Source organism: Eucalyptus grandis, chromosome 7, assembly GCF_016545825.1.
Source record: "Eucalyptus grandis isolate ANBG69807.140 chromosome 7, ASM1654582v1, whole genome shotgun sequence".
Classification (NCBI taxonomy): domain Eukaryota; kingdom Viridiplantae; phylum Streptophyta; class Magnoliopsida; order Myrtales; family Myrtaceae; genus Eucalyptus; species Eucalyptus grandis.
The window spans coordinates 48343484-48450542 of record NC_052618.1 but is presented as its reverse complement, the minus strand read 5'-3'; the positions used below and the strand labels follow the sequence as shown (position 1 = coordinate 48450542).

General features: G+C 41.0%; 16 protein-coding genes and 1 non-coding gene across 20 annotated transcripts; 10 read left to right on the top strand and 7 right to left on the bottom strand.

The window, feature by feature from the left end:
- The first annotated feature begins 254 nt into the window (after positions 1–254).
- Positions 255–5604, top strand: LOC104453956 (protein HGH1 homolog). The gene is made up of 9 exons (XM_010068618.3): positions 255–528; positions 1051–1173; positions 1551–1748; positions 1908–1986; positions 2458–2603; positions 3731–3844; positions 4216–4347; positions 5052–5165; positions 5253–5604. The coding sequence occupies exons 1-9, from the start codon at positions 475–477 to the stop codon at positions 5301–5303; spliced, it is 1011 nt and encodes a 336-aa protein (XP_010066920.2). The 5' UTR covers positions 255–474; the 3' UTR covers positions 5304–5604.
- A 3701-nt stretch (positions 5605–9305) lies between these two features.
- Positions 9306–11553, bottom strand: LOC104453955 (protein PHYTOCHROME KINASE SUBSTRATE 1). Its single transcript, XM_010068617.3, has one exon. It carries the CDS (start codon positions 11007–11009, stop codon positions 9498–9500), a length of 1512 nt encoding a protein of 503 aa, XP_010066919.2. The 5' UTR covers positions 11010–11553; the 3' UTR covers positions 9306–9497.
- Positions 11554–13016: 1463 nt separating this feature from the next.
- On the bottom strand, positions 13017–18133 carry LOC104453954 (probable methyltransferase PMT2). Of its 2 annotated transcripts, none has more exons than XM_010068615.3 (7): positions 17807–18133; positions 16171–16831; positions 15815–16025; positions 15385–15679; positions 14403–14792; positions 13856–13933; positions 13017–13564 (listed from the first exon to the last, which is right to left on the bottom strand). In XM_010068615.3, exons 2-7 carry the CDS (start codon positions 16810–16812, stop codon positions 13333–13335), a joined length of 1848 nt encoding a protein of 615 aa, XP_010066917.2. In that variant the 5' UTR covers positions 16813–16831; positions 17807–18133; the 3' UTR covers positions 13017–13332. The 2 variants fall into 2 exon arrangements, with proteins under 2 accessions (XP_010066917.2, XP_010066916.2); XM_010068614.3 differs by having other exon boundaries at positions 16171–16819; positions 17807–18132.
- Positions 18134–30932: 12799 nt separating this feature from the next.
- Positions 30933–32479, top strand: LOC104453953 (putative NAC domain-containing protein 94). The gene is made up of 3 exons (XM_010068613.3): positions 30933–31116; positions 31268–31551; positions 31712–32479. Exons 1-3 carry the CDS (start codon positions 30933–30935, stop codon positions 32423–32425), a joined length of 1182 nt encoding a protein of 393 aa, XP_010066915.3. The 3' UTR covers positions 32426–32479.
- A 3045-nt stretch (positions 32480–35524) lies between these two features.
- On the bottom strand, positions 35525–38076 carry LOC104453952 (60S ribosomal protein L34). The gene is made up of 4 exons (XM_010068612.3): positions 37923–38076; positions 37687–37766; positions 35983–36092; positions 35525–35892 (listed from the first exon to the last, which is right to left on the bottom strand). Exons 1-4 carry the CDS (start codon positions 37999–38001, stop codon positions 35799–35801), a joined length of 363 nt encoding a protein of 120 aa, XP_010066914.2. The 5' UTR covers positions 38002–38076; the 3' UTR covers positions 35525–35798.
- A 4889-nt stretch (positions 38077–42965) lies between these two features.
- Positions 42966–47931, bottom strand: LOC104453949 (probable apyrase 6). Of its 2 annotated transcripts, none has more exons than XM_010068609.3 (8): positions 47060–47930; positions 46711–46823; positions 46148–46255; positions 45208–45262; positions 44461–44649; positions 44262–44359; positions 43878–44074; positions 42966–43700 (listed from the first exon to the last, which is right to left on the bottom strand). In XM_010068609.3, the coding sequence occupies exons 1-8, from the start codon at positions 47742–47744 to the stop codon at positions 43427–43429; spliced, it is 1719 nt and encodes a 572-aa protein (XP_010066911.2). In that variant the 5' UTR covers positions 47745–47930; the 3' UTR covers positions 42966–43426. The 2 variants fall into 2 exon arrangements, with proteins under 2 accessions (XP_010066911.2, XP_010066912.2); XM_010068610.3 differs by having other exon boundaries at positions 43539–43681; positions 47060–47931.
- An 8867-nt stretch (positions 47932–56798) lies between these two features.
- Positions 56799–58726, top strand: LOC104453948 (amino acid transporter AVT1I). Its single transcript, XM_010068608.3, has 3 exons — positions 56799–56924; positions 57225–57832; positions 57909–58726. The coding sequence occupies exons 1-3, from the start codon at positions 56834–56836 to the stop codon at positions 58425–58427; spliced, it is 1218 nt and encodes a 405-aa protein (XP_010066910.2). The 5' UTR covers positions 56799–56833; the 3' UTR covers positions 58428–58726.
- A 464-nt stretch (positions 58727–59190) lies between these two features.
- TRNAT-AGU lies at positions 59191–59264 on the top strand. The gene has a single exon. It is a non-coding gene; the product is annotated as a tRNA-Thr (tRNA).
- Positions 59265–59272: 8 nt separating this feature from the next.
- LOC104453947 (pentatricopeptide repeat-containing protein At2g02980, chloroplastic) lies at positions 59273–62108 on the top strand. The gene has a single exon (XM_010068607.3). It carries the CDS (start codon positions 59384–59386, stop codon positions 61193–61195), a length of 1812 nt encoding a protein of 603 aa, XP_010066909.2. The 5' UTR covers positions 59273–59383; the 3' UTR covers positions 61196–62108.
- Positions 62109–62243: 135 nt separating this feature from the next.
- LOC104453946 (ribonuclease 1) lies at positions 62244–64431 on the top strand. Its single transcript, XM_010068606.3, has 4 exons — positions 62244–62584; positions 62702–62857; positions 63485–63683; positions 63997–64431. The coding sequence occupies exons 1-4, from the start codon at positions 62483–62485 to the stop codon at positions 64215–64217; spliced, it is 678 nt and encodes a 225-aa protein (XP_010066908.1). The 5' UTR covers positions 62244–62482; the 3' UTR covers positions 64218–64431.
- A 3108-nt stretch (positions 64432–67539) lies between these two features.
- Positions 67540–69700, top strand: LOC104453945 (ribonuclease 1). The gene is made up of 4 exons (XM_010068605.3): positions 67540–67851; positions 67966–68121; positions 68752–68950; positions 69268–69700. Exons 1-4 carry the CDS (start codon positions 67747–67749, stop codon positions 69486–69488), a joined length of 681 nt encoding a protein of 226 aa, XP_010066907.2. The 5' UTR covers positions 67540–67746; the 3' UTR covers positions 69489–69700.
- Positions 69701–72575: 2875 nt separating this feature from the next.
- On the top strand, positions 72576–74832 carry LOC104453944 (ribonuclease 3). The gene is made up of 4 exons (XM_010068604.3): positions 72576–72743; positions 72847–73002; positions 74146–74344; positions 74420–74832. The coding sequence occupies exons 1-4, from the start codon at positions 72636–72638 to the stop codon at positions 74641–74643; spliced, it is 687 nt and encodes a 228-aa protein (XP_010066906.1). The 5' UTR covers positions 72576–72635; the 3' UTR covers positions 74644–74832.
- A 2287-nt stretch (positions 74833–77119) lies between these two features.
- On the top strand, positions 77120–78037 carry LOC104455748 (E3 ubiquitin-protein ligase MPSR1). The gene has a single exon (XM_010070484.2). The coding sequence runs from the start codon at positions 77588–77590 to the stop codon at positions 77876–77878; it is 291 nt and encodes a 96-aa protein (XP_010068786.2). The 5' UTR covers positions 77120–77587; the 3' UTR covers positions 77879–78037.
- Positions 78038–78175: 138 nt separating this feature from the next.
- LOC104453943 ((R)-mandelonitrile lyase-like) lies at positions 78176–80444 on the bottom strand. Of its 2 annotated transcripts, none has more exons than XM_018859592.2 (3): positions 80037–80444; positions 79243–79887; positions 78176–79148 (listed from the first exon to the last, which is right to left on the bottom strand). In XM_018859592.2, the coding sequence occupies exons 1-3, from the start codon at positions 80242–80244 to the stop codon at positions 78271–78273; spliced, it is 1731 nt and encodes a 576-aa protein (XP_018715137.2). In that variant the 5' UTR covers positions 80245–80444; the 3' UTR covers positions 78176–78270. The 2 variants fall into 2 exon arrangements, with proteins under 2 accessions (XP_018715137.2, XP_039172955.1); XM_039317021.1 differs by having other exon boundaries at positions 79243–79880.
- Positions 80445–80567: 123 nt separating this feature from the next.
- On the bottom strand, positions 80568–82740 carry LOC104453942 (myb family transcription factor PHL8). The gene is made up of 6 exons (XM_010068601.3): positions 82175–82740; positions 81981–82057; positions 81811–81886; positions 81649–81724; positions 81476–81545; positions 80568–81399 (listed from the first exon to the last, which is right to left on the bottom strand). Exons 1-6 carry the CDS (start codon positions 82299–82301, stop codon positions 80764–80766), a joined length of 1062 nt encoding a protein of 353 aa, XP_010066903.2. The 5' UTR covers positions 82302–82740; the 3' UTR covers positions 80568–80763.
- A 12185-nt stretch (positions 82741–94925) lies between these two features.
- Positions 94926–97640, top strand: LOC104453941 (cyclic dof factor 1). The gene is made up of 2 exons (XM_010068600.3): positions 94926–95399; positions 96257–97640. The coding sequence occupies exons 1-2, from the start codon at positions 95178–95180 to the stop codon at positions 97364–97366; spliced, it is 1332 nt and encodes a 443-aa protein (XP_010066902.2). The 5' UTR covers positions 94926–95177; the 3' UTR covers positions 97367–97640.
- Positions 97641–100843: 3203 nt separating this feature from the next.
- On the bottom strand, positions 100844–102588 carry LOC104455746 (transcription factor CSA). Its single transcript, XM_039317873.1, has 3 exons — positions 102177–102588; positions 101524–102033; positions 100844–101223 (listed from the first exon to the last, which is right to left on the bottom strand). Exons 1-3 carry the CDS (start codon positions 102478–102480, stop codon positions 100844–100846), a joined length of 1194 nt encoding a protein of 397 aa, XP_039173807.1. The 5' UTR covers positions 102481–102588.
- Between the last annotated feature and the right edge of the window lie 4471 nt (positions 102589–107059).

Below are 107059 nucleotides of genomic sequence, written 5' to 3'. Positions count from 1 at the left end.
AGATAATGAGAACACTTTATAATTAGTTGGACTCGTGCAAAATCTCTAAGCCATTTTAAACTTGAGTAATATTGCTTGTAAAATTTGTTAAATTGAGTAATCCAAGGACGAAATTTAGCTAACTTATATGAAAGTGAAACTTATTTTAGTTTTTTTTTTTGGTCACTCCGAAAATTACGTGTCCCTGTCCCATCGAAAATGTGAGATGAAAAGACGGAGAATACACACACTTTTATATATACACACACGTAATTGTGTACGCAGATGTGAGATTGTTCGCGAAAAGACGGAGAAGCAAAGTGGGGGAGCGGCGAAGGGGAAGGGATTGATCTGAAAGCGGCCGACGAGCGGCGGACCAGGACGGCGGCGGTTTGAGGGTTTTGGGTTTCTGCAGTTCTTTATTTTCGATTCGTTTCCGCCACAGCTCCGAACTCGAAGTAACCGCACGCACCAACACACCGACGTACGACGCCAATGGCGACTGAGATGGAAGAATTAGTGGGCTTCTTGTCTTCGCCTTCTCCCCCCGTAAGCTCCCCTTCGCCCTCCGTTTTCTGCCCTCATGAATCTTTCGGAAAGAAGCAGAAGGAAGTTCGATTCAATCGCGTTTCGTTTGGTTTACGTTGTCCGATTCAGTAATTTTTTGCATAGCAATTAGTGAAAGACTCGAAAGCGTTGCACTTTAGGCATAAGAAGAGGAATGAAGATCAAATTTTGAGAGACGCAGAGAGAGAGATGGAACCACCGTGTTTCTCATTCTGGCATCTTTATAACACGATGGCACATTTCCCAGGATAGCGTCACGGCAAATTTGAGCTGAGTTTTATGCTTATAAAAATAGTGATGATGGCATCAGCTAATCTCAAACTTGAATGGCACAGATGAATAATACCATTATGAGAAAGCTCGAGTGCACTATTATTAAGTGAGCTTGGCTGCATGTATTTTCTTACATAATAGATCAAATATGCTCTCTTTCCTCAACCTTTTATTTGGAGTTCTGGTACTGGGCTATTGTAATTCTAGTCTCGACTTGTGGTTCCATATTAGGTGAAGAAGGCGGCGGTGGACATTGTCAGTGGATTAACTGGAAGTGAGGATGGGTTGCAGTCTCTGGCTACGTTTGCAAAGATTTTACTGCCGTCGTTGGCTCGGCTTTTGAGTGAAAATAAGGTGATTCTTCACTTTACTCCATGATGAGATTTCTATGTGTGTATAAGAAAGACGCCTCAATATAACAGAAGTCTGCCAACAATTTTTTAATTGATGGCCTTATAATAGTTATATTGGAACAGTTACTATTGGCTTCTATACATTCCTGTTTTAACATTCCATCCTATAAGATTGTTTCCAGTATTGTTGTATCGAGGTAACACAATATAGACTCTTAATCATGTGGTTTTCTCAATGCCAAATATAAGTAATACACGTGCCTTTGAATTTGTTGAAGCAAAAGGACAAGTCTGTTTTAATTAGCCATTGCAAAGCAGATTGCCTATACAGCATTCGTGAGTAATAAATTTTTGACAATGGCTATGTCTATTTATCAGGAGGTGTCTCAACCAGCGGCAGAAGCTCTTGTAAATCTTTCACAGAATTCTAACATGGCATCCAAGATGGTCACAATAGGAATGGTCAAAACAGCCATGGATTTGTTGTACAAACCAGATACATCAATCACTAGACTACTTGTTATGCTTCTGGTCAATCTTACACAGTTGGATGTTGGTATTGCATCATTGCTCCAGGTATTTTTATCCAGCTCATCATTCAGTCACAAGTGTCGTGCTTAAAATGTAGAGCATTTGTATGCTTTCTGTCTGGCCTTTCTTTTCAGCATATTTGTGTCTTTCATCTAAGATCTATCACTCTAAGATTAGTTATATATGGGATTTGCTGCTTGCTAGACAGGAGAAGAGAAGGTGCAAGGATTATATGTGATGAAGCTTGTGAGGTCATTTTGTAGATCCTCCAATGAATCAGGCGGTGCGTTTCCATTCCATGGAAATCTGTTTACACATTTGCAAATGAGGCATTTACGCAATCCAGTTATCCCTGTTGAGCCACAATGGACCTTATTTGGCCTTATGTCTGTATCCTCATTTTTAAAGCCTGCTGTGGGGATAGGCCTACACATGTATTTTGTTCATAGTTAAGATCCTCCCCTATGAGAAAGATTAAATGTGTACCAAGAGAAAAATGACTTGTTGGCATGGGCATGTGAGAGCATGGGTTTTCAAGACTAAGAATTGGTGTTTTCCTGGAAGATAAAATGGGCAGACCGCAGCTGGTATACTCCCCATGTCCAGTGGGCGAGAAATTTGATTTTAATCATTGTGCCAATTTCTTAAATGTGAATACTTCTGTGCATGAGATAATTTTTGCTAGTACTTCCTCATATATGCTTGTCTTCTGCTTTTCATCAATTGTTGAATTGACCCTTTTCCATTTTACTAGATGATTCATTTGAGCATGTGGGTTCAATCCTGGTAAACATTTCAAAAAATGAAGCAGGGAGGAAGATTCTACTGGATCCCAAACGAGGTCTCCTTAAGCAGATCATCCGCCAATTTGATTCAAGTAGTCCTTTGCGGAAAAAGGGGGTATGTTTTGACATAGCCATATGAAATTGATTTTAAAGATTTGGAGATGGTATTTCAGTAAATACTTTTGTGATTTGAAAGCACGCACAAGAATGTCATGTGTGCTGACTTGCATCATATAAAAATTGGACAAATATTGACTTACAGAATCATCTGAAATTGGGATACTCGCTTTGTTCAAACCTTTAACGAAGTTTCCATGGGCAACTGATTTATATAATCATATCGTAGTTCATACATGCCTTAATGATACTAAGTATGTTGCCTTCATGACATTAGTATTTTGTATTCACCAAGAGCTACTGTTCTCTGCTCGAAACCAGATTGTTGTTTGGCCAAAATAAGTAACAAAAAGTAGGAGGGAAAAAAATAAGAAAAACTAGGTTGCTGAAAGCTTGTTCCTCAAATACATAGACAAGTTACTTAAACATTGTTGTGATCCATAAAAAGGCGGTATCGATATCCAAAGAGAAATTGCGATGGCAATGGGTTGGCTTTATTAGGTCTCCACCGACCGGATCATATCTTGAAAGGTACTACTTGAGTTTTGAGTCAGGCTGGGGACAGTTGCGCAAGGAGTGCATGGTGCTTGGTACGAGTTTATATCTGCAGGACATGTACCTGAATTTCTTTATATAGTAGTGACATTCTTATTATAATCTTGTTTTCTTACTGAAGATGTAAAATGTTTGGGATATTTGAGTAATTTAATTAAGTGTTTGTATTTTCATTTCAAAACATGTTAAAAAATCAATATATGTGGGTAACTTCAGGCGTCACTTTTTCCTAGAGTTCTGATTTATTCCCTAGATTTATTGCCCGAATTAGATTGGACTAGACAGGGCTAATTTTTTTGCATCTGTTGGCCCAAACCTATTCAGCAGCTATCCCTGGATGCATGACAAAATTTTTGTTAAGTGTGCAGTTTCCTTGGTTTTATTTGGTTGCATGCGAAACAACAAAAGTAGTGGGCAAGGGTTAGTTTCCAATGATGGAATAGTATGTGGAAGCTCAGTTAAGATTCGCATGGATGATTGCTTGTGGCAAGCCTGAATAATCCTCTTTTTGTGACTGTCCACTAGCCACTGTTCTGTATTAGCTTGAATCTTGTAAATTCCTTTGTGCAGGTATGTGGAACTATTCGCAACTGCTGTTTTGAAGCTGAGAATCAACTGCAGAATTTGCTTTTAGTATCCGAGTTTCTTTGGCCTGCTCTTCTTCTGCCTGTTGCTGGCCATAAGGTTCTACTTTTTGAGTCTTCTTCTCTAACTTGTTCTTTTAAAGAAGTGTAAAGCTTTTCTTTATTACATGTTGTTTCAAGTCAGCAACTATATCAAGTTTAACGTAAATCACCATAAATCAGCATTTCACACGGCAAATCCGTTTGAAAGAACTCTTTCGAATTGGTTTGATGAAATCCTCAGTGGTACATTTGAGATACTTATGATTTCTCACCTGATGTACTCTGCTAAAGCTTTTGCATGTACAGTTGTCCCATCGTATCCTTAGGTTACAATTTCAGTAACAGTTTTGGAGCTTGTTTCTAATTCCAATTCCTTTTCTTTATCCTGCGTTCTTTAATTTAAAGTACATTGGCATGATTTTTGGACAGATCTATGCTGAGCAAGATACAGCAAAGATGCCTCCTGAGCTTGGGACTGCATTGTCAATTGACCGGGAGCCAGTTGGTGATCCTGAAATTCGGATCCAAGCACTTGAGGCAATCTATTTAATCGTATTACAGGTCTGATAGTTTAGACTACTAAGTAAGCTCTGTTGCATATGCCATGGAAATAACGATTCCTGAACTTTTTAATGAGGTTCTGTTGATATATCAATTGCTGAACTGTTGGTTTCTCAGTAGAAAGATGGATATACTTGTCTCTTAGAGATTTCAGTCTTTTGCTTGTAGATTTCTTTAGGAAATTGAGGTGACCTCAAAATAAGGAAATATCACCTATTCAGGATGTTGAGCCAAAGTAGGTGGAGGTTACTTGTTTCAAGATGTTACTGTCACTCAATTCTTGGCTGTGAGTTTGTCCTGTCCATCTGTTACTTCTCCTAGCACATGGGCACTGTCTGTGCATTAGAAAGAGAAAAATATGAGCACACCTTGTGGGTAGACGATGCAGCACATCCTGAATTAGTATGACCAAGTGAACAACTGGTATTATGTGGGTTTTGTAGGCTATCTTGTGCTTATCAGTGAAAGAGGTTAGGGCCTTATCTGACTATCCTATTTAATGAAATAAACCGTCGTGGCCCAAGCCTTTCCTTTGTAGTTGACTCCAAAAGTTTGCAATTTAATCCACCGACTGTTCTAGGATAGTGACCATTTTTGCTGTCTCCAAGTATTTGCAGCATCTCTTGCTTCAATAGCACAGCATGACTATGATATAGATTGGCGATTGTAATCGGCAAATTCATGTTTTCTGATGAATCCAATAGGAAGCGGGGAGGAGAGCCTTGTGGTCTCTCAACGGGCCAAGGATACTTCAAGTAGGTTATGAAGATGAGGAAGATCCTAAAGTAATGGAAGCATACGAGCGGATTGGCTCTTTGGTGAGTAACCATCTATCGCCCTTTCCCTTCCCATTTGTGGCCAAACCATGCCCTGTTAGATTTAATTGTCCTCTTGTTGTGTAACAGCTTGTTGATGGTAGTGGAACAGAGGAATCGACCGCTGAAGCAACCAAGTAGCTGGGTGTATCTCGCAAGCTGCTGTCAAGAAGTCCTCATAATTTTGTTGTGTTTTCCCAGCGAGGAACTTGATGGTGATCGTGAAGGTTGTTCTTTAGGTTCATTTATGCTCTCTACGTTATAGTGTAGCTTGATATGCGCTGTGAAATATGCGGCAATGATATTTAGCTTGCTCAGACAGGCACTCTTCTATTTTCCCGGGTGACCAATGCTCGGTGCTAGATGAATTTTGAGTATATTGCTTCTATATAGCAATAGGAGATCATATAGACCTGAGTATTGGACAAACTTCTCGTCTGCCGTTGGGTCTTTACAGATTCATTCATCTTGGGCTGAGCATCGTTAAACTGGATAACATCGAAGTCTTAGAGAGTAATGTTCAACTTAATTCAAGAGGAAATTTGACGCCCCTATCCAATACACACGTCCGCATGTGATCTCCTGTAAGATCTTGATTTCTACGGTCATATCATCGTATCATAGTGGACGATCATGTCTGAACCGTGGAATGTCGTCCACACGAATTATCATCCTTTAATCAGATGAAAGTCTTGGGAGTTGCTTTATTAGCTTTTTTCCTTTTTTATATTTATTGGAGTCTCTGTTATGACTCATGCATCTTCCTGCTGATAAGCAGCAGGACGGAAATGTGACTTTCAAGACTTGAATTGCTTGTCGGGACGTCCATGTCGAGATCGATCAGTAGGGACTAACTGTTTCCTGGAAGATCTTGTATCGGTTTTTAGCTCTCGTTTTCTTGGTTACTTTCGCCTGTCTCTCGCCATCGCAAATAGATTTCTACCAATTGCCCAATCCGGCTGGTCCATTCGAGCTCATAACGAGGAATTTGTTGCACACTTCCATCAATCTGAAGATCATTATGGCTTTGGTCCCTAGAGGTGGTGCCTTTAACATCAGTAGGATAATAATGGCTCATTCATCTTGCTGCTAGAGACCAACATACCCATTTCCCCATTGAATCTGTGGATCATAACCCATGAGTCATTTCTGTGGTCCATGGTCTCACACAAGGACTTCCAATCTCCTTCATCCTTCAATGAATGAACATGGCTACACAGAGGATAGATTGACATCTTCTACGTGGACTAACAACATATCCACGATTCAACCAAGGGGCAGAAAGAGAGTAGATTGGAGATAGTTTGATCACCTTCTGGAAATGATGATAATTTCTATTGAACACCCTGCGGCGTGGACCGCGAGAAACGCTGTCTTGTTGATGTATTCAGAGTGAGGGAGTGCTGGCTAGAAGAGTTGGTATCACGTTGGCCCACTTTTCTCAGCTCTTTTCTTGGCGGGCGAAATCCATTCTTCTAAGTACCAAGCGGACTTGTGCCCAAGTTCCTCAAGACCTGTATCACTTCTTTAACCATCGATGTCACTATAAGTTAGGAAGGGAAAATCGTCCAAAAAGTGCTAAAGTTATGATACCTTTGTTGATTTAGTCATAAGCTTTTTAATTTTGTTAATTGGATTCTAGACCTTTTCACGTTCTGTCAATTGAATCCATCCGACTAATTTTAATCGGAAATCCATAATGGGAACAATAGCCATCCTATGTGGTACAGGGACAGCCTAAGCTAACATTAACAATTTCTTTTCTTTTTCTTTATTTTGCTAACATTAACAATTTATTTTCCTTTTTTTTCTTCTAAGCTAGGCAAGGGTCATCGGCCAAGCCTCACTAGTCACAAGCGAGGGCCAAAGGTTGTGGCCCTCACCTAGACATCGGCCAGTGAGGGTAGGCAACCCTCAACTAACTAGTTTAGGTGAGGGTGTCACAGCAACCTAGTTGGCCAAGAGTTGAAAAAAATAGAAAAGGAAAGAAAAAAAAAATTAAAATTGCAAAAATTTTCTATATTAATGCTGATCATGCAGCCATGCCACATAGAACAGCCAATACAAATTGGATCGCCACATCAATGTCTTTCGACCAAAATTGGACAGAATAATTAAGTTGATAAATTGTCAAAAGGTTTAGGACTAAATCAAATTAAAAGGTTTCTAACTGAATTGACACAAATATAATAGATTTAGGATGTTTTGATAAGTTGCCTCTTTTTATGATCATTGTTCATAGAGATGAAATATAAAGAACCAACATTATGTGCTTCTGGAGTCACCACAAATGCCTTGCAGTCGATGTGCCTGCAACTTCGTTAGGAGAAAATCATCTTCTTATAATGCTAAGTAGTTTCTCCGAAAGACTTAGCATGTTAATAATCTTCTTTGTCCCTCCTTTCAATGGCCAAAATAAACCCATCATTTTTCCCAGTGGAATCGACATTTAAAGTCCAATTTCATCTCGAAATGCCTTTAAAATGACTAGAAATGCCAAGATATAATGATCTGTTCAAGAATGAAATGTCTTGGGAACTACAGTGGTCATGCCAACATAGTGGTTTGAGATAAGCTTCATTTAAAATTACAATAAAAGATATCAAAGTCTAGCTTTCCATCAGGTGGCCCCTAAAAGGAAGACGTGCTTTCCATCACATTAATGCTGAGAGAGGAGGGATCAGAAGAATGTCAAATGTCAAATGAGGATGATCAAGTCTCGTTCATTTGGGTTGTGATGAATCACGACACATTCTTGGTCCAATTGGTCCTAAGAGAGTGATAGAATACAAGTTGGGACCATTTGTCTCTTTAAACTAATCAAACCCTTCCCCCTTTTCCCCCTCTGAAATTCCCTTCATTTAAAGGTTTGACGTGTAGCTGGAAGCATCTCGCCCTAAGGTTATTGATGTTTTTGCAACATTGAAGCTTTGTTTTTACCTGCAAAGTTGTTCGAATTCCTTATGATGCGCGAGCGAAACGGCTAATTCGCCTTGTCTCCACCAGGAACCGTTGGGGTCTCTGTATCGGTTAAAGCGTCGCACAATTTCGTGTTGCTTCAAAACCTTTTTGTTCGGCTAAGCGTTGAGAGACATTGATAATATGCTCTTTGTCGAATTTATGGGGTCATCTACCTCCTGCCCTTTCCGTTTTTTTGGTACAGCTTCTTGACCCCATCTTCACATGGCTGCTTTTGTTTAGTGTTGTCTTCCTCTTTTCTTTTCTTTTCTCTTTTTTTTTTTGACGGTTCCAAAAGAGGCTATTTAAGGAGGTGAGATTTCTATCCGTAGATATCGCATAGTTCATGAAAGTGAAGATGTATCGAGACATTTGTATCGTTTAGGTGTGTCCGGACATTTATTAGAGATAATGATGTGACGGGAAACTACTCCGATTCACAACTATTCCTATCGATCCGGCTGTCGGAAAAAGTTAACTTGAATACCAACATGAGTCGATAAAAATTACTGAAAATTTATCCGTCTTTCTTTTAGTACGGGCCATTGCAGCTTCTTGAAAGTGAAACATGCTTAAAAACAGAAGATACACAGACGAGGATCTCTCTTCTGATCATGGGATCGGGTGAACTCAGCACAGATCAGTACTCCAAAAGAGACACAGTGATGGAACTCTGCTTCATTTTCTCTTGCACCAAACCGTAGAGGGGGAGGAAAAGATCGAAACTTGAGTGGACAAACGATGTGAAAGAGGTGGAAATAAGAGCTTGGTCCACGACATTTATGAGGTGGTTGCGGAATTGATTGAAAAGCACGACTCCTGTCCCCCTGCAGCCTCGCCCTGTGAGGCCGCACGCGCCACACCGATCGAGGGGGGGGTGTGTCATTGTAGATGACATTCCTCCCCTTTGAAAGGCGCTTGCCGCAACAGCTGTGAAATTGAAGCAAAGCAAACCCACCAATCCAATTCGGGAACACATGACTCGAGCCGATGGGGACACCAATCGATGAGCCAGGAAATATGTGCCGAGTAGTTGTCGTCCACATGATTCATCATCCCCTCATGTCGATGGCATTAGCATTGCAGCGAAGCGCCACTCTTTCGTATCGTGCCCCTGCATGATGGAAGATTGCTGCAATCATTCCCGAATATAGTTTTTTTACGCAAGTGGGGAAACTTCGAACGTGACATAGCAACGTGATCAATCATCTGAAGTTTCAGATCTGCCGATAGAGAAAAACTATTGCTTGTAAATGGAATATGCCCAGTTACTATGATTACTTTTAGAACATTGACCCAAATTACATGTGACTCGAATTCAACTACTATTCCATCGCAAAATGAAGAAACTCGCGACATTGCTGATGCCCCCCCGGATCACTGAATGTATAAGAGCTTCGGGCCGTTCGGGACGTGCGAGCCAGGAACCAAGCATGCGGCAGTGTCCACGTGTTGTCCATTCTTGGGCTCGATCCCCATGAGCCTCGACTCAGCCCGGAACTTCACTGCCTGAGCGGACTCGTCGGAACTGCGGCAGACACGCGGTGACCTGTCGCTAGTCCTGTAAGCATCTTCGGCTACTTGTACGGCTTTCTGACTCTTGCACCCCAGCAGAGTACTAGACCGCCGCCACCCGGGCGCATCGGATCTGCCCCTGCCAGCCTTGTTGGCAGTTAAAGCAGTCCTTGCAGGGCTAGTAATGGGGGCTTCTGAATAATCGGACATGACCGAGACATCCGCGGCACTCGCGGTGACGACGCTCCATTCAATGCTCGCTTCACTCGGTGCATACCGTGTTGTGCAGTTTATGCAATCTGAGTTTGTTGCATCAGAGGCCTGCCTGGTGAGGTACGAATTCACTTTCCCGGTCAGGCTCTCTATCTCGAACAAGTCCGAACTAGCATCACTATCACAGTCCACGCCGTTGTAGGCTCCGACTCCGACTCCGACTCCATTGGAGCTTGCGGAAACTTCAGAAAGTCCCTCCTTCCTTGGAATGGCATTAGTGCCATCCCACGACAACATTGTGAGCCTCTTCTCTAAGGAGAATGAGTTCTTTATTTTATCGTACACCGGGGACCCGAAAACCTCCAGTGACTTCTTGGGCAGTTCTTCCTCCTCCAGGAAAGGGGTCTTTATAACTGGCAGATCCACGGGTACTTGCTTGAGAGAGCTTGGAGTGAACAGGTTTTCTTTCTTTCGCATCTCTTCAGTCATCCAGGGATCCAAGATTGGCATTTTCTTGCTCGGCTTGGCTTGGAGTGCACTGGAAGTAGTGTTCGTGCCGAAACTGATCTCACCAACATGGTCATCGACGTCAACTGAGCCCTTACCGGAGCAGGAGCATTTGCATCCAAGAGAAGCTAAGAATCTCTTCCCATTGCTTGTCTTGTTGGTCCTGCGCTGAGAAGGATTCCTCAGGAAGCTCTGAAGCAATCCGCTCTGGCTGTTCCAGCTCGATTCGGAACGGACGCTCGGAGCGGCGGATTGGGATTTCGGTTTAACCATCTGTGTTGTGACATGAGGTTGCGGATCTTCCTTCTCGCCATATTGTGAATGGGACTGGGATGGCCCTGGACCCATTTTGGAAATTCTTGGACACTCCTCCTGATCGCTCCCTCCATTGAAGTACTTTTCAGCTCCAAACACTCCAATTTCTCCATCCTCCTCCTTATAAAGCTGCTCCTCCGGATGGAACTTCTTGAAATTGAGGCTTTGACCACTGCTCTGAGCTAGCTTGTTTATGAAACTCTCCTCTGTGTTGTTCAGATACGAAGAAAAAGACGCATCACGGACGTTGTTGTTGTTGTTGTTGCCGGTGCTGTCTTCCAGGGAATATGGTTGTGGGTGATTGGGGTTGAAAGATGGTGTCAAGGTAATCATAGCCATTCAGCTCCTGTTGGGGAAAGGAGTTTCGCGCAAAAGCATAGCAAAAGAGAGCAGAAAATGACTTTCAAAGTGGAAAACTACAAAGAGGAAAAGGATGATAGAAGAGAACAAAAAGTTGCAAAGGACAGATTTGAGAGCTCTAGAAAATGCGGAATCAACAGGATTGATATTATTCAAAGGGCCATGAGAAATCCTTGAATAGGAACAGCTTGGGAGGTCCCCCTGAAAGAAACTTAACAATGGAAGAGCCTTGTACAATATAATTAGTGGATCATCAGCTAGAAGCCAAATATATAGAGGAAACGAGAAACTATTTACTTGAGGAGGCTCTCATGTTAGCTTGCCTTATTAAAGAAACTATTAAGTAGGTTTCTGCTTCACAAAAATTCATGATTGAAGGGTAGGACCTTTACAACTCACATCCTAGATAATGAAAAAGAATCGGGTTGCAAATGACATTGATATTAATGGGAAGAAACGTCAGGACCACTAAAGTTATATATTCTTGCAGGTTCAATTGGAGGAATGGTCAATGACATTGTACTCTTTGTGGATTCACTCAACTCTCACCGTCCGAAATCGATTTCATGGAACTGTGATGGACGAAGAGGGCTCTTTTTCCGCACAATAATGGCCAAGACTCTTATCGGTGAAATCTGTATGTGATGTTCAACGATTGTAGAATAATTATGCAGTTAAGTGTCACTCTCTTGTTAGCATTTAACACATTATACCTGAAAAGCACGAAGGTACAAGATCACATTGAATGATGAAGTAAGAAAAAAACGACCATTAGATTCGACATATGAAAAAGTAGGATTGAAATTCGTGCGGCAAAAAGAGCATAACAAGAATGAGATACTTATCCAAAGCTTCACCACTAGTATGCTAAACAAGAAGTGAGAGAATTCATGGCTTCTAGAAATTTCAACTGAGATTAGGATCATTTTCTTGACCATAAGTAACAAAGAACCCAGGATTCGGCCGATGGGCATAGATGGAAACTATACTGAACTGCAATATTTACCGCAATTCGATAAGATCAAGGACCGGATGTTGCCCAGGTGCAGGTAACACGACATGTGCATTGGTCAAACTAAGTAACCGTACCATTGGTCCGGTGCTGGGCACCGTGCATCAAGCCGGAACTCGCAGGCCAAACCAGAAGTTACACTGGGTGGTCACAAATCCAGAGGCAAAGAATAAATCAGTCCTTGAATATTGCAGTCCACACGTTGGTCACCACCAGGCTCACCTATCATGTCCGAGTTATTGTGTCCATGAAAAGTCCAAACTCCACTGTCCAATCACTCGGCAAAAGAACCCACTCCACGGATGCTACAGGAGCAAACACTGATATGACACTTAACCACAACTGGTGAATGGTACGGAGATAACATGCCCCCCCTTCGGTTATGGCCATGGGGAGGGAGGGAGATTGGACATCGTCCTTGCCACCAGCGCGAGAACTGGCCGAACAAGCGACAGAAGAGGACGGATACTATTTGCCTACTGATCTCTCGGGCCTACGTACTGCAGGATGCTCAGCAGAATTGTGCCCTAAAGTGGGCATGAGGAAGTTCTCATCTCATGGGTGTTGAGTAGGGAAGAATATGAAGAAAGAAAATATTAAACCACAGAACCAGCTACTTAAGATTATTTTTATCTTTCGTTTCATCAGTTTATAAGAGGTTCAGAAATAAGATAAGCCAACAGTCTCTGTTTCGTCCTCGCTCGGTTGAAGCCAAAACCACATCTGTAAACTATATAGTATTCATCGTACGTCTGCTTGGAGTTATCAACTGATTCACTCGCAACTTTTCCCCCCAAAAGAAGTCCTTAAATGTTAAGTATCTTCGTGTGAAAGAATGAACATTGCATGGATCATTTTTGGTTGAAACTATATAACTTACGTAGGACCGCTTTGAGATTTCTGCATCTTTCAAATCTAATTTGATCATCACTCGAGCTCCTCGACATTATTATCAGACAAAAGGAACCTCTGTCTACGGCAAATTACCATAAAGAAAAATGACCGCTCAGTAACAAGATCTTAATAATACAAAGAAGGCAGTAGTTGCATTTGTTTTCCTGTGTTACAATTATGCACACCGGACGGTCAAAAATTTAATGATTGATAAAACAAACATGATCATTGTCTTATACAATAGTTAAATACTAGGTAAAAGTACCGTGCAGCAGATATTGAGTTGATGCTTCCCACTCCGTGCACCCATCAGGCCGGACATACCATCAAAATTTGCCAATCATAAGATTAATGCTTTGCAAGCTCATATGTGAACCAGACTTTCCACTGAGCCACTTAGTGTGAAGATGTTGAGTTCCCTCCAGCGACCCAGTACTGCTTAACGGCAACCAAAATCTTTTCTGGGACAAGCGGACCATCTTCATGGTCCATCATTTTAGTGTCCCACCTCATCCCTCCTACTATCTTCTTCACTTTAATCAGCACATCAACCTCATCACGGATTATTACCGCACCTTCTGGACGCAGAATTCGATCCATCTCAAGGAGAATGTCCTCTGCGTCACACCTGCAGACCAATAAATATGCCCCGTCTAAGGTGGAAGAAATAGTAGAAGAAAAAACTTAAAAGGAAACTTTGTTTATGCTTCAGCAAAAGCAAAAAATTTGCCTTTTGCTTCCTCGCTAATATTTAAAATGTTGTCTAAATTTTGAAAACAAACATGTGAATCTACGTGTCAAAATTTGTATATTGTAAAAGTTTCAGGGGTCATGGGCTAAGAAATGTCAAAGTGCCTCTGTTGCGAGATTTGGATTAAGCAAGAAGCAGAAAAGTAATAGCTCAAGTAATACTACTTACTTATCGTTGTACAGACTGAAAACTCCATTGGCATGGATAAGGTCGTATGTCCTTGGATATGTGGAGAATGCTTCACACCTGAATTGACATACCTAGCAATCTTCAGTGACTGCTAACAAGGATATATAAAACAGAGGAACAGAGTAAAAATGAATAAACAGGTGATATGCATATAGTAAAGTGCACTACTCAACATTAAGAACTTTAAGGATTTAGACCAAGGCATGTACTAAGCACACTTCCTGACAATGAAGAGAATCCCGTGACATGGCCAACCATATAGGTTAATAATCACATCCTGAACTATTATAAAGTAGATCTTGTTGTAACATTGCAGGAAAAACTACATCAAACACATGTAGTGCTAACAAGAGCAACTTCGGCTACACCAAAAACCTGGATTGCCTTCCATAAGTTACTTCTGATGTCAGTATTACATTATCGAGAACGCCGATAATGTAATCTGTGACTGCTAGAAGAGATATGCTATAAATATCTGCAGAAAAGAGGCATTGACCAAACAGGGGAGAGATCTCTTATGCTTTACCAGTCATGATAGATGCCGATCAATCCTCGCTCATAGATGACACCAAGAGTGCTCTTGTCAGCTATTGTGGGCACAACATTCATCGTCCACAATTTAGGAGACTCAATAGCTGCAGCAAAGCCTCCCAACCTGGCATTCATATCCATAATGTTGCGATACCTTCCAGTGTCAAGAAGCTTATTCATTTTCTTGTAGGCATTGACATGCCTCTTCCACTTATTGCTGTCTTCCTGGTACGTCTCAACAGAAACTCCAGAAATAGATCCACTGACAATTCTCGGAGGGACAGCATATAACCTCTGTGGAAATGGCTTGAGTTCTCCTCCAGCAACTTCATCTGAATCGTTAACATCAGGATATGGAGTTACACATGCCTCCATTTTCTTGTACCTAAAAACCACAGAAAGCAAAAGGCTCATAAGGAAGTGAAAGAAGATTGAGCTTCAAAATATATGGCCTTTTAACCAGGCTCACAAAGTTTACACCAGACTTGCTGGAGTGTTCATACGTATACAACTAACTTGTCTGCTTAATAGAGCCAGTAAGCTGGAGAACAAGCACAGATATCTTTCTTTAAAAATTTACCCAACTGAAACCCCTCAGCAATTTAAAAAAATCATAATGGGCAATCTTAAGAAATGTCACTCACTGTCCAATACTGCTTTCAGCTTACTTAAGAGTGCACACATGAATGCCTATCCAAGCCATGAGCCACGAATGGCTGCAAAGTGAGGGGACCAGTCAGCCTGAAGCAGGTCCCCTGCACGTGCCAGAAGGGAAGCTAAAGCCAAAATTGTACAATGACACTGCCAAGCCAGAGAATTCCAGCCCTTTCATCAAGCTGACCTTATGGGTTACCATTTGACTTCAGTATATGACCTCACTTTTATATTCATATCAGCATTCCACTATCCTTATATTCCATCCAGCTATAATAATATGATAAGAAGACGATATTAAAGTGCCAAGTTTAGGGACATACCACACATCATTATCTTCTGCAGACTTGCAGAAAGTAGCTCGAGAGTCATCTTGCCTAGCACGGCATGATTCAGCATTTATTCTCTTCTGCCAAATGGCTATTTCGCCTTTTTCGTATTTCTTCTCCCAGCACAGGAGGCTGGCAACCTCCTCAATCTTCCTCTGTTCCTCCTGAAGTTCCTCTTTTGGGCGTTGCCATGCTTTATAATTGGTCCTCCAGTTGATTGGAGGACCTGAAAGAATCCAGTAACCACCAGGTCTCAAAACTCGATCAACTTCCTTAAGGTACATTCCATCTACACAGAGAGAGACAGAGAGAGAGAGAGACAGAGAAGAAAAAGAACAGCAGAAACATCACTTGTTAGACCATCACTATCTGAAAAATTCGAAAGCCAAAAAAGCAAGGCCCAAGTGGATTTTGAAGATCTCACCATTGGACCCCCATTGAATTAGGCACCGAGAGCAGTGAGCCATATCAAAGGACCTTGAAGGATATGGCATCTTTATGGTACCAAGGACACCAATGACAGCAGGTACACCACGTTCGAGAGCAAACTGAACCTGCGCTTCATGTGAATCTCTAGGCGCGAAAGACATGGCAATGACCTTCCTACTCCAGAGGTATGCACCCCAGCTTGCGACCTAAGAAATTAAGGACATGCCATAAGCAATGTGAAGACTAACAACAGAATTGATAAAACTGGAAAGAAAAGGATGAAGCTACAATGGCAGCAGAAATAAAATTACAAGATGAAGCAGGGGAGAATATTTAAGCTATTTCACATACCCCACAACCCGTATCAAGTGCAGTCCTGACTGTTCCATTGTCAATTGGTATCACAGAAGCAAGTTGATCTATGTACTTATCTGCTCCCTGAGGAAATTGTGTCCCACCACCTGGGAACCTAAATACGCTGCCCTCATACTGAATCCAGTTCTGAATAGCTTTCTCAACAGTCAAAGCTTTGTATGGTGCATTTGCATAGGGCACATAGTCCCGACTCTTTGGCCAGGGGAATGGAGTTACATAACCTTTGGGTGCTGGGATAAGACAGTGCAGCTTCTCACCCTCAGGAGGACAATGTCTCTCCCGGTAGTTCATATTCTCCCTCGGAAAGGTCATGGCACGTTTTTGATCTTGGCAAGGTGTGTAATCAGTGAAGTGAGAATTGCATGGCTCAAAAACCTTGGCATTTTCAGATTCGCCAGAAGTCTCCGATTCACCACCATGATGAGTTTCAAAATTCAAATTAGAAGCTACATCACAGTCTGCGCCACTGTTTGTGATTGCCAAAGCTATACTATCTCCCTTGCCAAAACCACTCCGTTGCCAGGCACCGAGCGCATAGAAGAAAAGGCACAAACCAGCCACAATAAGTATTTGTACGGAGGTCCTAGTCCTACCATCAGCTGAATTTGGTCTTGCCATTGAGAACCTGAAAGAAAGCCAAATGTCCAAAATACACGTGCACAAATTAGAAAAGGAGAACAAAAACCTCAGTACTGGATTCAGCAATTAAGAGCAACGAGTATGTTTCTTTCTCAATTTAAATGAGGCAAATTCACCATTTACATTAATAATCACTTGCATGGCTTGTATATCAAGAAACTGCTAAAACTGCAAGGCTTTCCAGAATCCAGACCAACAACGAAAGCAGCATTACTTTTCGAATTAGAGAAATTCAGTAAGAAAATGAGATAATTGTCATTAATAGATGTCGGGGTTTGCTTCTTTCTCTAAAACAATTCCCTTCGCATACTTAACGACGCATATTCAACAGAAAAGGTGGTGAGTAGTCAAATCCAACAGATGAGCATACATGCCAGGTTATATTGATGTTTGAGAAAAAGAGAAAGAATTCTAAATACTAAAAACTGATCATCATGAGCTAGAAAATTGAATAGTACGCAATCAGTACGGCAATGGCTCTGATGTATAACGCAAGTTATACACGAGGAAAAATCAAACACACGGCTACCTAGGGAAACATATTAAATTAAGACGGATTCCAAGAGACAGGTTAACGTAGTTTTCGCATTAGCATTCGCTTGTGTCCGTGTCCGATGCACACAGCTCTTGAAACTCCAAATCTAAGTTCCATCTATGAACTATTCTTTCTGCTTAAGTCCCGACAAAATTAAGAAATCATTTTGCGAAATCGGGATCCTTCATCGATTCGACGATAAGCTCAAGACACCCACTCGCATCCAGTGAGCTCGAGCAAGATATAAAGAAGAAAAAACTGAAGTTGACAAAGAAAACCCAGTTCCCCGGCTCCTTAGCCGGCCGAAAACTCTAACAATATGCAACATGAAGAGGAGGGAACCCGTCGAGCTGACCAAGGCAACACCTCCTAAAACTCAAGACCTCAAATCGGAGGCCGCGAAAAGCCAAAAAGGCGCGGACCCATCAGATCTCTCACCTATAGCATGAAGACCCGCGAGCGCTGGTCCAGGATCTCGAAGGAAGACTCGATCTTTACTCCGCCGGCTGCTCGGGGGCACCAGAGAAATGATGACGGCCCGACAGGCGGAGATCAATTCAAAGACTGACCTCGGGGAAGCAATCAGGAGCTGAGCACGGGGAGAAGTAGCTCGGTCCCGCTCGTTCGATGAGCGAAATCGGAGCGCAGAGGGAGGGAGAGAAGGAGATGCGGTGTTCGCGTTCGTATGTAAACTCGGCGAGTTCGTCGTATCTTCCGAAGAGGAGAGAGAGAGAGAGAGAGATCTGGTCGGGTCTCGAACGGCATTAATAACGTCGTATAAAATGAAACGACAAAGGGGGAAGAAAATTAAGGACGTAAAAATGTCGTAGTTTAGATGAGTGCAAAACGGGGGATGTGAGGAAATCTGGGAAAGAGATGGGCCCGCCCGTCTTTAATTGGCCAATGTGGGAGGGACACTGGGACAGTGCCTTTAGCCATTGATGGTTTTGGCAACGGGGTAGTAGACGGAAATACCTTAATAAGGAAGAGTAGGGGCAGGCCCCGATGGAATGATCATGTCCTATGATTACGGCGCGGTCCGACGAAATTAAAGACTAGTTGTGCATGGTCGCCGAACGCTCGCGAAAACCATTGAAGAAGAAAAGTGAGCAAAGGTGGTGGTTGTTTTAGGGACAAGGAAGGTCACCTTTTTTTTCTTTTCTTTTTTACCAGGTAGGAAACTCGATTCGTGTCGGGCTTCTCAATGGTGCATCTTGCATGTGCCTAGCCATGGCTAAGGATGAGACTAAGTTGAGCTGCTTACGAGGGATGGTTATATGAGAAACTGAACTATTGAAACATAAAGATGATCACTTATGAACTATATATGAGAAACTTGAATTACTTCACCAGAGTTTTAACATAATTCATCATTTGGAACTGACGCTCTAATGTTAAGCTTGTTGTAACTTTTTGAAAAGTGCTTTTGTATAAAAAAAAATAATGAGAATGTGATGTTTGGTATCAGAATAGTCAAAACAAATATTAATTCAAACGGGTTAATATAAGATTGCGTTTGGTCGTTCGAATTTCTAAATAAGATAAGACTAAATAAGATAGGATAAGAAATTCATAGATTTTTTTATATCCCATTAACTGTTTGGTGAACTATAAATTTAAAATCGGATTTCCTCATATCTTATCCAATAAAGTCGGATATTCTCATATTTTATCAAATCTATCATTTGGTGAACTACGAATTTAAATTTGGATATTTTAAAAAGAATAACATTAGGCAAGTACAAATTTGTAGGTTTAATATTCACAAAATCATCCAAAACAATAGATCTTTTTCAAATTAACAGATTCTTATCGAATTTCATGATTACACATCGTAATAATCTTTTCTATTCCTTTGAAATAATCTTTTGGATACCCCTTCAACATCAAACGTTTTTAGAATAACCTCAATTTCAATATATTCACTTTGAAACATGAATTCTTTTTATCTCTTACAAGTTTTTCATTTGTTTCCATTTTGTTACAGGTCTAATACCAAATCAAACAAATACCCAATTAGAACACAAAGCATAAAATTCAAAGTTCATTTTTTTTTTTTTTTTTGCTATCACGAGGATGCAATGACAATTAATCACGTTAATGAACAATCTCTGAACAATTCTCATTTATAAAGTACATTACATTTGTTGAGTATCGGCCAGCTGCATTTAACCAAAGTAAACTCATGTTCACGTCCATATAAAGTAATAGATGTGAACTATCTTGACTTAAAATGTTCTTTTAAGTTCATGGCTAGGTTTTTTCCAAAGAGACAGAGAAACTATTTAGGAAAATAAAAGACAGAGGCAAAGAATATTATAGATAATGGTTTTATGGCAATCAACATAGAGATAAAGTTTCAAGCTATATCCACCTCTTTTCAAGTCATGGCTACAAAAACTTTAAAAAAAATGAAAGGTCCAAAAATAACTTAAATTAAAGCTTCATTAGCGAGCCCCAAAAACCCTTTGATTTTTCAAAAAATTAAAGAAAGTTATAGGTGGTAAGAAGAATGGTTAAAAAATCAAAAAGTATGGAGAGAAAACACTTTTTTTTTTGTCTTTGGCCTTTATCTCCTATTCAAAAACTCAAATAAGAAAAACAACAATGCAATATAACTAAAATCATAAACACTAGATATAAGACTCTAAGACAGATGTCCAATAGTTGAATAAGTCTTTATTTGCGGATGTTCCGATAGTTATCAACTGCAGTTTTCGAGAATAAAAAAATCAATTCATGTGGGTAAAAATATCCTGGTTTTAGATCACACCGTTGCATTTAATCGTGAGTGAGGTAAATTTATATGATTAGCTAGACAAGAAAGAAAACTAGAAAAAAAAAGGGCACCTTGGCTTGGAACATCGGAACCCACAAGCTACAATTATTGGCACTTGGCAGATTTTTTAAATGTCAAAATCTGACGATAATGCCGTTGACATGCAAAAGTTGAACGGGTAGACCTCACGGTTGGATTTAGCGAAATTTCATTAACAATTTCAATGTCGATTTCAAATGACAAAGGTGATTATATTTAATCATTATCGTGGATTAAGACATGGTATGATTTTTCCAAAGTATATCGGTTCAACTTGGAAAGGGGAGGTGATGAGTTCAAATCCCCACATTCTCAAAAGGATTGGGGTGGGGACGATTTCATTTCAGGAGTGGGTTTTGACTTCCACGTCCCATAAAGAGGTAGGGCAAAAGCATGAGAGTGAGTGTTAGCGTAGATTTAACATAGGACTGATCAACAAAAAAAAAATCACGACGTGGAATTCAAAAATATCTGGTCAAAAGGGTCGAGATCGGTAGATGAATCATGGTGGAAAGCTGGACCGCCACTTGATTAAACCGTTTGCCATGCACCGACGACGATGGCCAGATGCGGACGACAGTCTCTACGCCGAGACCACAGATCCACCGTCGATGGAGGGGCGGCCCTTATCGAAGGGTTCTCGGTTTCGCCAAGTGTCGCGAGGCGGGCGATCGCGGACCGACACGACCGGGGGGGAGATCTCAGTGTATCGGATTCGTTTCGTTGAATCGAATGGGCGGATGGATGGATGGATGGAGTGGAGGGGAGGTGGTGGGGCCCACGCGCTTTTGAAGAATCGGTCAGATGCCGCGTAAGCGTACGTGAGGAGGCTGACCATCCGAAGCGTCTTCACGATGTCGGCTTTAGGACCAGAGGGCATGTGCTCGGTGCTGGGTGCTCCCCACGAACGGAGTTCAGATCGGCACCGCCGTTTAAAAATATGATGTCTCTGCCCATCTTCGTAAGCACTTTCTGATGATTGGCTTTTTCTTTATTTGACTTTTAGTATCCTAAAACAATCTTCAACTTTACTTCTTATGCCAATTTTACCCTTTATCTCAAAAAAAAAACTTCAATTTTAGGTCCTTTTCTAATTCTACCCTAATTTTTTTTTTATCCCAAGAAAACCTACTTATAAATTCTAGCCTAAGCTTATTTTGTTTGATAAAAAATTCTCAACTCTATATCAATTGTCAATTCTATCATAAACTTTTTTTTTTGCCTCATAAAAAATCACCGACTTTTACTTTAGTCCAAAATCTACCTTCTATTAACCCTCTGTCAAAATTGCATTTAGTGATTTTGTGCTCATTAATCTCTCGTGCTTTCTCTTGCAGTCGGAGAGCTGTTTGGAGTTTTTTATTTCTCAGTTGTTAATGATAAATTTCAAATGGAGGTTTAATAGGGATTTGTGACTCAAATAAAGTTTGTGGTTTTTTACGAATCTATAAAAATTTTACGGTACAATTGGGACTGGACAGTAAAACTGGAAAAAGACCTAAAGTTAGGGGTTTTCATAAAATAAAATAAAAAAGTCTAAGATAGAGCAAAGTTGAGGGTTTTTTAAAGGATCAAAAAATTTTATGGTAGAATTAAGATTTAACCTTAAGTTGGCATTTTTTATGAGACAATGTAAAATTATAATAAAAGCTAAAGTTGAATGTTTTTTAAGACTTTAGACCTTTCTTATTTTCTCATTCTTTGGTAAGATTCTCTGAAGGGTGTAGATAGTCCTCCCCGAATAGAATGTACATATAAGACAATCGGGTTCCTGTCCCATTTGAGGACCCATATGGGGGAGAAGATTACGTTGGCTTGAAAATTAAAGAAATTGACATGCATTGCGATAGATGCCGTTTTTATTTGTCGGATTTATGAACCTGATATGATAAGAGAAATGATAGAAGAAAGATGAATTCATTTTGCACGCATGGTGTGCATGTACAAATATAGTCATCGCTCACATTTATTACTTGTTTTTTTTATTAGTGAATCACAAATATAGTCACTGTTCACGTTCATTTTTATTTAAAGTTGTGCATGAGTAGACGTTGTTTTCGTCTCTTGGGCTTATGAACCCGATAGGATAAGAGAAATGATAGATGAAAGATGAACTCATTTTGCAGGTGTCGTGTGGATGCATAAATATAATCATTATTCACATTTATTAGTTTTGTATTTATTGGTGAATCATAAATATAGTAATTGCTTGGATTTCTATTTAAAGTTTCGTGATGAGTGACGACCATGATTTGTGATCCATCGATAGGAGGCATAGCTGAAGGGAAATTAAGACTAGAAAAATGATTGGCATACTTAGAAATCACGGATAAGTTCACGTGTTAAAGTTACTTTCCAAAAGACAAACACGTTAGTAAAATACTATTTGGACGGCCCTATCAGATCTCCCCATTTGTCTCTTTTCTTTATCTTTTTATTTTTATTTTTATTTCTTCCGATTTCACTGCTTTTCCGAATTGCCCCATTTGATAAGGTTGAGGCATGTCCAAACAACCTACATCTTACCGTAGACGATGACGAGACGACCCAAAAGTAGCGAGCCAAGAGCGCTTGTATAAAATATCTGGTGTCAATTTCAAACATTAATTTCACGCATTATAATTACAACCTGGTCCTCATAAATATCGAAATAGACCCTATAATTAAGGGGGGAAAGTCATCATAACGCGTGGCAGAATTTAGGGAAGTGGATGATAAACTTCTTTTAAAAAATCCCAAAATTCGGACCCACTCGTTATGCCCGTGAATCTAGGAAGCGACAAAATCCATACCTAGCAGTGTGAATTGCACTGCGTGTTGGATCTTGGAGAGGCTCCTTAGCTGACTAATCAAAGAAATGTGCATCCTCCTTATGACCTAACTAATCGAAATTTTTTTTTTATTGCAAGGAGTCATTAGTATCATAATCGAATCAAGTAAGATACTTTAACGTGGATGAAAAATGTCTTGAAAATCTAATCATTCTTTGATGAGCATGCTTAGCGAGTTCTTTTAGAGCAATTGCGGACACATGATTCTCGAACAAACATTCAACCTCAGGTTATGAGTACATTGTCTATATGCGGGGCAATGCCTGTTAGTCAGATTAGTTCCTAATTTCCCTGCGGAAATTAATGTTCCATTAACCTACTAAGTACGAACAAGTGTGTCGGTTTTTCCTTTTTCAAGGGTTAAAAAGCAAAAAAATACAAATACAAAAGAAAAATGAGATGGATAAGGGTGACATAAAGCTGTAGTTAGATCTAAGATGGAAGCGGATAATCTTGGGTTTCAGTGGGCCGTGCTGGGCTCGGTCCGTGAAAGAATACACATGAATTGCTAAAGCCCGCATCTGACGCCCAAACGAAAGATTGGTGTTTGATTTCTTCAGCCCCACATTTGCTCAAGCATGGTGTAAGCATTGCTGTTGGGTAAGTACATGTCCGGCTGACAAAAAAGCCTGAACCGGCCCAACCTGAACTGACCCAATAGAAAGTTTCGGATATTTTCGGTTCGGGTCTGTTTCAATTCGGATAAAAGGAAAAAAAAAATTAGGGTATTGTAATGGTTTTGGTTCGGTTCGGTTCGGTTACTCGACCAGATTCGAAACTCCTCCCAGAGCTGGGGAAAGCCTCCTTCAAATATGAGCCCATCCAGATCCAACTACTCTGCCTCTGACTTCTCCACCGACACTACTCCACTTGACGCACTCACTGAGATATCGCTGCACTGCTGGCGTGCTTCTCTGGTTCACTTATTCAACGGATTGTGGAGATGTAGGGCAGAGGAGTCGGCCATGGAAGGACATCAACGGAGCCACGACATTGAGCTTATTTACTTGAATATGCTTTGATGTGAATTGGTGTAAATTTAAAACAACTAAAATCCCTTTTTCTTCTAGTCTACATGGGAGTTTGACAGAAATTTTTTGTGGAGTTCGTTATGAAGAAGTTGTAATTGGTGGAAGGAGCGGAGAAGATGATCAGACAGGGGTATGGCTGAGTGCAAGGAGAAGCAAAAATCCGAGCTGAGCTGGACCGAACTATTTTTTTTGGGGGTTTAGATACCAAGGGACATAAATTTTATGTGTTTGGTTTAAGTCAAATTAAGTATCACGACAACTCAATCCGACGTGACTTTTTGACGCCCCTAGATATATGTGTACTTATCGGTAGATCGCTATACATATAAGTATTTTTACTTCAAGTAAATACGTGAAGTTTGAATAAGAGAAATGTTTAATTTTGTGGTCATTATTCACTTAAAAAAGAAGAAGCTTCTTTCCCTTTTTTTTTCCTTATCTCACGTTTCATGAAAAGCTCTCTCTTTTCCACTTTATTAATGAATTTACTGTACTAACTTGATAAAAATTAAAAAAAAAAATGCGTTGGACTCTGCACGCATGAATTTAAGCCTTCTGATGACTTGGGAGGAACAGTAGTCGTGACATTTAATTTGCCTGCTTGCCTTGCCTATGAATTCGGACTATGTCGTAAATAGTTAGACACTCCCCGCTTTCGCCATCTACTAAAGTTAGTAATTTTTTATTGTTATTAAAAATATAATATTTACTTATTCAAAATAAGTTATTATTAAGTTATAAAATGAATATGTGATTTAATGTATAAATATTTCTAGTACTCCCTTGGAATGAATATGTAGTTAGAGAGGCAAATAGATGACCTCATATTTTGACACTACGTAAAATTTTCTGAAATTATCAAACTTCTTTTAAAATTTAAATTGCCATTCGAAAACATGATTTAATATCTAGATATTCTAACATCCTCAACAACACAATAAGATAAACTCAAACACTTGTAATTCCACAATTTGCTAGGTACACCCATAACAAAATCATTTAGAAAATATACAACCCTAGATGCCCCGGAAATCATTATCAAAGAATACTTATTGGGAGAGAGCTTTTCTTCCTGTAAAGCCTTAAGACCTCTGTTGGCTAGCTAGTCGTTTGCCAGACTTAAACTAAAATAACAAGGGATCTCCAGTTGTTGTCACCATAAACCTCCCCCTCCCACTCAGAAATCGTTGAGCCACCCATCAATTGTGATGACAAAAGTGTCTCATGCGGCAATCAACCGCCCACGAGTATCTTATCCATTCTCATTTGATCACAGCAGGGTAAGCAGCACTTCAGTCAGACTAGGACCATCACGCATTGAATTGGTAAGACAATACATAGGTACAGCTCTTTATCGATAAATATGAATCTCAAGAGTGGATGGGATTCTTTAGGATTATGAGAATCTATTAACATAAGAAAGCACATTGGAGCTCTTCAGTTGATGTCCCAGGCCACTATGTTGATGGTGTCTTCACATTCCCGTAGCTTCTTAGCACACTAGTGAGAGAGCTCTTGATGGAAGAGAAATCACTGGGTTGTTCATTCCAATTATTTTTTTGAGACGTTCTGTACATGAGCCTATTCAAATTTGACTTAGTGCTATTGATCTAGGTGCTTATTTCCGATCCTACTTAAATATTTCATAAAAAAAAAGAACTTTTTTTTTTTTTTTCGCTTTTGTACTTTTGGTCGGTCTCAGAGATCCTTTTGATGACCTATATTATGTTGAAAAGATTATATGGCACTCCCATAATAGTTGACCAATTTCAATTTTATGAGAGTTGGTAAATTAATGCGTTAGCAAGAAAGACAAATAAATGTTGATAAAATATACAAACTTGGGTAATTTGCAAACTGTTAAAAAGAGATGACGGTTCCAAAAGGATATCGGTGAGTTAAAACAAATTATGGGGATATCAACTACTCGTCAATTTTCTTTTACTGACAGTTTTTTTAATCACTTGTCAACTTTATTAGAGATCTACTTGCACAAAATAACTGTTTTTGGGAAAAAAAAACAATATAATCATCCCACGTTAGCACCTTTATTTTAGGCAATAATGTAGACTCTTATTCGGCCAAAAGAAGTCCTCATGAATAGTTTTGTTTATACCAAAAAAATGCTCGAATTCCTGACCGACGACTCGAACTAAGAGAGGCTAATCAAAACATGGCAGAAGTAAAATTCACTAAGTGTTGGGAGCTCTTAGTCGGTTAAAATAGCCAGTCAACAAGACGATTAAGTAATTATTGACAGCAAAAACAAAGAGAAACTACTTAAGTTGTGAGACACGAGTGTTAATGAATGAAGCTCGGTTTGATCAATAAGGGGGCCACGACTAACACGAATCACGATGAACTGAATCCTAGGTAACTGCCTAAGTAATGGGTCCGATGATTTAGGACGCAATTTGCCCGGGTAAATCGATATGGCTATGGAGAAGTAAGACCGACATGACCGTGTTGTGGTAGAGTCGTAGGTCACGGAGGCCACTAATGATGAAGGTTGAAAAATCATAGGCCGTTGTAGCTATCAGAAAGTGCAGCTATGAACTACGAAAGTAACTGTTAATGTTGGACACGAAAGAGCGGAGAAGTAATGGCTGTCGAAGTAGTGGGTTTGCTTAGCAACTGCTTGTAAACACATGTTGCTACGTAGAATGTATTTACTTTTTTATGAAAGTTGTTAATTGTCAGCAATAATAGAAATAGTCGAAGAATAGTTTGTAGTAGGGACTGACAATCAATCAACGAACACCAGCTGTTCGGATTTCTTCTTGATATCTTTACATTTCGGTATTCTTTTAAATGATTGACTATAATTGTCTGCAATCTCAATATTAATTATTTTCTCGTCAATTCGTATATTCTATCCAAAAATCAACAAGAGATCCTTCACATCCTTTGTTAATGCACAAGTCTACCAATCCCTGTGTCAACAAGTTGGTAGATAGACTTGTGTGAAGCACAAGCTGACACAACAGGAGCCAAAGCTTCGATAGGGCCCTGCCACGATAGCTTGGTACCCTAGAGCCTAGCCATGATGCATTCCATAATTTAATGTGTTGGTGCTTGCACCTCCTACTCCCCAAGTCTCACCTTACATATTTTGTCTCAAGATAGAGGGGAATATGAGAGCTGACATTGGGAAATCCCGGGGGTCTCCCGCCATTCTTCTCCCTTGAGCCTTTTAAGGACTTGCTTAAGTCCATATTGATCCACATTTTGAAGAGTTTTTCATCGGTAAACTTGTTAGTAAAACGAATTTCTTATTTATTACATATTACAAACAAATCTTAACCTATTTACTCCAGGTAGATGAACAGTCTTCCAAATGGATGATACTTTGAGACTAATAACATATGTGGCGTTGAAGCCTATGAATCATTATTCATTTCACAAACAAATTTTCATTGCACAAAAATCCGTCATCTAAACACATTACACGCAAAAAAGCCTTTTTTTTTTTTTTTTTAATTTTACTGACAGTTTACAGCTAACCCGACTTAACTCGAACACGAGTAAACAAAAAAAAAACTTAACTTGAACACTGCTTAGTGCTTAGCGAATAGTTTTGCTGGCGTATAATCCTCTTCATCATCTTCTGGATGGTCCTAACTTCACACTGACCGCTCAGTGGACTTTTTCATTCACATTAATTAATAATGCATAGTTTAGTAAGATAAAAGATTCATTATTCGTAGGCGAAACTCTCTGGTTTTGATGACTTTTCTCCATGATGGGATTAATGTTTACGTAGAAAGAGGCATGGGAGCTGGTGTTTGAAGACTAGTACTTTGACACTACCTCAATCTCTTTTAAAAAATGCACAGTGAATTAAATATGTGTTGCACGCTTGGGGAAGCAAACCCTAGGTCAACAAACAGACAGAAAGGGATCGAACCGAGGGGCTAGATTTGGGGAGTTTCACTGAATTTGGAGTCCCAAGCGTGGCATTTGACTCAGTGAAACTACCCCATTAATTGCAAACGGTACTGACTTTTGCTCTCTAAACCAGTTTGACGTTACTGGGCGGTCTAAATGCAAAAGGTTTTGCGCCTAACTACGCCATTGAAGTCTCTGCAAGTTGAAAGACTTACGAGGAGAATTCAAACTTCAAAATCCGTCTCGGCCTTGTAATGTGCACACCAGTTATCACTCTCATGGCCCCTTCGAGCCGAGGAATCCCATGCACGACCCAGTTAGAAGTCTCTTTATTATATGTGGAAATTCATTTTCTCCTTTTCGGGAAAGGAGAAGAGATGTGGAGAACAGAACAAAAGACGAAGAAGTGGGTTTGAAACCTGGGTAGTCAGGTTGCGTTTCAGCAGGATAAGCTGGGGAAGTGGGTAGGGTTTTAAAAGGAAGCAAACGGAGAGATTATAAGCATAACGATCCAATTATTCCAAAAATCAAGTCATTTCATAATATCCTGATTTGCTATTGTACATATTATGATCATGACTGAAGTGACATTCATTGTACCAGGAGATCTTCTACATATTATCTTTGTAGAAGCCACTGCTAGGAAATTACGACAGAACAGATTAAGCTATATATTTTTTAGCATATTTTTGGTTCTCTATGTAAGTGATAGAAAATAGACTTTACATACCGTACAATGTATATGTATGTATGTATGTACGTACGTACGTACGTAGGTACACACACTCACACACATACACAGTTCAAAGCTAAGTACATTTTCAGCCATTTTAGAACTATTTTATATGAATCTTCTAGCATTGCCTACGATTGAGATTCTCGTAACTTCCTAACAATAGTCTTGGAAAAATTAAAAATTCATCCTCGTACGTCTCCCCATTAGATTTTGCGTTCTCTTAATTTAAATCTCACGCTTTGCATCTTGAGATTTCCCAAAACCTATATTTTGCACCCTTTATATTCTGTAGCTTGGCGGACTCTAAGCTGTGACCAGAGGGTAAGTTTATCTCCCCTCCCATCAAAGTTTGTACTTCAAAGATCTCAAATAGGACTAGTGTGGGCTGTCTAGATTTTGACCCTCTTGGATTAAAAGGCAGATCATATAAGTCTAGTGCTTCAAGTAACAAGCGTAGAACGTCGTGGCCCCACAATGAATTGTCTTGGGTATAAGCTTTTTTATTTAGATGGAAGGAAAATCCTATATCCGATTCAGTGTCCTCTTGACATCTCGATAAATCTCAATCATTAATATAGCCTAATTTCTGTAAATCAATATGTGATACTCAAAGACACCAATGGAGAGCATTGACAAGATAGAGGACGGTTCGCATCCATTTAGGTTTAACCGTTCAACAAAGGAGAGATACAAAGTTTAGCGTACTTACATAGAAGTTAATTATAAACGGTCATATTCTTTTGTATATTTCCTACTTCTACGCACAAAGGTGAAAACATGAAACGATTCATCAATTTATTTGGTATGCAGTAGCCAAAAAGGGAACCTTGCAAACGCCATTTTCAGGCAAAAAAAAAAGATACTGCGTTTCCAGCTGTTTTTCCTGAGTCGATAAGGGACTCCTAAGCCAAACCTATCTGCTACTGTCTCCAACTGTTTGTCTTGGCAAGAGAGTATAGACGAGCATCGTGGCTTCTTCCTAAGGTCAAACAGATGCCCTAAACATGGTTTGATTAATTTACGGATATCATGAAATGGTCCCATTTTGACCCATAAATTCACATCACAGGTTTCTCTCTCTCTCTCTCTCTCTCTCTCTCTCTCTCTGTATGGCGGTATCTTCAGATTTATAATGAGAAAACTGAAAAGGCTCATCTCAATCTGACAAGGTAACAGTGGGAATAGAAGCTCGGGAGAATGGAATAGAAACGGGATTTTCGGATTCTGAGAACTGAGTTTCATAAAATATAGGTACTAAAACTCAGACAGACCCTAGTTTTCTAAGCTCCCATTGCGTTGGAAGTTGGACCTTGGTCCACCACTTTCCAAATAACAATTCAAACCGGAAGGACACTCGCATTTACAATTCCCATCTTGTCTTGATTCGCGGTGGATAGATAGAGAGAAGACTGTCATGAGATAGATATGAGAAAAATGTGGGTAAAATAAAGAATGGGGCCTAATCCCCATACATTGTTGATTTGGTGGTTCTCGAGATTCCTAAACTTGGAGCTAGTGTATTTCAACAAAACCCAAAATGTGGTTTCACTCTAGAAGAGGAAGAAAAAAAATGAAAGAGGTAAAAGTCAAAAAAATTTAGATGCTCTCAAAATGTCATACTGTTTATTTATCTAGTTGTATACGTTATTTTTCACTGTCTATTAATGAATGAGTAATGTGGTGCTTTATAAGTACCTAACAATTTCTTTGAGGCGGGAATTTAACTGAATGTAGAAGGAATCCATGAATAATTATAGCATATACTGTCAGTATAAAATGAATTTTACATAGAAGGTTTATCCATTATTGATTTGAGAGATTAGATAGTTATATTTGTAAATCAAGAGTTAGCATTTAATGCGTATTAGTCTTATTTTTCAATTATTCAACTATTTCATTTTACCAAGTTCTTGGGTTGTCATCGGTAGTTGTTCCTTTTTCTTTTGGTTGGTTTGCAGTCAGTTGCTGAAGACACAAAGCTTAGTCCTAATTAAAAGTCCACCAGAAAAGACGGCTGATCCTTCGGAGGCAGACCCCTCCTCAGGTAGCATATAATCTCCTTCCAATTGACTCAAGCGCTTCTTCACTTATATTAACCACACTTGTCTCTCCTCCTCAGACTTCACAGTCTCTCTCTCTCCCTCTCTCTCTTTTTACTCTAGCTAGGGTTTTAGATCAAGGGTTATAAGTAAAAGACAGTACATCTTTAATTTCAGTGTGTGCGCGTGCTTCAAGTAAAGGAGAGTGCATAAGTCCTTTAATGGAAGACAGTGTTGATTGTGAGAAATCAATGGATGAGGTGATGCTTCCAGGGTTTAGGTTTCATCCAACAGACGAAGAGCTTGTAGGGTTTTACCTCAAGAGGAAGATCCAACAGCGACCTCTTAGCATTGAGCTCATTCGGCAACTCGACATTTACAAATATGATCCATGGGATCTCCCCAGTAAGTTGGCTCAAAAACCCATTAATCGATACCTGATTCATTTTTCTTTTGCAGTAATATCATATAAACTTCACTTCGACAAGAGTTAGCTAGGTTTTAATGAATAATGAGATTCAAGTTTCTAATTTTATTTTATTTTTGGGGCATGAAGAGTTGGCGACTACCGGAGAGAAAGAGTGGTACTTCTATTGCCCGAGGGACCGGAAATACAGGAACAGCGCAAGGCCGAACCGAGTAACCGGGGCTGGTTTTTGGAAAGCCACTGGGACCGACCGGCCGATCTACTCATCGGATGGGTCCAAGTGCATAGGGCTGAAGAAGTCCCTGGTCTTCTACCAAGGTAGAGCTGCCAAGGGCGTGAAGACCGACTGGATGATGCACGAGTTTCGCCTCCCTTCTCTCACCGACTTGTCTTCCCAAAATATTCCTGCCCATGTAAGATGCACGCTCAACAAGTTTCACTTGCATGTATAGAAAGACTTTTCCTTTTTCTTTAGGATTTCATAAGTTTTTCGCAAAGCAGTTTTAGCAGTTTATTCTTGATTTAACCGAACTCGTGAGCTGATCAAGTCCATTATTCTCGATGCTCTTGCAGGACTCGTGGGCAATATGTAGGATTTTCAAGAAAACGAACTCGACCTCCCATAGATCTCTTGCTCACTCTTACGTCTCCACCATGTTACCAACTGAAACCACTGCCTCAGAGACTGCAAACTCACTCTTTCACTCTCAACTAAGCCCAGACACTCCTTCCTTCTCACCATCCCCAACCAAAACTAGCTCCTCCGTTCACATTCCCCCTCACAACATCACTCCTGTTTTCGACTCGTCGTCCCCGGTTCCATGGACTAATCTAGACTTCGCCATCATTTCGTCGAACCTCGACCTGAACCCTAATCACTTCCTCTTCCCACCTCTCCAAGAGACAACCGCCTCAACCGCCTCGGACGTCTCCTCCATTCTTCAGCACATGTCGTCCTCTATGTTCGGAGACGTCGGGAGGAGCTTCGAGTCCGACTTAAATGACCATCAAGAACAGTTCAATGACGGTTTCCCGCTACTGACTCTACCGCTCGAAATGCAAGTGAACGGTGCGATTGTGGGCGGCAGCGGAGGAGAAGAAGCGTCTTCCTTGTTGCTGAGGAACCCTAGCCGCGACGAGCCGTGGGAGGCGGTCCGGTTCGGCGGTTCTACCTACGGTTCGGACAATTATTTGAACGTGGGCGATGCATGGAAGTCAAACTTGGGGTGGGATGCAATGAGTGATTTGTCAACGTATTATTATCCCACCACCAAGTGCTTCACCTAATTACACATCGAAAAGTGATACGAGAATAGCTCGAAAATGGGTCGATGACTTCCAAGGTTGTAGGTCACGTACATTATCGTGGTTCTCTAGGAGAGAGTTAGGTGGTTTTCTTTTATTTCCTTTGTTTAGAGAGAAGGATAATCATTTGTTTATTTGTAGAGAATTTTTCTTAGATGAAAAATGCTTTTTTTTTTAAATCAGTGACAGGGGTTGAACCCATGCTCGCTGTTTCTTTCCAAGTTTTTTATTTTTTGCTTTTCGTTTGTTTTTCTTTGGCTGGATCTTCCCAAATGTAGCTGATGACTGAGATATATATGGACTGATGTTTTGGAAAGTTTGGCACATGTTGTCTAGATCTTCTATTTTATCTTGCGATTGTCTAAAGAGGAAGACATGCTACAGGATACACGCCACAAACACAGCCTCAAAACTCAAGTCCCTTAAATTGTTTTGTATGTATAGAAGAAAGGATTACATTCTCTGTTCGATTATTTCCCCGGTTTTTTATGTTGTTTATTTTTAGAGAAGCTTGTACTCCTAAATCATTAAAGAATAATATGGCTGTTAGAGATATTTATCTTCCTGATTAATTATAATTGATTTCATTTTGATATTACAATATTTTATTAATTTAGATAGTTGTTTAGAATAAATTATAAATAGACTATTGTATCATCAGTATTATATACACAGAAAAAAAAAAAAAATTCTTTTTTCTGCTCATTCTATCAATGGCTTTGTTAGAAAATTATATAAAAAAGACATGTTATGTGATGTGACATAGTGTAAAGAGACTCCAAAATAATTAGGTTTTACATAATATCAGCCTGCCATTTAATTTAGTATACTAATTTTGCAAGTGGCTCTCAATATAACATTTAGCATCGTTCTTGTCCAGAGGTCAAAGCACGTATACAATCCGAGTTCCGAATGTGAAGATAGACCTCTCTTACAAATGCTTTATTCTGTGTTCTTCCTTCTTTGTGTTTCAAAGATTCATGGTAAAGCCAGAAGCCTGACAATCGCTTAACTCGGTGATTATTTGCTTCGTAGATCCTAACTTTGAAACATATGGGGAAGATACAACCAGCAGGTCCATGCCCCATATGCTAATTGCTAGATCTCTATTTGTGGGGCTCTCAATTCTTTTAATTCCTCCTCTTGCTTCAAGAAAAGTATTAAAGAAATCCTAAACATATTAAACATATTGTACTTGTGCCAATTTATCCTTAAACCTTTTAACTGTCCTAATCAAATTCTTAAACTCTTAACAATTTACCAATGTAGTCCATTCGGCTAATTTGACTGGAAATCACTAACATAAACGCCGGCCATCCTACGTGGCATGATCAATGTTAACATGAATAAAATTTACTATTTGAAAATATTTGTTATTATTATTTATTTTCTTTTTTTTTTTTTTTCAATTGTGATTGGTGATTTTGGGCCGGCAGCAAGTGTTACAGCCCTCGCCAGGCCATAGCCAGTTGTGGGCATGGGCTCTTTCTTGTGGCTGGGCAAGGGCCATGACCATCGCTGATCACAATGAAAATTTAAAAAATTTGTAAAATTTATCCACATTAATATTGGTTGTGCCACGTAAGATAGTTAATATCCATGTTGGCGATTTTCATTCAAAATTGGTTGGTTGGACTATATTAGTAAACTGTCAAAATATTTATACAATTGAAATATTTAGGTTTGAATTAGCACAAACAGATTTAGGAATTTTTTTGAGTGCTTTTCTCTCTTGTTTCGATCAGGTGTGATAGGTGCGATCAAACGAATCCTGAAGTAGGCGTTCGCATATCAGATTAAACTAAGCTGACCTCTCCATTTAAAAACAGGCCGAACTCACTTGTCCCCGCCATGAAAACCTACAAACTAAATACATTTTCAGTTCCCTAGCAAATGATCCTGTTTTGGCAAACATCGAATCACATATGAAGTTGGCCAGTCCTTGTGTTTCCCAATGCATAGAGTATTAACATTCTCCGCTAAGTCAAAAGGCTCGACCATGTTATTTTTCTCTATCATGAGGAAAATTTTCTAAAAAATCTAAACCTATTATTCTTTTACCAATTCAATTTCAAATTTTTTAATTTTACCAATTGAGTCTATGTGGCCAATTTTGCATAGAAATCATTGATGCGGATATAATGTCCTACATAATCAATATTAACATGGATAATATTTAATAGTAATTTAATTTTTCTCACCCTCTTCTTTTTCTTTCTCCCCTTCTTACTCTAGCTAGTTGACAGCCCTTGGCAATGCAACCAACCAAAGGTGAGGGCCAATGAGGTTGGCCTCACTAATGGTTGGGCAAGGCTTGCCCTTGTCAAATAGCGAGGGTCAAGCCTCACTAGACGGTGGCAAAGTCTAACTAGTCATTGTGGCTTGCTAATCGGCTACTCAAAGAAAGGAAGAGAAAAAAGAAAGAAAAAGAAAAAGGACAAGAAAAAAAATATTTAAAAACATGTTCACATTAGTGTTGAGCGCATTAAGTAAGTTAGCTGACGTTTATGTTAGTGATTTCCAATCAAAATTAACCTAGGTGGACTTATTTGGCAAAATGTAAAAAATGTAAAAATTCAATTGGCAAAATTAAAAATTTTAAAACTAAATTGGCAAAAAGTAATAAATTTAAAAAATTTCCTCATCATCTGCATTAATAATGACCTTTCACCACGTCATGAAGCAACCTTCAACCATTAGATGCTTCCATCTTCTATTCATCGAGGACGTGCATATGCCAAGGACAGTATACAAAAAATCAGGCCACCTTAAAGCTAAGCCAAGCCCATTACTAAGTTCTAATGTGCATGTTTCGGCCTAAGGATCAAGCCATCAAGCCCACCGGAAGTCGCGATGGTCGAAGCTACTCTCGATCACTCGATTGAGTCACCCTAAGTCCGTTCCCGAAAAATATACCAGGCAATGTCTATAATCAGTCTGTCATCATACGATCAAGATGATCAATTCTTGAAATGGCAGCAAATTTGGAGCTCCTTCTCTAGAGTATTGTCAGTTCCATAACAGGAAGTGCAAACGTCTCAAACTGAATGATAGAAGGCAAAGGACTTCAAAAACATTTGCCAAAATGATCCAGAGCAATGGAAATGGACCGTGTATAAACACTAAAAACCAACTAATCTGGTATCAAAGGAAAGCAGATAGTACATGATTTTACAGTATCACCAAAAAAGCAATTAAAAGGGAAAGAGAAACAAAACATCAGCTTGATGAATTGGTCGTCAAAATCAACTCCAACGGTCTCACATTGCTTTTCTATGGCTCCCTATCATCAAATGTAAGCCAAAATTACTCTCCGCAGATCTAACTCAAAGTGGCCCCAGGTTATTGTATTCTCTTAGCTTTTTGAGGCAAGCTTGTCCTTTGCCTTCTGAATCTTCAATACCTTCTTCACAATCTTCTGCTCTTCCACCAAGAAGGCTCTGATGATCCTATCAAAAGCAATACAGATTAATTAAATCACAGACCGTCTTGCAATGTTGACCACTGGAACAAAATTTCAAGAGAGAACTATCGCGCACCTCTCTCGAACAGCTCCTCCAGACAAGACTCCACCATATGCCCGGTTTACAGTTCTGCGATTTCTAGACAATCTTGATCTCTTGTATTCTGCCGGCCTCAAGTGAGGAATCTACAACATAGCACATTGTGGTTAGCAGAAGGTCAAAACCTACTGGAAAAAGCAGACAGTATAACATGAGTTCAGTTGCAGTCAGCATGCTTCATTTTAGGCAATAAATTAAAATCTGAAACTCATTATTAACATTGTACATATAGGTTACATCTAAGTAGCAACTGAGATGACCACAGAATGTGAAGCACAAGCACTCCTTCTACCTCTATTATTCTATTGCATATTGTCATAGCTCCCGCCATCCATTCATCAAATATCTTCCGAAGCAGATATAACCCATTCACAATTTTTTTTTTTTTTTTTTAATGATTCCTCATTTAGTCTGCCATTCCTCACCAACCATCCTTAATTTACTCAAAGCATTCTCTTAGTTCCACTTCTAACTTCTTTAAATGATTCAGTGACATGAAGCTAGACAATATGATTGAAATTTTATGAAACCATCCTCACATGATTTTTAAAAACCTATCATCTGCTAGTTTGAATGTCAAAATGCATATACAGGAAGAAAAACTTGCTGGTATAAAGAGCAAAAGCATTCAAAAAGAATGACTTGCTGTCTGGTTGTTCAAAGAAATAAGAAAATTTCAAATCAAACTAATTTTTTTGTTCTAACTTTTCCAGTTTCCAAGTCACTATCAAACCATCAACATTCATTGACCCACATATTTTCATCTCTTTGATGCTTTCAAAAAATTCAAACCTTATAAAAATAATTAAAAAAAAAAACAATTTAACTTTTATTACTAACAAAGTAGGTAAAATATTACCCATCACATTGCAAAGTTGGGTGATGTAGCTAGTCTAACACAATCAAGAGTCTCAAGTCCCACATTGACGGATGGCATCACACACCATGCAATGATTCTCAACTAGCATAAATCCAAATAACTGCCAAAGAAACTGCCTGTACAATTCATTTTCAGTCAAGCAACAAGGTCTTGATGATACGGTATAGCTAGGAGTTATGAATCTTTCTTTGTCTAGTCTAACAGATGTGAAAAAACAATATGCCCCACAACTAATCTTTTACACTTCAACACGAAAGGCCAAAGAAGATTCACTTTATGCTGATTTGATTGCATGTTAATAATCAAATAGTTCTGGGCATCTGTGGAGAGTCTGGTCAAAAGGAACGCACTAGGCTATGTATACCAACCGTAACAACAAGCAAGCCTCTCTCTCTCTCTCCCCCTCACGCATGAAGCTGTCACCTTTCATGGAACTGCCGTAATTTTGGCTCCGTTATTCACATTTGGACATCATTCACATGATTACTCACATCCACCACAGAAAAACAGATAAACTAGAATGGCTACCAAAATCACAGCAATTCACATAGCCATTCAAGCACAGGATCCCCACCATTAACCACCAATTCGCCGTCGCTCTAGTTTTGTGGCAATGAGAATGCGGGCCAACCAAGCATTCGGACAAATTTCACAAATTCACCCAAAAAATCCGATCAACAACTACATTTGTAACTATTCACACCAGTATCAAATCACTTATCAAGATGTACACGACACGGCCCGATCGAGACTAACGTAATTCAGGCGAGAGAGAGAGAGGCAAACAGACATATACATACCCCCTGAATCCTCTTGCCGGTGACGGGGCATTTGGGGCCGCTCGCTCTCTTCTTGGTGGTCTGGTAAACCAGCTTCCCTCCTGCACTTCCAAATTCCCAAAACCGAACAGCTCATCAGCTCAGCGCAATCATCCGACAAGCGGCGGCGCATCGGAATCTACTCATAACGCACGCAAACGAACTCCCCGACAACATTCGACGAGATCGAAACGAGAGATGAAACACGGATTCCGTACCGGGAGTCTTCACGACCCTGTGCTGGTTCGACTTGGTGGCATAGCTGTGCCGCTTGCGGTACGTGAGACGCTGAACCATCTTGCCCGTGCCCCTCTCTCTCTCTCTCTCTAACAGAGGAAAGCGGCTGGCTAGAGGAAGGAGAAGAGGCGACCTGCAAGTTCGACGCTATTTATATGTGCGCTGAACGAGGACGGGAACGGCTTGAGAAACCCTAGATCCGACGGTCGTGAATCGATCTCTCTTGTTTCTCGCGTTGACTGCTTTCGCGTATCGTGTCCGAGTCCGAACTGGCGAGTCAAAGCCCATTTGGGCTGATTTGGGCCTCAGTGCTGACGTCACGAGGCCCGTCTAAGGAAGAGGCGAGGCCCAAGCCCGCCCGTTTTGCCCGGCCATCACCCACCATCGCCGGCCCTTCCCGGCAGGGGTGGGGCGGCGAGGGCGGCTTTTCCCTTTTTATGTTTTTTTCTTTTTCAAACTTACAATGCTTTTTAAAATATAACTTAAATAAATTTTTATTAAAAAATCAAATTTAGAGTAAAATGACGTTGTTTTGGCCATGATATTGTCATGTAGAATAGAGAAAATAATAAAAAAATCACGTAAGCATTTTTCATTAGTCAAGTTATACTAATTTGATAGATTTTAGGATTTTATTTTATTTTTTTATAAATTTGAGAACTTTGAATGTACTTATCCTGTTATATTCAAAAAAAAAAAAAAAAAAAAAAACTTTTGCATTCTCAGAATTTTGAATTGCGGTCTTCGAGGTGAAGAAACACTTACCACTTGATTAAGATAGTTATCTAGTTTAGTAAGCTGCGTTGCCTTTGTCCTATAATCGATTTTAAGATTTTATCCAAAAACAGAAAGAGTGAATGTCCCAAGTTTTGATTTTTGAATTGCTGTCTCCCAGGACCGCTAGCAGGCAGCAGCTCATTTTGCTATCTGATGCAACACTAACAAGTAACAGCAATGTCTCGACTCGTTAGTCTCGCGAATTCCTCGGCTCATGTCGGCACCAGCAAAAGGCGGCGAGATTCAGACCCTGTCTGTTTGTAGTAAATCAGTAATTCAGATTCACTTCCTAGTTCCTAGAGCTGTGAGTTTCGCCTATTCGATTCAGTGTCATCTTCATTTTCAGTGAATCCGAATCCTCAACTGGACTGTTGCTGTTTGCAGTGACATGGAATGCAGAGCAACGTCTGTTGAATAGAATAGAGAGTAAGTCGCGTCCGGAATGTCGCAGCATGAGATGGTGCAGAAGCAAATAGGATCCTGAAATGTCCTCAAGTTTGTCAGGTTACCATCATGTCTTCATTGCAGGCGGCAGTTTACTACATGTAGCTGAAAGAATGCTCAGGCGCTTGGAACTTACGACCACAGATTTGGATAAGCAGAAAAAAGAATGTCTTTCATTTCAGTGTCGAAAACACACAGAATCGAGTATGGAAAATAGGGACAGCCAAACTTCTAGCTCACAAAACTTACGGCAATCTGCCGATCTCTCCTTTTAACTGATCGAACAAACTCGCCTATACTAATTGCTTTTTGCTATACAAATCTCTACACTTAACGAGGACCAAAAAATAAGAACGAAGAGCGCAAAAGAACGAAATGAACTAGCCATAGCCAATTCTAGTGTAACTATTTGGGAGCCTGGAAATGGCTCATCTCGTGCTCGTCTAGCATTTCCAGCAAATTGGGCCCGTCTTCTATTTGAAGGAGGACTAGGATGAACTAGGACCTGTTGTGGATAGGATCCGAACCTCCATGGACTTTTCTTTTGCTCGACTGGTTAGGATCGAAGCTCGCAGCTTTGCCTGCAGATGCCTTGCCGGTCATTAATTCCATGCTGGTGTCCTTCAGCAGGCGTCGACTCGATGATGCTATGTGCTGATCTTCTCCAGCCTTCCTTGTGAGAAGTTCTACGCTGGTAAAGCCCGAGACTTGACTCGGGTTAACCGCTAACGAACCGACAAGGATCACAAAGATGAATGTTCTCTGTACCAGAACATTCATTGTTTTGAGAAGTAGAAAAGGCCGGAAGAGAAGAAAGAGAAGATGCTTCCTGTCTCGGAGGAAAGATGGAGATTTCCTTGAGACGGCTTGTCCTGCCTCTTCTCTTGTTGTTCCACTCCTGTAGAAGCAATGCGGCTATTTATCAGTCTTGGTTGGATCTCTCTGTGGAGGGAATTTTGAGGCATTCAACAAGGGAGGGGCCCAGAAGCAATTGTTTGGTGGGGAATTTTAGATTCACCTCAAAATAAAACATCATTAGAATTGTAATCTAGGCATGTTAAGGCTGTCTTATGGAAGAATCTGACAAAGGATGAATCAAAAAAGGGGGAAGTGGAACAGTGTCCTTGAGAAGCCAAGTATCTTTTTTCAAACTTGTTGTTCCCAAACGTATCTGTCATTTTCCCTGCTTTTTCTTGTCTAACTTTGAAAATGGCCAATCACTTCCAAGTTCTCTTTATGGTCTTTGGTCTTTAAGAAATTGCCAATTCAGCAGGCAATGCTTACATGTGCCCTCACCCAGGGAGCAGATCCAATTTCCTAGACTTTCCATCTTCTTCCCTATGCTACATTAAAACTGATCGACCGCTATATCAACACGAGAACGTCGCTGAACGCACCTCCGTCGTTTCTAAGAACTACACATCATGATTTTTCACTCCTTCGGGATACTTAAACCGCTGCAAAGAGTAAAGTAAGATTGGGAGAAAGGAATGCATCAAGTCTGTTTTCTGGTGACTGATTGTTCCTTTGTTACTAAGTAAAGGCGGGTGCGCTTTTTTGTTTATTAAGTACTTGGAAGAGTAGTGACTCGGCAGAAGGCAGTTTAACATGGGCCATCCAAGAACCAGTGGATGGACTGGTACATGAGCAAGCAGAATGTGTATGAAGAATCAAATGGAAGGAGAGGAGAAAAGGGGACAAATGGAACAGCGCATTAAAGAAAACAAACACTCCCTTTATGCTTCTCCGGATTTAATTCTCACTTTAGAATTCCAAGCTCTTTTCTCTAGGAACCAAGATAGATTAATAGATAAAGAGATGAATCGGGTCCTGGTTTCTTGTGCTGAATGTGTTTCTTTATGCTTTTTCTTTTCTCTGCTCTCTGTGTCCCCCCCGGTATTCTGATTCAATGCTGTTTTTCAGATAAGAAAGCGGCCAATTCCAACTCTCTTTATCCGCTGTGATTGTTTCTTGTGCTGGTTTTCCTTTTTTTTTTTCATGCCGTTATGCTATGTGCACATCACATGCTTAGGAACATTCTGTAGAATATATTCCTTAAGCTTTGTTTTACAGATGGTAGGTTGAGATTGAGGTGAAAAAAAGGTAAAACTCGAGTCATGGTCCGAACATGCCTGACTCAGCTCGAACATGATGCTGGTGTGCTGATTCTTGTTCTGTTTTCTGTCGACCTAGTAAAATGGTGGTGGGCCACATGCCTAATTCTTGCCTCCGCTCTATGCAGACACGAGTTCAAAATCATTTCCGGAGAACCTTGTAAAGAATGCGAGCGCGAGGACAAACATAACGGTTCAGGAACATAAGTACGTTTGACAATCACCACGTGTCAATTTACAAGCTAAAACTATTAGAGTCAGGGTCGGCGCAGTCAAGATTTAAAGTGGAACATGATCGGATAAAGCTTATTTAGCCAAGGTTTACGGAAGAATCCACGTCCCTAGTTAGATCATATGTCGCCTGATCTCACGGCAAGGGACCATCCAAATTTATGAACTCGAGACCGGTTACGGATTCAAGCTCGAGCGCTGCCAAATCAAGGTAAAAAATAACTGCTAGCTCGCGCCTTTCACTTTTACTTTGGTACGGCTGCGTACCATGTATATGCCACATATTAAAATCCAGTCACCTATCGGCAGAATCTCAGGAGGGTCCGTGCTGTCTTTGGAATTTCATCAACTCCGATGAGCATAGGGAGGGAAAACAAATAAAGCGAGAAACTGCGATGCTGGGACTTTGTAGATTCTCAAGGTTGGTCTTAAAGCTCTGGCTTTCCTCCGCTTTTTCTTAAAAAAGAAGAACGATTAAACTAAGGCCATTTCGCTGAATGAGCCCCCACATCGACAATCCCGCGAAGACCGATCCGGTGCCCGTATGACCGAGCCGCCTCTGATAAGGACAGGTTCTTTCTTTCTCGAAGTCTTTTATGCTATCCGACCCCGTATACAGACATCCTAATAAATTTAAAATTTATTGCTGCAATTAGACAGCTGAACAGAACTGCACAAGAAGAAAACACTCGGGAGCCCGTCTCTGTGATTGCGTCCGATCCAATGCTATAGCCAGGTACCGAGGTTGTCATGCTTGACGCAATGTTCGATCTTAAGCTTTAATATGCACCTGCACAACTCAATTAACAAAACAAAGCTGGGTGACGCAAGAGGAGAGTGCCTAGTTTTAATTTTCCTTAATCTGCAGGTCAAGCAACATTGATTCACTAATCTCTTGAATTAATTAATTCATTTGGTACTTGTGATGCCATTATGGGTATGTATACTTAACTAATCTCCAAGAGGCTGGTGGAACTGGAATCTCATCATTTTGATCAAACTCTGTCTGGGGCCTTCCTGGTTCTTCTTAATTTGAGAATGTGGCGTATCCGCATTTTAAGGGGAATAAGTTCCTCCAGAGGCCTAAAGCTCAAAGGGACATACATATATTCCCACCCAAGAAAAGCTGTAGTTGCAAAGGGAATGCTCTAATGAAAGTTTTTGACAGCAAGATGCTTCCTAGCTCTAATTTAACATTGCTGCGTACATATGAATCTCCATGAAAGTGTGGTAGGCAAGTAAAAGCTTTAACCTTCTCTTCCATTCCATTTATTATCTCGCACTTGAGAAAATAACCGGTAATGAATTCTACAGACAGTAACCTTATTTAGGTAACTGCAAAATTTTGAACAATGTCACCGCTGTGGAACATCGACATAACAAAACCAAGGATTCCTTTTTCTTTTTCAACCTTTTCTCCTTCCCAATAGAACAGCTAAAATTGATACAGAATGAGTATACCCCCCAAAGAGAGGATAGAATTGCATCCAGATCCAGTTCATAATTTGGAAGCTCAAGTTAAGTGAACAAATTGGTGTACATTGATAGATATGGCGGCCCAGGTTCCCAGAAAATTATACTTCACAACAAAGCACTAATTCCAAGGATGATGTTCAGTGGTGTGACTAGGAATGAGCTTTCTAAAAATTTCTGTATGCACCCAAGAAGGATAAAAAAAAAAGGAAAGAAAGAATGGTATTGGTCACGTAGGATGCGCGACCTCCTAAAGATGTCATTGCACAATCCCTGCAAGGATCCTACTATATACAATCTGAGAGTCCCCATTCAGTCCTCAGAGAGTCACTTCACGCTAAAAAATGTGGAAGTAAGATAGCTAAAAATCGTGGTACTGCACGGTCATGGCTCATTTCTTCCGACTGTATGGATGCAGAAGATGGTTAGTTGCTCAAAGGAAACAATCAACTCCTGTTCACCCGAGTCACTGTATACCGTCCCTTCTCTAAGTCATAAATGATCTTTACTTGAGGCTTCCTCCACTTTGATATGATCCATGAGATGAACATGGATATTATCAGAATAGCAAGTAATGAGAGTAGGATGGGTGAGTGATTATTGACAACGGTGAAGGGCCAGCTGGGCTGCTCTACATCCGTAGCACCTGTGGCCTGCAAGATGAAAGCTCCGAGGGCCCAGTCCAGAGGGACACTCCCTACCTGATTAGAAAATGCAATCCTGTTTAAGAAAAAACTCGATCACCAACCAAGGACAAATAACAAATATTCTAATGTTGAAGTGAGCAGACATAAAAGGGAGGCTTTATGGAGGGAAAATGCCATATCACATCATTTTGAAGAGTAATGGACCAATAACAGTAGAAGATTACTCTAGTGAAGGCATCAGAGGAGTTACCTATCATCATTCAAAGCAATCCCAAGACTATCATGAAGGAAGGCTACAATATAGGCTGAAGAGAAGCAGTAGCGGAGTAAGTCTTCCTCATTGAGCAAATGATGTCTCTTCTTCAAGATTGACCAATCCTCTCCACAAAAATGTTCCCCGGCCAACATCAAATCAGAAAGAACTGCTTTTTGTGTCAACCCAAAGAACTAAACAAGCAAAATAGCACAGAGAAAAGAAGAAAGTTAACAGCACATAAAATCAGGACACCCCAATGTTTAGTTCAAACAAATTAACGAAACAGAGGATTTGATGCTGACAGATGGCATTAAATCCCTTTAGCAAGACCTTTTACTGTAGAATAGTGTCACTGTCCATGTATAGAAAAGCTCATACCTTTGACGTATGGAAAAAATTTTCTGTAGCAAGAAATCTCCCTTGAAGCTTGGGCGTGAAAGTTGATCCTATGTAGCATTGCCGATAAGCACACTTATCTGCATCACAAGAGAAAGAGAGGATGAGGATCACAACTAACAAGCAAAGACTGATATATCCAGAATATAGTGTCAAAAATTAGTCAGTGAGAGTCGACAACCTTTTTCCTTTTGTAATAGTTTAAAGGCGGCAGATCTGCACTCTGAGAAGTTGCCCTTGGAATCAAAAGTGGACAAGAGTCTCTCTTTCTCATCCACTGCACCTGGTGTGAGCTTCAATTGCTCGGCATGAGAGTACCCTTTTGGAGTGCAAGGATCAACTAACATCCCCATTTGATGAGACTCATCAGCTGCACAACATATAGATGGTAAGGAAGTGTAGAAACACAGAAATATATCCTGCTCCACAATCTCGTATATTTAATAATGACCATTGTCAGAAGATTGACGCAACTTGCAAACTTGATTAAATTTAATAACATGTTCATATTGAAAAAAAAGGAAGATCTTTAAATAGTAAATGTCAGTTCCATTCTTTTAGATCTACTCGATTTCCATTTATCTCTTTCTATTTGTTTGATTCCCCTCAGCAAATAAGGTTGATACGTAAAGGCTTCAAAAAATGTTGATGCCAAAGGACGGGCAAGAATGTTGAAGAAGTTTTTATACAGACTAGAGCACGTGTACATATATATCAACAGATAGACACACATCCACATGTTATGTAATAGGCATGTATGATGCATAGGTTCATGGATGTACGGGTATATTAGACACATACGAACTACATTGGGGTCTGGATGAAAATCACAAAATATGGCAAGTGGCTTGTTCAAATACAAACCAAGCTGCAATATGAACTTTGAGCATCATATATAATAAGCTGAAAGTAAATTAGACAAACTCACCCAAATTCTTTTCTTCAGAAAGTAGCAGTTCTTTCAACGACTCAAATGCAACATTCTGCATTAGGAGGGGAAACAGCTCAGAAAACTGATGAACAAGGCAGAGAGAACGGAAAAAATGATGAAATTTTACTGCACTCCCAAAAGCTGACAGGAGACATCATTATAACCCACTTTACGCTCAAGTAATGGTAATGCATAAACCCAAATGTTCACAAGTGGGACTTCTAGAAAATGAACTCACACCTCTTCATAAATAGCCAACCTCCTAGTTTTAAGCTATTATTTCATATTGTTGGGTCAAATCAGGGAGCAAGATAAACCATAAATTGCCCAAATGAGGTAAGAATTGACAAAATCAAGATGTAGAAGCCAACATCAGAACTTAATAGAACCAGCATCATATAAGTCATTATTGACCCTCATAAATAACACTGGAATGACTCTTCTACAAAAAGTTGGCTCATCTGGTTTACAAATTGAGATCATGACATTTCAAGTTGCACAAGTATGATCTTAGGAAAAGGAAAAAGATAAAGTTATCAATTTGAATTGGTCACAGCTTGGTATTGACCACCCACATTATATAGCTTATAACTTGGTTTGAAAAAAAAAAAAATTCCTTTTTTTCTACATGCATCCTATGAAAATAATCACTAAGCTTCACATCTCACTGTAAGTACTTTCCGATGAATTATTTGCCACAAAAGTAGTAAGGAAAAAACAGAGATATAAAAACATCAACCAGTTAACAAAGAAACAAGATAAGTGATGAAGCAGGGATATTCGAATTAATAATTGTAAAAAACCAAACAAAGCACATGGATTCATCAAATCAAGAACAGAAAAGATTATTTTTAATATGGTGTCAAAAAGGTTAGCAAACAAAAATATTTATTCACTCCACATTAGCAATAGAGAATGAAGCAAATGAAGACAGTACCTGGCCAAATTGAAGAAAGCTGTGGCTGTAGAGGTTGTATGTGATGTTTCCAAATTTTACAGTTCTTGAAAATTCAGGAGGTAGTGGCGCACTTGATGAAAAGGTAACCTGAAACAGAAAGTAGAATGTACCACTAAATCAAAGTCCTATTTTTTATGCTTGGGCATAGGTAATGAATTCCTTGGTAGCTCTAAGCAAGGTTCAACCTTCAAGATTACCAAGTCACAAAATCAGTATATAGTAAATATATTAATTATATTAGAAATTAAATCCATGGGGCTCTCCCTGCTAATATGCCAAATCTTCAACAAAAATGACGCATTGTAGTTAACACTATGAAGCACCAATATAAAAAATTGTATGGTAATTCAAACTAAGATTGCTTAGGGACCAATTAGAAAGTGAACACTTTACATATCAGTAAAGAAAAGCTGTTTTAAGCTTTGAAAAGATTGAAAGACTATAGCCATATTATTTTACAAAGTTGAACAATCTGACTTAAAATGGGCACCATGGATACCAAAAGCATCAAAAGATATCAGCATAGGGAGATGAAACTGCACCTGAGCAGAAGCCCCGCCAAGTTCAATAATGCCAGTAGTGTGCCGTGGATCACCCCCAAGAGCACCGAGTGCATAATTAGCAACCACCCAAGCGTACACCCCTTCATCAGAACCTGATGCAAAAAATGAGCTTCTAAATTGCAAAACAAGCACCAAAGCCAAAAGAAAAAACTTCGCCTGCTCCCTCCCCGTGTCCATTAGACTTTTTCAGCGCTCCGCAGGAGAAGAAAGACGAATTCCAGAACTCCCCAGGATTAAACTAATCAAGACCCATCATTTTCAACTAGCTATCAAACTCACACCCACTCTCTAATGCATTCAGTAAATCACCAAGTGATAGTGGTCAGACCTGTAATAACCGAAGCCCACTCATCCTGGAACTGGAATCCCGACGCGCGTAGAACCTTCCGGCATGAGTCGAGGATCTGATCCTGGACGCGCCGTTCGAGCATCCGCATCCCAGCCGTCGCCATTAGCCGGACCTCGGTCTCTCCCCAGAATTCCCTCGGCACCTTCCGCTTCGCGAACCCAAGCAGCTCGGCCAGCGAGGCGCCCGCCTCCTCCGGATCCTCCGCGTACGCCGACAACCCCGGATTAACCCGCAGCGACGCCAGCCCGTTTTCCCCGAAATCGAAGGCCGCATTGCTTCCGCTCCAGATCCCGTAGCTGAAGACGTGTATCCGCGTCCCCGTGCTGCCGCCGTCGATCACGATCGCGTACTTCCTCCTCGCGAGGATCGAGAAGCCGCGAGGGGAGAGGAACGCGTAGCAGAGGAGGAGAGCGAGCGCGACCAGGGCCGAGGAGAGGAGGCAGAGATTCGATCTGGGAGGGTGCTTAGGGTTGCGGGAGAAGAGGTTGGTGGATCGGGAGCTGGGGCGGAGGTGGAACTTGATCGGATCCATGTCGCGGCCGTCGTCGCCGTCGCCCTTGGCGCTGCTGCGGCGTCGGTCGCGGTGGTCGTCGTCGTCGGCGGCGGCGGCGGCGGAGGAGGATTTCCTGTTGCTCCCGGCTTTGCGGGCATTCGATCGTCGCATGAAAGGGGCGGAGAGGGAGGGGGAGATCGGATCATGCGAGGTCCGGGGCGGCGGTCATCGGTGGTCCCGTCGGCTCCGTCGTCGGCTCCGTCGTCTGCGGCCCCGCGTCTCCTCCCTCGGGCTCTCGTCTCCTCCGCCTCGCGACGCGAACGACTTTGGTTCGCCATTTTCTCCGCTCTCCGCTTTTTCCTTTTTCTTTTTCGTTTTCCTCCCCCAACATCGACTTTTTCGTACGTCCGAGTCGAAACGGCGTCGTGGTTAAGGTGGAGCGTGGGCTCGGAGCTCGGTGGCATTGGGCCTCGAATGGGCCTTTAAGCCAACCTGATTAGGCCCATCAGTGGGCATGTTGTGGGCCGTCCAACAGCTTCGCTTCAGTCAAGCCATTTTGGGCGCGTTTGGTAACGTTTTTGTTCAAAAATTGTTTCAGGGAACAGAAATAGAAAAAAATGTTTCTGTTCCGAGAAACAATTTTTGACTAGAAACATGCGTTTGGTAAACTTGTTCCGAGAATAAAAAATGAATAGAAACACGTTTGGTTAATTTATGTTCTTTTTTTGTTTCTTTTAATTTTTTAATATTTTTATTTTATTTTCATTTTTTCCTTTATTTTTTTTTCTTCTTTCGGCCGGTCACCGGCCTCCGGTGACTAGTCGACGGGGCCGGCAGCCTTGCCCAGCCACGGCGAGGCCGAGCGTCGCTATGGTTGGGCGAGGCTTGGCCTCGCAGGGGACTAGCGACACTTCGATGAGGTCGCTAACCCTCGACGGCCGGTCGCCGGCCATGGCCGAGGCGCGACCAGCCAAAGAAAAAGAAGAAGAAAAGAGAAGAGAGAGAAGAAATATTTTTTTTTGTTTCTTCAAAAATGTTTATGAAACAAGAAACAATTTTTTTTTTTTTTTTTTCTTGTTTACATTCCGAGATGTGTTTAGGAACAAAAAAATAATTTTGGAACAAAAACGCAAACAAACGCTTTTTGTTCCTTTTTTGTTCACTGGGAACAAAAAAAAAAAAAAGTGTTCGAAACATAAATTAAGAATAAAAACATGCAGGCCCTTTGTCTCTGGCACTGGCGGTCCAGTGGCGGCGGAATGGTCAAATTCCGGGAAAATTGTTCCAAAAATTTGTTATTTATTGCACTTTTGTCAACTTAATTCTAAGTTTTTCGATTTTGTTAGTTAAGTTCTAAAAATTTTCATATTTTGTCGGTTGAGTCTATCTAACCAATTTTAGTTGAAAATTGCTAATGTTGACTTTTTTTAATAATATTTTGAAATTTTTATGATTTTTTCCTTTTTTTTTTTTTTTTTTTTTTTTTTTTTTCAGTTTTTGAAGTTATAGTTGGCAACCCTCGCTGGCTATAGGCGAAAGCCGACTAACCTTTACTAGCTCTAGACGAAGGCCGCAACCTTCATCAGGGCTAATGAGGGCCACCAAGCCTTGGTGCCCTCTCACTTTGGTCAACAAGGGCATCATGGCCTAGAGTTGATGAGGTTCATTGGCCTCAACTCCAAAACCAGCAAAAAAAAAAAAAGAGGAAAGGAAAAGTAAAAAGAAAAAATCATAAAAAAATCCAAAATATTATTAAAAATGCCTATGTCAACACCAATCATGCCACATAAAATGACTAGTGTCCACATTATTGAATTTCATCCAAAATTGATCAGATGGATTCAATTAGTAAAATTAAAAGGTTTATGATTGAATTAGCAAAAATACAATAAGTTTAGGATTTTTTGGATAATTTTACTGTTAAATTTTTGAAGCTATTCATGTATATTTTCGTAGTTGAATTCTAGGTTGAAACCATCAATAATTCCTAACCGGTATGCCATGCCATGCCGTGTATACACTCAAATTGATTTTGGTGTTACAACAACTCCCGAATTGTGATACACTTATCCCACATTTATTTAAACTAATTTGATATCACAAAAAAATCCTGGATCGAAACACTTGTGTGATGAGTCAAATCATGGCGTCGACGACACGAGGAGCGATCTTACTTTGGATGAGGGGTAGAGTTTGACGGTCGTGTGTGCGCGTTGTCTGCTGTATGGACAAGCTCCTCGGACATAACTTGATGCTGAGTCAAGCCACTTACTACAGACCATAGGCATGATCCCATCGATGATGCTTGTCAGTGGTTTTTTCTTTGTGGGTAGGAAAACACGTTCTGCCGACAGGGAGGACTCAGGATGCCGGAATTCATGCGATCGTCCAGCTTTTTGAAGTCGACAAGCACCAATTTCTTTCGTACTAGTTCGTGAGGACCATACAAATGTATGGTGAGAAAAAGGATGGGGAAAGGAGAGGAAAGGCAACCGACGGCATCGGCGATTTCAGGAGCTCCTGCATCGGTTATGAAATATTTGGATCGAACTATAATTGCTTCGCTTTGTCGTTGTGGCTCCATCAAGATGCTAATTGTCGGGGGAGTATCTCCACACGATGAACGTTGTGATCGGACACATGCTTTTTCGACATCCACTGTGATCAAATTCTGTGGACAGCGATTTTTGAGCATGTGCTTATTGGATGGGTCGAGAATTCATGGTCAATTCCAAGTGTGCACGGCGTTGATCGCCTTAAAAGAGAAGTTAGAAAAGAAAGAAAAAAGCAGGCGGTCTAGCTTAGGAAATTGGCTAGTGGTGCACTCCGAGGATGAAACCACATGCTCGTTCGTAGAATCCACGGGGAGCTAATGTTAAAAAGAGATGGCGTGAGCCACATGTTGCGTCATGACTATATCGTGAGTAATCCATCTAGCATATAATTGCAAGAAATCCTTCAATATTCGACTTTTTTTTTTAACCTTCACGGATATCATCTAGAGATGATGCAAAGATATTGGGCAGATAATTGCGTGTAAAGGCAACACCTCACTCGTGATAGGAAGGATGTCGTAGGATAGAAAGTCTTCGAACTCTGTAAGAGACAAAATGGAATCGTCAATTTGTTTACCTATCGATATAGAATCTATAAACTAAAGCACCGTTCCCCTGCTTCCTTGCAGTTGCCGTAAGCCATGCTAGCACTGTTGTGGGCATTTCACCCACCCTCACTCATCCCAGGCACGGGTGGCTACTATACCAGCTTATCCAACGGTAGTTGGTGCATGCAAACATGCCCCGACGTGAAGTCTACCTTCCCCACCATAAGGTTCCCTAATTTCTTGTCTATCTTTGTCTTCCCGACAGAAAGGGAATACGGAGGATAGTGCGGGGTCTCCCACTCCTAGGCGGTTCTTTTGCATGTTTCCTCCTTGAGCCTTTTAAAGACCTACCCAAGTCCTAAACAACCGAGAGTAGTCGGAGAAGAGACAAAAATAATGTATATTCCTTAAATTTGTGATATTGTTATTGCTTTATATTATGTTGAAAAATAAGGGCAAAACAAGAATAGATTGAAATTCAAATTACTCGTATAACTAGCCTCCATCACACTCTTAGGCATTCTTGTGCAATCGAGGAGGACAAATATGTATATAAACTCGGACACTTATCATCATATATTTCTTAATTACCTATTCCATGAAATTATTCCTTTTTCCAGTCCTACCTTTCCTTTCTCATGCTTAATTTCTATTTCAAGCAACAAAAATGCCATTCATATATTTTATTCCATGTTAAAAAAAAAAATAGCACCTCACTTACAACAAATAATGTCGTGATAGTAACTATTGCACATCATGTCAATTAACGACGTGATATGTAAAAATATAAAAATTGATGTATTTCAATTGATGGGTTGTGGCCTAAGCAGTGCTTCTAAAAGAGACTAGTGAAATGAAACGGTAATCACCACAACTAGTGAGGGATGATGCGAACATCCAATACCAAAAATTTATATATTCATTTTCCCATGACCATATGAGCCTTCACTTCTTTTTCCTTAAAGTCAAGAGCTGCTTTTCATACAAATGTTGATTGGTTTTTACTAAGAAAAAAATGTGCGAAACACCTATGATAAAATTTTCCTGGCCAACATAGAAATATAATGCATTGCATTGTTCTTGCAAGCGTTGCGAACTATTGGATGACGCTAATTAATTATTTTGAATTAACTTTATGTAACATCTAACTTCAAATTCGAAAGATCTAAAAATATAAATAGATCATGCTTTTGGGTCCTTTTGTCTTTTTCGTCTCACACGAGCTAGAGTTTATCCCAAGAAACTAGCATTATGAACAATTAAATTTCTCCTTGTGAAAGTAAAAATTTCTTGTAATTTACTTTAGCCGCCCTCTCTTTGTCTATAAAATCACCATGTGTTCGTCGTGTGCGATTCTTGAAAATGAAAAGAAGTTTGATTTGATGACAAATCCAAAGCCAAGATGAGGAAGAGAATATTATCTTTACCTTTTTTATTCTCATGTCTATTGCCTTTTGGTATAGTGCGAGCATGGAAACAACAGCTTTGGTACGTTGGAATATACGGTAGGAGCCCACGAGAATGGGCAATAAAGCTTGGCTAAGATTCCTTCATGCAAGTATTCTTTTTATTTTCTGACCAAAAAAAAAAAGTATTCTTTTTCTTTATTATAAGATCACGAGTCTAATAAAGTACACGTCAGCTGGAAAAAGGCTTTTTTAAAAAAGAATGGATATTCTGGTATCTAACTTGAATTTTAAGATCTCGTAGGGTAGCAATATCTTTAAAAGCAAATGCATAAAAAAGTTTTAGAGTATCTCCAGATTTCTCAAACATATGTTATATTATCTACGAAATTTACTTTGCATGTAAATTGCCAAAACTCCAATTTTCTCCCTTGTGAGAGGGAGGGGGAAAAACTACCTTCGAAAAATACTACCTTTCTAGAGAAAACACCATTTTTGTTTGGATTAAGTCAGCAAAATGAAAAAGGAAAAAACAGCACAAATGATATGGATATATAATTTAATATGTAATATGATCCTTAAACTTTTAATTTGTTCGATGTGATCTTTGAATTTTTAGTACATGTTCAAGAAAATTATTGAACTATGTGAAGATGTTCATTATTGTTCCTAAATTAATAGAATGATAACATTAGTTATTTTCATATAGTTTATGGACTAGTTTGAATATTTACTAGAAATTCAGAACCGATATTGAATAAATTCAAAATTCGAGAACTACGTTACATATTTCACTAAGATTCAGGATTCATACATGTCGTTATCCCAAAAAAAATACCTATCCGTGCAGTCGAGTCAAAGACCTACATTAATGCTGGTCCATTCCCCTCATTCAAAGGAAAAGTATAAAAGAAAGATGGATAAAGCCCACTCTACATCACACAATGCACAAGAAAGTGGGTGGTGCACCATCAAGCTTTCCAGAGGGGAACATCGTTTCAACTATATCCAAAAACTACTGGGGAAATATAAAAATTGATTGGAAGCTCCAATTTCACGGCGGCACGCAACATATCTAACGACACATGCCCGAATTTTATGCTTTCAAGTGTTTTGAAGTTTCTTCTTACATGCGGTGTAAGAGATATTATCGAATACTTCATCGGATGTACTTTATGAGCCCTGTGTACCGTATAGGCACCGGCGCCTTTCCTTTGGAGCAAGCAAGCGTCGATGATTCGTCCTCTCATAACCTTTTCTCTGACTTTGTAGGATATGAACACATTTGCGAAGGTGCAACGGCTGAATTATCTACACCCAATTATGAAATAACCACCTGCAGTAAAGTAGCGACTATCGTATATGCGAGTATATAGAGCGTACGGCGCATGATGCAGCTCATGCTGATTAAGTGAATGCAAACCGTGCAAATTAACAAAGGGTTTTGCGACAGTCGCGATGCCACGGGGAGGGAGGGGAGAGAGAGACGGCGCCGAGTGGGGACAGGCAGCATTGATGAGGTTGTCTAAGGGTTAATTCCAACAAAAAAAAAAAAAAAAAACACCAACTTTAGGTCGATGAACAAATCTAGCGTATATTTTTTTTTTGTGACTCGGGAATCGCCGTAAGCCAACAACTGGCAATGTAAACCAAGAACCGTCGTAAGCCGACGACTGACAACGTAAACCTGGGGTGACGCTAGCGTAGGACCCACCACCACGACGTCACACTTAAGACCTCAAGCGACCACACTGGGATTCAAACTCCTCCCTTTTTGTGAGAAGGAGGGAGCTCGAGCCAATGCGGCCACCAAGACGATGGTGCCCAAACTTTTTTTTTTTTTTTTTTTTGTCTTTAAAAAGGCAAAAACTTTATGTCAAGTGACAAATCTAATCCAAACTTTTTTTTTGTTAATAAAAAAAACATCAATATTAGGTTGAATGACAATTCTGACCGAATTTTTTCTTTTGTTTCGAAAAAAATTCACGAACTTTCACTTAAATCCTAAATTTGGCCCCCCTTAACTTAAATTCATTGATTGTCCTTATCAATAAATTCACGTGCACTTGCTGGCTAACACCATCCATTGTTTTCTTGTTTGAACCACAGCTTAAAGAAACCACTGACCGCGATGGCGTGGATGGTAGGGCCTTGGACCTCCCGGTGGAGGCCAAGGTTCGAATCCCCCCTGACGGCGGGGAGGCAATCTTAGCTACTATATGGTGACTTAAGCGTGACGTCGGGGTGGTGGTTTCCCCGCTAGCGTCACTAGGGGTTTTACAGACTTTGTCGGTGCAAGCTGGTTCCTCCGAATAAATAAATAAATAAATAAATAAAACCACAACTTAAAGAATAACGGTGAAACTGTGTCGTCTCCTATACTTTGCTAGCAAGTAAAAAAATCTCCATATTGAATTTCTATGGCTAGACTTTATCATTTTGTTGTAATATGAAGCTGTAGATCATTGTCTATCAAGAGAAACCATGGATGAGATATTCCAACCTCAAGGTTAGAACATTTTCTCCTAAAATAAGGTTAACTTTCAGATAGAAAATTAGCGGTAGGGGTTAGATTTTGGACAGGAGTGAAAGTTAGTGATTTTTTTGAAACAAAAAAAAAAATGAGGCAAGAATTGTCGCTTAACACAAAGTTGGTGCTTTTATATAAGACAAAAAAAAAAAAAAATCAGGCCAAATTTGTCTCTTAACCTAAAATTTGTGTTTTTTCATAACACAAAAAAATAGGTTTTGCTCAGATTTATCCATCAACCTAAAGGTGATGTTTTTTTATTGAATGTTGTCTGAGATGGCGGGGGTAGTGGTGGCCGGCGGATGAGGGCGGAGTTGAAGTTGGGTTGAAATGGGTGCGTGGATTGTGTGATGCTAGGGTTTTTGGGATGTTTACCCAAGGAAGGATAATTATGTCGTTTTAGTGGAGCAGGGGTATGTAATCTGCATGTCCACAAATACAGGTGCGTTTCTTGTTGTGCAATGAAAACTAAGTTATGTATTTTTCACTAAAATAATTTTCACAAAAGAAAAAAAAAGAAAATGAATAATGCATAATGTAGGGCTCCATTTGTTTCGCAAAAAAATGAATGATATGAAAAATATTTTTCTAAAAATAATTATTTTTATTGCTTGAAATAATCAGGTAACGGAAAGTGTTTTTACTATCGGCAACAATCTATGTCTAAATACTTTTATAAGCGACAGGAAAGTTTTTGGTTCATTCATTTTTGTAAACAATCAAAGTAATCATTTTTCTGAAAAATGTTTTCTAAATCATTTTTTTCTTCTCACTATTTCCACCCCTATTTTGGCTAAGACATTCCTTTTTTTCTAAATTAATAACCAAAGTACCGTCCTTTTCTTTAATTTACTGCTTTTTTTTTATCAGGCTAATAAAAAAATGCATTTATTTCTATCACCTCTCTTATCAATTCGTAATATAAATGCCCAATTATACCCAACAAGATATCATCTTATCATTGATTCTATTTTCCGAATATAAATGAAATCATCCATGTCCAACTCCATCAAGATCATAATATTATTTGTATATTCAAAGCACTTTTTGGGCAATTAAAAAACCCTCAATAATTCTAAAGGTCGAGAAATCAATCGGCATAACCCAAGGACACGCAAGCATGAATTAGACAAAAGAATTAGTGTTTTCCTCGAAAAGATAAAATTGTCGAGAAAAAGAAGGACAATCCAATATGGAGTATTCGTCACGTACCCACTGTCAGCACGGTGAGCTACATAATCACTCAAAATAATTTTAAATCACAAAGGTGAAAATACCTCTTCCGAGTACACTGTGTTCCACCGAGTTATTAGTTTCCCACTAAATGACGTTCACCGCGGCCGCGGCACTCCAGCTGGAAATTGGCGAAATGAAGAAATCAACCCCAATTTAGAAATGCACATGATGTACGAACAATCCAATGACCCTCATATGCTTATCCACGTGGATGGCTAAGCAGCCACATATAAGTATTGAACAATTTGTGCACATGTCCAGAGCATGCGAGTCCATCCCATCCATTTCGATCATGGTAAATCGTGGATCCTCCTGTGAAACTCGCATGATTTGATGGAGCAGACGAATGAGCGCACTTGCACCGAGGACATGCTAAACTAGGTGCATGGTCCTCGACAAACAAGGGCTCGAGCGCCGATTGTTTTCTTGCCGAAGCCAACAAAATAGCCCACTTCACAAGAGTTATATGAGTAAATCATTCAGAACTTTAAGTTTTACGGGTAAATCTCTGAATGTGGAAACTTTGTCAAAGGCGTCTTTCATTTAATCGAATGTCTTATAAGCATAACAAGCCAAATCATCCACGAATGTTATATGCACTAAATGCCCGGTAAAGCGTCCTTTGAAATAATTTTTCCGCTATTATTCTAGCTTATGAGTGGGGTTAGGTTAGCTACTTCTGGGAATAAGCTAAAATTCTGTGTTGCCACATAAAAAAAATTATGCAGATGGAGAAAAGGAAACGAGTGAAGTAAAACTCTGCCAATTGCTGGGAGCCCGAATGACAATCTACTCATCCTCACTATCTCCATACTTCCCCGTGAGCTAGAGAGTCGTATTAAGGCAAATAATGGAGGATTGTCCCCCACATCGCGAGAAAAAAAGGCAAAAGTCTCTTTCCAGTTCCTTATATAAGGGTCAATTTTTTTTGCCAATAGTTGGGTGCAACACAGCCTGAGAGAGTGACCCAAAAAAAGAGTAGGAAATGGAGACTCAACTCGATAGAGCACCGCTCCCGCACGGCAAAGGAACCACCTTCCTCCGGACCTGTTTCAATGGCCTCAATGCCTTATCAGGTCCCTCTCTTCTCTCTCTCTCTCTCTCTCTCTCTTGTGCATAACATGTCGAGTGCTAGGTGATCGACATGTTATAAGCTTATCGTCGCACCGTAGTGCCACAGACACCCGTTTGACGACCGGAGGTTGTCCAAAACGACCTCCCTAAGAACTATGCTTAATATGGCACAACATGTTCTGATGAAAAGTTTAGTCAAAGAAATAAAAAAGCGATGAGACTTCCTAGAGTGAATTATAGATGTAGGAAAATTCCTAGTTCTTTTCGCCTTCAGTCGGAATAAATGGCACCGCGATTTTCAGGTGTTGGGATACTGTCGATTCCTTTTGCTCTGTCTCAAGGGGGATGGTTGAGCTTGACGTTTCTCTTCCTAGTGGCAATCCTGTGCTGGTACACGGGGTTACTCCTGCAACGTTGCATGGACGCGAGCCCCCTCATCAAGACCTACCCCGACATCGGCGAACTGGCCTTCGGGCGCAAAGGAAGGGCCGTAATATGCGTCTTCATGTACCTCGAGCTCTATCTGGTCGCGGTCGAGTTCCTCATACTCGAAGGCGACAACCTCGACAAGCTGTTCCCTAACCAAGAGTTCAAGTTGGGCCATTCGAAAATCGGGGGCAGGCAAGGGTTTGTCCTGCTGGCCAGCCTTGTGGTCCTGCCGACGACATGGCTGAGAAGCTTGGGTACTCTCGCCTATTTGTCAGTCGGAGGCGTCTTGGCTTCGATTATATTGGTCCTGTGCGTGTTGTGGGTTGGTGCGGTTGATGGTGTGGGGTTTGACGGAGAAGGGACGCTTCTGAATTGGAGTGGAATACCGACTACCATAAGCTTGTTTGCGTTTTGCTATTGTGGCCATGCAGTGTTTCCCACTCTCTGCAACTCCATGAAAGATCGAAGTCAATTCTCAAAGGTACAAATGTATTCTCTTCCCTATCTCTGCATTACAGTATGCTCTTCCCTTCGCATTGCCTGATGCGCAAGTGCAGGTACTGCTGGTTTGTTTCCTGACGAGCACCGCCACGTACGGGTCGATGGCGGCCCTGGGCTACCTGATGTACGGCGAGCACCTGAAATCCCAAGTGACGCTGAATCTCCCCATCAGGAAGATGAGCTCCAAGATCGCCATCTGCACTACGCTGATCAATCCCCTCACCAAGTACGCAGTCATCATCAACCCGATCGCGACGGCGCTCGAGGAAACCTGCCCCTTGCGCGACAGCCGGCCCATCAGCATGCTGGTCAGGACGGTCATCGTCGTCAGCACGGTCATCGTGGCGCTGGTTATCCCGTTCTTTGGCTACGTGATGGCGTTCACAGGTTCGTTCCTGAGCGTCACGGTGTCCATACTGTTGCCTTGCTTCTGCTATCTCAAGATCGACAGAGGCTTGAAGAAGAGTAGGATAGAGATCGGAGTTATAGTTGGGATCATATTGGTCGGGCTTTTCGTCGGTGTTGTGGGTACTTATTCTTCTTTGAAACAGATTATGGAAAATTTGAGAAAGTGACACGATTTAACTCATTTGAGGAATCGAAAGCTAAAGGCAAGAGAATCGAGAACTTTTCTTTATAAAATTGTGACATTTTTTATTTGAAATTGATATAAGTCGATTAAGTACTTCCAGAGTCATCGGTATCAAACCCTTTAGGTGTGCCCCTATATTTGGGGTGTGGGAAAAAAAATAAGGAAATGCTTGTACTGCCCAAAATTAACGATTCTCATGATAGCCGGTCTAGTTCATAATTCTAATTTATTAAAACTAGTGAGTAGTCTGGTTCCAAGTGTTGAGCTGTCCAACGAGACAGAACTGGTACATATATATAAAAAAAATTTTGTTTTTATATTTTAACTTTTCATATCAAAACCCTAATTTCCTTTCGGTTTCTCACTTCATTCATCCCGCCGCCTTGTCTCCCTATCTCACTTTTGCTCTCGATGGCCTTTGGCCTCATTTATCCCTCTTTCGCTCTCACTTTCGATCACCCCTAGCCTCATCGCTCCCTCTATCACTCTCACTCTCGGTTTCCCCTAGCCTCCAACCTTGTCGCTCGCTCTCAAGTTTCACGCCTCTTCCTAAGTGAAGACATTTCGAAGTGGATTCGATTCTCAAGTGAGTCCATGGAAGCAAAGGAAGTTTTCGGTTCTCACCCCGAAACTGATCACCCTACCTTATTTCTAACTTAGAAAAAAGTACCAATTGCCTCGATTAAATATGAAAAAGGTACTGCTCAAAAAGGAAAAATAGAAAAGAGGAAAAAAAGTCGCATCAAGCTCTCGTAGCTCAGTTGGTTAGAGCACCCGTTTAGTAAGCGGGAGGTCTTGAGTTCGACTCTCAACGAGAGCAACCTTTCTCTGTCTCTTTTTTTATCTTCTTCTCCGATCTGTCTTTTTTCCCAAAAATCTTTATCCATCTGCTTCTCGTTCGTCTTCCACCCACAATCTCCGGCGTCATCTGCTCCGATCATGGCGACGGCTTCGCCTTCACCGTTGAGCACGTCGCATCCACCGAAAGAGGACCCGACCTCGGCCTCTGCACTCTCGGCTCGTCATCACCCGCTCTCGCTCTTACCCAAATGCAACTCCTTGAAGCAGCTCAAGCAAATCCAGGCCTTCGCCTTGAAGACCCATCTCCGGCACGACGCCTCCGTGGTCAACAAGCTCGTCAGTTTCTGCACCCGATGCCCGAACGATGCTTCCATGGCCCACGCCCAGAAGCTGTTCGATGAAATTCCCCACCCCGACATCGCCCTCTTCAACACCATGTTCCGCGGGTACTCCCGCGGGGACGACCCGCTTCGGGCGGTGGCGCTGTTCGTGCGGGTCCTGAGTCTCGGCCTCTTTCCCGATGGTTACAGTTTCCCGTCGCTCCTGAAGGCGTGTGCCGGCGCCAAGGCGTTGGCGGAGGGAGAACAGTTGCACTGTTTCGCCGTCAAGCTCGGGTTGACCCACAATGTCTATGTGCCGCCCACTCTTATAAATATGTACACCGAGTGTGGCGACGTGGATGCTGCTCGAAGGGTCTTCGATAAGATATCTGATCCCTGTGTGGTTACGTATAATTCGATTATAACTGGTTATGCTCGGAGTAGCAGGCCCAACGAGGCGTTAGCGTTGTTTCGAGAAATGCAAGCGAGCAATCTGAGGCCTGATGATGTGACCGTCCTGAGCGTTCTTTCATCTTGTGCATTGTTGGGATCATTAGAGCTCGGGAAATGGGTTCACGAGTATGTGAAGAGGCACGGTTTGGATGAGTACGTGAAGGTGAACACAGCGGTGATAGATATGTTTGCAAAGTGCGGGAGTTTAGAGGATGCGATATCCGTGTTTGAGAGCATGAAGATCAAAGATACACAGGCTTGGTCAGCGATAATCGTGGCCTACGCATCGCATGGACATGGCTCCAGAGCAATATCAATGTTTGAAGAGATGGTAAGGGCTCGAGTATCGCCTGATGATATTACTTTTCTGGGGCTGTTGCATGCTTGCAGCCACACTGGATTGGTTGAGGAAGGGTATAGGTTCTTCTACGATATGAAGAACATATATGGGATTGATCCCGGGATCAAGCATTTTGGATGCATGGTGGACTTGCTGGGACGAGCAGGCCGATTAGATGAGGCTTACAATTTCATACATGAGTTGCCAATTAAGCCCACGCCAATACTATGGCGAACATTGCTGTCTGCTTGTAGCAGCCACAACAACATTGATATGGCGAAGCAGGTCATTCAGAGAATTTTCGAACTAGAGGATACCCATGGTGGGGACTATGTGGTTCTATCAAACATGTGTGCTAGAGCTGGCAAATGGGAGGAGGTCGATTTATTAAGGAAAATGATGAACGAACAAGGGGCGGTTAAAGTTCCTGGCTGTAGCTCCATAGAGGTGGACAATGTAGTGCATGAATTCTTTTCAGGGGATGGAGTTCGTTCTGTTTCAACATCTCTGCGCCACGCACTCGACCAGTTAATTGAAGAGCTGAAGCTGGTGGGGTATGTCCCTGATACTTCTCTAGTCTGTCACGCGAACATGGATGAGAAGGACAAAGAGATCGCCCTTAGATATCACAGCGAGAAATTAGCCATCGCTTTTGGCCTTCTAAATACTCCCCCAGGGACGATGATACGCGTGGTCAAGAATCTCCGAGTGTGCAGGGACTGTCACTCTGCTGCCAAACTCGTTTCTCTGATCTTTAGCAGGCAGATTATTCTTAGAGACATTCAACGGTTCCATCATTTCAAAGACGGAGAGTGCTCTTGTGGCAATTACTGGTAGTTTTACTCCAATGGAGGTTTGATGAATGTCACTCAAGTGTGTGCCTTGTGATATACCACTTGACAAAAGCAAATTTCCCGAGCAGGCAAGGGCATACTGGTGTACATGCCTACCTCAGACACCCGGATTGCTACTCTGCGCTTGCCTTTGCGACTGTTCTTTTTTTGTGGACCGGGATACAGAGGAGCGAATCAAGTTTGTTTTTCGATGCATGGCAAACCGGAGCATCTCTCTCTACTGCAAGAACTCTCCTCTCCTCGAAGGAGATGAATAGATGCGATTGTCGTTCAGAGGCAGGTCTGGTGTGTGTACAAATGACTTGTTAGTGTCAAAAAAGACCAGCCAATTTGGTGGCCAAGTTTGCAATGTGGAAAACCACTCCAAGCAGGTGTGAAAGGGTTTTGCCTACTAAAGACAATACTTCTACAATATATAAAACAGGTCGACCTCACGGTGGTTGGGAGTTTTCGTGCTTCTCTTATTGGTGAAATCAAAATTATTCTGCCATTTGTCGGCGCCTAATTCGACTTCTGTGGAGAGTTAAGGAGATCGGCCAATTCAGTGGCTAGGTTTGCAATGTGGAAACAGCTACTACAAGCGGGTGTGAACGGGTTTTCCCTTTTGAAGAAAATGCTTGGAATGCATAAATCAGATCAGCGTTACGTGTCAGCACCTAATTTGACTTTCATGGAGCTAATCACACCAACGGGTTTGGTCCAAGATTCCTTGACGAAACTGACAGTGGACTGATGAACCCAAATGGATCTCTAAGTCTGAACGCCGCGAAAAGGCCATCATGAGCGCCACTGATTAGGCTCTGTTTTGGTTCCACTGAATTTCTACTACGTTTTCGGACATCAAATGAATGTATTAATGTAGTGTCAATTCCGTGAACAGAGGCCAGATTTCCGAACCTTGCGGGCGTGTTCATTCCATCATATCATCGTTGATGAACAGTAATGAATGCTTCTTCACTTGATGACATAGGAATAGATAAACGAAGAGGCAAAAGCCGACATCGTAAGAATCATGGAGAGATCGTTATACGCTTGACGGGATGCATTAATCATGCCGCGCAGATTTCATTATTAATAAATGAAAAAAGTTTGGCAAGAAATCAGAGCATATGCTTATTGGGATACTCCTACCAAAAACGTCCATCTTGCTTATAAAATCTTGCTTCGTGCCATTCCTGGCATTCATGTCCTAATTCCAATCACGCTTCATCATCATCAACCACCCTCTTGGAGACTCCAGTGAGAGAGAGAGAAAGGGGTGTCCAAGAAGATGAAGTTTCAATGTTCGATTGTGATCAGTCTCCTGTTACTACAGTGCCTAGCGGTCCTCGTTGCATCGCAAAGCTTTGATTTCTTTTACTTCGTCCAGCAGGTGAGTATCAAGTCTCGACTCGAGGTTTCACATTTATTCCTTCTGTCCTAAAGCCGCACTTGTGCTTGTAGAAGCTTATGATTCTGACTGTTACCGACATTTTCTTGTGATGAATAGTGGCCAGGGTCGTACTGCGACACAGAGCGGTCTTGTTGCTATCCGACCACTGGGAAGCCAGCTGCGGATTTCGGAATTCATGGACTCTGGCCTAATCACGATGATGGCTCGTACCCTTCCAACTGCGATCCGAACAGTCCCTTCAACCCATCTGAGGTACGTGCCTAGTGTTCTTGACGATATCGTACCCTTAATTGTTTTCTCGTTGGAACGTGTGAAATTTGCCAGGTAGGTGGAGTTATTAGTTGACACAACCCAATAAGGGCCGTGGATGAACTTAGTCCGGTATTAGTATTAGCTATTTTAAGATGATGATGACTATGCACAATGAAAACCCGAAAAAAGGCGTACAAAAATGCAGTTAACAGGGCAAAAAAATGGTTTTTTCATTCTCTTCCGTTGAAGTGGTGGCTCCTTTTTTATCCTTTCGGATCGACTCTTTACAACCCTAGCAGGGAAAGAACGAAGAGTCTAAGTTAAAGACATCCTAGCAGAAACCGGTTGTGTGACGATCTAGGACTCTTTGTCCATGAATTTGACACAAGGAAAGATCACACATTCCCAGTGACCGCTCTGCTCATTTGGGAGAAAGTATGGCATGGGACGGGTGTGCCTTAGTTCAACAACCAAAGCAATACATTACAAAATTCCAAAACAAACTTCCGTATTTACCCCAGCAATCAAGCGAATGGTTTGGTTTTCCAGATAGCAAATCAGCAAGCATTGCTGTTAATTGATTGTTAACAGAGCTCTGAGATTTCGCATTTGCTCTGTTGTGTATAGGTATCAGACCTGAAAAGTAGCATGCAGAAGAACTGGCCAACACTGGCATGCCCAAGCGGTGACGGCCAGAAGTTCTGGTCGCACGAATGGGAGAAACACGGTACCTGCTCGGAGTCTGTCCTTGATCAACATGCTTACTTCGAGTTGGCTCTCAGCCTCAAACAGAAGGCTAACCTCCTCCAAGCACTGAAAAGCTCAGGTAATCATACGTTTTGTCAAATAGCAACCCAAAAAACTTCTGAATTTAAGAGCCATGAGATGAGGTCGAATTGACCCTAAAAATTAGTGGTCTGTAAAAACCCTTTGCTGTTCTAATTGCTTCTCTGGGTATCACTGGAACAGACCTCTTGATTTCGATGGGTATGGTATGACACGGGTAGTTCTTCCTGATCCGATTTTTCTAACACCAATATGCCATAAGTGACGGAGTCAATGCTTTCACATTACCATTGCGACCTACTTCCTAAAGCGTCAACTCGTCGCTTGATCTCTCCTTGATGTGTAAATTGCAGGAATAACACCGGGAAGCTCATACAGCTTAGAGAGCATAAAGGACGCTATCACGGAAGCAGTAGGGTACACTCCATGGATCGAGTGCAACAAGGACTCGTCTGGGAATTCCCAGCTTTACCAGATTTACCTGTGCGTCGACCCTTCTGGGTCCGATCTAATCAAATGCCCCGTGTTTCCTAAGGGCCCGTGCTCTAAGGAGATTGAGTTCCCTTCTTTCTAGAACTTAAAATATGCGGCTGTACATGGTGTCGTGTTGTGTCGGGCTATAAGCATCTGTTTCCCCGCTTCATTCACACAACTCCATCCGATTCATTCACATGACATTGTCACTGTTATAGCTCAAGCTGCAGAAGCGAGCCTAAGAAGGCCTTTAATAACATTGCTAGTGTAGCCCCTTCAGCAAATGGCCATGTCTACGCTGATTTCCTTGCTGCGGACGTTATGTCATCTGAGCATTGCTTGAACCGAAAAGCTGGAAAGAAACGTAGCGTCTCGTGAACTTTCTCAAGAGGGTCTGGCTTGTATGCAATTGGTTCCTTTTCATCTAAGGACCGTCCACCGTAACCGTAACTAATACAACCACGTATAGGATCCCCACCTGCAAGTTAAGCTCCATTTATTTTGCGAAAAAATAAATTATTTAGAAAATAAGTTTTAAAAAACAACAGTTTGTGTTGCTCAAGATAAATAGTCAATATTAAATATTTTTACTATTAACAATAGTTTATGTCTACATATTTTTGTGGATGATGAAAATATGTAAGCAATACAAGTGATTAGGTGTATTTGTTTCATGGAAAATAAATAATTTAAAAAATATTTTCCTAAAATAATTGTTTCTATCACTTATTAAAATAAATGAACAATAGATATTTTCATCATCAATAAAATGATTTAGATATAAATCGTTGTCGTGATGAAATTAATTTTTATCAATTAATCATTTCAAGTGATCACTTTTAGGAAAATAATTTCCAAATCATACATTTTTGTGAAACGAACAAACATTTAATTCACATTTATTCCTCAATTTGAAAAAGAATCATTAATAATGGTTCCGTTCTTTTGCGGAAAATGAATCATTGGAATAATTTTTTTTTTTAAAAGATCATTTGTATTGTTTATGAAAATGAATTAACAAAAAATATTTTCATCATCCATGAAAAAGTTTAGATATAACTTATTATCGATAATGAAAACATATTTCATTAAGTAATATTATTTTAAATTGTACAAGCGATCGTTTGAATAAATTTTTCAAATCATTGAATTTTCACGAAATAAACAAAGCTTAAGTATAAAAAAAAAAATTGTTGTTAAAAAGATTATCAATTACCTGATTTCATATCATTTGTCGGTAAGTTATCCTCACTTTTATGAAATTACCACTTCTATTTGACAGTTTGCAATTAACCAACTTTTATTTATATTTTACCAACGCATAAGGAGGCAAAGGGATTATGGCAAACACTTGGTGCTATTGGCTACGCCCCTCTCCTTTAAGCCATGACTATAATGAAATCAATGACGGTTATGCATCCAATGGAAAAATATGCACATAGGAATACTTTCGTCCAAGACTTTGTGCTCAAAATATTTGTCTGCTAATTCATAGAGATAGCACATGTCCTCATTCAGCAATTAAGTCTTTATAGAAGAACAATTAGATATGTAGGAACAACTTTTGGAAGCAACACGCAACAAGAAATCGGTGGTTTTATTTGATTCTTAAATGTGTGAAATATGTGTTCGATTGATATGATGACCGTATGATTAAGTCTTCTTAAATGCAATTAACATAAGCAGGGTCTATTTGTTATTCGAAGAAAAAACAAATGATTTGAAACTATTTTCTTGAAGATGGTCACTTGTATCACTCAAACTAATTAGTCAATTGAAAAAAGTTTTCATTGTCGATAACAATTTATGTCTTAATATATTCATGTGTAGTTGATCCGTTCATTTTTATAAGCAACACCAATGATTAGGAAAATTTTCCTAATCCTTCGTTTTCTGCAAACTAACACAAAAAAAAAAAAAAAAGTTGTGATCTTAAAAGCATCGATTCTTTAGATGCAATCAAACTTACATAAGATGTGGAGAAATTATATGGAACGTTTTATGCCACTTTTCAGAGAAGCAAACTAACAACAATTTTCAGTAAAATGATCTCATCTTAGCTGCTTGATATTGCGAAAATATGTGATTGTTCTAATCGGATGCTCCGCTTTTGGGTCAAGGGAGAGTTGATCCGACGTGGAGGGTTTGCAAACGAAAGGGAGGCTTGTTAATTAGGTCTCACGCATAAGATGCAAATATAAAACAACTTTTTGCCGGATTGGGTAATCCAATAGAGAAGTTGATGAATTAAAACAAAAAAAAATCAAATAACCATTGTATTTGACTAAAATGAAAATTGGTAAATGATGACTAGTTGATAACTTGATTGGTGAAAAATCGATATATCGTTAAAATTAATGTCAAGAATTTCATATAAAATTTCATTCATTTAAGACATCTTAAGAGCAGTAAGTAAAATTTAGTAAACAATAGAAAATAAAGTTGGTAATCAAAAGAAAAATGACTTAGTCAGAAACTAACAGGAAAAGATAACCTAAAACTAATTGGGAACTTAATAAGATAAAAGTGAGTAAGTCGCTCAGAGAATATTTGTTACAGTTTCATAGATATTCTCAAGTTTTGGATCTATTAAGGGTGCATTTGGTTGGATTTTTGGGAAAGCCTTTAGGAAAGTTTAAAGGATTTTAAATTAAAAGGGTTTTTCAAAATGCAAATTGTGCTTGTTAAATTGTAATCTGAAAGTCTATTGTGCAATACTAGTTTGAGCAAAATAATGTTTAGAGAAGTTACAATTTTCAGAGCTACATTCATACAGAATTGTTTTGGATTATATATGAGAATCTACGTCGCATTACATATGATACCATCAAGATTATTCTGCCATTTGTCAGCGCCTACTTCAACTTCCGTGGAAAGTTAAGAAGATCAGCCAATTCAGCGGCCAGGTTTGCAATGTAGAAACAACCACAGGCGTGTGTGAACCGGTTTCGCCTGCTGATGACGATGCTTCGAATACATAAATCAGATCAGCGCTCTGTGCCAGCGCCTAGTTTGACTTTCGTGCTGCTATAACACGCCAACGGGTTCAGTCCAAAGATTCCTTGATGAAGATGACACTGAGCTGATGATCCCAGATGAAGCTCTAGTCTGAAAGCTGCGAAATGGCCATCATGAGCACCATGGATAAGGCTTTATTTTGCTTCCACTGAGCTTCTGCCACCTGTTCCGACATTACATGAATATATTGATAGTAGTGTCAATTGTGTGAACAGAGGCCAGATTTCCCGACCTTTCCGGGCGTGTTCATTCCATCGTACCTTTGATGAACAATAGTGATTGCTTCTTCATTGATGACACTGGAATAGATAAATGATGGGGTAAGAGCCGAAATCCTAAGAATCATGGAGACACCTTTACACATTTGACGAGTTGCCTCAATCATGTGGCGGAGAGATTTGACCATTTTAATTTTTTTTTCTGGCGAGAAATCAGAGCATATGCTCTTTCGGATACTCCTAACAAAAACTTTATCTTGTCTATAAAATCTAGCTCCCTTCCATTGCTGGCATTCATGTCCTAATTGCAATCTCACCATTTCATCGTCATCAAGCACCCTCTTTGAGAGAGAGAGAGAGAGAGAGAGAGAGAGAGAGAGAGAGGTGTTGGAGATGACGAAGTTTCAATGTTCAATTGCGATCAGTCTCGTGTTACTACAGTGCCTAGCGGTCCACGTTGCATCGCAGAGCTTTGATTTCTTTTACTTTGTTCAACAAGTGAGCTTTGAGTCTCGACTCGTGATTTCACATTTGTTTAGATCCTATAGTCACACTTATGCCCGTAGAAGCTTATGATTTTGACTGTAACCGACGTTTTCTTGTGATGAATAGTGGCCGGGGTCATACTGCGACACACAGCAGTCTTGTTGCTATCCAACCACTGGGAAGCCAGCGGCGGATTTCGGGATTCATGGGCTTTGGCCTAATTACAATGATGGCTCGTACCCTTCCAACTGCGATTCGAGCAGCCCCTTCAATCCGTCTGAGGTACGTGCCCCCCAGTGTTCTAGACAATATCGTACACTGAATTGTTTTCTTGTTGGAATGTGTGAAATTTGCTAGGAGGGGTGGACTTATTAGTTGACACGACCCAAAAAGGGCCGTGGCTGAACTTACTCCGGTATTAGTACTAGCTATTTCAAGATGATGATAACTATGCACAATGAAAACCCAAACAAAGGCGTACAAAAAATGCTTTTAACAGGACAAGACGATGGTATTTTTAATTCTCTTCTGGTGAAGTGGTAGCTCCTTTTGTGTCCTTTTGGGTGTCGACTCTTTACAACTCTATCAGGGAAAGAACAAAGAAGTAAAGACATCCTAGCAGTAAAAGGTTGCCTGACGATCTAGGACTCTTTGTCCCTGAATTTGACACAAGGAAAGAACCACACATACCCAGTGACCCGTCCTGCTTGTTAGGAGAAAGTATGGCATGCGGCGGGTGTGACGTAGTTCAACAACCAGAGCAATACATTACAAAATTCTAAAACGAACTTCCTTATTTACACCAGCAATCAAGTGAATGGTTTGGTCTTCCAGATAGCAAATCAGCAAGTATTGCTGTTAATTGATTGTAAACAGAGCTCTGAGATTTCGCATTTGCCCTGTTGTTTATAGGTATCAGACCTGAAAAGTAGCATGCAGAATAGCTGGCCAACACTGGCATGCCCAAGCGGCGATGGTGAACAGTTCTGGTCGCACGAATGGGAGAAACACGGTACCTGCTCGGAGTCTGTCCTTGATCAACACGCCTACTTCGAGTCGGCTCTCAGCCTCAAACAGAAGGTTAACCTCCTCCAAGCACTGAAAAGCGCAGGTAATCATATGTTTTGTTACGTGGCAACCCAAAAACTTCTGAATTTAAAAGCCATGAGATGAGGTCGAATTGACCCTAAAACAATAGTGGTCTGCGTAAAAAACCCTCTGCTGTACTAATTCCATTTCTACGTATCATCGGATCAGACCTCTTGATTTTGGTCGGGTCTGGTGCGACACAGCTAGTTCCTTTTGATCCGGTTATTCTAACACCGATATGCCATAAGTGACGGAGTCAATGCTTTCACATGACCACTGCGACCTACTTCCTAAGACGTCAACTCGTCGCTTGATCTCTCCTTGATGTGTCAATTGCAGGAATAACACCAGGAGGTTCATACAGCTTAAAGAGCATAAAGGACGCGATCACGGAAGCAGCAGGGTACACTCCATGGATCGAGTGCAACAAGGACTCATCTGGGAATTACCAGATTTACCAGATTTACCTGTGCGTCGACACTTCTGGGTCCAATCTAATTGAATGCCCCGTGTTTCCTAAGGGCACATGCTCTTCAGAGATCGAGTTCCCTTCTTTCTAGAACTTAAATATATGCCTGTGTGCGGTATTGTGTCGTGTTGTGTCATGTTGGGTTACGAGCTTCTATTTCTTTGCTTCATTCGCATAATTTTTCGGAACGACGTGACTCCATCCTGTTCATTCACATGGTATTGTCACTGTTACAGCTCAAGCTGCAGAAGCGAGCCTAAGAAGGGCTTTTAATAACATGGCTAATGTAGCCTCTTCAGCAAATGGCCATGTCCTTTTTGTTTTCCTTGCTGTTAGACCATATGTCATCTGAGCATCGCTTGAACCGAAATGCCGGAAAGAAACGTGGCGTCTCGCGAACGAAAGAGGTTCTGGGCCGTCTGGCTTGTACGCAATTGGTTCCTTTTGATCTAAGGACCGTCCAACGTAACCATAACAAACACAAATACGTATAGGATCCCCACCTCCAAATTAAACTCCCTTTATTTCACAAAAAAAAAAAAATGAATAATTTAGAAAATAATTAACAAATTAGACCCCCCTTTGTTTCGCCAAGAATAAATAATTTAGAAAAATAATTTTAAAGAAAATGGCTGCTTATATTCCTTGAAATAAATAGTCAATATCAAGATTTTCATAATCAACAACAATTTAAGTTAAAATATTTTTGCGGATGATGAAAATATACATAAGCAATATAAGTGATTAAGTGTGTTTGTTTCATGAAAAATGAATAATTTGAAGAACATTTTCTTAAGAATAATCATTTCTATCACTTACTAAAATAAATGAACAATAGATATTTGCATCGTCGATGAAAGGAATCAAGTATAAATTGTTGTCGCGATGAAAGAATTTTTTATCAATTAAATATTTCAAGCGATCATTTTTAGGAAAATAATTTCCAAATCATTCATTTTTCATGAAATAAATGGACCCTTAGTTCACATTTAATCTTGAATTTGAAAAAGAATCATTAGTAAGGGTTTGTTCATTTCGTGAAAAACGAATGATTCGAATAATAATTTTTCTAAAAAAAGTCAGTTGTATCACTTACAAAAATAAATAAACAAGAAATATTTTCATCACTCACGAAAACATTTAAATATAAGTTGTTGTCGATTATAAAAACATATTTCATTGACTAATATTATTCAAATGATACAAATGATCATTTTGGGAAAATAGTTTCTAAATCATTAAATTTCCATAAAACAAAGGAAGTTTAAGTATAAAAAAAGAATTGTCAATAAAAAGATTATCAATTACTTGATTTCACATCATTTCTCGGTAAGTTTTCCTCACTTTTATGAAATTACCAGCTCTATTTGACAGTTTGCAAATTACCAATTTTTCTTATATTCTACCAACGGATAAGGAGGCAAAGGGATTAAGGCAAAGACTTCGTGCTATAAGCTACACCACTCTCCTTTAAGCTACGACTATAATGATATCAATGACGGTTTATATATCCAAATGTGAAAATATGCACCTCGGAATACTTTCGTCATGGACTTTGTGCTTAAAATATATATCTGCTATATCATAGAGAGCAGCACATATTTTTGTTCTCATCCTGCAATTAATTATTTAAAGAACAATAATTAGATATGTTGGGATAGCTGTTAGAAGTAATATGCAGCAAGAAATCGGTGGTTCATTTGATTCTTAAATGTGTGAAGTGCGTGTTCGATTGATGCAATGACCGTATGAAGTCTTCTTAAATGTGACTAACATAATCAGGATCCGTTTGTTCGGCCAAAAAGATGAAAAAAGTTTTCCTAAAGATAGTTGCTTGTATCGCTTGAAATAATTAGTTAACGAAAAAAGTTTTCATTGTCAACGACAATTTATGTCTAAATATTTTCATGGATAATATAAATATTTTTCATCTGTCTATTTTTATAAATGATACATGCGATTGGAAAAATATTTTCCTAATCATTCATTTTTCGTGAAACAAAAATATGAGCATTGATTCTTTAGATGCAATCAAACTCAGATAGGATCTGGAGAAATTATATCGAACTTTTTATAACACTTCTCAGAGAAGCAAACTAATAATAATTTTCAGTGAAATGATGGCATGTTATCTTAGCTGTTTGATATTGTGAAAATATGCGATTATTCTGATCGGATGCCCCGCTTTTGGGTCAAGGGAAAGTTGGCCGGACGTGGAAGGTTTGCAAACTAAAGGGAGACTTGTTAATTAGGTCTTACGCATAAGATGCAATATAAAACAACTTTTTGCCCGATTAGGCAATCCGACGGAAAAGTTGATAAATTAAAGGAAAAAAAATCAAATAGCCTTGTATCTAATAATGGAAATTGAAAAATCGTAACTAGTTGATAATTCAACAGGAGAAAATTTTACAAATCACTAAAATTGATGTCAAGAATTTCACATAAGTTTCCATTCCTTTAAGACATCTTAAGAAAAGTATGTACAAGTTAGTAAAAGATAAGAAAAGTTGGTAAATAAAAAAAAAAAATGAACCTGGTTGGAAACTAATAAGAATTGACAATCCAAAACTAATTGGTAACTTAATCGGATAAAAGGGAGGAAGTTGCTCTAATTGATATTGGTAGTTGAGCTAGTATATTTAAGGCGGTCCTAACTAATGCAAACAAAGACCGTAAGCAATGAGGAAAGTTGGCAAATAATAAAAAAAATCAAATGTGTTCGTAAATAATTCAAAACAAAGTCGATAACTAATAGAATGCAATCAATTAAAAATTTCATAAAAAATTTATGAGTCTTGCTAATTTAAACTGTACACGTCAACGCGCTCGACTTTGTCTCTATCTATGTGTGAATAACTTCGTGTCTCGATCTAAGTGGGAACCTATCCTTATGCAAAAAACTCAGTTTTCTCGAACATTACACTTATACAAATAGTATTACCTCTGAACTCGGTTTCCTCGAACGCAGCACGTAATTAGATTCCAGCTTATCAGCTAACCCTACCTGCAATACCAAGCCGGGACGCAAGAAGGTGTGGAATCAATTAAGCGCGCCTAAATCATATTTAAAAAATGGGGTTGCAAAGGCATATACCCTACGGCATATCCTGTTCTTGGTCTTACATTATTGCCTATATATACAGTTGTTTAACATTAGACTGTTTCATAAGTTCAAGAGCTCATTTTCTTTTCACAGAACCTTGGGGAGAGAGAGGAGAGAGAGAGAGAGGGAAGGATGAAGGCCAACTTTTCATTTGCGATCATCGTAACAGTCTTGGCAACACAATGTCTGTCTGTTCTTTGTGCTGCGGACGATTTCGACTTTTTCTATTTCGTTCAGCAAGTAAGATAGTCTCAACTTTTTGTGTCTCTCGTGTTGTTTGATTCTTTTCACGTTTTCTCTCTTTCTTGGGTTGATGTTTGATGTCCTGTATGATCTTATGCAGTGGCCAGGGTCGTACTGCGATACAAAGCGTAAGTGCTGCTACCCGAAAACAGGAAAGCCGGCAGCAGATTTCAGCATCCATGGACTGTGGCCTAACTACAATGATGGCACCTACCCTTCTAATTGTAACAATGATAATGCTTTCGAAAAATCTGAGGTAATTATCTTTTTTTCTTGTTTTCCATGACTTGATGCATATACAGTTCTTGAACTTGAATTTAGTCAACCATCTCAATGGATCTGGCAAGAAGAATTTCCTCAACTCAAAACTTTAGCTTGAGACAAAAAATAGGGCAATAATTTTAGGTTTCTAGAGTTGAGGGCATATCATAAAGATGGTGAAGATAATTCCAGGGCAACTAGAAATGAAATATGCATCGTGAAATGAGAGAATTGATGGGACTTTGCAACAAGAAAAAGAATAGGTTTCACCAAATCGAAAGACACTAAATGGGGAAAGCTCGAGCCTAACAATTTTTGATCGTACACTCAACCACTTCATGCTGGATGATTCGATTCACGCCCATGTTCTAAGTAGTGTGATCAGCAATCGTTGTCCGCCGGTCACGCAGGACTAGGAATCGCAAAATACATAACTCTGGATATTGAATGGAAAGGTGAACGCCTATGCAGCTCGTAGATTGATCAACAGAGATCGATCCTTTTGTCATTTGGTCCATCCAGATCTATTATTATACACTTGTCAGGATAAGTTGAAGATTCATACATGGTTGCTAGCTCTAGCGAGTTTCATCTTCACAATAGATCACATAAGTGTATGGAATTGACACAACATGATATTCTCTGATTGGAGTGCATCTGTGCCACATGAAGTCATGAACGGCAGGTCTCTCCCTGCTTATTTGACCGGCATTTGATACTGCTAGTTGGGGCTACTTTTTTCACGAATATTTGATGCACGCAATGATATATGCTGAGTTTAATGAACAAGGAGGACATTGAGAAGTTGACCTTCGATTATATAAAACTCTGTAGTCGCTCGCATCGCATAATACCATGGTGAACTAGAGTTGAAAAGTTCAGTCTGTCGAAATGGATTTGATCGATCACTTTTCTAAACACTAACTCGTAAAATCATACAAAGATGTTAAACCTAACCGACGATGGGAATTAAGTTCTTAAAGAATCAATTTCATAAGCGAGTCTAGTAAATCTAAATATTTTCCTTCATGATATATATATTGAAAAAAGAAAATACAGCCAAGGAACATGTTGATTTTGGGTACTGATGTAGATAATTTGTCCGATGAATTCATGTTGTCTTTGGAAAATGGCACAGATTTCCGATCTGATTGGCAGTTTGGAGAAGAACTGGCCATCGTTGACATGCCCAAGCAGTGACGACACCAAGTTCTGGACACATGAATGGGATAAGCACGGTACTTGCTCCGAGTCTGAACTCGACCAACACGAGTATTTCGAAGCAGCCCTCAAACTCAAAGAGAAAGTGAACCTACTCCAAAATTTAAAAAACGCTGGTAAGGTTTATGAAATTGCGTAGACATTCCTTCTAAGTAACCGAGTCTGTGACTAACGAGAAACCTCTTGTGCAGGAATCAAGCCAAACAACGAGTTTTATAGCATAGACAGCGTGAAAGAAGCAATCAAGGAGGCCATTGGATTCGAACCTGGATTGGAATGCAACAAGGATTCATCAGGCAACAGTCAGATTTATCAGATATTCGTTTGTGTGGACACTTCGGGATCGGAGCTCATTGAATGTCCCGTCTTGCCCAGGGGTAGGTGTGCTTCGCAGGTCCAGTTTCCGTCCTTTTGATCAGGGCACTGATGGACTGATTTGTAGCCAAAGCAAATAATTTTGTCCATCCATCGGACTGACTTGTATCTGCCTTTCTTTCGGAATAGCTGCTTGATTTATTTTCGTGTTGAAGCCGAACCACTGTAATTTACGGATAAAAATGAATATTCTGCTGTATCTTTGAGATGAATTCAATTTATTTTTAACGATTCGAAAGACGACAGTGGCCGAGCTTTCTTTGGAGGAGGAATAGTTCTTCAGGGTCATTCATGTGTTGATATCCATGCCCGTCCGACAAGGCACGCGTGGTCCCAGCTCCATGTTAGTCTTAAATTTTGCAGGGAACTGGGTTGCTTGGCGTTTCGCACAAGATAAAATAATGCACGTCCGATCTAAGAATATTCGGTACAGTTCGTGGGAATCCTCAGGTTTTGGATTTATTAAGTTGGTCGATATCTAGATCTCGCTTTAAGAAAGAGCTCATCTCTACCTTATGTAGTGATAGCTACGGTAATCCCAATCTACCCTTTAAATCCTAGCCGGCCATCTGTCTCCGTGATCCTTCTCGCCTTTAGTTTTTAAGCTTTTTTCTCAACTTTCACGTCATTCGTTGTTCGCTTCATTCGATCGTTCAGTAGTCCACGGCTAAAAGAAGCATGGGGATGAGGACGATGTTGCTGATGCTTCTTGCGTTGATATTCTCAGCAGGAGATCAGGTAAATTCTTGTTAGATGATGATGGAGATGTGATGGATGGTTTGGTATCCAATGAGAAACCAAGTGAGTGCCGTCTCACCCTCTCTTGGCGCAACTTCTAAGCAAACCCTAGTGTGAATATTTCGAGCATTTCAACATACCATGCGGAAAGCTTGAAGGAATGAAAATTTAGCTGGTTCACAAATGGATTTAGGGTTATTCGCCTTCACTTTCAGATCTGAAGCAAAGGAAAACCGAGGGCTAGGAGCTGGACCACGGTCCTTCGCAAACCATTTGCTATTGCTTAGACCTTGGGAGCCTAATACAGCAACACACGTTACTTGAATAGCTTTGCTTACCTTAGGAAATTGGAGGATAGATCTTTGATTTTTCATATTGTTATATATTGATGACTTGTTAATAGTAGCTAGTCGTATGCCCAATGTTGATGTGTTGTAGCGGCGTTGAGTGCTGAGTTTGAGATGAGCAATTTGGGTGTTGCAAAGAAATTATTATGTATTGAGATTTTGCATAGCAAGATTGTCGGTGTCTTGCATATTTCCCAAGAAATATATTAAGAAAATTGTAATACGATTTGACATACAATAAGCAAAGTTTATGGTTATACTTTTCCTGCACACCTCAAACTTTCAAGAAAAAAAAAATATGCCCCCAAGTTCCTTATTCCATACTTTACATTAGAAGTGCATTTCACAAATCTTGAGTACTGTCAGTTACATGAAGCATCTTGGTTATAATCAATGAGAAGTTATGAAGTTGATACTCATATAGTTTTGAGGAGATAACAATGTTGGCTCCGTGTACCCAAGGAACAATAAAGATAATGAGACAGTGGGCTATGTTTAATTACACGGCTAAATTATTAGTGCAACTTCCTATGCTAGGAGAATGTGTATACACCTTCATTCCCATTGGAAAACTCGCAAAATACTGGACCATGTTCGAAGTGAGTTAAAATTTTCATCCCTTCTAAGGTATGAGTGAGCCAAATTAAAACCATATGTGTTCCTTTATACTTAGATGGATTTTGTCAAAATTTTAGACATTTAGTCGAGGGAAAGCTACTCAATCTAATGTAGTCTTGTCTCTTGAGATTTAACTAACCAAATGACTCCTAATGTTTGCTGATTATGTGCTCTTGATTCGACTCTACATGTGTTATGGTTGGCTTGGAATTAACAAAATACAATAAAGTAAATCAACGCCGTAGCAACCCGTGCCATCTTCCCAGACCCCCTCCCTCCCTTATCTCGGAGATTGGTTAAAACGCCGCCAAACAGACATCCATTGGAATTTCTCGGTCCTCTCATAGCTCGAGTAGTTCATGTATCTGCCAACAATTTAGCCAAGTATGGATATCCTAACCAATCAAGTGCTATTCCATCACCTCAATCATAAATTATAGAGGTGAATTAAGCCACGGTTTTCTTTTCTTTTCCAGCTTACTTAATCGTCGAAGACGAACCTTAAAAGAGAACAAAGGAAATATTTACCCTTTACCAAAAAAAAAAAAAAAGAGAACAAAGGAAGAAATCCTCAATAGCAGCCCCACCATGAAAACACGTGGATCAAAGTTCCTACGAACCCAACTTCGATGGGCCGACTTCGATGGGCCGTCCATGACTCCAAATCAGGGCCCAATCCAGCGAGCGGGCCGGTCCAGACCCGCACCGCCCATCTAGACACGCGGAGAGCGGCCCCACACGAATCCTTTCCGTACTCTCGTCCGCAGCCGATCCGCACCCAAGAAAATATCTCGCGAGGTGGGGGAAATTTGCTCCCGAACCTGCTTCGCCTTCGGCCCGTTTCTTCTCCTCCCTTGTACACCATCTTCAACGTTCTGCGCAGCTTCCAGATCCTTCCACAGGCTTCCAGCATGTCTCTCAACTCCTTCCCCCTTATAACCTCTCCCTCCGTTGCGCGATCTCTCTCATCCCCCATAATCCAAAATCTACTCCCTTTCTCTCTCTATCTCTAGCCTCTCGCTCGCCATCAATGGCCGCCGAAGCTCCCCAGTCGTCCCCCGACGCCGCCTCCCTCACCCTCGTCCTCCCCTTCTTCCTCGGCTTCTCCACCCCCGCGCCGCCGCCGGACCAAGCCGAAGCCGGCGCCGCCGCCGGGTCCCAGTCGCGGTTTGTCCTCATCAACCCGTTCGCCCAGAGCCTGGTCGTCGTCGGGGCCGGCGCGGACCCCGCGGGCGGCGCCAAGGCCGGCGGCCGCCGGCGTCGAGGGCGTCCGTCGAGGCCATGCCGAGCGTGGAGGTCGAGGAGGGCCGCGAGTGCGAGTGCGCCATCTGCCTGGAGGGCGTCGCGGCCGGAGAGACGGCGCGGGAGATGCCGTGCGGGCACAGGTTCCACGGGGGATGCATCGAGCGGTGGTTGGGGCTCCACGGGACGTGCCCCGTGTGCAGGTACGAGATGCCGGTCGAGGAAGGGGAGGCGGGCGGGAAGCGGGAAGGGGGAGTCTGGGTAAGCTTCGCTTTCGGCGTCGGTGGCGGCAACAGTGACGATCGCGTTCCTCCTCCTTCTTCTTCTTAGATTTCTAGAGGCGATCCTGATCGCGATAAGCGGCGAATTGGGTCAAAGATTCTTTCTTGTTTTCTTCGTTTCCTTTTTCATTCTATGTAGATTGTACAGCGCTATACGACTTTAATTTATTTCAATGGTAATCGTAGTGCCGGTAGCCATTCTTGAAAAGATTCAGACGCTTGCCTAGAAACAAGTCCAAACTCGATGCCACGCGATCGATTCAAAAACGAAACAATGAAAGCGACGATGACACGACACGAATTGCCTCATCCGACGTGAGCACGAAAATTGAGAGAGAGATCGATGGAAACGCGATCAATGCACCTTCAGATCAAGATTTTGCATCAAGGAAGATTCATAAAGTTGTCAACTTTACATGGTTTTATTGCGTGCGGAGCTTGCTAGGGACGATGATCTTGGGTGTTAGAGGCATCGAATTGTCCTCTTTCCCTTAGGATCTTGATGCCCTGGTATCTACCTAGCATCATTAGCGTAGCCATTGGATTCGTCCCTGGCGATTCCAGGAGCGTCGACCCGTCCACCACCCTCAATCCTTTCACGCCGTAGACTCTGTAGTCCTCGTCGACCACCGACCCGGCCGCGCAACCGCCGTGGTAGTGGTAGAACGTCCGCACGTTCTGCTTGCAGAAGCTGGCGAGCTCTTCATCGCCTGACGGCTCGTCCTCCTTGTGTTCCACCCCCTGGAAAACAGAGATGGCCGGAGACCTGACGACACTCTGGAGCAGCTGCGCCATCTCGATGCATGCCTTCATGTCCTGTTCCTCAGACAGGTAGTTGAATGTCACCGCAGGGTTCTGCCTCGGGTCCGTGCTGTTCAGTTCCAGAGTGCCTCTCGACGCAGGGAAGGCATACTTGATCGCGACTGGCATTCTGGTCGCATTGAGACCAACGGGGAGGATTCCCGCTTCGATGATGAATTTGAGACCGTGGGCTATGCCGGCCACCACGGGTGGCTCGGGTAGACGATTCTGTGGTTTGGCATCGGCGAGAAGCGCGACGCACGGATTGTCTTGCATTCCTTGTCCTACTTCCCTGAGGCCACTTTGTACCGAGATGTTGAACTTCTCAAGAAGCTCAGGAGGACCGACTCCGCTGAGTAACAGGATTTGGGGACTCCCTAGTGACCCTGCTGCTAAAATGACTTCACCGGACAATGTCGAATCGTTTGCGCGATTGAGGTAAGCCTCATACGATTCTTCCAAGCTCCCGTCGCTCTTGATGAACGAAATGCCATAAGCCCGCGTCTCATTGCTATCACCTGCAAAAAATGAAAAGATTGCAAACGGAAGTGTTACGAGTATGTGAGCTTCATGAAGCATTGATCGAGTTCTTCCAAAGTTTGAATGGCTCACTGTGATTGCTTAGGAGGAGATTCCTCACGGTTGAATTTAAGAGCACGGTCAAGTTTTCCGTGTTCCCTGCCTCTAGGAGATCGGCCGATGTATGTCTGGTTCCGTAGTTATCGAACACGCTTCCACCAATCTTTGTTCCTTCGACATGTTCCAGCGTGTAGAAGTTATACGGGAAAATTCCCGCTTCAAGGAATCCGAACTCGGCGACAAACTGCCACGGGGTCAACTGCGGCTGGAAAACGATTCTCGACTCCACCCATCTGTATGCATCGTCTACCAGCTCTACGTCCCATCCGACTCTTTTAACAAAATCGGGGCTAGCTCTGCTGTAGAAACCACCGTTGATCGCGGACGATCCTCCTAGAACCCGTCCTCTGTGATTTGCAACCCCTTCTCTGGAGATGAAGCTCTGTGCCACCGATGAATACTCATCGGTATTGAGCAGCGAGAAACCATAGTTTCTTCTATCCATGACCAAGGGGTTCTCATAAGGCGACCCACCACGCTCGACCAACAATACGGAGAATTTCTCAGAGAGAGTTGCCGCTAGAGGACATCCTGCAGTTCCTCCCCCGACAATAATGTAATCAAAAGACTTGCCGGAGATTTCTTTGAGGTCCGAAGTCATGTAAGGTGGCCTGTTTCCTAGAATGGTGGAGCAAGATGACCAGAGGATGACATCAGAATCTGGATCAATGTCGATCTAAATTTGCAGTAATTACTAAGATAACATAATCGATGCAACCATAGTTACTTCCGTAACAAGATAAGAACTAGAAGGTGCAGCTGCATACCTTGAGATAGTGTACAAGGAAATGAAGATAAAATCTGAAGTAAAAGGATCGATCTTATCGGAAGCGGATGAATTTTATGCAGAATCCCCATGTTTGGTCCTTCCCCTGCTCCGATCGGAAGAGAGGAAGAAGTGATGTATTTATTAGTTCTAACAGCCGTTTCCCTCTTAATCAAGTGTCTAAGTGCTACGGGTGCAATTGATGGCATTCTCCTTGCTTTGAGATCGCCTGCGTACACATGGTTGGTCCAATGATTCACTCCTCTTCTTTTGGGGAACTAATGATTTTGCTTCTAGGATGAGTTTCCTCCACTCTCTGTTCTTTAGTCGCTACACTTTTCATGTATCTGCATACTTAAGTTACAATCCTGCCTCACTTGTGTTGAAGACAAAGACACAATGATGGTGTTTTGTGCAGGAGTCAACTTGCCTGGATTTAGTTAAGACGAGCTTTAAAATGGGATGATGTACTTTTAACGGAGAATTCGATGGCACATATCGGCCATGATATGAGACTCCAGATTAAACACGATTCCACACAACATATATTGATTTTTCTTTATATATATATATATATAATGTGCTTTGAGGAATTCTTGCGGGTCCATTTACATGCCAATATACATAGTCTACAACTGAAAAGATCAGCATTCAGATTGAATTTCAATGCACAGTGCTGCACTCCTTAAGCCTCTCAATCCTGTCTTGTCCCAGGACCTCCAAAATAACTAGAAATGCCCATTTGCCTGTTCGATTCCCTGAAAGTTCAGGTCTATGCTTTTCGGGCCTGGATCGAAGTCGGCCTGATATTGGCTATTCAAGTCGAGTGTCACTGGGAGTCCACATTTTTTCTGCTTGTAACTTGTCCTTGGAGAACTTTTGCTAGATTGTTCTGCAATGAGACTATTATCATCGGAGCCACTGCTGGCACATCTCTTCCTCCCTGTGGTTTTGTTGCATATGTTCTGTGAAGGTACTTCTTCCGGCCGTATGTTACTTAACCGAAGCTCAATTGAAGTGGGACTAAAGTTGTGCATTTTGCCATGCTCATTGCCTTTTGGCTTCTCTTCATTTCGACCCGAGCTCTCAGAAGAAGTTAACGAACTTTCTACTGAGCATATACCTTTTAATTGTTTCCTAGCTGCATCATTGAGGTCTGAACTTCCTAATTCCGTCAGTTCCGAGAAAGGAGAACCGGGGCAACCAGAGCTAACCATCGAAACTAATTGAGACAGTTCGGCTTTTGCAGCGTCAATGCCAACCGGGGAATTATTGTACCGAGCTAATGTTTCCTGAGCTTTTCTCAGTACAGATTGGAGATACTTGCCCTGAGCCTCGATGCGTAGCTGCAAATGCTTCTGTACCTGAGAGGAAAGTGGAACTATATTGGCATCTGCAGCAAGTTAAGACTTGCATGAGAAATGTGCATACTGGTCTTACCTCAATTTGTTCATGAAGTTTCCTCTGCACTTCCATTTGCATTTGGAGAGCCTGAGCTATCTGCAAGCTTCTGGTACATGTAAAGGAAGGGTAAGTACATCCCTCTGTATTACCATTCCAATCACCACGCTATCAATATTTAATAAGCTGTGATATATCAATGTAAGTCTTACTCATTCATTTGGAAGGTCGATGGATCGATTATTTCGGTATTTTGATATTCGTCTGCACTCTGAACCTCTTTGTTTTCTGCAATTAAGCAACAAAACAGGTTCATCAATGAAATCAATTAAGCACATGCCCTAAAGATTGGGATCATTAGTTAGTGGCTCAACCTGTTGCATAGAATTCGCCTTCTTGCTTCGTGTCAATGCAGGACTCTGACTGTTGGCTTTTTCCAAGCCTGTACTTCTGCAGGAAAAAAAAGATGCAAACTTTTAATTTAGCTTTCCCAATTGGTATCAGTAACAATGATAACTTTAGCTATTCGAAGCATGAGAAATGCCTGTAAATGGCTCTTCAGGTGGTACAAAGTCAGCCCAGGAATGCCCATCGCTCTCATCAAACTTTTCGGGGTTGCCTCTGTCCACCAAATAAAATCACGAACATCAGTCGGCACTCGACATACCGATGATCAAATCTTTCATTTCTGAACCCCAAAAACGTATGTAAAAACAATCGGGAATACACAAACTTAACTGTCTGCTCCGCCCAGCTGCATGACCGCCTCAACAAACCGGTGATGTAGCTCGGGAGTCCACTTCAACCTGGGCTTTGCGTCAGTGGACAGCACCAGATTCATCTTCTGATGATTTTGCAGACCCATTTGAGATGTTGTCTGTAGGATGATGGGAGTGAGAGACAGAGGATGGGTGATGACAGAAACATAAATATAGGATTAGGAGGAGTGTTTTGGGTCTCTGATCCTTCTTCTTTCCTTGGCTGCCTAAGCTTTGGTTTGATTATGGTGGGAGGTGTCTGTGGTTCTCTATATAAAATTTGTGGAGTTGTTGGGCTGTCCTATGTTCCTTCACTCCATATCTGGAAACACGAGTGGGGCAATGTTGGGGTAGGGGAATATATGCCCTCGCTTACTCGGTCTCTGGCTCTCTTGCCTTTTCTTTTCCCATCTCTCTCAATCCACACCAACTTTTCTTTTCTAGAGAATTTTCTTTTCTTTTCTTGCTTTCTTTCTTCTTTGACTTGAAAGAGGAGAGGGGAGGGTGGGATGGAGAGAATCTCTGGTGCAGCTAAAATTTAAAGAAAGCCAACACGCATCAATTTGATGAGTCTCAAAAGGATAGAAAAGAGGGCCTAAAAAAATAAAGTACGTGGTTTGTTTCTGCCTAGCTGTTTTCCCACCTCTCTCCCTCTCTCTCTCTGTGCTTGATTCCCTTGTGAACGAGAGGCTTGGCCCACCAAGAGTCCATGCATGCTCAGTGCATATAGTACAGCTTTCCTTATTCCTGAGAAGCCTCGAGTGTTCAAGAATAATCAAAATAAAACTAGAGGGGAATGCTGTGATGCTGTGTTGTTCTCCATTTTCTTCACGGATTAATGCAAGGTATGATAAGATCAATTTGCTAAATTAGCATATCAATTTACATTGACAAATCAAACATACGCCTCTCGACAAACGGGTCGTATTCTACGTCTCTCAATATACTTAAAGATAGATACTCGTGAGGGTCATTAAAGGCATCATCTGAAGAACTAAAAGAGGAAAAACGGGTTCTTTGCTCTCGTGTGTAATGCTTTCGTCTTTTGAACAGGACCCGTTCCGTCGTTCTCAGAAGCGACCGGTGACGTCGGCAGATTCCTCTTGTTCTTAGCAAGGAGGATAAGAATGAATGAATCCAACTTAGGTTTATTTAATCATTTTATCCTGTACGATGGCACCTTACCTTACCTCACCTAATAATGTTTTCTTTGTTGACAAAGAATTCACACCACAAAAAAGGGGAAGAGAATCGGGTCGTCCCTCTTATCTCCCCAGAAGTTCTTTTCCTTTCTTGTCCTTCCGAAAATGTGGAAAAAGGAGTCGTCTTCAATCAGTTATCATCATCATCATCATCCTACCCAAGGGGCGGGGGAGGACTCGAGTTCCTCATAACCTGGTCGAGTTCATATTTCTTTATCGTAGAAAATTGAAGGCCAAGCATCTGTCTCTCTCTTTTTTCCTTTTTCTTTCTTGTGGTGAAATATCCACGGAGAAGAGAATCTCGGCCCCTGCCGGGTCCTTCGTACAACCTGTCAAACGATGGCGTTATTCTATTTGCCAACCACGGACTCGTTGTACTTTTTTTTTTAAGCATCTTGACGCACTGCTACCGATTTCATAACGTTCGTTAACCGTGATCCGCAGGAATTTAAACGTTGTGATATGCCGCTATCGATGGTCGAACACTTGTCGACAGAAACACAAAGAGGAGTCAATTAATCTGGCACGAAGTACGTGGGTCAAGCCTCAGAAAGGACCGATCATGCCAGCAGTCCTTTCTCTGATGTCCAAGTAAGAGATGTAACACTATTTGTAATGACTCGACTATTTGTATGCGTGTGTAGACCCTAAATGGAATGATCAGCCTCAATGGACATTGATCTAAGATTGTCAACTACCTTGCCAGGGGAGGGAGGGAGAGGGAGAGAGGAATCAAACATTTGGTGCAAAATTGTCGAAAATGTTCTAAACTTATTCAATTCAATCCTAAATATTTTTACTATGCCAATTCAATCCTAAAATTATTATACGACGGCCAGTTCAGTCCTAAATTTTTCTATTATGCCAATTTAGTTAAACATTTAAACATTTAGTTCTAAACATTTTCACGATTTGCCAATTTAATTCTAAACCTTTTAATGATTTACCAATATAGCTTCAACGATTTTGGGCCAAAATTACTCAGAAGGACTACGTTTGCAGATTGTTAAGAGATTTAGAATTAAAATGACAAAAGGTAAATTGTCAAAAAAAAAATTAGATCTAAATTGGTACAATAAAAAGGTTTATGACTATATCGGCTGTCATACAATATGTTTAGGATGAAATTAATACAACTGAAATGTATAAAACTGAATTCGCCTTCGTACAATAAATTTAAAACATTTTGGATAATTATCTTAAAATTTGGTGAATGTGGTTTTTCCTAAGTAAGGTATTCCAACAAAGTGAAGTATGATCAAAGTGGCCCCTATTCAAATGCTTGATGGTGAGCCAAGTGAACATAGCAGTTCAATCGATGTGATAAATCCTTTTCTTTCTTTTTTTACATTGAGATATACGCATTAAATTTACAAAATCTCAAATTATTTGGCTGATCCTTTTCCTAAAAGAGACGACGTTCTTAATGACTCCCGCATGGTTTTAAAAATTAGATGTACAGAGGATGATCTCACAATCTTAACTAGATTAGAGACTGGAAGGAGCCCCACTCCATGAAGTGACAAAAAGGCACAAGTTCTATGGCTTTTCCACTTTCTCTGTCATATAGTAATGCAATCAAAGAGGTGAATTATGAAAAAGAAACATATTCCAAAGGGGAAGAGGAAGAGGGAGTGCATGAGCTTTTTTAGCCTGTATTCCACAACAAGGAGAGGATCCGGCCGAGCAAAAGAAATTTCCACCCAAGGGAAAAGGGGCGGGAAAAAGAAGATAAATACATGTCATTGGCCAGCAAATGATCGTGTAAAAGTCAAATTGATCAGATCGATCTTTAAGGGTTTTCTTTGGGTTGCGGCCGATAGCTGTTGTCGTGTTGATCGCCGGAATCAAAATCCAATGATTGATCACTCCCACCCCACCCTCAAAAGCACTGCCTTCTCAGTGCCATTCATTCGCTCGGTCTGCTACATTCATTAGTATGTTTCCCTAGCTGTATCCTGTGTTGTTCTGAAGTTGATTGCAAGTATGTGGTCATGTTGGAGTCCATTCAAGATCTGTATTTAGGACAAATTGTCGCATCATATCACACCACTGAAAAGATAATTACAATCTCTTGTTGTTTTCTGTATTTTGTATCATTGAGAAGAGGCAAATAATTTTGATTGAATGTCGTCTTTCATACGATATGGATTAGATAGAAGTGAGCATGCAAGCAGATAAAACTTCAACCGACCAAATAGGGTTATTCAGTAATAAACATAGTCACTATCTAGTCTAAGTCTCGAAATGAATGATTTGGCACGATACAAAAGCCACATGGGTCTTATTCCACATTTTCTTTCCATTTGATGAGCTTTCAGGATTCTATCAGGTTGTTGGCCTCGTAAGAAAGGAATATTGTTGCCCAAAATATGACAAAGAGAATTGAGACAAACGGATGAGCAGTGTAGGAGCATAATTTGATCATTTTATATTTATGAAAAAGAATTTACAATTTTCTGCGCTAATTATCTGAATCTACTGACAAATATCTTTTGCTTAGGTATTTATTGGAGCCTTGTTCTAGAGAGCATTGCTATATGTAGGGAGCCCTTAGAATTGGTGGCACAATCTTGATTATTTCTGCTCAATTAGGATATTTTAAAGAGTTTTGATTTGGTGAACTTTGGTATGACTCATTAGAGATGGTTTGACCTGTTCCCTAGTCCTTTTATTTGAAGGACTACAGAATTTGATCCTATTCCCTAGTACTTTATAGCAGGGTTGATGTTGGCTTGTGTCACTCTAACATGCGGCGTTAGTTCATGCCCTCCTTACGCGAGGCAAGTATCATTGGTTCTTGTCCACCCGACATGCGGTCACTTATCCACCAACCATTCTGTATATCAAGATTATGACACGGTATGATCCATTCGGCTTACCATCATATCTTCTCCCTTTAAATACCTCATTAGTTCATTCATTTGGGACAGTTTCATTGATGGTGCTTTGGACTATGGATATCTAGACTTTATCGCCGTGATCGACTTCTAGACTTCAATGGCGAATTTTTTAGAAACTTTCTGCAACAAGCTTCTAGTGACTCAATACTCCTTACCTGACACCTAGCATTCCAGTTTTTGCAACAAGCTTCTAGACTTTATAGCCTCTCAACTTTTTTTCTATTAGAAAAAATTGTCCAAAAAATCCTAAACCTATTATACAATGGCTAATACAATCATAAACCTTTTAATCGAGCTAATTTAATTCTAAACTTTTTAAATATACCAATTTAGATATGAAGTTTTTTATGATTTGTCAATTTAATTATTCCAGTTAATTTTGATCAAAAATCATTAATGTGGCAATCTAATTAGCGACAATAGTCTGATGCACTACGGCTAATGCTAACATGGACAACTTTCAATTTTCAAAATTTTCTAAAAAATTTCTTCTTGTCTTTCTTTTTCTCCTTTTCTTTTTCTTTTATGTTTTTTTTTCTCTCCATCAGCCATCCTAAGCCACGACAATGGTCAACAAAGGTTGCTACCTTCGTCAGCCCCAGCTCAAGCGAGGGCGTCAAGGCTCTCACCAGTGGCCATCTCCACCAATCATTAGTGAGGCCCGACAATTGGTAGATCACCATGTCAGCAATTTATTGTCAAAAGGTTTATAACTAAATTAACATAATTGATTGTTTAAAGATTGAATTAGCCGTCATGCAATAGATTTAGGATCTTTTGGACAATTTTCCCTCTTTCTACTTCATCTTACCCTTCCACAAGGGAAAAGGACCTAGAGAACAAAACTCCTTTAGGAACTGATAAGCATATCCTGCATATATGCGCGGTCCATTTCTTCTTCCATAAGATCGAGGTGATAAAAATCCTCACCACCCTTTTGGCCAAACTGAAATCCGCACTCCAAAGAAAGGAATATAAGAAATTATCGACGAGTATGCATTCGTCTTGTGGCCCCTAAAACTTTGAAAAAACAGGAAAAGGTAAGGGGCGCAAGTGAAGAACACAATTTCTCTTTTCATCAGGCTGCTGCTGGCTGTACTTGAAGCTCTCTCTTTTCTTTGCTTTAATATATTCCATAACGAGTAAAGTAGATTCTAGGATGATGCCCTAATGGCCCCCCCTGCCCCTGCCCTCTCTTCTTATTTTATTTTTATTTTTATTTTATTTCTTTCGTGGGTTGGGAGAAGGTCTGGTGAATCAAAAGTCATCTAAAAACTAGAGAGAGAAAAAAGGAAAGTTGCTCCCCTCATCGATTGCACATATTATTCTCTCTCCACGCACAAGTCCAAAGGCAAGGAAAAAGAAGGGAGATGGAGAAGAATATAGTGGCCTCAGGGAATCAGGGCAAAAGCGAGACACGAAAGGGAAGCGGTCACCATCTCCCTAGAAAGAATATAATTGAAATCCTAGTGCTTTTTTTACACATGGATATATATATAAGATTTCGCGGGGTGATTTTACGCCTGCCGCTCGATAGTGACGTGAGCTTCATGTCACCGTGAGGAAAGCTCGCCAGGGTCGCCCTGGAGGGTTTGCTGTGTTAGGGTTAGAGAAGCAATAGCATGGCGTACCCACGAGGAGTAGGGATGGAAATACTCTCGTCGTTTGCGCACTCGGATCTCTCCCCACTGGCTATCCCGACACCGTCGACAATGCGGAAGCTCGAGATCACCGGTGACCGTGGTTGGCGATCTCTGATCTAAGAGATCAAGAATCATTCAAGAGGCAACTCGTTTGAGGAGTTTGGTGAGGGTGGCAAGTGGAGAGAGTCATTGGTTTCCAATCATGGGACTAGGGTTTTCTGGTATCATCACAAATCCACTACGTGCAAATTTCTGATCCTCTGAACGGAAAGAAAATGATGTTTCAACGGTAATGACAACAATCACAACATCGAATCACCTCAAGCCATCAATTTCTGCTTAGAAAAAGAAACTTTGATTATAGTAAACGACGCGAGTACATCACTCGATTAACAAAAATAAACATTATCTGATATGACAAAACCTAACGATAACATCATATCACGAAATTATATTTGCCTCTAATCTCAGTGTCAAAATGACATGATTAGTTGGAGTAAATGGTCCATGATGAGCTTCGAGGGGATTAAACTCTGATTTTTTTGCGGGGAGTGGTGCGATTTTCCGAATAATATTCCCCGACGAGTGTCAGATCATCAGAAATGGCCACATTGTCTGCTTCATCATGTGATGTGCAACGTCTTTGGAGTCTGTACTGAGGGGAGAAACATCCTTCTCACCGACCCCACGATCCCACTGAATGGGGACAAAATAGTATCATGCACAAATATTCCCCCTCCAATTATTTAGGCCAAATTTGCCTTGCCGACGTAATTGGTTCGTCGTGTGTTACACCATGAAATTTTTTTTTTCTCCCTTTGAACATCAACATATCTCGGATACCCACTCAAGCCGGGAAATTGTCCAATCATTATAAACCTATCAGCACGCCCCCACGTCAGTGGTTTTCAGAGGAAAATCGACCGGAAAAAGTCTATTAATATTTCGTGCAAAAATTTAAGATTTAATTGGTAAAATCAAAAAATTTAAGATTAAATTAATATTTTGTATAATAAATTTAAGACTAATTGAGCAAAACCTCCGCTCGAAACTAATAAGATTCCCTTCATCATATTTAGAAATCCGCTGCTCTATTGGATGCCAGAAAGATGATCGTGCATTTGGAATCTGAGAAATTGGTTGGTATGTGCATAATAATTGCAATAAGATTCTTAGAAATCGCTTTCTTTCTTTCTTTTCGATTTTCTTTTCTTTTCTTGTCTTTTCTTTTTTTTCCTTTCTTCATCTTTCCCATCAAGCCAACAAAGGGGAACAACCGCCATGATTTTCTTTGCCACCCACGCTTCAAAGTAGATAGAAGTTATCAAATCATTGAGTCCACTCAACATGGACAGAAGTAAAATCAATCAATCCTCAGTAAATGTGACACCCGGAGAAGAATCTAAGCAGAAAGGAAATGGAAGCTTAGTAGTGGTTTACAACCAACCTCGGTTAATCCCAAGGTGGTTTCGTAAATTTCTGATTTGAGTCCACTACACACGTTATTCACGTTTGTCGAAGCTTTTTGATTCATGAAAAGTTTCAGGGGATGATATGTCTTGCCGGTACAATGATATTTAGTTACATGCTGGTATCATTAGCTTTTCGTCGCATTAATTTAAGAAAAATTACCCAATCAATCATTAGTCATCAATCTTTGCATGAAAGTCTAATGTAGTATTTCAGGGCAATTTTCGCCAAAAATCACCAATATAACAGACCAGTTTCAATTTTGCCAAATATTCTTCAAGAATGTTGCCAAACAATTTTGTGTTGTTTTTATTACTTGTAAATATTTTTTTTTTTTTTTTTAAAAAGCTAGTGGAAAAAAAAGAGGAGAAATCAATATGCAAAAGAGAAAAGAATAGGACAAAAGCAAAAGAGTGCGGAGGACAGGAAAGCCAAAAAAGAAAAAAATCCCCTGTGAAAACTAAATTAAATAAAGAAAGACTCTCCCTCTACACTAGTGAAATATTGGTCAACCAAAGTGGAATTTACAATTTATGTGGAGTAGAGAGACCGTTTATAGATGGAGATGCTGATTCGAGCCATGTTCCAATGATTGTCTGTTTCTATCTGTTGACCTTTTTCACCCAAATAAGAGAAATTTTACCCTTAGTCTATTGAAAAATAAAAAATTGTTCATCAATGTGTCGGACTGTGATCAATTCTCCGAAATGGCATACTTATTAAAAAGGCTAATCATAGTCCAGCGCATCATGTAATAAACCAATCTTAAAAAATAATATTAATATATCTAACGTTGCTCTTCACATAAAATCTAAAACGCATTTTACAGGTATCATCCCGTCCAAATTATCATCCTGTGAGCATGATGTTTGGGCTACATGCTTGAGTTATGGCTCGGGTTTCGCCGGATTTCGTTTTGACCTACTAAAGTGGATTTTGTCATAAAAATCAAAAGAGACACTCTTTTTCTCTCTCTCTATTTTGGTCTTATTCAGGAATAGGGCTTTCCCTATTGGGCCATTCGCTTTCAAGATTTAGTTCTTTTCTGCCTTTGATGGATTTATACTTATAGGAGGAATTTCCAAACCCCACAAGGCCGTATTGGGCCAAACTGCTTATACAATTCCCTGATTTATTTAAGAGCTAACATTTTAGGTACTAAGGAACTACATGAATTATATATAAGGAGTTTGCTAAAAATTACTGCAAGGACTCGTAACTTTTAACACTGAGGTAAGTATGCTCAGACGGTTTCATGACTCGCATTTTCATATGAATTAACAGTTAAGACGATAGAAACACCGTATGCGAGCACCAATGAGCTATGTAGCACGGACACCCTCCGAAAACTTTCGTGTCGTATCCGACACTCTGACACGTGTCCAACACACTCCAACACATCCCGACACGCGGTCAACGAGTGTCAAAAAATCCGACACGTGGTCAACTCTCTCCGACATTCTCCGACACGCGAGTCCAGAATTCCAACACGCGATTCCGACACGCACGGGGTCAATTTTAAAAATTTATAATACTTGTGGGGTCAAAATATAAATATACACAAAGAAGTAATAAAAGAAGTAATAAAAATGCTATAAATATAAACGCACGGGGTCAAATTTTTTTTTTTTCAGTTGTTTTTTTAGAATTGTTTTAGTTTTTAAAAAGTCTTTTACTATGAAAGAAGTAATAAAAAATGCTATATATGATAAATAAATAAATTTAAAAATATCATTTCAGCATTTTTCTTTAAACAATGTTTTTTCCTCTAAGTTTTATGTATTATTGTGACAAATTAAAATAATGAATGATATTATTTAATATTTTTCGTGTAAATTAATTCTAGGTTATTATTATTATTATTATTTATGTATTTATATATAAAAATATATTAATATATAACGTGTTGGAACGTGTCGAAATTCTTTATTTTTAAGAAATGACGTGTCGACGTGTCGTGTCGTGTCGCGTGTCGCTTGTCCGTGTCGGTGCTACATAGCCAATGAGGACAAAAGGTCTCTATCCTTAAATCACTATGTAATTCTCAAAGGGGCCATCGAACGACGATTGTCATTCTTTGAAATGAGTGGCGAAATTCACGACAACCGAATCCAAGTGATATTAGGCTCGAATTTCAAAGGCACCTGATTATCATGAAATTGGATGATAGCGAGGTTAAAGATGGATCGAGATAATGTTGTATATCATAAAGCCTCGCAACATCCTTCTCTTCTGATGATGCGCTTGTCGCTTAATGTTGTTCCACTTAATGTCGCTTTCCGCTTGACACTACCAAAAGAAAAGTTGATGATCGAGAATTGTTGTTTTTCGCTCCATTATCATCTAAACCCATGCTTTCTAACAACTCTTTCGTAAAGCCACGCCTCACGAATTTTTTCAAGCTCATTTCTCGGGGCCGACCCCAAAGTCTACTCGTCCAATAAAAACTACTTGGAATAGATATGTCATCGTCCGATCCAATCAAACTGATCCCGACCCTTTAAAAATGACCATATGTCCAAACTAATCCGATGTACCATTTAGACTTTCCAAGCCCCGACTGAAGTAATAGGACGAGCAATTTGGAGAAGCCTGCCAGACATTGATGGATGGAGGGACCTACCGAGTTGTCAGATTGCCAAGGCGGCAATCGGGTGTAACTGGAATCATTCTTCAGTCGAAAATGTACATGTCAATTCTCCTTTCTTTTTACCCTTTTTTGGGGTGAATGAGTAAGTTGTGCTCTAAGATCAGTCTAATACCCTCAAAAGACCCCAACATTAATTGCAGTCTCAATTGGGTCGATTCTACTTTAGACTCTCTTTTTTGTCTCTGAAAGATTGCCAGCTTTTGTTCAACTCTCAATTCTATCCTCCATGTTTATTTTGTCTTATAAAAAACACCAACTTTAAGTCAAGTCTCAATTCTACCTAAATTTTTGTTTCATCACACAAAAAGCCACGAACTTTTACTTGAATCCTCTATCTATCTTCATTATTCCTCCGTTCAAAATTGCCTTTATTAATGTGGCATTCTCATGTCATTACTCTCGTTTTTTTTCTCAAATTTCAAATCCAAAAAGACGTCTTTTGGATATGAATTTCCACATCAACCCAAACGATGTCTTCTTCAATCTGAAATTTGGTCAAAACTAGAGCAATTAGGGTCTGTTTTCGTCAATTGTCTTTACTATTAAAAGAGTCTTCCTTCCAATCTCGCTCAAGAATCTTCAATTTTGTGTTCAGTCTTCTATCTCTCATGCTTTGCTTAGGAGTCTTTCATCTCTCGTGATTAGAGAGTATGCACTCAAGACGCTTGGATCGAGACACTCATACAGCTCACACTCGGAAATTTTCCATCTTTCGTTTGTCAAAATAAATTATGGATAGAGGGTTAACGGACACAAAATTAGGCCTCAAGTAAAAGTTTGTGGGTTTTTGTATGAAGCAAAGAAAAATTGAATAGATTGGAACTGGAGTTAAAGTTATGAGCTTCTTATGGGAAAAAATAACTTAAAATTAAGATAAGAAATAACTTAAAATTAAGATAAGAAGTAAAGTTAGAATCAGGGTCTTTTAAAAACATTAGGCCCATCGGACGATGATGGATGGGCCTATCGAGCCGTGGGATTGCCACCAACCGAAATCCTATGTCGACTTTGACAAAAAAAGAAAAAGAAAAAGAAATCCTATGTCGACCGCGAATGTACACGTCATTCATCGTTTACCTTTTTGCCTTCTTTTTGGGGGGGTAAATGAGTAAAAGTCGCGCTGGAAGATCATCACAACTCTCTCTCTCTCCCCCCGTGGAGGAGGCGAAACGTGTCAGTCACTCAAGCAAGTGCTCAAAATCCCTCACTAGGAAAGCAGAGCCAGCACGCCCTCCACACCACTAGCTAGAAGGAAGGCCTCCAGGGTCCCACCGGCCGAGCCCACCTGGCAACTTGCCATTAGCTGTCGCTCCGACAAATCGTCCACCGGATTTCATCTAACTTTTTTCTCTTTATGGATATGGAATTTATCTGCCCATGATTTTCCAGGTGATTGCAGCCACTAATTATGCTTTCTCCAAGTTTTAGTCCCTATCGTGTTGTGGACTTTTAATGTTCGTGTTCAATTATTCAATCCGTTACATTCTTTATGTGACAACGATGTAATGTAACTTATAGAGGAAATATGATATGTTTGGTCTCTAAGTTTTCGTCCTTATCGTGTTGTGGACTTTTAATGTTCGTGTTCAAATCTTCGATCCGTTAATTTCTTTATGTGACAACAATGTAATGTAACTTATAAACTAAACATGATATGTTTATTTAGTCTATAAGTTTTGGTCCTCATCGTGTTGTGAACTTTTAATATTCGTGTTTGATTCTTCAATCCATTACTTTCTTTACATGACAACGATGTAATGTAACTTAGAAACTAAACATGATATGAATATCTTTTTGATAATGGAAAGAGAGAGAGAGAGAAACAAATATGATTGTGTAATATGAGTATACAGATTTATGTTACTTGAAAATTCATTTAGAAAGGATTAAACTTGGAAAAGTTATCATCTAAACATGGATATGAGCTCGGTTCATATCCATCCAACCAAGTAGGTTTTAAATGATTTGACGGTTCATGTGAGACTAAAATAGGTGCGGACGTCAATTTCTCTCAACTTAAATATAGTATGACATGATTACAAGGTGAGAATGTCTTTCTTCGGACCAAAGTAAATCAATTGAAATTGGTCGATGCCTCATGCTAATTAAATGATGGACACGGCATAAAGATCATTTGGGAAAAAAAGAAAAGAGATAGAATGGAGGTTATAATCACAAATGAGGACATCGTCCACAAATAACCAAAGTTATTATAATGGTGTTTATTTTGATATGTACAGAAGTTCATCATAATCGCCAAGTCCATATAAAATCAAGTTGAACCTATCGTACCATTTTGACATAGGTCTTATTAGTCTATTCGGCCGGTTTCATATTTGGACCCCAAAAAAAAATTGCCTAAATATGACGTTTTCGCGAGAGGTGGTTGCATAGATAGATATACCCATATTTCTTTTTCGGCCAAACAATAATTATCCTTGCAAACTATGACCTTTTAAGCCGAGGAGAACAAAAAAATTCTTGCTTTTTTCCGTGTCTCAAGTAATCATTGAAACGCAATTCGGAGCGATCTTTCTGTTTTCATCGTCATTCTCGAAAACATGGTTTCCGTTCGTAGCAAACTTCGAGGCTGTCGCGTTTCCGGACAATCGAACCACACATCCCAAGTGAAGCACGGAGCAAAAGATGAAAGAGGTAAAAATGGAAGGGCCCTCGAGCAAACGAAGTCGGTCAACAGATGAAAAGGAGCTCCGGAAAGGGACAAAAGGAGGAAGGAGTGGGGGAAAGAGAGAGAGAGAGAGAGGGGGAAGAGGGGTGGGGGAGATGACATGGAAGGGAAAAAGTTGGACAAAAGAGCACTATCTTTTTGCGAGATGTGGGGGAATCGAACAGCATGAAAGATCTCAAAGGCCACATGAACTTGTGGCTCAGAAAATTCCCCCCGTTTCTGATGTGGCATCTTCCCACATGAGCTTGCACTCGCAGCAGGGGCCTCTTTTTCTACAAAGAGAGAAGAACCCCCCCCCCGGCTTCGCTGTGGAGAAAACAGAGAAAGCAGAGAGACGGGCAGTGGGCTAATCTTTTGCTGAGACCTTTTGAACTGCTCCAGAGAGAGAGAGAGAGAAAACAGAGCAGAGCTGTGGCAACGAGGAGAATGTTGGAGATGAAAGATGCCGCGATAAAGCTGTTTGGGCAGACGATTGGTCTCCGGGAGAAGCGGGGCGTTCTTGATGAGCCGTCCTGGGGAGGTGGGAAAGAGTTTGCTTCGGAAGCTGGAGGTCCAGGCTCCTGGGATCGCGGTGGCTCTGTCTCTGCTGATGCTGCGTGGCAGGAACACAGAGGTGGAAGAGAAGCAGGGGAGACTCGCGGAGACAAGGTATTGGTAACTGACAGTTCAATTAGCTTTCCTTCATAGTTGGTCTTTTTGAAACGAGGAAAGAACTTGATTTTCCAATCCTCGTAAATTTCCTCTCCCTTCAATTTTTCTATGCTGCCTTTCTGGATTGGTGCATGCTTGGACTTCTAGTTGGTTGGTATGTCCTAACGTTAGAGGGTAAGCTCTGTTTCCGATTCATTTTTATCTCTTTTATGGAGTTGAGCGCGTCCAATTTCATGAAGATCGCAGCATATGAACTGGTCGGGATCCATTGATCGGTAATAAGTTCGCTCCGGTGCGTGAGCAAATTGGTCAGGATAGAGGCCGGAAATAACCCTTTTCTTGTGGTGCTAGTTCGTTCGGTTTCTTGGTTATTGATAAGCTTCCTTATTGTTATCTGGGCATTCGCCACCAATTCTTGGCTGCTTCTCATTTAACATGATCGGAGCACTTGGTGATCCCCCTGAATTCATGAAGTTGCGGCTTCACAATCCATGAATCGACCAAAACTACGTTATCATTTAAAAAGCAACTGTCTAGTATTGAGTTGGTTGCCATTGAATGTCAATCTCTCGGACTGCTGTTCTTCATCTAACTTTGTTCTCTGTTCAATTCTGCTTCTTATCAAACCTGCTGAATTCGTTGAACTGGACATGGATTTTACACTGAAGATGAATTTGCTCGCAGTGAAATGATCAGGAAACGCAGTTTAAAATGCTACGAGCGTATTATTCAACTGCAAATGCTGTCTGTTTGTCTTGTTTACTCAAAGAAGGATCTATCTTTTCCTAGTAGATGTTTCCTGTTTCTACAACATACTAAGTACTGATCCTCCATACCTCTTTTAAAATTGCTAGGCATTATCAGAAAGAGAACCGATGAATGACAAATATGAAGAAGGCATATCATGTTGGGCGGTGGACAACCCAAAAGACTCTGCTGAATCAACGATCATTAACCAGAAAGATGAAACGGGCAGAGAAACTTCTCCCCCTTCTGCGCAGAACAAAGAAGAGAGCGAAACGAGTATCTCACGAGAAACGACTTTAAAGAAGCCTGAAAAGATACTACCGTGCCCGCGATGCAACAGCATGGATACCAAGTTCTGTTACTACAACAACTACAACCTGAATCAGCCCAGGCACCTCTGCAGAAAGTGCCAACGGTACTGGACTGCCGGAGGAACGATGAGGAACATCCCTGTTGGCGCTGGCCGTCGTAAGAGCAAGAATTCTTATGCAGCCACGGTGGCACTGTTTCACAACACGGGAGTACCTGAATCTCTTCGAGCTGATTGTGCTGGTGATTTGAAAACCGCCGGAACCACCATCCTGAGGTTCGGTTCAGATTCTCCTAATTGGGGTCAATCTGCAGCTCCAGTGCCAAGTACTATAAACGGATTTCTTGATCCTGGACGAGCAATTCCATGTTCTGGTAGGGGGTTAGATAACTTCAGCGACGAACGTTCGTGTGGATCTTCTTTGACAGCTTCAAATTCAACGGAGAAGGCAAGCAACTGTAGCGCACCAGAACCGGCAGCCCACAATTACCGAGGCTTTCCATTGGATTCTGTTCAATGGAACTCCCCAACTGCTGTATCTACTCCAGGCTTCCCTGTTTCATTTTACCAAGCGCCACAATGTTATTGGGCTTATGCACTGCCTGGTTCCTTGCCCTCCTCACTTAGCCACAGCAACGCGAGCACTAGTCCTCCAAGTTTGATGATACTAGGGAAGCATTCGCGAGATGGGAATGTCTATGATTGCAGAGCAACTACCAAGCAATCGATTATCGGGGCAAGGGAAGCACTGGACGGAGTTTCTGATTCAGGGGAGTCGGACGGTTTTTTCTCCCAGGCTTTTCAGTCCATTGCGAAAGGCAAGAGCTTCAATGACAGGAGGACTCTGTTGCTGCAAGCGAATCCCGCAGCGCTGTGCCGGTCAATGAACTTCCAGGAGAGCACGTGAGAGGTAGAGACGAATCCACCCAAACTTCGAATTTGTATGATAAAACAAGTCGGGAGCTATGCCGATGCCTCTCTTGTCAGACTGTTTTCCTAGATTTTTGCTGCTCCGTCGCGTGAAGACATTCATCAATTTGGGCATTTCTCTTTGATTCCGGGCTATTTTTCCTGGGCTTGAGCCGGAATTTTAGACCCCATGTTCTTTTATCTATCCAGTCCATTTCAAGTTGAAACTCGGAGGGCAGCAGGCAACATGGCATGCATGAATATTTTCCCTATTGTCATGCACAAAAAAGGATTGCTTCACTTTCAATCGCTTTTCTTCATCTTCTCCTCGGACTAACTACGAATGTCGACGGAACTCGGTCGACACCTAATTTTTTCTCAAATAGATACTTTAAAAAAAAGAAGAAGAAACCCGCTTCTCCTTCCTTTCCCCTCGTGGGCCTAGGCCCCGACCCTTTCTTTTCCTTCTTCTCCTCCAAGCCCGGCCCAGCCTTTCCCTCCCCGCGTAAGCCCGGCCCTTTCGACTGGAATTGGTGGTCCGCTATCCTTCTCGTCCCGACTTTGCTTTCCTGATACCCACATATCCGGTAAGTGTCCTTTCGGTCCGAACTTCCCTAGCCCCGAGGATCTTGACTCGGAGACACCAAGGCGACTGGCCATAGCTATGCTCGTTTCGAGCTCGTCTTCTAGCCGCCGTCCCCGAGCCAGTAGGGACTCCCCCGCTCATCCTCCGAGTCTTTCGTTGCCTTACCAAATTTTGGCTAGACCATGAAATTGAGAGGCTTGCTATATCTAGTATTCATGGATTTGTCTTCAAACAGCCTGTATTTGTTGTTTTCGAGCTTTGTTCGTTGATTTTCTCGAGTCCCAATGTGAGTTCGAGTTCTGAAGATAGGTCCAAGTTTTCTTATCCATCCATGTCCACCACGTGTTCGAAGGAATGCCCGAACTAAAACCTTTCGTTTTAGTCTTGGATTCCGACTTATGCTGATGATTCAAAGATGTGTCTTTTTCTTTTTCTTTTTTTGGCGGTATAAGGCTTCTAAAGTCCGTGGGATATATTTCAAGTCAAGTTTCATTTCTACCAAGTTTGAATATTCCCAAGTTCTTGGTTGCCTTTTGTTTTGTGTTTTGGTATATTCTGTGAAGGGTCTTTGCAGTGGTGGCGTGACCATGTGTTTTAAACGAATGATGATGGGGATTGTTGCTGAAGGGCGGCGGTCCGATAACTGGTGATATCTTGTGTTGGGGATTTTTGTGTTTGGTTCGGGCTGAATTTTGTTGTTGGGCTTAGGTTTTTTTTTTTTTTTTTGAACGATTGTTGGGCTTAGGTTAGTTTATGGGGTTTAAGGTTATTTTCATGTCTAAGAAGGAGTTTGTGGATAGGTCAAGTAAATGGGCCAATTTCGGAGCTGGGCTTATTTCGGACGTGCTGGAAGTTGTTTTAAAGTGATCTTAGTGTAAGTGGGCTTAAGTGTTTTCCTTTGATAAATTTGGGCTTGATCTTGGCCCTTTTCCGAATGGGTTTAAGTCATTGAGCCCACTTCTTCAATTAGGCTTTTAGTGTTCATGACCCAAACCCATGAGTCCTTACCCGACCCACATTTTCATCGGGCCGAGGGCCCGGCCCGAGTTACTATTTTCGGAATAAAAATTGCAAAAATATATATATTTAAAAAAATCGAATTTTTATTTTTTATAAAAAATTAGTTTTTGAATAGTTTTCTCTTAAAGTGTGGGAAAATCATCCACAAAAATAGGGCTCAAAATTGAACAAAATCTTAGGGCCTTGCAATAGGGTTCTAATATTTCCCTTTTTGAGACAAATTATCAAATGATGGCGCACTTTCAATATATTGATTGTGATTTCCCTTTAACCTAGTTAGGAATGTCATTTTTCTTCTTTTTTTAATGTTAGATTATTGCTTTTCCTTGTAATTATTTAATACTTTCTTAGTTACTGATTGTTACTTTAATGATTACGTACCCACATAATCATATAATATGGTAGTGGATAAATTTAAAAATCAATCCAGATTGTTTGATTGTCAAAATAAACAAGATTAGATATCGAAATTGCACTAATTAGTTAATTAGTGTAATCAAGTCTCCGGTCCTGACTTCTCTGGTTACGTAAGAAATAAGGTACACTTTTATACCTCACTCGGTTCTTAACCGACCCCAATAAGTTAGTGACGATTATTTATTGCAAAATTATTAAAAACACCTTAATGTCGTGCGAGGTATGGGCTTTGGGAGAAACATTGCCTAATTATGGGTTTTAGGTCCGTCCTTTAGGCAATGCTCCTTAGACCTATTCTCTTTTCCAAGGGTAGGTCGCGACAAACTCACATGACCATCAGACAAACGCCACTTGAAGGTGCATGACGGTGTAGCTTGCTGATAACATATTGATGCATATGCTAAGCTATAAAGCATAGTTCCCTTGATTTCTATAAATAGCTTAACTTTATAGGACAAACTAAGGGTCGATTTGGTTCGACCCGTGAACTGAAAAGATCTCACGCTCACGTAAGCCACAGAGGTAATTCGGGTGGAGTTGGGTTTCAGAGGAGCAAAGGCGACCAGGGAATGTGTACGAAGCTTTTCACAGAACTCTTGCCTCTTGGTGGGGCATCTGGACTCCACAAAAATTATTCCTGTGGAATTTCGAACCATCCCCACTGACCAGCTTCGGGACACACCGGTCCTTGTAAAATATCAAAGCTGAGTAGAGTTATGCGCCTCTGGCGATGGCATCAGGCGGCGGCAGCAGCAGAAGAAGAAGAAGAAGAGAAGCGAGTTATCATTACATGACCAGAACTTTGAAGTTTGCCTCCCCTACGTAGGAAATGGAACTTTGCTAATGCTGGCCCAAAGGCAAAAGCTGATCCTCGAAATCTAAATGCCCAAAAACGAGAAACGTTAGCTGAGCCTCACCGTGGATTACCTAAGCTCTGTGACCTACCTAAAAGAGGAGCAAAGCCTCTATCGTTCCCAACAGTAATGGCGAGATGTGCTCTAAATATTTCGTGTACGCTGCAACTATGAATTGACGCGAGAGAAACATATTTAATCTTTGCGTCGCCATCAGATTAATCAGTTAAATTATAAGTTTAAGGCCTCCCTGTCCGAGAAACAGAACACAAAGAAAGTTCAGGTTGGGAGTGACTAGAGACACGAATCATAGAAGAAAACACAAAAGGCCGAGTCTTTTCGGTTTTCCATTTTCATTTTTCGTTCTTCCTTTTTTTTCTTTTTCTTTTTCTTTTTCTGGGCGGGGGGTGCCATTTGGCTTTTTCTCTGGGTTGCTGACACGTCCAGCAAGAAACAATCTTTTCAGATTACCTCTAATGGCTCTCTCCATTATGTAGGAGCAGATCCACATTGAGGTCCTCACTGACGATTCCCCCACCACCAGCCAATCTCGGAAGGAAGGAAAAAAAAAGCTCCTCTCTTTTCTGATCTCCAACCCTCACGTGGCTCCGACCCCGAGGAAATCAATGAATGGTGGCGACGACGGCGGCGGCTGCGGCTGCGGCTGCGGCGGCGACGGAGGAGCTTCGCATTCCCTGGGCGGCGGCGGCGGCGAGGGCGAAACTTGATGGGCCGTCGTCAACGCGATCGTGTCCGAGCAACAGCACTGGGCGTACGGGTCCCTGACCGCGCGGCGGTCCTGGTCCGACGGCTGGGTCGTCGCCGGCGGTGGCCACCGGGGAGGGTGGAGACAAGCGCCGTATGAGTTCGTGCAGGGTTTCGTTTGGTGGTGGAACAAGCTCGCCGTCGTGTCGTCGTGGTTGCTGTTCCGACCTATAAAACAGTGGCTCAGTTCTACTCCAGTCGTGATCGTTCCTCCTTTTGAATTTGAAGCAGGCATCATATTTAAAGACACTACTAATCGGCACAAAATCTTTGTCTCGACCTTCCTTCTATCTGCGTACTCATATGCTTAAGATTTTTATCGGTCCCATCTTCTGCTCTAACACAGAAGAGGACATGGAAGATGATCAGACAGACAAGACATGGCCACCGGAAGAGAAATGCACGCGAGATATACTCAGCACGAACTAGAAATAGAGGGAAAAAAGAAGCACAGCTCGAACCAAGAAAAATGGAGACCAAACGAAACTGCAAATATCACAGCAAATGACCCACCAGCGAGAAAACCAAATCCATTCTGAACCGCCAGTATTTCTCCATTATTGCTAGTTGGGCTCAACCCATTATTCAAGCCAAGAATATGTTGATGATGATGATGATGATGATCGAATGCCGTCGTCCCGATTGCCCAGCGTGACACCCCCACATTACCGAACGACGCGGGGCAATCTCTCCTCGCAGGGGCGTCGTCGTAGTCGTCCCGATCGCGATGGCCGGCGGGGGTTTCATCCGGCCTGGCGTAGCCAGACGACGGCGACCGGGACAAGCTGAGCTTCCTCCGCCGGTATGCGGTGGACTGTTCCCGGTACTTGCGGGCCATGATTACGTGCCAGTGGTTCTTCACGGCGTTGTCGGTCCGCCCGGGGAAGAGCCGGGCTATCATCGCCCACTTGTTGCCGTACACCCGGTGCGCCTGCATCAGCCTCTCCTCTTCCTCCTCCGTGAACGCCCTCCGGTTGATCCTCGGGTCCAACTGGTTGAACCACCTCAACCTACAGCTCTTCCCTATGCCAACATCGACGACCAAGACAACGACCCAAAAGTAAAAGACACAGTCTTTTCGTCATCGTCACCAAGAAAATCCAATCTTTTCGCTATTTAATATACGAAAAAAAATGGAAACTTTATGTTTTTTTCCTGGCGTTTACCTGATCTGCCCTCCAGCTTCTCTGCGATGAGGTTCCAGTTCTGGGGGCCGTAGAGGGCGACGAGCTCCTTGAGCTTGGTGTCCTCGGCGGGCCTCCAGTGGCCTCTCGCGCAGAGCTTCGACTGGCCGCCGGCTTCCCCGTCGACCCTCCCGCCGTCGTGCTCGTCGCTCGTGCTGTTGCTCTCTCTGACGCCGTTTCCGTGGGCCTTCCTGCGCCGGTGATCAATGGGGTCGCTCGTGGTCGCCCCCAGGAGATCGGCGAGGCCGTGGCGGGCGGTGGCTGCGGCGAGAGAGAGAGAGCCCATGTCCGCGTTCACAATGCCGGTCGAGGACGACGAGGACGGAGACGGGATCGAGGGATACTGGCAGCTGGCGATGACGGTGTGGCCATTGGCTTCCGATAAATAGACGCCCTTGTTCGCCATTTCTCTCTCTCTCTCTCTCTCTCTCGCTAGTTCTTGCTGACAGAGAGACTCTGGTTCGGGACTATTACTCAGTCATCATCTCGGTAGATAATAAGAAGTGAGAGAGAGAGAGAGAGAGAGAGAGTTCTGTTTTGGAGGCAGAGGGGGAAGGAGGCTCGAAATGGCAAAACCGTAAGTGTTTCGATTTTGCATTTGACGGAAACCTAGAAAGAGAGAGAGACAGAGAGAGAGAGAGAGGGGCAGTGACAGAGTGCTGCTGCTCTACAGTTTTTGTTTTTGCATCATCTTTTTCTTTTATGACTCGATGAAATTCAAGAACTCGTTTTTCAATGAAAATAAACAGGACGACGAATTTGACTCCGAGGAAGGGGAAAAGGTGGGTATTCCACCTACTAAAGAGAGTTTAACTTAGTCTGAACTGCTCGCCCCACGTTCGCTGGCTGCGCCCCCTCCCCTGTGTCCCCAAAAATATTGGGAGAGTCGTTTACTCCATGGCCGGACTGACAAATTTCAATCATGGTGCGGTAACTATGTCAATTTCTTGATACGTTTCTTGCATTGATGGTATTAAACAGGGTTCTAGAAGATCATTTGTTATACAATTTTTTATCACTGTGCAATTTGATTTTTATGAGAACTTAGACATCATCACCAAAAAAAAAAAAATTGATTTCTGCCGTTTTAAATGCAATCATATCCGTTGCTTTAGATGAAACTCGATGTGCATTTTGCGGATGGATTTGTGGCGGTAAAGATTTGCAAAGGGTAATGTTATGAAATTGACTAGTACGGTTGAATTTGAAAGTGAAACATTTATACATATGGGAGCGTGAACAAAATTTATGGCTTAAGAGATTTAGTTTCTCATACATTATGTTCACAAAGGCTCTTACATACAATCGAAAGATGACCTATTGCGAAGAGATAGGAATTGCGATGTTCAACTCAATCCTCTTGAACAGTTGGATCGGATAATTTTAATAATATCGGCTGCATGAACATTCTTACTCGCATGACAAGGGTATTAGTGTGCTAGTCATAATTTCTATATCCATTTGATCAAGAGCAAACCCTTCTCGGCATTGGAAAGTGTTGTTGTGGTGTAATCAAATTGATAAGATTCGTCTCTGAGTACTAATATGCTTTTTTTAAGACTTAACCTAATGGGATCGAGTGGAGCATTCATCGAAGCACATGTAGGCACTAAGGATGTCTTGCCAAAAGACACCAAGTTTCACACCGTTTCTTCGCATTTACACTGATCTCTGACCACCGCACATCCCCCATTCGCCAATACATTCCATCCAACGGTATTTAGAGTGGCTTCAATGCTAGGGTCGATTGCACACTTGCACGTTTGAAAGTGACTCTGGAATGCTCTCTCTCTCTCTCTCTCTCTCTCTCTCTCTCTCTCTAAAAACCCAGGATGGGGTTGAAGGGTTCTTGGCTGTCTCACCCTGCAATGACAAAGAAAGGCTCGCCAATGTGACATGCTGCGTTGAGCTTGTGCGGGTCCGAGACAAGCCTTTTTCCTTTTCATTGCAGACCAGTGGAAAACTTCTTGAAAACATGAGCTTCATCAGGACACACTCCACTCGAACTAACCCTTATAGCCAGGGCCTAATTCACTAGACGCTCTCGGGACTCCAACCCCTTCCATCATCATGGGAGCTCCTCCTCAATTACTCTTTTTTCCCTGTTTCGGTCGTTCTCAATCTCCAGCTAAGCTTAACTATAAAGGGCTAGGGCTCTAAGCTTAGGGGCTGCGGCTGTCACGGATTCAATTAAACCTGAGCATCACGGTTAACCACCTGAAGTTGACCCAACAACCAAACAGAAATTTTCCCTTCGGTTTGCGTTGCGTGTTCCTCCTTTCCTAAAACAGATGAAAGACATTCCAAAAACGATGTCTTTATACATGAAATTCACCTCACGGGAGTGAGTGAAGTCCCCGCTCGATCCCACCTTGCTTTCTCTATCTCACGCCGTTTGCAAGATTTGGTCTTGCAAGCTGTATTCGGTCCTAATTTTTTTCTTGGTTCTTTCTGGTGGGCGATGATGCATGACTGAAGCAAAAAGTCCATCCATAGAAGACATATCTTTCTGTTCGGACCATGGACGTCCTTACGGTTTTGTCCGTGCAATAGCTCCACTCCATTAGTCTTACGATGTACATTAATAGCCGCGTGACTTACAAGAACACGGTCGTTAGTATTCGCTAACATACGAAAAACCATCGTATATCAAAATCACGACGTACACGGAAGCTCTCGTTCTTGAGTTGGGATTAAGTAACACTGAGATTTGATTTTCTAGAACCAAAGCACTCACCGATGCGATGCTTTTTCCTACAGAAAATGAGGCTGTCCCCTCAAAAGAGTTCACACCAGAACCCCGCAATAAATGGCGAAAATGACTTGTGAGCAGGGAGCATAACTCGCACTGTGCCGTGACTCATCCGAGTAAAATCACCGCGCGGAAAGGAGACTTCGTGTTTTGCACCCTCGCCAGTGTTGCACCAAACAGTTAAAGAACTAATTTTTAGCATACTTCTCAGTGTCCAGCACTTTCGGCTCTTGGGTCAATTCCCACTGTATGTTTTGCGTTTCTGTAGGGTTTTTGGAAGCATCGCCTTGACGGAGTTTTGAAGTTTTGACTTCCCTTGACTCGCGTCTCTCCGAAATAATGGTCAAGGCCTATGAAGGAATGGATTTGTCCCACGTATATCGGCAATAGAGAAAAGATGCTTTGCATACGACCTCGGCTGCAGTTGATTTAATGGTAATTTTTCAGATACCAACCATAAATTTATTTCTCGTTTCTTATTTTTTATGGAACCGAGATTACCCTCTCGTCTCTCTTAAACTACTATACTATTTTATGGATCTCCTCCTCGTACTCAAAGCCTTCACAATTAGAAGCATAAGAGTGGGGGCAACTTAGGGCGTGCATGGAAACACTCCAAAAAGTGTTTCCGGCACACTTCGTACGGAAAGTGTTCCGGGAACAAAAAGAAACGCGTTTGGTTGCGTTTTGTTTTTTTTGTTTTTTGTTTCTCAGGAACGAAATAGAAACGAAAAAAGAAACAAAAAAAAGTTGTTTCTCCCGAAAGAAACACTTCTCGGAAGGAACAAAAGAACAAAAATCACTCTTCTCTCTCTTCTTCTTCTCTTCTTCTTTTCTTCTTTTTTTCTTCTTTTCATTTTGGTGGTCGCCGGCCTCGGCCATGGCCGCGACCGGCCGTCGAGGCTCGGCCTCGCCCGGATCCGGCGAGGCTCGGCGTCGCGGGCGCGGGCGAGGCCGAGCCTCGCCCAACCACGCCGGGCTCGGCCTCGCCATGGGCCGGCGAGCCTCGCCATGGCTAGGCGAGGCTACCGGCCCCGTCGGCCGATCGCCGGAGGTCGGTGACCGACCGAAGAAAATAAAAATAAAAAGAAAGGAAAAATAAAAAATAAAAAAAATGTTTAAAAAATTAAAAGAAACAAAAAAATAATAAAATTTACCAAACGTGTTTCGTTCATTTTTTATTCCCGGACCAAACGTTACCAAACGTGTTCTTTTGTTCAAAAACTGTTCCTAACAGAAACACTTTTTTTTTGTTTTTGTTCGGAACAAAAAAAAAAGAAACAAATCCATGCGCACCCTTAGTTCCCAAGAAAGTCCATACACGCACACGCACATATATATAAATCAACAACAAACTAGGAAAAAATTATCCAATAAGTGGAAGTCATCCAAACGAGATGAGAGATGAGGCGTTATTTGTCACGACATTGACGCACTAGTTCTTCTCATGAAAGGAGCGCATAAGTTTCTTCTCCCGAAAAATTTCTATTAGCAGCATGTGATCGTCGATAAGCACCGTATGCAGATGTGTGTATCGAGAGGAGTTTATTTGATTGAAATAATAATGTACCCCCAAACTTGATACACGACGGATACATGATTTTACTTAATGGTATCAAATTCCATTTCGGATTTATTGATTTTCCTTATTGTAGGCCAGTTTCATGTCATTCTCAAGTGCCCCCCACAACTTTGCTCCAAACGCTAGATGCGATTCTTTTAGGTTTAGCTAAAACCCACCAATCAACGTCTGTTGCAGTTTCTTAAAATTTCATTCTTTAAGTCATGTTTTCCATCTAAAACGTAAACAACTTCATCGAAACTCTTGTAAGACTTTTTTGGTTACTTTTCAAAATAAGGAAATGTAAGTAACTTCACTAAAACCCTTGTTTTTTTTTTTTACTTTTTTATGTGATCGGAATGGTACCGTTACGCCTTTTTATTAAACCAGCCGTGTATGTCTATAAAAGGAACTGGAGTCAATGAGTGACCATTGGAGAGGCACAGGGCGAAACTATAAATGGGAAACAAAACCAATCTGTATGACCCACCATTACAAAAGTAAGAAAAGAGAAAGGCCATGAAAAGGTAAAGTTTTGCAAGATGTTGCCTA

Bases quoted from the DNA above. Each gene is read 5' to 3' on its own strand.
- LOC104453943 (XM_018859592.2), bottom strand. From the start codon at position 80,244: ATGCCATCAATTGCACCCGTAGCACTTAGACACTTGATTAAGAGGGAA. The intron at 79,888-80,036 runs GTATGCAGCTGC...CCACCATTCTAG, and splicing joins TCCTTGTACACTATCTCAAG to GAAACAGGCCACCTTACATG. The intron at 79,149-79,242 runs GTGAGCCATTCA...CATTTTTTGCAG, and splicing joins TCTCCTCCTAAGCAATCACA to GTGATAGCAATGAGACGCGG.
- LOC104453948 (XM_010068608.3), top strand. From the start codon at position 56,834: ATGGAGACTCAACTCGATAGAGCACCGCTCCCGCACGGCAAAGGAACC. The intron at 56,925-57,224 runs GTCCCTCTCTTC...CGCGATTTTCAG, and splicing joins TGGCCTCAATGCCTTATCAG to GTGTTGGGATACTGTCGATT. The intron at 57,833-57,908 runs GTACAAATGTAT...GCGCAAGTGCAG, and splicing joins ATCGAAGTCAATTCTCAAAG to GTACTGCTGGTTTGTTTCCT.
- LOC104453942 (XM_010068601.3), bottom strand. From the start codon at position 82,301: ATGGGTCTGCAAAATCATCAGAAGATGAATCTGGTGCTGTCCACTGAC. The intron at 82,058-82,174 runs GTTAAGTTTGTG...TTTGGTGGACAG, and splicing joins GCAGCTGGGCGGAGCAGACA to AGGCAACCCCGAAAAGTTTG. The intron at 81,887-81,980 runs GCATTTCTCATG...TTTTTCCTGCAG, and splicing joins ACCTGAAGAGCCATTTACAG to AAGTACAGGCTTGGAAAAAG.
- LOC104453945 (XM_010068605.3), top strand. From the start codon at position 67,747: ATGACGAAGTTTCAATGTTCAATTGCGATCAGTCTCGTGTTACTACAG. The intron at 67,852-67,965 runs GTGAGCTTTGAG...TGTGATGAATAG, and splicing joins TCTTTTACTTTGTTCAACAA to TGGCCGGGGTCATACTGCGA. The intron at 68,951-69,267 runs GTAATCATATGT...TGTCAATTGCAG, and splicing joins CCAAGCACTGAAAAGCGCAG to GAATAACACCAGGAGGTTCA.
- LOC104453941 (XM_010068600.3), top strand. From the start codon at position 95,178: ATGTTGGAGATGAAAGATGCCGCGATAAAGCTGTTTGGGCAGACGATT. The intron at 95,400-96,256 runs GTATTGGTAACT...TAAAATTGCTAG, and splicing joins GGGAGACTCGCGGAGACAAG to GCATTATCAGAAAGAGAACC.
- LOC104453954 (XM_010068615.3), bottom strand. From the start codon at position 16,812: ATGGCAAGACCAAATTCAGCTGATGGTAGGACTAGGACCTCCGTACAA. The intron at 16,026-16,170 runs GTATGTGAAATA...TTAATTTCTTAG, and splicing joins CACTTGATACGGGTTGTGGG to GTCGCAAGCTGGGGTGCATA. The intron at 14,793-15,384 runs GTATGTCCCTAA...TGTGGTTTTTAG, and splicing joins GCAGAAGATAATGATGTGTG to GTACAAGAAAATGGAGGCAT.
- LOC104453947 (XM_010068607.3), top strand. From the start codon at position 59,384: ATGGCGACGGCTTCGCCTTCACCGTTGAGCACGTCGCATCCACCGAAA.
- LOC104453953 (XM_010068613.3), top strand. From the start codon at position 30,933: ATGGAAGACAGTGTTGATTGTGAGAAATCAATGGATGAGGTGATGCTT. The intron at 31,117-31,267 runs GTAAGTTGGCTC...TGGGGCATGAAG, and splicing joins TGATCCATGGGATCTCCCCA to AGTTGGCGACTACCGGAGAG. The intron at 31,552-31,711 runs GTAAGATGCACG...ATGCTCTTGCAG, and splicing joins CCCAAAATATTCCTGCCCAT to GACTCGTGGGCAATATGTAG.
- LOC104453956 (XM_010068618.3), top strand. From the start codon at position 475: ATGGCGACTGAGATGGAAGAATTAGTGGGCTTCTTGTCTTCGCCTTCT. The intron at 529-1,050 runs GTAAGCTCCCCT...GTTCCATATTAG, and splicing joins TGTCTTCGCCTTCTCCCCCC to GTGAAGAAGGCGGCGGTGGA. The intron at 4,348-5,051 runs GTCTGATAGTTT...TGAATCCAATAG, and splicing joins TCTATTTAATCGTATTACAG to GAAGCGGGGAGGAGAGCCTT.
- LOC104455748 (XM_010070484.2), top strand. From the start codon at position 77,588: ATGCCGAGCGTGGAGGTCGAGGAGGGCCGCGAGTGCGAGTGCGCCATC.
- LOC104453952 (XM_010068612.3), bottom strand. From the start codon at position 38,001: ATGGTTCAGCGTCTCACGTACCGCAAGCGGCACAGCTATGCCACCAAG. The intron at 37,767-37,922 runs GTACGGAATCCG...TTGGAAGTGCAG, and splicing joins CAGGGTCGTGAAGACTCCCG to GAGGGAAGCTGGTTTACCAG. The intron at 35,893-35,982 runs GTGCGCGATAGT...TGCTTTTGATAG, and splicing joins GGAGGAGCTGTTCGAGAGAG to GATCATCAGAGCCTTCTTGG.
- LOC104455746 (XM_039317873.1), bottom strand. From the start codon at position 102,480: ATGGGCTCTCTCTCTCTCGCCGCAGCCACCGCCCGCCACGGCCTCGCC. The intron at 102,034-102,176 runs GTAAACGCCAGG...ATGTTGGCATAG, and splicing joins GAAGCTGGAGGGCAGATCAG to GGAAGAGCTGTAGGTTGAGG. The intron at 101,224-101,523 runs GTGGGTCATTTG...CAAATTCAAAAG, and splicing joins TGGATTTGGTTTTCTCGCTG to GAGGAACGATCACGACTGGA.
- LOC104453949 (XM_010068609.3), bottom strand. From the start codon at position 47,744: ATGCGACGATCGAATGCCCGCAAAGCCGGGAGCAACAGGAAATCCTCC. The intron at 44,650-45,207 runs GTGAGTTTGTCT...TATGTTGTGCAG, and splicing joins TTCTGAAGAAAAGAATTTGG to CTGATGAGTCTCATCAAATG. The intron at 44,360-44,460 runs GTTGTCGACTCT...CTTGTGATGCAG, and splicing joins ACTATTACAAAAGGAAAAAG to ATAAGTGTGCTTATCGGCAA.
- LOC104453955 (XM_010068617.3), bottom strand. From the start codon at position 11,009: ATGGCTATGATTACCTTGACACCATCTTTCAACCCCAATCACCCACAA.
- LOC104453944 (XM_010068604.3), top strand. From the start codon at position 72,636: ATGAAGGCCAACTTTTCATTTGCGATCATCGTAACAGTCTTGGCAACA. The intron at 72,744-72,846 runs GTAAGATAGTCT...GATCTTATGCAG, and splicing joins TTTTCTATTTCGTTCAGCAA to TGGCCAGGGTCGTACTGCGA. The intron at 73,003-74,145 runs GTAATTATCTTT...AAAATGGCACAG, and splicing joins ATGCTTTCGAAAAATCTGAG to ATTTCCGATCTGATTGGCAG.
- LOC104453946 (XM_010068606.3), top strand. From the start codon at position 62,483: ATGAAGTTTCAATGTTCGATTGTGATCAGTCTCCTGTTACTACAGTGC. The intron at 62,858-63,484 runs GTACGTGCCTAG...TGTTGTGTATAG, and splicing joins GTCCCTTCAACCCATCTGAG to GTATCAGACCTGAAAAGTAG. The intron at 63,684-63,996 runs GTAATCATACGT...TGTAAATTGCAG, and splicing joins CCAAGCACTGAAAAGCTCAG to GAATAACACCGGGAAGCTCA.